Below are 121,860 nucleotides of genomic sequence, written 5' to 3'. Positions count from 1 at the left end.
TGAGAAATGTATACTCTCATCTGATCTGCGGATTTCCATTAATCTTCCAACGCTATTCACATCCAACAGTATACACATTCAGCTGTTTCATGCAGCTTACATCTAAACCAGTACACCAATACATACACAAAACAAACAGTGAAAGACAGCAGGTCGAAATTAAGTCTTGAAAAGTCTTTTTAGAATATTTACAGTTTAGAAAGAATCTTAACATTCATTTTGTCACTTATAAAAATAATTTCGCAACTAAAGACTGTTCTACACCTTTCTGTCCGTGGAATGATTCTGATTGGTAAATTGTAGAATTCTACAGTCAAATATTTCTTGCATAATGATTGCCAAAATTGTGTAAGTATCCATTTTCACAGACAACCCCATCTTTTTAAATCTACAAAATATTGTTAAAAATCAATTAACCAGCTGGTTTGGTGGTCTTCAGAGGTTTAGACTGATGGTTTGTGCTGGTCTCTCAGCCTGGACAATGGAAAAATGCCCAAACTTCTCTAAAACTGACAAACAGACCTGGGCTGCATTTCCCAAAAGCATCATAAGTCTAAGTTGATTGTAGCTCCGGTGGTTTCAATGGAAATACAGCCCAGGATGGGAAACTGACTAAAGCTCTAAGCACCATCATTCACATGGGCTGCATTAGCATTTTGATGTAGTAAGACTTGATAAATACAAAACATATACTGGAGTAAATTTAAAATTTTGCACACTACACAGAACTGCAACAGCCACCTGCTGTGCAGGCCTTTAGTGGTTTATAAACTATCAATATGGACAGATTCACAGTTGGAGTATAGGATTTCCATGGATGTTCCTCCCTCAGCCTCATTACAGCATCTCTGTCGAGGACTGTCGGCTTAACTGTTTCTACGAATGCATATTTTTCCTAACAGAACTCAGTAATAGATGAATATACTGCCTAAAGTGAAATGGCACACATATACAGATGTATAAACATTACAGCACAGTATTTGAGATTCACAATAATATCTCTCACTGAAATCTTGACGTGTGCCACACGTTCAGTATTTAATTCATTGCTGTTAAGGCCTCTTTAATGCTACTCTCTTTCAATCTGTCAGGCGAAACCTCCATAACTCTGTGGTCTCAGCACTGAGTTAGCTAGAATGCATGCCAAGACACTGATTCATTAAATAAAGTGTTTTATTTTGTGGAGTGTTTCAATAATTCATCCAACATTTCTTATTAGACGCAGGTTATGTTTGCAGAGCTGCTTTTGTTGAAAGGTAAAATCAAAGTCAGTTTTGTTCGTCTTTTTCATTATACCATTTGAGTATATTTCTTTTCACACACATATTCCAGACTGTATAATTATATGCACCCTCTCTACCACTATGTCTGTAAAAGTGTGTGTGTGCATGCTCCTCTTCCTGAGAAAAACTGGCTAGCTGTAATTTGGAAAGTTCCACTGCTTTGTGTGTGTGAGGACGCATCCATTACTATTAGGACTTAAGCCTGAGTACTCTGAGTGACAGTTTTTGTTTAGTCAGCACACATAACTCTTGCAGAAGACTGACTAATTAAAACCTTTTTCAGCTTTGTTGTTTAAACTCATTGAAATAAATCTGTGGCTTAAGAATTCTTTAAGTGAAGTGAAGTGAAGTGAAGTGAAGTGACATTCAGCCAAGTATGGTGACCCATACTCGGAATTCGTGCTCTGCATTTAACCCATCCAACGTGCACACACACAGCAGTGAACACACACACACCGTGAACACACACCCGGAGCAGTGGGGATAGTTAAAGGGATAGTTCACCTAAAAATTTAAATTCTGTAATTGTTTACTAACCCTCAAGTTGTTCCAAACCTAAATGAGTTTCTTTCTTTTGTTGAACACCAAAGAAGATATTTTGAAGAATCTTGGTAACCAAACAGTTGCTGGTGGCCATTGACTTCCTAGTATGGAGGAAAAAAAAAACAAAACAAAAACAAAGTTAATGGGTGCCGTCAGAATGCAAGTATAAACAGCTGATAAAAAAGCATTATGGACTGATTTTTTTTTTCTTCTTATAAATACATCAAGACTTTTTAACTTTAAAACTCTTCCATGATCCATAAAAACACTTTGGAAAAGTCCATCCTTTGTTGTCCTTTTACATAATTGTTTGGAACTGTTTTGGACTGTTTTAACTTGTAAACGGTTCTTGATCTGTGCATATTTCTCTCCTGATTCAGAAGACAGCTTTTTCACTGGAGAAGGTTATGGATAGAAGACTTATATTTTATCCAGAAACAATGGCTTGTAGATAAAAGTGTCTTAATGATGGATGCTGGTCAGCATGTTGGTTGTAAATATCTTCCATTAACAAAAGTAGGCCATCTGCGTTCTTTGAAGCACCAGTATATAGAATGGTTTTCTAAAAAGCATCAGGCTGTAGAAGCCTTTTTGGAACCTGTGTATAGTTGAAGTGATGTGACTTGATACACCCATGCAAGCATGAGTGTATATTATGAGTGTGGTTTCCATGTGCGTGTCTTAGTTTGCTGAGTGGGACAATTTTGGTGGTCAGTAATGCAGCAGGAGGTGTTGTAATGTTGGTGACATCAAGCTCATCACAGATCACATGAATATGGCAGACGTGCTACAGCTTAATCTTGACTTGGGAGAGGATCTAGCACGTGTGTTCTGCATGTGTTCCAGCCAAAATACTGTATAGCCTAAAAATGTTATTATCCCTTACATCAGATGAACAACATTCTACATATGTGAGTACATTTGGCAGATGGAATCGTACGTCTGTTTCTAGGGAGATTCTCTTTACTGAGCTCTAACACCGGACACATGCCAATCTATTGCATCAGATCATGTTTTGTGGTGGCAGAAGGACAGCCATCGCTGTCACTTAGTTGGATTATGGGAAATAGTACCCTAGATATTAAAGTCGTGACGTATTGTCAAGTATGGTGACCCATACTCGAAATTGGTGCTCTGCGTTTAACCCATCCAAGTGCACACACACAGCAGTGAGTAGTGAACAAATACACACACACACACACACACACACACCGTGAACACACGCCCGGAGCAGTGGGCAGCCATTTATGCTGCGGCGCCCGGGGAGCAGTTGGGGGTTCGGTGCCTTGCTCAAGGGCACCTCAGTCGTGGTATTGAGGGTGGAGAGAGCGCTGGACATTCACTCCCCCCACCTACAATTCCTGCCGGCCGGGGACTCGAACTCGCAACCTTTCGATTACAAGTCCGATTCTCTAACCATTAGGCCACGACTGACTTACCCACCCCATATTGAAATCTGCTTGTGTATTTATTTATTGTCTAATGTAGGAACTGCATCTGGTCATCATTTGCATGAAGATATTTATCTGTTATTATTATAGGTTTTTAATTTTGGTTTGATTTACCGAGTGAACATTGTGTAATGTGCTGTTTTGAGAATGTTGAACTGTGAATATCAGTCAATATGGGGTCAGTAAAAATTTATTTTCTTTTTTTAAAGAAATTAATACTTTTATCAAGCAAGGATGCTTTACAGTTGCATTAAAAACTTACGTTCTTACAAAATATTTCTATTTCAAATACATGCAATTTTGAAATTTTCTCAAAGAATGTTTAAAATATGTATAACAATTTCCACAAAAAATATTAAGCAGCACAACTGTTTTCAACATTGGTTAAAAAAAGTGTTTCTTGAGCACCAAATCAGCCAATTACAATAATTTCTGAAGGAAACTGTGAGATCGAAAACTGTACGAGTAATGGCTGTTGAAATTTCAGGTGTGACAACAAGAATAAATGATGATTAAGATTTATTAAAATAGAAAACTATTATTTTAGTTTTACTGTATTTTTAATCAAATAAATACAGATCTTTTTTCAAAAAACAATCTTACCGACCTTAGACTTCTGAACACGTTAACATCTTTTTCTTTTACATAATCTGTGCCAACCTTCTTGTTTGCTTCTTTTTAATCTCTTAAATGCTTCTTCTCTCATTCGACCTCTCTGTCTTTAAGTGCATAAGTGCAGTTCCAAGGGGCTCGCCAGCATATCCTTCTGCAGGTTGTCTCATCACTAATACAAATAATAGCATACAGGATTACAACAGGCTTCTCAAAGGTAATCATGAAGAAGTGCTGCATAGAAACCATTCACCAACTCGCCAGGATCAGTAGTCCTTGAGTCCAAACTGCTGATATAAGTAGAGTAAGTGTGTGAGATTGATTGGTAATTGGCAGAAATTACATTTCGTTTATTACTGAGATTGCTGTTTATTGCTTGTTATGGTGTATTCCTGTCCATTTTGCCTTTGCAGTTTCTCCTGTCATCTTGTGATCCCAGTGCTTTCCCAAACTAATTCTGTTTCTGACTCATTTTCTCTTTTTTCCCTATAAATAGATTGATGCATTCATTGGTTAAGATGATAAAAAGGGGGGATGGTGGGCAGGAAATGAAAATCCCTGCAGCCCCTATAGATTCATAAAACACACTAACATTATTGTAATGCTACTAAACTAGTTTTATCTGACATATTCAGGAGCTTAAGTTATGGACATAAAGGAGCTTATCTATCTATCTATCTATCCATCTATCTATCTATCTATCCATCTATCCATCTATCTATCTATCCATCCATCTATCCATCTATCTATATCTGCTTTGGGCAAGCATAATACTCATCAATGTATTTTTACATTTAGGATTTGTGAACATTTGAATTAATTTTCATAATCCTGGTGTGATGCTCCTAGAGTACGGAACTGAATGAACACGCCTGCTGAAGCTGCTTTTAAACGCGCTATATGATGCCGTCTATTGGTGAGTGTATGAACTGCAGACTTCAGCAGTTACGGAGGGGGTTAAAAACGGCCGTCTCTGTCAGACTATTTGCAGTGACTCGCATAGGAGTAGAGGAGTGCTTCAAATACAGGATACTTGTTTCTTTGAAAAAAAAGAGGGGAGAGAAACACGATAGATATGGCGAATAAAGCACCAGAACCCCTTCCTTTGCACCTGGTGGAACTCACTGCTTCGCAGTTTCTCGACATCTGGAATAAATTCGATGCTGATGGTGAGTGAATCGTCCCGGGACGAAAAGCGTCCTTAGTTTAGTCCTACATCGGAGGCTATTACTTGTCCAAAGTGATTTTTGTATTACATTTGATTTATGTCTACAATGAATTAAACTTTAATTTACATTAAATATATTCTCTATATTTTATGATTAAATATGAAAGCAAAGTTTAATTGTAATAATAAAAAAATATCTAAGCAATAACCTAATTTACTATGTAAAATATGTTTATAGAAGAGTCTCTCCACCACTTCATATAGTGATAGAGAAGTAGCCTACTGTTTCTGCAGTATGCTATTCTTGTCCAAAATTAAACTTTTTTAAAGAGATGCATGAAATATTATTATTATTAGGCCTGTTATTTGAATTTCTGATCTGTTTTGAGTGATAAAAGCATTTATGACATGATATTTCTTTGCAGTACCGCACATAGCCTACATGTAACCTATGTTTTTATTAAAAAATGTTATGTTGGTTTCCTCTTAAATTCATTGAGTTACGTTTAAAAATGAAAAAGTGAATGCAAGTAGCCTACATGAGCAGCTTGGCCGTTGCCACGTTCGCTTTTTTATAATCTTGTTTCTCATAAAGTCTTTTTTTGAATATTATGGACAAACGTAGTTTGGGATTGTTTTGAAAGTTGAGAATTGTTATGCATATGCTTACTTGTTACTCGTTTTGAACTATTTGTTTGTTTTGCGGGATCTGGCAACAGTGATCTAGCGGGACGCTAACGCAAGTGCAATCCTCAGGCAATGTGCAATGCAGTTTTATGCACAGCCTATTCTTGAATTATTCAAGGGAATTGAAAAGGCGCCAGTGGGATGATTGCCTGCTATCGCCCTGTTAACTTCTTTCAGCGTTAGGCACGCGTTTTCTCAGCTCAGTAAATTGTGTTGGCATTATTGATTTCCATTCCCTGGAATGGAATCTTTCCTTGCAATTGATTTATGTGTCAGCGTTTGAGAGACTATGAAGATGAAAAGTTATGGGCGGGGATTTTGAGAGTCCTGCTAGAAAAAAAAAAGAAAAAAAATGACGTAAACCAGCCTAAAATGGTTTTCTGTTCTCAGTTGGTTTAAGCTGGTCTTAAATAGTTTTAGCTGGCCTCCCACTTTGGTCTTCCTTTGGTCAAGCTGGTCTCTCAGCGTTCAAATGGATTAACTGGTCTCCCAGCCTGACCTCCGGAATGCTAAGTGGCCAGCTAAGACCAGCAAACCATCTGGTTTAGGCTAGTTTGGAAATGACATATAGCCTATGGAATGTCAGATGTCCATCAAAAGTTGTTACAGACACCCAAAGCTAGTTTTCTGGACTTAGATGGTTTAAGATGGTCTTTCTGCCTGACCAGCTAAAGAAAGTGTCCAGAACTCTCTAAAACCAGTCTGGCAAGGATGGGAGACCCACCAAGACAACCAAACGATCTTAGGTTAGTTTTTAGCCTAAGATTGAAAACACTGAAACATCGGCATTAGTTATTCTTTAACAACCATTATCAATATTAATAAAGGTTAAAATTAACTAAATAATTAAAAAAAGAGCTGTGTATAAAATGCAATATTTTTCCCTGTATAAGCCAGGCATTGTTTCTGAGGAATATATGGATAAAAAATAAAATCCCTTTGTAGCTCATTGATTTATCTATAATCTGCATTTTGTCCTTCAGCAGTTTAAATCAACAAGACAAGAACTAGTATTAGATCCTCATTTCATTAATATAGGGAGACTGATTGTCAAGTTGCATCAGAGAATGTGAGTTGAGCTGCACCTGTGTGTCTTGGATGTTCATTTAAACTCATAATTTAATTAATGAATTTAAATTCTTCTTTTAATTTCTAGGAAATGGCTGCATTGAAGGGAAGGAACTGGAAAATTTCATTCGTGAGCTCGAGCTAGCTAGGAAAAGTGCGGTGAGTCATATACAGTATTGTGTATGTTCATTAATTATGTTAAAAACATCAGCTGCAGCTGTACTTGATAAGTGGTGATCTGAATGTCACATAAGAACTGCAGAACGAGATGTCTAGTCTAATCTAACTTAATGCACATGCCATCTGAGCTGCTATATTCTAATGTCAATGCAGTTCTGGTTTTAAATATTTTTATACATAAAGTGACACTTCTGTTGAACTAGCTATTTGAAAACAAATAGTTTTGAATTGTGCTGTTGTTCATGTCAGACGTGTTTGGTTGGTTTTCAGGATCCTTCAGATTCCTCATTCAAAGACAGGATGAAAGAGTTTATGCAAAAATTCGATGAGAACGGTGATGGGAAGATTGAGATGTCAGAGGTAAATTTTCACGGCTGGACTACAGTCACAGCAATGGTTTGAAGCTCTGGAGAGAGAACATTCTGCAGAACCATTCTTTGAGATTCATGGAACACCAGGAAGAAATAGAAAGAGGACAATGAGGGCAGATTAGGGCTTGAAGGAGAGGGCAGAAGGTGGCATCTATCGAGGAGATGATGGAATGATGAAGGGTGGGGGGCGGTGAGAGGAATGAGTGGAGGGAGAGATGGATGAAGAGGGAGGAAGAGGATGGTGGGGACGTCCATCATGATGACGGCACGAATGAATGGATAAAATGATTTATGCTGGAAGAAACCCTCACTAATCCAGTCATAGAGGCCACATGAACATATGAACTCCTTCCTTCCTCCAATTAAAGTCAATCTGCTTTGGTTATGAAGCTATTACCTTTTTTGGCTGGTATGTTGTTTTTGAATGTTGTTAGTGGTGGTACATTTCTTTCCCTTGACCTGTTTTATAAGTCCCATATGGCTTAGTAGAAGTAAAATGGTTTTGAAAAGATGATAGGAGCCTTTCCACGGAGCAGATTAAAGCTTACTTAGTTGGAGATCATGCAGTTAATGCAGAAGGGAGGTGGTTATATACAAATCATCTGCATCGCACAAATCTCACTGTATTAGAAATTATAAATGACTATGAAGAAAATCCTCCTGGTTGTGGTACATAGAATAACTCACCAAAGTTTGGATGTTCACTGTTTTTCAGACAATTTTCCTGTTTTCAGTCTAGTACAAAATCTCAAACATGCTGCTATATCTTGAAAGCTGGCAGGATGTCAGCAGCTCATTTAGACCACTTTTTCAAGGCTTGTATGAGTCAATGATCTGTTCTTCTGTGTGCAGTGTGTGAATCTAAGCTGGAACCGCAGATTAGCCATGTTGGGATTGTCATGTCTGTCATCTTCTGCTTTCCGGCTTTTTAGGGTTTTCTGCTCGACTTTGTCAGAAAGATAGAGCATATCTTTAAAAGTAGGTTTTTCATTCTTACTGGTATGAACTAGAATCATTTGATTTTAGTATCTGTTAACAGAGGAACAGAAATCAACAGAATAGAGATGTTCGCTTTTTACAGGAAGCAAATTTATTGTATTGAAATGCAGTAAATACACAAACAAAATAAATCAAAGATAGCAGTAGATAGGCAAAGACATTTATAATGGTACAAAAGATTTCGGTTTTCACTACAGTTCACTACTATTCACTACATTTTTCAGCACAACTGTTTTTTTAGCATTAAATCAGCATATTAGGATGATTTCTGAAGGATCGTGTGACACTGAAGACTGGAGTAATGATGCTGAAAATTCAGCTTTGCCATGACATGAATAAATTACATTTTAAAATATATTAAAACAGAAAACAGTTATTTTAAACTGTAATACTATTTCCCAATATTACTGCTTTTACTGTATTTTTGATGCAGCCTTGGTGAGCATATAAGAGACTTCCCAAAACATTAAAAAATCTGACTGTACTTAAGAACCTGTAGTCAATCCAGTGTTAGGGTTTATGTTGACTATGGATGCATTTATGCATTCTGTTGAACTCGAATGTCTCTTTTTATGATCTGTAAATGTTTCAGATATAGAATAAGCATTGCATGATCATGACACATCCTTAAATCGAACAAAACTTCAGATCGATTGTAAGGCTTAAAAAGTACTTTTTGCTACATAGACAGAAGGTGATCCTCCAGGCCCAGGTTTGTGTGTCAGAGCACTCAGAGGTGGAACTTGACGTAGACAGATGGTTTCAGAGCTTTTCCGACTTTTCGTTTTGGTACGGTTTAGTGTCCCGTCAGCAGTTCAGCAATGATGAGCTCCTCTGTTGAGGCCGGAAAAGATAACCGAGAGCATACACTCTCTTCTTTAGCCAGGCAGATAGGCTTTATACACAGGCATCAACTCAGACAGCAGCGCTTGGTCGATTGTGTAGCAAGAAGGGATGCTTTGGATAAGAGCTTTGTGCTCCACTGTGCAGCTGTCCATGGTGCTGAAATCCCTTTCAGAATGAGTCTAAATGTAGTGTTTAGGAAAAGAAAACTTATTTAGTTTTCAGTATATTTAATGTTTATGTTATTAATATATTTTACTCACTTTATATTATATAATATATCTATATAAAATGTAACATTTAATTTTTTATTATAAGATATTTAATTAAGTGAGAAGTACCACATTATTTATTTTGTTTTAACAGTATTTTTACAACATTGATGATGACAATAATTCTTTCTGTCTTCATCTTTTTCAGCTGGCCCAAATCCTGCCCACAGAGGAGAATTTTCTTTTATGCTTCAGACAGTTTGTGGGATCCAGTGCAGAGTTTATGGCAGTATGTAACAGTGATTATTTTTTTGCCGTATCTTATTTGAATTGATATCGACTGTCAACTCTCTGTGCATATCAGTAATTTGACTGACATGATTAATAACAATTATTAACGACGTACTGTAAAAATTAAATATTTTTCAGTAGCCGAGGTGCCTTTGTGTGCATCTGAGTGAAAGAAAAACAGAGAGAAAGCTAAAAAATGCTATTTGCAGTAGGTTATCCATTATGAATGGCCTGCAATGCATAAAGGAACACAGCGTGTATATGTGTGAGTAACTGGGTTAATGGAGGTTCATTTGTACAACATGGTGATTTAGTAAATAATACAAACATGTTCATTCTTTTGAACATCTGAATTGTAGAAGAGGAGAGACTTTTCAGAAGTGTGGACATGATAAAGGCATTTTGCTAGCATTTCAGAGGAAATCACACACACACACACACATGCTATACAATAATGCACACCATAACACACATCCTAGTAAATCATGGCAGGTTTTTCCTTCACTTTAGATCAGCTCACCAGTAAGTCCAAATACCAAATTCACTGGTTTAATCAAGATAACATAATCACATAGATCATAGATCAGAACAATTTTGATTGAAACCCTGTCTGTTTCACCTTTGCAGGGCACAGGATCTATATATATATATATATACGTGTGGGAATTGTGGAGGTGTCTTAAAGCTATTGTTTCACTTTTCAGGCATGGAGAAAATATGATACTGACCGTAGTGGATACATTGAAGCCAATGAACTGAAGGTATAACTCGATAGGTCACACAGAACTTCCAATAGCTATTATAGATCCATTACTAAATAAAATCATTTCTTTTCCCCAGGGCTTTCTCTCAGATCTGCTGAAGAAAGCAAACAGACATTATGATGACAAGAAACTGAATGAATATACACATACCATAGTGAGTAGACACACACAATTCACACACAACCACACACATACACAGCCACTCTTTAATTTGTGCTTTTTTCTGCAGCTTAAAATGTTTGACCTGAATGGTGATGGGAAACTGGGATTGTCTGAGATGGCTAGGTGAGAAGGCCTCTGTGTGAATTGAAATGAATGCATATTAATACAATATTTTATCAAATGTTATTTTGCGTCTTCAGACTGCTTCCTGTGCAGGAGAATTTTCTGCTCAAGTTTCAGGTAAGATCAAGCAGTGTTCATAATGTTAGATTCAATTCAACTTTATTGCCATTGTGCAGAGTACAAGGAAAGTATTCCTGCAGCTCAGAACAGCAGAGAGTAAGAATAAGATTATGGGTTTGATCCAGCGAATGTATGAACTGATTATGTCTGTCATTTCCAGGGAATGCAAAGTTTTTTTGTTTGATTAGTTATGTAAATGTAAGTATAAAGTCAATGAAAAACAAGAGTGCAAATACTAATATTACAAATTGACCAGTGAGGAACAAATGCCAGTAAACTCACTGTAGATCACTGTAGCAATAAACAACATGGTGTATATAGACAGAATGTGCTTTAGAATAATACTGTGTAAAACAGAGTTCACCTTTATATTTTTTAGCACTTTATACAAAAGGGATTGTTTGAAAGCAGCTTCATAGTATTAAACAGGAAAGTAGTCAATGATGCACACTTCTAAAATGAGGCAAATTGGTTAGTTTAGTTTAGTTCAATAACTGTGAAAAATTAATTATGAAACTATTTCAATTCAGCATTAAGCAGCTCTTGTCTATATTCAGTTTGAGTCAGTTCAATGTTGATTCAATTCAGTTCAATAATAGAGACGATGTTGCAAAATTCATGAATTATGAACAAACTGAATTCAGCTGTAAAGCAGAAACCAGTGTCATTCAGTTCAAGTTTTGAAAACTGTGATATACTAGAAGCTGGCAATTGTTTGCAGTTACAGTAGAATCGCAGTAGCTTAGAGTCAGAGCTGAAGAAAAATAGATTCGATTTGCAATATGGCAAGAGTTTCTTTTTTTAGAGCAGTAGATCAGATGCATGTTTTGTGCTAAAATCATGTAGAAAACACAGATGAATGTGTATTTGGGTACACAGGTTTATTTGTGTGTGTGTTTGTACTGTATGTGTGTTTATAGGTTTTGTCTGTGTATGAACTTGATGGCAGATTGGTAACTGATTTCTGCCACAGAGCATGGGTTGATAGGGATTACTTCAATCCTACTATAGTTACGATAATCTCCATAGATTATTCTTGAACCTGGAGATGTAATGATCTGACCCAGTCTCCCCACATTCACTGGGTGCTCTCTCTCTCTCTTTATTTTTCTGTCTTTTTTTTTCTTCCTCATCAAAACAACAGAAAATAGGTTAAGACTGGAAGAATGTTCTGTTTAGTCTCATAGCATGATCAGGGTCAAAATTCGGTGACCAAGATGTCCTTTGCTATTTCAGTCATGAAAAAGATTATATATATTCATAAAAGGGTATTATTCTATAGCCAGACATTTTACTAAAAATATGTTTTGCAATATTTAAGTATATTTATTTATATTATATTTAATAATATATATGAATAATATTTAATAAATATTAAATTATAATAATAAAATGCTGACTAAAAATTGTAAACCGATATAATAGAATAAAAATCAATGCTTTTGAGATATGACTTGAATATTGTTAATGTCATTACTGGAATTCTGTATTGCACAACGCCATTTTCTAAATTACTTTTATGTGCAATATTTGGCAGGAATGCATCACATTATTATATTATATTGACATGTTTACAAATGGTATGCATGTTTTTTTAATTGATTTATTTTTACAGTAGCAATGATGCTTTATGTTGCTGCACTGTTCCGTTGTAATCCAAAGGATTAGAAGGGTTATTTTCCAGTTATGAATATTTAAACGCTCAAAATCAAATCTGAAGTCAAATTAATATTAGACTATAACCCTCGACAGACATTGTCTTTTGCGCAAACACACACACACACACACACACACACACATGCCTTGAGCATAAACTAATATCTCTTTCTTTTTCATCATCAGAATATCAAAATATCTGCTGAAGAATTTGAAGCAATCTTCACCTATTATGATAAGGTCAGATAATGGGTATATTTCTTAAGTTTGTGTCCTTGTTCATTTGTTTTGTGTTGTGGGTTAGTTATCCACACATGACCATACCATGTGTACATTACGGAGATGTATTTTTCTTGTCAGTTTTCAAAGATTTATTCTTCATAAGTGTTATGTCAGATATTAAATACACTCTTAGAAAATGTCTTTTTAATATGTTTATGATTTAGGATGTATGAAAACCTTTTTTTTCTCTCAACAGGATGGAAATGGTTACATTGATGAACAGGAACTGGATGCACTGCTGAGAGACCTCTACCAAAAACATAAAATGGTAACTTGATGTTAGTTGGGAATGTAGCATTCTGTTAAGTCTTTTTATTGAAATTGTGGCACAAAAGCTGCATCTGGAGCTGCATATACAGTCATGGCCAAAAATATCGGTACCCTTGATCCCCTTGACCCTATGATCAAAGAAGGCTGTGAAAATTAATCTGCATTGTTAATACTTTTGATCTTTTATTTAAAAAATTCACAAAAATTAACCTTTCATTGGATAATAAGAATTTAAAATGGGGAGAAATATCATTATGAAATAAATGTTTTTCTCTAATACGCATTGGCCACAATTAACAGCACCCTTTTATTCAATACTTTTTGAAACCTCCATTTGTCAGTTTAACAGCTCTAAATGTTCTCCTATCATGCCTGATGAGGTTAGAGAACACCTGACAAGAGATCAGAGACCATTCCTTCATCCAGAATCTCTCCAGATCCTTTAGATTCCCAGCTCTATGACGGTGCTTCTTCTCTTCAGTTCACCTCACTCATTTTCTTCAGGGTTCAGGTCAGAGGACTGGAATGGCCAGCAGAAGCTTGGTTTTGTGCCCAGTGACCCATTTTTGTGTTGTTTTTAAGGTTTGTGTTTGGATTATCGTACGGTTGGAAGTACACCCCTCACATTTTTGTAAATATTTTATTATATCTTTTCATGTGACAACACTGAAGAAATGACACTTAGCTACAATGTAAAGTAGTGAGTGTACAGCTTGTATAACAGAGTAAATTTGCTGTCCCCTCAAAATAACTCAACACACAGCCATTAATGTCTAAACCGCTGGCCACAAAAGTGAGTACACCCCTAAGTGAAAATGTCCAAATTGGGCCTAATTAGCCATTTTCTCTTCCCAGTGTCATGTGACTCGTTAGTGTTACAAAACCTCAGCTGTGAATGGGGAGCAGATGTATTAAATTTGGTGTTATTGCTCTCACTCTCTCATACTGGTCACTGGAAGTTCAACATGGCACCTCATGGCAAAGAACTCTCTGAGGATCTGAAGAAAATAATTGTTGCTCTACATAAAGATGGTGTAGGCTATAAGAAGATTGCCAAGACCCTGAAACTGAGCTGCAGCACGGTGGCCAAGACCATACAGCGGTTTAACAGGACAGGTTCCACTCAGAACAGGCCTCGCCATGGTCGACCAAAGAAGTTGAGTGCACGTGCTCAGCGTCATATCCAGAGGTTGTGTTTGGGAAATAGACGTATGAGTGCTCCCAGCATTGCTGCAGAAGTTGAATGGGTGGGGGGTCAGCCTGTCAGTGCTCAGACCATACGCCGCACACGGCATCAAAGTACAAAGACAATTGTGACTTGCCTACAGTCAAGCATGGTGGTGAGAGTGTCATGGTCTAGGGCTGCATGAGTGCTGCCGGCACTGGGGAGCTACAGTTCATTGAGGGAACCATGAATGCCAACATGTACTGTGACATACTGAAGCAGAGACTGGGCTGCAGGGCAGTATTCCAACATGATAACGACCCCAAACACACCTCCAAGACAACCACTGCCTTGCTAAAGAAGCTGAGGGTAAAGGTGATGGACTGGCCAAGCATGTCTCCATCTGTGGGGCATCCTCAAATGGAAATAGGAGGAGCGCAAGGTCTCTAACATCCACCAGATCCGTGATGTCGTCATGGAGGAGTGGAAGAGGACTCCAGTGGCAACCTGTGAAGCTCTGGTGAACTCCATGCCCAAGAGGGTTAAGGCAGTGCTGGAAAATAATGGTGGCCACACAAAATATTGACACTTTGGGCCCAATTTGGACATTTACAATTGTAGAAATAATTGTATGAAATTTACTAGCTCTACTGTATGTGTGTCCTTCTTTAGGTTGTTGACCCTCAAAACCTGTCTAGCTCAAAGAAGAGCATCATGGCGTTGTCTGACGGAGGAAAGCTGTTCCGCACAGAGCTGGAGATTGTGTTATGCAAGGATCCGTCAGTGTGAACTCTCACTTCCATCACCCACCCCAATATAGCCAAAGCAGGTGCATGTGGTGACTCTGTTCCACCTCTTATCCTGTCAAAGTTAATCAGCATCCACAACGTACCCCTCCCTCCATGGCATGCTTTTCCCAAAGATATGGCTTCTCGATGTGTGCATCTCTTGCTTGTCTTTTTTATGTCAAAACATGACGTTGTGGTATAATAATGGATATTCTATTGCTTGTACCAAATCTTCAATTCGGGGTTGTTACTTTATGAATGCAGCCTGCTCTCTCTCCATTCTTCTCTCTCTCTCTTTACAATCTCTCTCATATCTCCTTTTTTGTTCCTAGCAAGACTGTAGACTGTTCTGTTTTGCCAACACTGCTAAAAGAATTATTGAAATAAAGATCAGATAATACATTTACCTTCTAAACCATACTGTATTTCTGCTTTAAAGGATCTTTCTAGCTTTTTCTTTAAATAAAGGACCATTTCCATATTTTCAGGTTATATTATGCAAGATTAATTCCCCTAATTTAATTATGGCTTTAACTGTTTAGAGGCAGATAACAGTAATAACAGGCACCTATTATCGTTGTTCGGATGTGCCATCTTCTCAGGCGCACTGTGATCTCATTTTCCATTTAGATAAATCCAAACGCGGCTAACTTATCTTCGTGGGCCTGCAAGTAAAGGCCCGCATCTTCAAGCCAAAGCGAGCGCCATAGCACAATGAAGTGTTTAGAGCTTATCTTTTTCATTTTCATGGTACGAATGTTCTTTGTGCTTCATTAATCTCTGATACAGGATAGAACAGGAAAAGGATTGTGGTGATGCAGACAGTTTTCTTGGCTTCAGTTGCTCAGTTTCACCCTGAATATCTTCCACAAAATTGTTATGCTTGTCCTGTTGGGATCACGTGCATTTTATTATTTTTTTTGAGAGGAGAGGGCAAACCTTGGAAACCTTCCTGCAAGTTTATTCCACTAACATTGATTCAACCTTCATTCAGAATGATCTGATCTTCAGTAATGTTTTCAAAACGGTAGCAAACAAAAACATTAGCCTATTTATACATTGTTCATGGAATGTTTTGTAAACATTTTAGTTGGATATTCATCTAAAATTATTTAAATTCTTTTAGAATGTTCAGAGAAGATTCAAAAGCAACGTCCTCATAAAAATGTCGAAACTATCAAATAGAATATTACCTTAAAAAAAAAAAAATACATTTCATAATTTACGAGAATGTAAGCTAGGCCTACGTTCTTAGAACAAATTTGTGTTGGTCGTCAATCCAACTATTAAATAGATGCAGAAACTAAAGATGTTTTCATACTGCCGATCATGTGATATTGTTTCATGATTTTTGTTTTGTGACAGTTGTGATAGTTGCTCTGCCACTTTATGACTAGCTGTGCTACAAGACCTTGCGCAGTCTGGGAAAGCCATCAATTAAATATCAGCACTCTCATATATTTTTTAACAAGAGTGATTCAAATAAGACTTCGCTCTGTATAGCCCAGCTCCCAAAAAAACAGCATGCGGACTTTAGACGCCTCTAGAGCACTCCAGAGAGATAAAGCACTCAGGACTGAAGCAGCACACTACAGAGATCTGTGGAAACTGATGGAACCCGAATGGAACAGGACGACAGACGTCTAGTGGCTGATACCAAACCACCAGCATTAGTGCTTTGTACACTGGTGTCGTGAAGGCATGATTGTCATGATAGTGATGTTTTTCCCCATGCTGTTTTTTTTTTTTTTATACTGAAACGATCCTCGATTTACTTTTGGATATATTGTTGCTAGATGCACGCTTACAGGAAATGGTTAAATGGATTCTGCTCTTAAGAATTATAGCTTGGGTTCCTAATCTAGGCATTACATTTGAAATCCCAATCATTATTTGAATCATAATTTGAAAATGCATATGACAAGACACATAGCTCAGTTAGTTGGCTGAAAAATGAATATATTCTTCTCATAGCACCTCTCGGACCTTAAGATTTATGAGAAGTCCTGGGATGTTTCTACACCTACACAAAACCTCGACTGAGTAGTACAGAGCTTCAACAGTAAAGCATCTGTTACAGGTGCCCTTGGAAGCCATATATTACATTTTAGCATCCTACAAAGTTATAAAAGGCCTTTTGAGGGGCATAAAACAGGATAATGTCACTGCAAATGATGCCTGCACAGGAATGGACTACATTTTGAAAAGTTTAAATTGTTATAATTTTTCGTAATCTCCTGATAAATGCAGTTTTGGCAGGCAAAAGATATTCTTATGAATAGTATTGTGCATTGCTGTAGCTTCCTTTCAGTCAGTGATTTAAATCACATCTCGGGGTTGTGGGTTTGATAGCATTTAGCATACAGCAGAGAAAACATAATTTTATGCACATCCATGAATTTCTTCATTTTTTTTATATGGACAAAGAAAAAAACTAATTTTTCTATGAACAATCCGAGCAGACACTCTTGTTTTAAAACGGGAAGGGCCGTCAATTCAATGGGGAAAATGCTTTCTTTTGCTAAACGACAGAAAGAATGTAGAATTACAAAAGAAATTATTAATAAATAATATAGTGTCGGAGGATCAGAAGGAGATATCTCAATACGTCACTCAATTTTATAAACATCTCCACAACTCCAATTCAGTTCATTCTGAGCTGGATACATTTCTGAATGGTTTGGGGAAAGCAAAAACTATTAGTAAAGATTTCAAATGATTTTGTGATGAACAGATAAAACTGGAGGAGATTAAAGAATGTACTGGGTATTTAAAAGATAATCGATCTCCAGGTAACGACGGACTTCTCAGTGAATTTGATAAAGTCTTCATGGATAAATTAGCACCGTTTTTGCTTGCGGTATATAAAGAATCTATAGATAAAGGAGAGTTGCCAGACTCATTAAAACAAGGGGTTATTACTCTAATTCCAAAACCACAAAGATATTCTTCACTTAGACAATTGGAGGCCTATTAGTCTTTTAAATAATGATGCCAATGTTTTTGCACATATATTTGCTAAAAGACTGAAATATGGATTAGATGACATTATTAATGAAGAACAGACTGGATTTATTCAAGGACGACACATTAGTAACAATATTAGATTGATTTTAGACATGGTGGATTATAATGAATACATATCATTTAATAGTCTTATATTATTTGTTTCCATAAGGCTTTCGACACTATAGAACATGATTTTTTGTTTAAAACGATTGAATTTTTCGGATTTGGCAAGTATTTTTAAAAAGCTGTTAAAACGTTATACAAAGGATGCACTAGTTCTGTAAAATTGGCCCAAGGAACATCTAATAGATTTGAAATTGGCAGAGGAATAAGACAAGGTTGTCCATTTTCTCCTTTTCTTTTTCTGCACTGTAAAAAAAAAAAAAAAAATTGAGCCAACTTTTAAGAAAATTTTAAGGCAGATTTTTGAGTTTTCTCAACTTGAAAACTGGTTGCCTTAAAATTTTAAGTTGGCTCAACTTTTCTTTTTTTTTTTTTTTTACAGTGTGTTAGCAACCCAATTATTAGCTCTTCATCTCAAGAAATGATATTTTCAAGGTATTACAACTATGGGAAAAGAATTTAAGCTATGTCAATTTGCAGATGATGCAACACTCTTTCTAAAGGATATACATGAAGTTAATAAAGCTGTATCAGGATTATGTATGAATCTGAGTAAATCGGTCATTTTTCCCTTAAAAAACTGCAATTTATCAAGTATATCTGGTATTCCAATCAAAACCACTGTGTAAAGATGAAAAAATGCGTAGTGATTTAAACTTTGATCCAATAATTAGAAAAACTAACAATAGATTTAATATGTGGTTACAAAGAGATTTTTCTTTGCGGGGGAGGGTTCTTTTGTCCAAGGCGGAAGGAATTTCCACTTCAGTTTATGTTTGCTTATCACTTGATTTACCTTCTAAAGTAGTTAAAGTAGTTCTCTTCATGTTTCCTGTGGCTACAGGTAAAATTATTTAAGTGTATATTGTGCTATAGTTGAACGACATTTTGAAAACCTGATGTGTTATTTGTGAAAAGTGCCGTGCAGAGCAAGTGATGTATATAATTCTGTAAACTTTCTATTTTTAATCAAACCTGTTTTTATTTCTTTAATCCGAGATAAAAATGTTTATTAGTTATGTTAAAAACATTTAAATACTGAATAGAAAGCTCACTCTTTGTTTCCTGTGTTTACAGTGTTCACAATAATCTCTCCAGGGGTCTCCGGAGGTGGGACCTGCAACACTATATGACGGAAAAAAATTAATCTGATGGCAAAGCATTCATTCCAGTTTACTTAATTATAAATCTGTTAGAATAATGTACAGTACTGACTTGTCAAAGCCTCAGATACATGATTGGACACATACAAGGACAAATATTTAAAAAGAAAAAAAAGAGAGAGAGAACCATGGTTACGTCGAGTAACCAGAGGACGTTCTTTCAAGTACTCTATAGGTCATTCTCATAATAGAAATAAAAATAGTAAAAATTATATAGAATCATGATCTAACTTCTTGATTCTCAAAGATCAATGACCCTACATCCAGTATCATAATGAATAGTATGTCAGTTCACCGAGACCAAGCCTTTACACTCCCATTCGTAAAACTATGATAGCAGCTACATAGAACGACTGTGGTAAAGATTCTCAGTGGAAATGCCAATTTTACTAAATAACTGGAAATTAAGGTTCTGTGTGAACCGACAGCTCATGATGACATTGTATCCAAAGTCCTTTTGCAGAACGAAGAGGCCACTTCATTATGGAGGCTTGATAGCTCAAGTTCCCTTTAGCGCATTTATAAGGATCCAGCTCAGTCCTGTCCCATATCTTTATCAGTGGTTTTGCCATGGTTTGGTCGATTGTTTAGTGCAAGCTGCATTGCCCAGATGCTCAAAGGCCTCATATAAGCGAGAGAGCGGTAAATGCCTTTCTCACAGTATGCTTCAGGAGTCTGGAATGCCATTCCCATTCGCTCCCACACAGCGCGGTAACAGCCTTCCGCAGTGCGCATTCCCTCTTCTATCATGCCCTGGGAAAAAAAGACAGCAGGTTGTATTGGGAGTTAATTAAAAGATTGACTTCATCTGGAACCTGGTGCTATGATCTGAGGTTTGATTACCTCATGTATCATTGTAGCTGCTAATCCGTACACTACTCCCACCCACACCTCATCTGATTGGACACTGGAATGATCAGGCACACCCTCTGGCCTCATCCCATTCACCGCACCCATCTGCCCGCCTGCAAAGCTCATAACATTGAGATCAAACACTGACTTCAATGCCCTACAGATTTTCTCCTTGGGAAAAGCCTGCATAGAGAAATGGGTGTAGAAAATACTTGTTAGTTCCTATCCAGGACAGCCTACTCTTCCTCTAGAACACTGACCACTTCTGTAGTGTAAGTGACCCATGCAAAATTAACGTAACAGCATTTCATTTATTTATTTGTTAATTTTACTTTGTAAAACTTTACAATAAGGTTCAGTTCTTTGCTGTTACGTATCATGAACTAACAAGGAACAAAACTTCTATAGCAATTCATATGAATTCATTTCAATATATATTTTTAAACATTTCAATTTGTAGAAATTAACAGCGCTTTTTGTTGCAGAAATTGATCATTTATAAACATTTATAATTTTACAAAAGACTGTTGTTCTTCAAACTATCTGCTCAAAGAATCCTGGAAATGAACTGCATCTCTTCATCACACTTCATTAAGCAGCACAATCATTTCTAACCGTGATGATAATAATTCAATATAATAAAATAAAATATATATATCTTAAATGTAATAACATTTCACATTATTACTATTTTAAAGCATTTTTATTTAAATAAATACAGCCTTAATGATCTTAAGAGATTCGGGTCTCTTAAAGAGGTCATATGACGTTGCTAAAAAGAACATTATTTTGTGTATTGGTGTAATGCAATGGGTTTATGTAGTTTAAGGTTAAAAAAAACATTTTCCACATACTGTACATTATTGTTGCTCCTCTAAGCCCCGCCTTTCTGAAATGTGTCAATTTTTACAGAGCTCATTGTTCTGAGTAGTGAGGCGTGCTCTGATTGGCCAGCTATCCAGTGCGTTGTGATTGGCCGAATACCTCAAACGTGCGACGGAAATGTTACGCCCCTCACCGTATTGTGATGCCGTGTCCCGGTGTGACGACACAAAAACTATAAAACCCATTATAAACCAGGCATTTGTTGCATCCAGTGGGGACATAATTACTGATTATAATGACTTATGCTGTCTTTTTACGCGTCGTGTTGCATCGCACCGCGTAAACATTACCATGTCTGCATTTGTGATCGGAGAAACGACAAACAACAGCACTACTCTACACCGCTCAAAACTCACTTTGAATCGTCAGTAGCGTCAGACTGTCCTTGCAAATTTGGAATTGCCCCACTTTATAGAAACAGCCTTTGTGCAAGCCAGCATTGTAGGCTACTCTTCCAGGTTCAGGAAATAGTCCGCCCGTAAAATGCGCAGCACAGTGCACACACTCTAATATTTGGGTTGAACTGTTCTGGAACAGTGTTGTAAATACAACTTAACCACTGATTTCTAGTTGTGTCCTCTTTTGGAAGCCCAAACAAAGTAGTTTTGCTTTCACAATGAAACGCAGCATCTCCAGGAGATGACGCCGGCGGAAGCAACAATACTACAGCGAGAAAAATAGTTCCGCCCTCTTCCTTTGCGTACACATTAGGGCGGTGTTATACAAATCTTCCCAAACCATGACGTAGACATGTGGGGGGCGTGGCAGAGTCTAAACTTTTATAAAGAACATCTCTTTGGTTTTGAGACTTTAGTCTTTGCAACTTCAGGGATCTCATCTATGCACAAACAGCTTGTAACGCTCCAAAGAGAAAGGAAAACTTGAAATCGCATCATATGACCCCTTTAAGGAAAAATCTTACCCACCCCGAACTGTTGAACAGTGGAAATTGTTATTTTATGACACCTAATGCATTAATGTTAAGGCGCTGAACCATATTGTAGTTATTTTCTTATGCTAATGAAACCATTCAAAATTATTTTTAAATGAACATTAAGTGGCACAAATACAACCAAATGTTGATCATATTAAAACATGCTTGTAAAATGTTTTTCAGACTGACCTGGCAGTCATCGTCCCCAAGTCCAGACGCCCTGAGAAACCACTGGCCTGCACACTGGTCCGACATTACACTGTTAGACAGGCTCTGTCCACTGCTATCGTAGTTGTAGTATTTGCCTAGTAGAGAAGGAGAGAGACACTTGACGGGGGGAAAATGAATGCATTAAATTGAATGTGGCTGCTGGAAGACCACATTTTTTTTTTTAAATAGGCACTGTGCATGCTTACACTCACCATTCCACAGGAGTTTGTCAAAGGCTGCTCTTCCTCTCTCCAAAATATCTCTGTAGCGTTGATAAACAGACTCACAATTCAGCACACGTGCCATTTTACACATCATGCACACTGACGCCAGCCACAGACCACCACAGTATGCACTGGAAGACCACACAGGGACACAGAGAAACACAGGGATGCTGTTACTCTAGCCATAACAAAACATCTGTCATGATACAGGATTTTAAAATATACATTTAAAATAAAAAACATAATTTGTATAATCTGAGAAATTTGAAAATATATATATTTTTCATTTTCAAATAAAATAAAATACAATTAAATTATTAAATTAAATTAAAACTTCCTGAGTCCTAACCTGGGTCCTGTCACCTTCCATCCATCATATGTCTGGTCTGCATAGCCAGAATTTTCTATCAGCCCATCACCATCCTTATCAAATTTCAACTCCGTTTCCATAACTGTCTAAATAAGCCAGAACATCAGATATTATTGGGTTAATGTGTCTTAAAACACTTGGAACTTGACAAGTCACATTATACATTTGCAAATACAGAGGATATAATTTTATGCAAAATACAATACAGAAAAAACTCACCTGGCATATGGGCCACATATCCTTCAGATACTGCTCATCCTGGGTCAGGTAATAGTCTCGATACACCTGCAGCACAAACTTCAAGTTCAGATCCTTCCAGTCAGCTGTATCGTGGATCAAGTATGCATTGGCACGAACCCATGGCTCATCATCTGTTTGAAATCAAAGAGTAGGTTTTATTGACATTAATAAAATGAGGTGAATTATTTTGAAAAACAAAGAGATATGGTAGCTACAATTAGACAATTCAAATGTGTTTCTTATATTTAACATTATGCAAAAAAATTCACTTATGGTACAAATCTCATAAGAAAGAATTATGGGGTTCAAGATGATGACAATTTCCATTTTAGGTGAACTCTCTTTCTCTCTTTGACAAATGTGACGTGTGACTTCATGGTATCCTATTATGCACAACTCACCAGGGTCTCCAATGTCATGAGGTACAACACCCCGGGTCTTGACTGGCGAGTATCGGCCATTCATTAGATTTAACCTCTCTGTAGGATCGTGTTGAACGACACTACCAGCTGAATATGAGAGAGAGAGGGAAAAAAAGTACAATTAAACACAGAGGATGCAAAACAGTATGAGAAAAAAATCTGCAAATGAATTTAAAACACAAAATATTCAAAATAATGAATTTCAATACATTCAATGTTCAAATGTGAGCTTAGTTTACCAATCTCATACTGCACACTCAGAGCCAGCTTGGGCCAGAGCATGATGAGAGCGAATGAAGCATAGAAGTGCACATCATATGTGTTGTACATCCTGTACTCCTGACCTGGAGCAAGAGACACAGAATGTATTATTTACCACCTTGATTTAAACTTTCATGAACGTTTATTGTATAATGAACAAAGTGTAATTCTAAATTTAATCTAAAACTATTCAAATTCATTTTCAGTATTTGAAATAAAGCTGAAATTAAATAAAATATAAATTTTAGATAAAAAAAAAATTGAAAATGTTACCTTGGCAACTAACAAAAATTTTAGTTAAAGTACTAAAATGACTAAAAGTGAAAAATTTAATTTAAGTTTTATAGGCCCGGTTTCACAGACAGGGCTTAGACTAAGCCAGGATTAGGCCATAGTTCAATTAGGACATTTTAAGTAATTTTTATAAACGTGCTTAGGAAAAAACATTACTGGTGTGCATCATGAGACAAAACAAAGGCACTGATATACTTTAAGATCAGTCAGAGCAAGTTTCTTTCAGTTGAAACAGCTCAGAATTACATTTTAGTCTAGGACTAGGCTTAAGCCTTGTCTGTGAAACCGGGGGATAGAAATATATAAAAAACAAGCTTTATAGAAATATAAAAAACTAATAAAAATGACAAAATTACTAAAATACATTAAAACTGAAAAAAAGAAGCTAATCCAAAACTTCAATGAATACTATAATAGTATATAAATAATACGAAAATAACACTGATTACAACAGATTTCCTCTCAGCAATGCTGGTTATATTTTTTTATCATTTTTTTGTACATGGCATACTAGTCTAGTCTAGTCGTGACGTATTGTCAAGTATGGTGACCCATACTCGAAATTGGTGCTCTGCGTTTAACCCATCCAAGTGCACACACACAGCAGTGAGTAGTGAACAAATGCACACACACACACACACACACACACACCCGGAGCAGTGGGCAGCCATTTATGCTGCGGCGCCCGGGGAGCAGTTGGGGGTTCGGTGCCTTGCTCAAGGGCACCTCAGTCGTGGTATTGAGGGTGGAGAGAGCGCTGGACATTCACTCCCCCCACCTACAATCCCTGCCGGCCCGAGACTCGAACCCGCAACCTTTGGATTACGAGTCCGACTCTCTAACCATTAGGCCACGACTTCCCCAAGTAGCCTAATGGTTCTTCCATACATTATTATATACTCAAATCAAATGTTATAAACAAATCTTGAGTTTAGTTTGCAAGTTAATGTTGAATGTTACAGCCCTACTCTCTTACCCTCCAGGTAAGCGAATCGGCCATACTCCCGGACAACTTCAGGCTGGGCTGGAAGCCCCCCATCCTCAGCACGAAGCCCACCGCTGATATCAGCGTCCTCTGGAAGCTCCACCCACACAGTGCCACCATCCACAACAAAGTACAGCTCATTAAACAGAGCGGATTTATACCAAGCCGGAAGAGACCTAGAAAAACACAGTCTACCGGTGGTGAAACAAACTAAATGGATGCTGAAATACATTAAGTGAACATTTATTTCACACAATTTTTAGTAACATTTTCAAAAAACAGAAAATGTGGTTTGTCCAATGACGAGGCTGTCAGTGTATTTTGTATGATGCAACAAAATAGTTTGCCAAGCTGTCAATGGATATCGCCAATACTCCTAATCTCAAAACGGCCAAATACCAACAGATTAATCAGCCGCACAACTGAAAAGAATAGCCGCCTTATGGTGAAACAATGGGTAGACACCTAGAATTAGTGTGTTGCATGTGACTGGACCAATACCACTTAAAGCACACTCAATTCATTCTGTATATAGTGCACTCAACAGTATGAAACAAAATGAGTAATACGTGTAAAATGGCATATAAAGGCTACTGTTGTCTATGCACGTAATGGATAAATCCATGACACTTCTGTTCCTTTAAATAAGTAGTAGAATGTATTTGCAGCAAGGACGACTGCTTACTTACACATAGTCTTTTAGATGAACGATAGTCACACAAATGAGCTACAGACAACTTGATTAACCGATAGGACAGGCTGACATGCCCTCAAGCTTGATATTTTTCATGGGAAAATGACATTTCTTTTTACCCGTCCTGTAGTATCGGCCTCTGCCACTCATCAATGCTCTCCTCCCATTTACAGTAGTGTGTGAGTGCGTAGTGAGACAGAGATGGGGCAGCATCTCCTTCGGGTCCGTAATAACGTGTGTATCTCCTGAAACAAACACCACACAATGTTATTATTTCCCAGTATCAAAGGGTATTATTTCATCATTTCAAATGCAATTATATAGTCTATAAACAAAATGAAGCATATTTATAGGACCATTAAGATCTTCATATTACAATTAAGCACATTGCCCTCAATTCCCATTCATTTAATGACATTTTTTAATTTGTAGCATTTATGCATCACAGTCATTTTTGTCAACATTTGACAATATAAAGGAACATACACTAACATTCAAAAGCTAAGAGTTGATCAATATTGTTCATATTTTTGAAAGAAGTCACTTAAGCTGCATTTGAAATGGTAATATTTAAACATTTATGTTTTAATATATTGTAAAATGAAATTAATTTCTAGGATGGCAAAGCAGAATTTTCAGCAGCCATTACTCCAGTCTTCAGTCTCACATGATCCTTCAGAAATCATCCTAATATGGTGCTCATGAAAAATATTACTATAAATCTTGAAAACAGTGGTACTGCTTAATGTTTTGATAGAAACATAAATTTTTTCTAATATTCTTTGATGAGTAGAAAGTTCTAAAGAGCAGCATTTGTCAGAAATATAATTTAATATAAACAATTTAATGCATCCTTGATGACTAAAAGTATTAATTTCTTTTTTTATATGGAAGGCACAACATTTTTTTTAATCACTTCATAGGGTTTTCTGTGATGCCTATTTTATCCACACACCTAAGAAAACAAATACTAGGGTAACCTGATCCATAATGTGTACAAATAGATTAGAGAGCAAGACATAGAGCATATTATGTGTCACTATACATTGGAGATGTCAAAAAAACAACATTGATGATCATTTTTTTTTCAATCGTTAAAATATTTATACATCATGGTCTTACTCATCTGGATTCACTGAACTTAAACCAATTTTCCCTGCACAACTTATGCCGTTCACATTAAAAATGTACAATTGTTCACTTTTCTGAAAACGGGCCAAAAATATTGATGACTCATGTTTCTCTACACAGATTTTTGTCCAATCGAATGCTCTCTAAAGTGAGAACGTCCCTCCCACTAACAACCAACCAGCAAGTAACAAATCATTAATCATGACTGTGATGTATTTATCAGTTTCATTTATCAATTGACCTATTCTGCATATACACATACCTTTCATATATTCTCTCTCTGGAGCCAAATGTGATTTTTGGCATATCCCAGGCCAAACTGAACTCTACACTGTTGTGACTGTTAGCAGGCACCGAACAGCTCACAGCCAGGGCTGCCGCCACTTCCTCCCCTTTCTGTGTGGGTGGGCTGGAGTCCTTAGGCGAGTCGAGGCGTCCATCAGTCATGAGGTCAATCCATAGAGCACTACAGGTTCCCTTTGGGCTAAACGCCGTCTGGTGACTGACCTCTTGGTCAGACTAAAATAAAGTGAAACTTTAAAGGAAGTGACAACAACAGCTCTGTCTCAAATCCAAGTAAGCTGCCTACCTAGACAGATTTTAAGGGATAGTTCACTAAATTCTGTCATCACTAACTCACTCTTTTGTCATTCTAAACCTGTATGACATTCTTTCTTCAGTGGAACAAAAAAGAAGATTATCTGAAGTATGTTTTAACCATTTTTGTCCATAAAATGAAAGTCAGTGGGGTCCAAAACAACACTAAATTCCATCAACATATCTTTATCAACAGTTTAAGTTGTCTTTAAAGTCTTGTTTCTCAATAAAACATTTAAAGAACACTCATATGCTTTACATGGTATTAGCAGTATCTTTGCATAGTTTATTGGGTTGTACCACAGCAATCAGTCACCCTTACAAAGCTCTTATTTGCACAGAGAAACAGGAGCTCACACAGTATAGCGGTGTGATGGTGAAAACAGTTTAGCAGAGTGGTGTTGTCTGTGCACTGTGAGTTGCTTTCATGCATTTACTACAGGCAAAACCTGCTGCTTCTAGATTAACAGTGGTGCATTACCTTTTCTCTTGCAGCTATACACAGAGTGTAAGGGTTGAAAGGCGTCTGGTGGTGTAGTAACACCCCAGACACAGATTCTCTGTCTTTTTCAAGGTGAAATGGTTCATTCCAGTGGCCCCCACTCTTATCGTCTTTATGTCCAGACCCATTAGCCATCGTGAACATGATGGAAACATCAAGTGCGCAGTCATTCTTATTCTCAATGTCCCACACAAACACAGCCACAGGAAGACTGGAGTCCTGAAAAAGATTTTTTTGAAACCGCAATATTGGTATAAGCATTATAATAATTTAAATTAACCGTTTAAATGTATTTTAAAATGTAAAGTCGAATAATCAGCAGCCATTACAGCCATACAGCAGCAAACTTTACAAGTAGCACTTTTATCAGTGTTGAACGGTTATGCTGCTATTTTTGTGTAAAGGAACGTGTCATAAGTTATAATTTAAAGCAACAATGTGCTTTAAATATCAAACACATTCTAAACAGCTTGTCACCTTGTAGTCGTGAGGGATGACAGGTGACACCTGCCTGCAGGTGAGAGTGACATTCTGGCCAGGCAGGTGGTAGACGGTCCAAGCTCGTGGGTACAGAGCATGGTAAAAGGCGTATTCACCACAATAACCCCAGTTCCAACCCTGAAGAGTCGGGGGTCGCTCTGTAGACAACACCTGCTGGTACACTGTCTGACCACCCCTGCGCAGACACACTGTAAACTAGGAGACAGAGGGGGTTAAAATAGACTTAAACTAGGTGAAGGGTCGATCTGAACACCTGCATATACTGTATAACAACACACACTTGCCCAGAACTATGTTATACATACCAACAGACCAACTGAGTCACAAATTACTAAATATTAAACACTACCGTTCAAATGTTTGGGGTTGGTAAGATTTTTTTTTTTAAATGGTTTTGAAAGAAGTCTCACCAAGGCTGCACATATTTGATCAAAAATACAATGCAATATTGTGGAATATTATTAGAATTTAAAATAACTGTTTTCTATTTTAATTAATATTTTATTTATTCCTGTGATGGCAAAGCTGAATTTTCAGAAGCCATTACTCCAGTCTTCAATGGCACATAATATGCTGATTTGGTGCTCAAAAATCATTATCGATGTTGAAAACAGTTGAATATAAAGTTCAAAAGAACAGCATTTATTTAAAATAGAAATCTTTTGCAACATAATGAATGTCATTAATGTCAATTTTGACCAACTCGATGTGATCTTGCTGAATAAAAGTAATTATTTATTTAAAAAAAACTAATCTTACTGACCCCAAATTTTTTGAACAGTGGTATGGATTTTTTTTTAGGTATTTTACTGGATCACACTAGTTCTTTACCTGGTTAGCAATAACGGTTTTGTAGTGGTACATTCCAGGATTTAGTTGCCACCGGCAGAAATCTCCCCTCCATCCACGTGTGATACTGCCTCCACCAATGCCACCAAGAGGAGCACCTGCACAAAACATGTCCTCTGTTACACTGAGTCATTTTAAAGGGATAGTTCATCCAAAAACAAATTCTGTCATTAATTACTCACCCTCATGTCGTTCCAAATACGTAAGATATTTGTTCATCTTCGGAAAACAAATTAAGATATTTTTGATGAAATCCGAAAGCTTTCTGACCCTCCATACACAGCAATGCAACTGAAATGTTCCAAGGTCCAGAAACATAGTAAAGGACATTGTTAAAATAGTCCATGTGACATCAGTGGTTCAACCACAATTTTACGAAGCTGTGAGTATACTTTTTGTGTGCAAAGAAAACAAATACATTTATTCAACAATTCTTCTCCTCCAAATCACGTATTCCGCCATGCATCTCAGTATGGTACAGCAATTGCTCCGCATCTGACCGCAAAGCACTCCAGCGGGTGGTGAAAACTGCTCAACGGATCACCGGCACCCAGTTAACTTCCATTGAGAACATTTATCATAAGCGCTGTCTGGGCAGGGCAAGAAACATCATCAAGGATGCCTCTCACCCTAACCATGGACTTTTCACCCTCCTTCCATCCGGCAGGCGTTACAGGTGCCTACGCTCTCGCACTAGTAGGCTCAGGAAGAGCTTCTTCCCCGAGGCTGTGACACTTCTGAACGCCACACCACTAATCTAACCTGCACCTGCTTATTACTGCACTGGTCACAGTACTTTACACACATGCATTTGCACTACTCATATTTTTGCACAGACTGCACAAGTTATTACACTATAAACTGTATAAAGTTGTTACTATACAAAGCACAGTAAACTATTTCTATAAAATATTGCACTACTGCTATTTTGCATAGAATACATTGTTCTATCAATACTTGCACAGACTCATCCAGCTGTATTTATTTATTTATTACCACTGTTCTCACGTTTCTGCTGTTCATAATGTATATAATCCTACATTGCTCTGTTCATAATGTACATACAATCCCTACATTGCATTCCTATTTATATTCTGTATATACTCTGCTCAATACTGTATATAACAATTCCACTGTACATTCTGTAAATCTTATCTTCATTTACTCTGCACTTATATGTATATAAAACACTATATTCTTGCACTTCTGGTTAGATGCTAACTGCATTTCATTAGCTCTGTACTTGTACTCTGCATAAATGACAATAAAGTTGAATCTAATCTAATCTAATTATGGAGAGTACCACGACGCATGCGCGTTGCTTTTCTCTGCACGTAAACAAGGCTACATCAGCAGCACCACACGCATGCGTTGTTTATGTGCAGAGGTATTCCCGATAATGGTGGAAGATGTGATTTGGAGGGGAAGAATTGTTGAATAAATGTATTTGTTTTCATTGCACACAAAAAGTATACTCACAGCTTTGTAAATTACGGCTGAACCACTGATGTCACATGGACTATTTTATCGATATCCTTACTACATTGCGTTAAGCCCCGTTCACACCAAGAATGATAACGATAAAGATATAGCTCTAAAATTCGTTCTAAATATTAAGAATAGCAGAGTCCACACCACAGCTACAATGATACAGGCACAGAGAAACAATATCGTTGGAATCACTTTCAGAACGATTTTTTTTCAGCTGATGAATGATACAAATATTGACAGGCAATCAGAATCAATCCTGATACAATGAGCTCAAGAATTTAAAGCAGCAGATGCACGTGCGCTTAGAATAAAAAGACGATATTATCCGCTGGTGTGAATGCTAATATCGTTATCTTTATAGTTATCGTTCTTGGTGTGAACAGGGCTTTACGGTCTATGCAGGGTCAGAAAGCTCTCAAGATGAACAAAGTAATTAATGACAGAATTTTAAATTTTGGGGGAATTATGCCTTTAAGAGTTCTGTTGTTGCTTTGATGTTTCTGTTTGTCTTTGTGCTTACCATAAATTTGTCTCAGTGGTAAAGCCCGAAACATATCAATAAAAGGAGCCTTCTTCTCAACCTGGGTCTTTCTGTACCACCATCTCAGATACCTGCTCAGACAAAGCAAGGAAGAGTTCACTAATCTGGCGTTTCTCCCTGTAGCACACAGGTAGGGTAAACGTACCCATTGAGCACGTTTCCATTTTTGAGATCAGATTATAAAAAGAATAAATAATTTATTATCCTACTTGATGTCTTAACCAATTGATACGTTTGTTACTATATACCTCCTATAATTTCAAGTCGATCAAATCATTGCACGCTGAGATACGAGTCTCCATGTGTTCACACTGTCTGGCGGCCATTTTGAAAGCTGCCAAAAAACTTTCACCAAAAGAGGAGCCCCTTAAATGTGCGTTTTTTAGACGTTTAAGTCTTTATTTTGGGTAAATTTCACTACTTACTGTAAAATTAAGAGATTAATGTTCAGACTTTTGCATACCTGGAACTTGGATGTGGGAAATAATTACATTAGATCCAAAAGATAGTTTTAGCAACACAGCGCAGATGCTACAGAACACAGTTAGCTGACTAGCTGTATAAGATTGTGTGATACACTAACATATCACTTTACAGGCATTACTGGCTTGTACTTTTACATCCATAATATTATAAATTGACAGTTTATTGCTGGTCTGTGGTTTTGCACTGCTGTAATTTTTAAAGATTTCATATTATTTTAAGGTGAGCTTAAAGTGTGAGTGAGTGAAGTGACATACAGCCAAGTATGGTGACCCATACTCGGAATTCGTGCTCTGCATTTAACCCATCCAAAGTGCACACATACAGCAGTGAACACACACACACCGTGAACACACACCCGGAGCAGTGGGCAGCCATTTATGCTGCGGCGCCCGGGGAGCAGTTGGGGGTTCGGTGCCTTGCTCAAGGGCACCTCAGTCGTGGTATTGAGGGTGGAGAGAGCGCTGGACATTCACCCCCCCCCCACCTACAATCCCTGCCGGCCCGAGACTCGAACCCGCAACCTTTGGATTACGAGTCCGACTCTCTAACCATTAGGCCACGATTTCCCCAGGGTGCACTACTATGAAAATCACACAGCTTCAGTGTGACATCAATAAGAAATAGGATAATTTCATAGATATTAAAATATGAACAACTATTATTAACAATATGTATGAACTTAATACATGACATAGACTATTTATTTAGCACAAATCCTGTAATTGTAATAAATATTACATGAAATTTATAAAAAAACTGTTGCTGCTCCATTTAAGCTCGGTGTGCTCTCTTTAAGCTCTTCCACATTGAACGTCTATGTAAATACTTCTTAAACAGACTTTAAATATTAAGTGATGGTTGTCACTTTAAGTTAAGTTAATCGATTTTCTATGGATTCTGTCAACTCAAATCTGCAGACTGGCTCTGATCTTTGTCAACTAGCCTCAACTTCTCCAGACTGTAAATCTGTGGAAAATCGGGGCAGAAATCGTGTAGTGTTGTCCAGCCTTAAGAGACTATAGATAAGCTGACATCCATTTTGAGGCTAGTTTCTGTGTTCATCCCCATGAGTGAAACGTTTTATTGGTTTGTTTTATTTGATTGTTGAATGTGTTATTTAGCTGAACGTGGACTAGTCTAGATGTTGATATGTGCTTAAATGACACTTCATTATGAATATATAACTGATCGACTTCAATGCCTTGTTGCTTGATTTTAGTGTTCTGGGGTTTTTTTGTGATTGACTTTGTACCTTCAAAAAACATTTTTACAATTATTCTTTAAAAATGTTCCTTAAATTAAACAAGAATTTTTAATAAAATACGATGTGAGCTTAATGGGAACAGGGGTGTGCTTAAAGGGTACAAAAATGTACCCAATAAGCACAGCCAGACTTTTTGAATTTAATGATGTGTATCTTAATTGAGATGCTTTTGTCATTTAAAATAAAATTTAATATTTTTGTGTGAGAGATTAATATTTTAACACATTTTTGTACTGAAACCAATATCTTGTGCACTAAAAATGTCTCAATGTATATTTTGGTGAGCTTAATATGTACCCTATAGCCTTGAACTGGTATTGATGAACAGTGAAGATGGGTAACAGAGTTTTTTCAGTATATTGGTAATGCATTGATCTGCAAAAATCACACTTGGACTTCTTAAACGGGTCTTTATAGCTTCACAGCAATGCTAGTTCTAATAATGAACCTCTGTTTCACAAACACATCTCCACTTTAGTCACTCCCAAACCACTCCATCCAAGTCATTCTTTTCGGTCTCAATCATTCTTCTGCAATAATGCACACACAGCTGTTTTCAGTCTTGTTGCACTCAGCACAAGAGAGCCTAGAAACAGAGACTGATTCACTCAAACATAAAAGGGCAGATGGAATTATGGGATAGGCTGAAAAAGCACTGAACTGTCTCTCTGTCCTGGATATAAATAACTTTGATCACTGATTTAATACTGAAGTTTTTCACAATCAAAATCTCTTATATTGCACATTTATCTGAAAAGTGAAACTTTTATCTCTCCAGACTAGCTAATTTATTTATTTATGCTTGTTAAGTGAACTTGTTCTTGGTAAGATCTATGCTAGTTTGCTAGTGAGTAATCAATCAAGTGTGGTGAAGGTTGAGCAAAATGATCATGAATACAGTACTCACATACACATCAGAGGACTGATTGTTTAAATGGGAACGTACAGTATAGATTTATTAAGCTCCAGGCCTCGCAAAATCGCTAGCCCGCCGTCCCGGGGCTATTGTGTTCTCCAGTCGGGCTACCAAAATGTATGACAGCTGTTGTGTCAAACATTAACGTGGAATAAAACAGCACACAGGGTCAATATTGACTGATATCGACACTGTTTAACCAGCCTCAGCGGACAATTCCATGCAGCTGTAGTGTGTGATGTTGGAGATAAATTAATAGTTCATTAACAAATAATCACAAAAACAAAATCCAGAATCTAAACTCAGGTCAACAGCTATCAAGCCGTTATAGCAGTAACATCCAAAGGTCCATACCAAGGGAGGAAGTTGGCAGAAATGTATTAGTTATGGTGTAACAGTCTAACTAGTTAGAGAGGAAAAACAGCCCCACCTGATCCAGGTAAATACACTTGCTACATAAGCCTGCAAGTAACCCACAAATGATCCACATGCTCAGATTTCTGGTTTAACTAGTATATGAGATGCAATAAATACAATGAGCTGTCTTTTTTATGAAGATATTATCAGTAAACACTGGTTGACTAAATAAAGCTGCTAAGAACCAAGAGGACAAAGATTTAGCAAGAAGAAGGGAATGAAAACATGTCCGTCTGTGGTCAAAATATAACCACTGAACAATAATTCCTGTTCCTGTTTCAACCATACATATTGGTATAGAGCAAAAGGCCATTGAGATGTGTATAATGGTCTATTTCGGCAGCTTTTGATGTAAACAAATTCTATTCTTTAGTAATTGAGCTTCCTGTAGATGACGTGAGGACTAATAAATGAATGACCAAGTGGATCTAAGGCTCTTCTATTGAAGTATGATTTGTTAAACATACCTGACCCCTAAAGAAACATGCTCGATCATGTTGGACAATGAGACATCTTTGGCTTGAAATGGTTTCCGCTTCTCTTTGAACTCGTGTGCAAGGCATATCCGCCAGCCATCCTTTGGGACACCAAATCCCGTTTCTGTAGACACATACCGGTTCATCAGCTCAGCCAGAGACGTGCTGTCATTTAAATCCATAGTAGAGCCAGTGGATTACCAGTCCAAACCAAAACTGTAAAAATCGGCTCCCTTAGTTCTCTGAAAAAAAGCAAAATTGACAAAAGTGTTAATGAATAGACAATATTTCTTTTGTTTAAGGCTAAAGCAACAGATTAGCTTAATGACACATGGTTTGAAAAATGACATCTTGCCTACAGTGTTGTGCAAGTAAGAGTTGAGATCACAGGTTTGATCTGCATACATGGGCAGGTGATCTACATACGAACACAAAGCTCACCTGTCCCCGGGGTGACGGAACGACAGAGTTCAGTTGCCAGCAACAACCACGGGCTGGAGAAGTAACCTGATCCTTTTCCTTTTAATTAAATAACAATAGCTCCTTAATTTCACCCCTGGGCCAGGCAAATCTTTTTTCTATATGGTAGAATTCACTTGGCCAAACAAATAAGATATCAATCTGTAGCTCCCCAGCACATCCCACGTCAAGATGTTTTGACATACTTAACTGTACTTAATTAAAACCATACAATGTTCCGACATAATCTACTACACTGAATTTCAATGTATTTGCACAGAAATGAAACAACAGAATAAGAATAAACAAATATATAATAAATTAATTATTATCATTATATTATTATTACTAGACTATTTTAATTTCAACAGTAACAACAAAAATATATATATTTAGCTCTGCCCAGTACTAAATCCATACATTCCTCCCCATTAGTTTTCCATTTCCATTTGTTTCCATATATTATTTTATTTACAAATTTTGAGATTTTAGTCATTTTCTATTTTTGTATTTACAAAATTACTTTTTTGTCTGTTTAATGTATTGCTAGAATTTGCGGTTTTACACTTCATTCAGTGCTCCAAAATGCAAAAACTCACATACAGCTCATAAAAATGAATTTTATAAAAATTAGTAAGCCTAACTTCTAAGACAGACGAGCATCATGTTATAAAAGCTAAGCACTTTTACGTTTATCTTTTTGCTTTAAATAATTAATACTTCATATTCCGCCCTATTTTGCGAGATGCAGCACCATCACAGAATCATATTTCGGCAAGACATATTTAATGAAAGTGATGTTTTAATGTCCAATATACATGCACCCTTTCTCATAGCCCCATTGTAAGCGTCTGGCTACTTATGTCACATTGGCTTTTAGATTGTCCATGCATAATTAATGTTATTGTTTCATCCACGCAGTGCACCAGAGGAGTGTAAATCTCTCTTACCCTTGCCTGGGGTCTGTGTGTCAGTGGCGAGATGCACTTGTGTTGATGCTCGCCAGCAAGACTATGTCAGTAGAGCCATCCGGTGTCCCTGCTGCTGCTGCTCCCACCTTGTAGCGGCTGGATCTTGTGAATTTTTTTCAAAGTGAACAGCAAAAGCTAAGCTTTAGCGACGAAAAGCATGTAACGTTATACAGCATTTATAAGTTTCCGTAAGTAAAGAACACATTTTCTTATGCAGAAGAGCACATCCCGATCTCTTAATGGTGAACTGGTCACACCCAGACATCAATTTCCCAATGAATGATAGAGCAGTGCAATAGGGCCTTCTGTTGGCTTATACCAATCAGCTCACCCTCGGGGAGGTAACGTACAGAAGAGTTTCATCATTTCAGTATTTTCCAAGGAAACACAAACCTTTTTCTCTATCTATTTTCTCTTATAAGCCATCTCTTGTCTATTTAAAATATTAAATGTTACACTTTGCTGAATTGTTTTCTTCTGAGGAAACCGTGCCACCCCCGTTGTGATTTTGGATGGGACTTTTACGACACATTTGCCACGGAGCCAATAATCGTGTTCACTCGTTTATGCGAATCGGTTCTTTTGAGCAGTTCAGTTTAAATAATCATTATGTTGTTTACCCGGTATATTACGTATTCTAGTCTAAATGTTCAAGTAAAACACATATCGCTGTTTATTATGTTTTTCAATTAACATTTTAAAAACCTTTGTTAGTCGTTGGTTTAAACGATGGTATTTTTGCGAAAATGGGAGAAATATTATTTTCTGCCAAAAATTATAAATAAATTTAAGTATCTCTTAATGTAAATGCAAATTTGGTTATCTAAACTTTCTTTTTGAGTTGTAATTTTCGATCTATTTATTCATAAATGTTTACTGGCGGCTTCTGATCGGTTGTTGTTGTTGTTTTTTTGACTGATTGGCGAACAAATCGTTCAAACAGTGAACATCTTGAACTGATTCATTGAAACGAATTGACTCATAAGAATCATTCGTTCACGACTCGGACATCGCTATACCGGAGTTAAGAAAACAGATTTTACGTTCTATACTTTCTCATGACATGTTTTACTGAGTAAATCAAAATAATATGCATAACGAAGATTTTTTTCTAAAGTCTAGTTCATGTCATGGCAGCATTTGCGTTTGTGTTTATGAATGTAGCCTGAACAACGTTTCGGAGAAACTCAGGGAAACCTTATAATGGCCAAGACAAGTCTCCGGTTGTTTTGTTTTTAGGTAGCTGGAGCGTCGCCGGCTACACTTTTCTTTTAACTTCTGTGGTTAGGAATACGACGTAAAAAAAAATCGACGGGAAGAAATAAAAGACACATCTGCGAGGTATCGTAAAGGGAACAAATAAAAGAATGTTAGCACTTCCTGCTAGTTATGTAAAGTAAACAATCGTCGTTGTGTCAAGCTGCACGACGCCAGCTCTTTAAATATAAATAAGCTTTGCACATATTTTCCTGTCAGAGGCAGAATAATTAGGAAAGGCTTGTTTCAGTACATGTGCCTCTGCTTAAAAGAATAAGCATAAGATGAAATGTAAATCTCTCAAAACTAAGATATTCTCCAGAGTGCATGACCTAATCTTAAACCAGTCTACGCTGGTTTGCTGGTCTTAACTGGTCTCCTAGTTTAGAAACCCCTCTAAAACCAATAAACCAACTTGTACAAGCTGGGAGGCCAGAAAACATCATAGGCTTGTTCTAATATACATTTTAAAAATCATCATTAAATAAGTACCTTGCATATAACCTTTCTGTTTTTCTCAGATGATTGAGGTGGTGGCATCAATGGCACGAGGGCCTGTGTTTTTGGCCGGGGAGGTTTTAGAGTGTCTTATAACCTTCACAAACCCTATGTCACATCTGTCTACATCTGCCAGCAGGTAAAGAACACTGTAACTGGGTCCCTTTTTGACATATATTCGTATGTGCTGTCAGTTGTGATTGAGTCTGTTCACCTTCCACAGTGAGATGTTGGCCTGGGCCAGTGCTCAGATCCACTGCCAGTTCCATGCCAGCGAGAGCCGTGTGGCTCTACCCGCTCAGGGCACCAAGCAGGACGTCCAAGCTGAGAGCGACACCGTACTGATACCAAGCAGAGGTGAAAAATGAGCAACTAATACCAGACTAGTTAACTTACGTTACATCAAATATAAAGCAAATCGAATAAAGGTCAGTTTTTGTATAACAGCCATATTTAAAATTGTGTGGTTTGTATGTCAAGTCACCTTTATTTATATATACCACTTTACACAACAGAGATTGTTTCAAAGTACAGTATTATTCAAAACTGTTTCAAATTCACAGTATTAAAGGGGGGGGGGGGGGGGGGGGGCAGTATCAATTAAGCAAACTGCTTCAAATAAATTCCCTCAATACTAAATTCTGCTATAAAGCAGCTGTAGCAGCTCCAGTCAGTTCAGTGCTGTTTCAGTTCAATTTAATAAATTAATTAAATGTAACATTCATCAATCGATATTCATCCATTATTAATCAATAATGAATCAAGTTCAGTTCAGTGATAAGCAGCTCTACTGAAGGCAATGGTAATGTTATTCAGCTTGAATTAGTTCAATGTTGACTCAGTAACTGTCAACATTGCAAAATTTGAGTCAGTTGAGAACAAGTTCAATTCAGTGTCATCATCCAGCTCAATTCAGTTCACATTTTGTGTCAGTGCAGTCAAATGTCACATGTTGCAGTGGGTATTTTTAGAAGCAGAACAGAACAGTGAGCAAATTCAGAAAAGGAACTATTCAAAATTTTGGAAGTTTGAGAAAATACTGTACTAAAAGCAAATGTTCATGTTGTGGAAACTGGAAATAGTTCTACTGATGAGGATGCTGTACTTACCTTATGCAAAAAAAAAAACACAATTATGCAATATTAAAATAACTTTACTTATTCTAATTCTAATATTCAAAAATATATCAAAGGTTATCCAGCATGAATTACTGTACTTTACCACAAAGTAGGTAAAAACATGCCGGGCAGAGTAATAAGCAAATACAATCTGCCAAACTCACAAACATTGTTAATTGGGGAAAATGCAGAGTCACTTGAGTCAGAAACCCTATAAATTTCAAGAAACCGTTGATGATGGCTGACAAAGCACGTGAAGATCAAGCAGTTGTAATGATTTCAACTGCTCACAGATGTCCTGTTGGCACTGTATGCTGGGAACTTGTCAACTTTTATAATCTCTCCATTATTTTTTTGTTGAATTGTGCCTTTCTTGTCACAGTAAAAGCCAAATAGTTTTAGTCTATCAGAAAGTGTGCTTGTGATAAGGATTAGATGTTCATTTCAGCTTTGTTCATTTATCCAGCTTTCTATAGTCTCAGATTTATTCACTGGAAACCTCTTGATTTTAGAGCAGGGATTTAGAGGAGAGATTACATGATTTCCCTGTTTCTTCATTGATCCAGGTGAACGAGGGCAGTGTGTGCTGGACACGCCACCTAAGATCTTGTTCTGTGACCTTCGCTTGGATCCTGGAGAGAGCAAGACCTGTAAGAAGCTTAAAATAAACCAGACACAGTTTCAGTCATGTTTAACTTTTGGTCTAAATGACCCATTACATTTTCTTTTGATAAGCACTTGAATTGTTTACATTATTTATGCCCTCACAACATCAGTAATAAGAAGTGAACCCCTTAATCAGTTCAGAAAAACTAATTCCTCATGTCCCAGATAATGTTGATATGCTGCTAAAAACTGGTTCATGGCTCAAAACCAACAGTCAGCTGGCCAAAGTTCAGCTGTTCAGTCATGTAATTGCACATCATGCCTGGTTAATGTCATTCTGAACTACAGGAGACCGCTACATGTAAAACAAATCTCTGCCACGTTTTTTCAGCTTAGAGTACCAGTAAATAATGTTTTCTCCTCATTCAGATTCCTATAGTGAGGTTGTGCCCACTGATGGTCCACCCAGTTTCCGGGGTCAGGCAGTGAAGTACGTGTACAAGCTCACGATTGGCTGCCAGCGAGTCAACTCACCTATCAAGTTACTGCGCGTCCCTTTCAGAGTTTTAGTGCTTCATGGTAGGTTGCACAAATGGTCTCCTTTCTCCCTTTTAGTCTTGTCCATGCAAAGCAGAGGCTAATTTTCAGCAAGCTGCATTAGAGATGCATTAATCATTTACCACATGCTCTTTTTATTTTAACACTTAAAGAAATGTGTGATATTTTTTGAAAATGTGTGAATACTTGGTTGTTCAATACATGAACACAAATATGCCCATGAATAGAGTGTCTCCACATTGTAAGAAAATATTCTTTTGCAGGCATGCCAGAGCCACCGTTTCCCCAAGATGAGGAAGTGGCTCCCTCAAACCCCTTCCTGGAGGAGGAGGAAGGAAGCAGGAGAGATACAAGACCGCTAGAAAGAGCTCTGGACATGCTGATGATCACCACCTCACGTCGATGCCCATGTGCGTGAGTGAATGTGTGAAGGCTTGTGTCTTTGAAAGAATGCGTGTTTGTCTTTCATCTACCTCTTACGTTGTGGTCCTCTGCTTAGATTTGAATTCTGTGTCAATTGTGAATGTGGTGATGAGTGCATGCATTTCCTTCACAGATATGTTCAACATCACAAACGTGCGGGGAAAGGTGGCTAAGTTCTGCATCTTTAAGACTGTTTACAGGCTCGGGGAAGATATTATTGGCACCTTCACATTCTCAGAAGGGGATATTCCATGTTTACAGGTGTGGTATACAGTACCGGTCAAACGTTTGGGGACAGTATGATTTTTTTACTCCATTACTTCAGTCTTCAGTGTCACATAATCCTTCAGAAATCATTCTATGCTGGAAACATGTTTTTTAATATTAATTAATTTTGAAAACAGAAAGCAGAACACTGCTTAATATTTTTGTGAAAACTGTGATGCTTTTTTTCAGAATTCTTTGGTTATTTTAACTTCAAAAGAACAGCATTTATTTGAAATAAAATTCAAATAAAAGGTCTTTACTGCAAAAGTCAACTTTACTGTCACTTTTGATCAATTTCATGCATCTTTGCTGAATAAAATAATTGATTTAAAATAAATATTGACCCCAAACCTTTGAGAATGTAAATGTTTCGTGAAGTGCTCCTGGAATGTTGATGTGTATTTATATCTGCATAGTATTCAGTAAGTCTACAAAGTGAGGAGGAGGTCCAAGAGCAGTACCAGAGACGTCCCAGCCAGGCTGTCAGTGTCACTGGTCATGGCCGGCATCTAGAGTCCTGCTTGCACACAGCATCCAGCCATTTCTCTCTCCCTGTACCCCTCAATGTCACACCAGGATTCACCACAGATATAGGTTAGAAATCCTGCACTCATAAGATGTTGTATGCTGAAAGTTGAATAATGTAGCTTTTGTTTGACTTATTGGTTTATTCCCGGTTCAGCTTGAACCTGAAGTTTTTACTCTGTTATCAAAATATATGTGAGTCAAAGAAATAAATGAACACTGATAAGGCAACAGTCTCATTCAATGATTTTATTCTCTTCCCCAGTGACGTTAAGATGGCGTCTGCATTTTGAGTTTGTAACAGCCCGGGAGCCAGTGGAAGCACCAGTGGTTCTGCAGAATCAGTCAGAAGTCACAGTATGGACGGGGGCAGAGCATGTAGATGTGGACACCTTCAGTTGGGACCTTCCGATCAAAGTGCTTCCCACAAATCCAACGCTAGCTTCATATGTTTCACAGTTCACAGGGACAAACAGCATCAACATTTGAGTTGTGTTGGTGTTTGTGCAGGAAGATTATAAACTAACGAGTTATTGTTGTGAGATGTCTTGTTAGCAGTCTATTTTAAATTCAAAGGTCTTATATTTTGAGTTGTTTTATTGGTTTTTATCTTTTGCTGTGCAATGAGTTGACAATTCTTTAAGTAAAGTCGTGACGTATTGTCAAGTATGGTGACCCATACTCGAAATTGGTGCTCTGCGTTTAACCCATCCAAGTGCACACACACAGCAGTGAGTAGTGAACAAATGCACACACACACCGTGAACACACACCCGGAGCAGTGGGCAGCCATGCTGCGGCGCCTGGGCGCCTTGCTCAAGGGCACCTCAGTCGTGGTATTGAGGGTGGAGAGAGCGCTGGACATTCACTCCCCCCACCTACAATCCCTGCCGGCCGGGGACTCGAACCCGCAACCTTTCGATTACGAGTCCGACTCTCTAACCACTAGGCCACGACTTCCCCCAACTTTAAGCTACTTCACATTTCAGCGTTGACTGCTTTACCTCCTGTAATGTAAAGATTTCTGTATTTATTGTCTATATTTCATTCATATGCTCCAAACTATAATGACAAATGGTTTCTATTGTATTTCAATTCTCTAATACAAGCTATTTTGTACCATTTCTGTATATGCAAACCGTAACTGAATAAAACCGTTATTGAGAGGCTTGATTTCTGAAACGGTTGTCCCACCTGTATGAACTACAATATGTCCTGTATTTCTGCTGTAATTCTGACAAAGCTACTTGTATTAAAACTTTTTTATTAATTGGAAATTATGAGTCGATAGATTAATAAATATATAGGTTTATAGTATATTTATGATAGACTTATACATTTATAAACCATAATTGATTCTCGCTGTTTTAAGAACTGTAGTTTCTTAAATAAAAACAATAGGTACAAAGGGGGGAAAAGTTTTCAGCTTACATCTTGATTTTGTGTTTATTAGCATTTTAAATTAGTTACAATCATTCATTAGTTTGTAATGATCATTTGGTAATTTGAATACTTTTAAGTCATCCTTTTGCCACCTTGAAAGTTCACTGAGGCGCCTGAGAACCACTGTACTATTGTAATTTTCTTTAGAAATTAAAAGAATGAGATTATTTTTCCAAACATATTTATTAGAGAAAATTTAAATATGAGACAAACAGTTACATATAACAACAAATTTATTATCAAATCAAAATATTGCTTGTCTCAAGAATTTTTTTGTTGTTGAAACTATTTAACAGGGAATTCCCTTATAATTTTGCTCTCAGAGCCTAAAAATATCTTGGCTATTGAGGCAAAGAGCTGTAAAAGAGACAATAACAGGCCATAAAGCGCTAATATTTAATGTTATGTGATAATAGCATGGTAGAATAAGCACAAATTAATATACACAATGCACAACATACAAATATAAAACTTCCGATCTGTCTCTCCAGTACATTGTTCAAACGCATAACTCAAAAGAATGCTTTCCTTCCCTACATGCTATACATGTCAATCCACATCCTCTTTGCCTTTAAATGTAGAACTTAAATGGTAATGGTTATGCTTTGAGAATACAAGTGCTATAGAAGTAATCCTGCATCTCACGTAACAGTGACTGACAGGCAGGTGAATTGTGGCTTGAAGTCTTCCTCCATGCTAACCTTCTAGTTTCATGTTGAGTGCTCCATGTCTTGGATCAACATTGTTCTCTTCTCCAGGAATGCAGGGCAGGCGGGGATCAGAGGTCATGACCAGTGTGACCTGGCAGGTCAGAGATTCAACCCGAACTTCACACCAGGGAGGAAAGTCCACAGGCCGATGCACACTGTAATTGAGCGATTGATTTAAACATAAATTAAAATGAACTGTGTAGCAACAAGTACATTCTCCAAAATAAGGGTTTTCACAGCAACGCCATAGAAGAATTTAAGAACTTTCAGTGAACAGTTCTTAAAGGAACCATTTATAATAAACATTTTAATAATCTTAAGAAGCTTTTTACATTATAACTATACCTTTGTGCAATGGAAAGGTTCTATGGTTTCTTAAAGGTCCTTCATGGAACCATCAAAACCTTTATTTTCAAGAGTGTAATTTCGGTTTCAGTGCACCAAAATAAAACAGAAAAATCTCAGTATTCTCATTCATTAGGTTCTTTTATTTATTATCCAACAGAGAAATTAATGCAAGATTTTACGACTCTTACATTTCGCAGCATCCCACTCCCACGGGGTGCAGACAGGTGCACTGCACACAGCCCTGCTCCATCCAGCTCTCTCCCATAGAGTACTGCTTCCCATCATACTCGCACAGAGCTGTGAAGAGAGACATCGAAAACACTGAAGATCAAGTCATGAGAGTGCCTGATCAACAAGTGCACTCCAAATAAAACTGATTTAGAGTAAATATCATGAGACGGGACACCTGGCCTCACCTTGAGAGCTGAAGTGGCACTGCATTGGTGCTGCTGAACATTTCATCCACACCAAAGAGGCCACGAAGATCATCATCACACCATGTCTCGCCATGGGATCCATCTGAGTTGTTCGATCGCCCACTGAATTGTTCTCTCTCCTCTTTCGCACCTTCATTTATACCCCCTTGCATATCACGGGGATGGGTGTGAGGAGTGGTTTACCCCCTACCTGAGGTGTGTTTCTGGGGTGGGGGCAGGCTGGTTAGGGGGTGTGCAGAGGAAAAAGCCGTGGCTTGGCACCATTTGCTCTTTCTCTCCGGTGATTGCCATTCTCCGCTCCACTGGGCATGACCTTGAAAAACTATAGAAATTCTGACACATCCTGGGATGACTAAGAGAGGTGGGGAAGAGAGCTGGAGAGCAAGAAAAAGCATAACGTTGACAGCATGCAGAACAAATATGGATAACATGAGTTGCCAATTAAAGATAGCAGCCCTATATTTTGAAAAACCCCTAATTTCATGATGCTGAGTTAAAAAGTATAAAACTTTCCATCATGTCCAGTTTTTCCCCGAAAATAAAAGAATTGTGTATATATAGTAGGCCTATGTATCTGCTTTAATCCAGTTATTCAAAATAACAAAAGCAGTAAAATGCCAAATGTTTTAATGACAAAAAGATGTATTGAAAATGTATAAGTTAATTTAGAATCTGCAAAGGAGTGTAAAAATATGTTCAAAGACTTCATTAAATGTCAAAGAAGTTTACGTAAACACAAGTTTAGAAATAAATACCCCCCCCCCCCCCAACACACACACACACACACACACACAAAAACTGTCATTTTCTGTTACTTTTTATAGTAAAACACCCACAGATGTAACAGAATACATCTGGCATATTCGCATTTTCCTCTGTCACTGGCCATAATTCTAATTTTTCAATCTGGATTAGGCATAAATGTAAGAATCATTAATTTACCACCTTCAGAATCGTTCATATATGTGAAAATCGGCTAAGAACTGAACAAATAGTTGTAACTGCTCAAAGGAAGATAGTAATCTTTGTGGCATATTACCACACAGATTTTTGGTGATTAATAGTCATTACAAGACTCCTTTACCTTACCAATATTTATCAAAATCAAAATTGCTAAAATGCTAAAAAATGCCACAGAGCATTACAGGCCCTATTTATGGAAACAGCACCCCAAAATTAGTAAGAAACAAGTGTTGGATTTTATTCAGCAAATATGATGCAGGGCATTGTAATCACCCAAGGGAAAATAAATATACTAAAATGTACTGTATTTGAAATACATTTATTTCATGCTAAGTATAATACAAGTACATTTACATGTTTATGTACTTAATAAAATACTCTGCAATTGTACTGTTGGTATACTGAACTAGTATACTTAAAGTCTGCTAAATTGGAACAACTAGTAATACAGTTCTAAAATCCAACTAAAGATATACTTAACTATATTTGATTGTGCTAAAGTGGAACTATTACAAGTATACTTCAGGTATACTTTAAATATCTTGCATTTAAAGACTGATATTATTCAAAGGTCATGCATTCTTCATCAGAAATGACATTAAAAGACATTTTAGGCTTAATATTTAGAAATGTGCATTGTGCACAAGTAGTACTCCAAATAAAGTTTAATTATAATTTTTATATCAGTAAGTCTCAAGTGATATGTCAGTAAATACGTTGATAGATTTGAAATACAAAGTTCTAACATGAAACTCTAGATGGCGCAGTCTGATAGATCTAACTAAATCTGGCATAATGACATCATCTTAGGCACAGCTGATTGGTTCTCTCTTGTATCGGTAGCCAATGAGCACAGTGCTCAACATTTAAATATATGACTAGTGCTTGCTGTATCAGTTGCAGTGTGCTTCAGAAACCCTCCACCTTCCCCAGCTCCACCTGTATAGATCTGCTACGGGGTGATTCATGTATGCTATATGGGGGTTATATTTGCAGCAGCAGCATTTCTTACATGCTCACAGCAGCATGTTGTGGATGCATTGGCAGTAGCAAGTCTCTGTACTTGCTCTGCTGCAGAAACAGCAGGAGCGTAGCAGATCTATTCCGCCAAGACCAAATACATTAACATTGTCATGTACATTACCATGCCAATCCCTCCGAGAGTTGTCATGACAGAACTATATTAAGTATGAAATAAATGTATTTTATAAATATTATTTTTTAACAGGGCAGTTTTCATCTGGGCTGTTATGGATGCAGCTAATAAAATAACATTCAGTTTATTGTCAGATGTCATCTCAGATGCATCCTGGGCATGGTCACCTGGTGGTTCTCAACATCACCAAATGGTTACTAGGTGATCTTCAAACACACAAACACAGGCATCCATCACAACTGTGGTCCCCAGGTTGCCATGACCCTGGTTTGCTTCTTTGGACTAAGCTCATGCTGATGATGTCATGGCCTCTGTGACCTCACGTGGGTCTGGTCCAGCTGAAGATGTTCATGAGCAGGAGGAAGCTCATAAAGGCAGAATTGGACTTTTATTGCACAACTGCTGCAGGTGTGTGTGTTTATGATGAGAGAAGATGAAGATGTAATATTTCTGAACTGCTTTTTTGTTGTTAAGGAAGGATCCTAGGTAGGTGTCGAGCGCGAGGGATTAGGCTTTGAGCGGATGCCGAGAAGGTAACGCTTTTTGAGCCAGAACCAAACATTACATACTCTTTCACACATTAACTCATCTCTCGTCATCTTTGCTATCAAGATGGAAAAATTTGCGATAGAAGAAACAGCCAATTTCCAAGGAGGCCCTCGGGTACCACAAAGTCTGTTTGTAGCATTCATGCCTGTGTCACCCCACAGTAGTCTGAAAGGTGTTGAAAGCTCCTCCCTGTGTACTGCATGTTGTACTAGTGCTCTATGGCACTGACTAGCGCCTCAGTTTGGACAAAGTGACTCACAGTCTCTCCTCTCCTCTGCTCTGGCCATGCATTCTGACCATGTTTCCCTCTGCTTGAACGTTAGAACTGGTGTCGTATTTAAACATTTCTGCCTCATAGGAGATGATTTGTGTCCAATAGGAGCAGAAAATTTGACAAAAGTCCATCGGGCAAAAGTTCGCAATTTTTGGTTGTCAATTAATCTTTGATTATTGTCGTTAAATGGAAGAGGTAACTAAAAGTGCTGTTATGAATAAGTCTATTCAACAGGTACACTTGATTTTTGGCAGCACATTTTCTGATTTAATGGTAAACCTTAAGTAACCTATGCCACTGTTTCCCAACCTGTGTCTTATGTAGCCAATCTGTAATGCAGTTCTAGGAAAAGATTATTTACCCAGAACAGAATTTTAGGAAATACTTAAGAGAGTTTTATTGCTGAGAAAATGACTGAAATACGAAGATGGGTTACATATGTCGTCCACGAAAATGGACAAAACATATTATTTTGAATATTTTTTAAAAGGAACAGAATTTTTTCAAACACTTGGGAGAGCTTCACAAGGAGTGGACTGAAGCTGGAGTCAGTGCATCAAGAGTCTCCACGCTCAGACGTCTTCAGGAAAAGGGCTACCAAGCCACTTCTGAAACAGAGACAACGTCAGAAGCATCTTACCTGGGCTGTGGAGAAAAAGAACTGGACTGTTGCTCAGTGGTCCAAAATCCTCTTTTCAGATGAAAGTAAATTTCATTTCATTTGGAAATCAAGGTCCCAGAGTCTGGAGGAAGAGTGGAGAGGCACAGAATCCATGTTGCTTGTAGTCCAGTGTGACGTTTCCACAGTCAGTGATGATTTGGGCTGCCATGTCATCTGCTGGTGTTGGTCCACTGTGTTTTCTGAAGTCCACAGTCAACGCAGCCATCTACCAGGAAATTTTAGAGCACTTCATGCTTCCTTCTGCTGACAAGCTTTATGGAGATGCTGATTTCATTTTCCAGCAGGACTTGGCACCTGCCCACACTGCCAAAAGTACCAAAAGCTGGTTCAATGACCATGGTGTTACTGTGCTTGATTGGCCAGCAAACTCGCCTGACCTGAACCCCATAGAGAATCTATGGGATATTGTCAAGAGGAAGATGAGAGACACCAGACCCAACAATGCAGATGACCTGTAGGCCGCTATCAAAGCATCCTGGGCTTCCGTTACACCTGAGCAGTGCCACAGGCTGATCGCCTCCATGCCACGCCGCATTGATGCAGTAATTCATGCAAAAGGAGGCCCAACCAAGTATTGAGTGCATAGAAATGAACATGCTTTTCAGAAGCCTGACATTTCTGTTTAAAATATCCTATTTTTATTGATCTTATGTAATATTCAAATTTTCTGAGACACTGAATTTGGGGTTTTCATTATCTGTAAGCCATAATCATCAAAATTTCAAGAAATAAAGGCTTGAAAAATGTCACTCTATGTGTAATGAATCTATATAATATATGGGTTTCACTTTCTGAAATGAGTGACAAAAAATATTGATCTTTTTCACGATATTCAAATTTTTTGAGATGCACCTGTATATTCCAGGGCCCTCATATGAAACTTTTTTTTACCTCAGAAAAGCATAAAAGTAATTCAAAACAGCTTTTGCCATTGAAGTAAATTCCCATTCATCATAGCAAACATATGAGAGTGGAGTAAAATATCTCAAATGTAAGGAGGAGAATTGGGATTGGGACAGTAACTACTTGTCTAACTACTTGAGTATTGTACTTAAGTACACTTTTTGAGTATCTGTACTTTACTTGAGTACTATTTTTTCTGGAAACTTATGACTTTAACTTCACTACATTTGAAAGACAAACATTGTACATTTCAATCCACTACATTTCTATCAAGGTCCTCGAAGTAGAAAGTTGTTACTATGTAGCAGCTTTGAAAGTCAGTGGGTGATTATTTTTCTTCTCCAAAACGTGACTTTCTTTTTTTCTCTTGTAGCGCTACATGAAGTGATTTCCCAGCATTTTTGTGAACACTGACCAGTTGCAAATGTGATATTTAATTTCAATTCAATAATAAAAAGTTAATAGGTGGTATATACTAGAAACAATATTGTCTGATTTTGCTAAATTGTGTTGTATGAAAATATTACCTATAAAGCCACAGAAGAACTGTTGTGTGTCTCCTATTAAAACACAGTAGGTGTTGGACTTGAAGCAGCACTGCACAGACCGTTCTGTGTATGACATCAAAGTACAGCAAGAAAGATTAAACAGCAATTTAAAAAATGTATTTTGATGTCAAATAAGTTTTGCTGTTTTGTTAAAGCAGTGTTGCTGTTGTAAAGTTATACAGCTACAGTTGTGTTTCTGGGTGTTATTCCTTATCACTCTGTATTTACAGTATTTCACTGTCCACTCTGTTCAAATGTGAATGAATTGCTACACATAGATGTGTGCACACACTGTCAGAGCTGTGTGAGATCACTACCATCCTGCTTTTGTGGGGGTGTTAAATAATAACTTTGTTTGTTTTATTTTTTCCCCATAGGTTTTTAACATTCTAAAAGCTCTTAATTCCAAAGATGCAAGCTAGTCAGTGTATTCAGTAGGTGTATAGTAAGTTGCTTCAGAGGTATTGCAAGTACTACGTACATCAATAATAAAACAGTGCATTGGCATAAAAAAGGAAATTTACTTTTGGTACTTAAAAGCAACTTCTGTAACTTTTAAAAACTTCTGTACTTTAACTTAAGTAAAAATCTGCGTTTACAACTACTTGTAATGGAGTAATATTTGACCAGCATTATCTGTACTTGCACTCAAGTAATGGAGTTGTATACTTTGTCCGCCTCTACATACAGTAACACCATTTGACAAAGGTGCTGTAAAGCACCTTTAAAGATAGAAGCTATATAGCACTTGAAGTGGTTCCCCATCAGTACAAGCCAATGAACCCCTTTTAGTGCTATTTGGCACCTTTTTTAGATTGTACCTGCAAACATTTAATCCATAATATAAGCAATTATAAGCAATTCCTGAATATACAAGTTCAGGCCTGGTAAGGTCTAGCCAGTGGAAACCTTCATCATCCCAAGAGCGCAGCTGCTCTTTGGCTTCAACTCAAAGGAATGTGGCTTTAAACTTGGGAGCAAGGAAGCAGAGCCCCCTCTGTGAGTGTTCGGAACACATGAGGGGTGGCAATGAGCCTTGTCCTCTTTAACAGCACTTGAGTCCCGAGCAGAGGATGTAATGGACTGCGGTCCTATTCTGTTGTGCAGTCTGACTCATCACCATTTATTATATAACCACACACTAATGTGCAGGGGGGACCCAAAGTTGCACTAAGATTTAGGATGTGAGTGACCAAATGCCAAGATTCCAGCGAATGTAAATTAAAAGCAAGAACAGCTTGTTTTCTTATTCTTTTTATTGGCTTGGTTCTTTTTCTGCCCTCACATACAAGGGCAAGAAACACACTTGTGCAAAGAGAGATGCGGTTTTCATGAAGTACAACCTATTGTGATGCCTACACAAACAAACCAATAAAATGTTCATTGCATCAGAGAACATACTTGGAGAATATAACGTTCATGCACCCAAAAGACAGATAGCAATTGCAAATGACTTGTCCACCTGCTGTGCAGAATGGCTGACAAAGGCCATAACCTACTGGTTTCACAGCAGATGGCAATTTTCTAACACATAGAGACCACAATGGATTGCAATTTAAATAGATTTCAAACAGATTAAAAGCATACTTTTTAATTTTGGGGGATTTATGAAATACAGTACATAATTAAATTAATTAAACATTTAAATAAATGAAACTAATACAAAAGAGTTTTAGCAAAAAAAAAAAAAAATCTATGATTTACAGTGATATGCCTTAATTCAGTTTAAACTCAGAAACTTGCAAACAATTGTGACCCTGGACCACGAAACCAGTCTTAAGTGTCAATTTTTCGAAATTGAGATTTATACATAATCTTAAAGCTGAATAAATAAGTTTTACATTGATGTATGGTTTGTTATGATAGGACAATATTTGGCCGAGATGCAACTATTTGAAAATCTGGACTCTGAGGGTGCAAAAAAAATCTAAATATTGAGAAAATCGCCTTTAAAGTTGTCCAGATGAAGTCCTTAGCTATGCATATTACTAGTCCAAAATTAAGCTTTGATATATTTACGGTAAGAAATGTATAAAATATCTCCATGGAACATGATCTTTACTTAATATCCTAATGATTTTTGGCATAAAAGAAAAATTCATAATTTTGACATATACAGTGTATTTTTGACCATTGCTATAAATATACCCCAGCGACTTAAGACTGGTTTTATGGTCCAGGGTCACAATTGTACTCAATGTACAACTATCATGCAATTCAAGAGGACTTTTATATGCCTTGTGAAATTTGTCCTGTTTTACTATCCGTTCGTAAACAAATCAGGAAGCCACCGGGATCCATCAGACCAAAGAAGCCATTTCTGATCCGTTCAGTCCATACAAGTCGCTGCGGCTATCGAACGATTTGACATCGATTATTTACGTCTGGTTATAATGTTTTCCTTTCTAAGAGCGGACGCGATGAAGCCCTGGCAGATGCTTATTACAACTTTATTATTGTCTTAAATTAAGACTGATAGTATTTTTGACCGGCCATATTGGTTTTCATTAATCAGAAACAGTTACATCAAGAATATAAAGTGCTGCGAAAAGCAAAAGCTCCAGCAGATCCAGTGCAGGGTCTTTGCTAGAGGCCCTGCAGTTTATCTCCCACCGCCTGAGAAATCTGCATTTATTCTTTTATCTCTATTTTGTTTCATTCACTACGGTTTTCCAGAACACTTCATCGATTACTGAAGATGGACACAGATAAATTTAACTATGTGTATAGTTGCGATCTGGACATAAACGTCCAACTGAAAATGTGAGTATGTTTCTGGAGCTTAGTCATTGTTTTGATTACAGAGCTGTCAAACCAGCAGAATCTCAACAGAGACTGAATATCAGCACACTGCTCAAAGACAAGTCGCACCTATTATTGGAAGATGCTATGAAATTAAAACCAAATGCATGAAGAAGAGCTGTCACCATTTGTGAAGCAAGAGCGGCCTGACCTTCTTGAAAAGGACATGTAGTAAAAAAAATAATAAAAATTTAGCATTAATTAGACATTCGGTTTCAGATCAATTCAACTCTTTGCGCCTGTTATGTTTTTAGCCCAAATTATGTCAGATAGACATAAGGCATAAGGCTTAATTTCTAGAAAAAAATTAAAAAAACTACATGACATTATACTATAAAGCCAGTACTAAAATGTTCAGAAAAACATCCTTGTTATTGCACAAGACTTTTGGAATGAGCATTTATGTGTTTTATAATAATTTTACAACTTTTAATGTATGAAATAATAGCAATGCATTAAACGACAACACCGGCTGTAAAAAAATCTAGAATGTTTTCTTAATTTTTGCTGTCACACCACACCATACACCATACAGTTAAGTAATAATAATTTTTAAAAAAGCACCCTTTATATTTTCTCAAAGATCAGACTTCACACTACATAAATATATGCATTTATTTTTCAATTTATTTATTTATTTTTTTACAAAAAAAGTATTTTTTACTGCCTATCAGCCAGAATAATGCTCTGAGTAATTTACAGTTGCTTAGATATCTTTATCTTAAATGGTGTTCAAGTTTAATGGATTTAAATGTGTCCAGTGCTGTATGAAAAAATCTGATCAATATTCTGAAAATCAAGCCTTGTGCATTATAGGGAATAATATTTAGAGCTTTTTACAGTTGTTTTGATACCTTTATCTCAAATGGTGCCAGAGTATAATGAATTTAAGTGGGTACAGTATATAAAACATATCAAAAATATGGATTCAGTACCATATATAAAAACAATATAGCCGTGATATGACAAAACAAGCCTTGTGCATTACAGGAAATAATATTTAGAGATTTTTACAGTTGTTTTGTTACCTTTATCTCAAACAGTGTCAGAGTTTAATGGATTTTTATTATTTCATACATTAAAAGTTGTACAATTATTATAAAACACATAAAATGCTAATTATTGTGCAATAACAGGGATGTTTTTCTGAGAATTTTAGTATTGGTTTTATAATATAATGTCATGTAGTTTAATTAATTTATATGATTAATTTATATAATTTTTTTTTTTTAGAAATTAAGCCTTGTGCAACGTAAAGCACATATATTTATGTCTATCTGACATAATTTGGGCTAAAAACATAACAGGCGCAAAGAGTTGAATTGATCTGAAACCGAATGTCAAACATCAAACTAACTTTACCGCACTCAGTAATGGACACATCAACAACACTCACGTTCCCGTAGATTTACACTACCGTTCACAAGTTTGTGCTCAGAACAATTTTATTAAAAGAAAGTTGTACTTTTATTCAGCAAGTATGCATTAAAATGATAACTGATAAAAAAAGCATTCTATTTTAAATAAATGCTGTTCTTTTGAACGTTGTATTCATTAAAGAATCCTGAAAAAGCGCAGTTTCTACAAAAATATTAAGCAGCACAACTTTTTTCAGCTGTGATAATAATAAGAACATTTTCTTAAACAACAGATTTCAGATTTCTGAAGTATCATCATGATGTGATGTGACACAAAACTGAAGACTGGAGTAATGGCTGCTGAAAATTCAGCTTTGCCATCATAGGCTTAAATTACATTTTGAAAGTTGAATAAATAAGCTTACCATTGTATGGTTTGTTAGGATCGGACAATATTTGGCTGAGATAGAACTATTTGAATATCTGGAATCTGAGGGTGCCAAAAATTCTAATTCAAAATTCAAATTCAATAATAATTAAAAAAAAAAAAAAATCGCCTTGAAGTCCTTAGAAATGCATATTACTAATCAAAAATTAATTTTTGTATATTTATGGTAGGAAATGTACAAAATATTTTCATCTTTACTTAATATCCTAATCTTTTTTGGCATAAAAGAAAAATCAAGCATTTTAACCCATACAGTGTGCTGCTTGTGACTGTTTTTGTGGTCCAGGGTCACATATTTCCCATATTACTGTTTAATATTACTGCTCAAATCAATGCAGCCTTGGTGAGCATAAGAGATGTTTTTCAAAAATTTTAACACAGCAAATATAAAGTGTCATGGAAAAGTTAAAGAAATCATTGATCAAGTAGTTTTGTAACTCTGCTGACTTTTAACACAATTACTCACCATTAAAGAGATACAGTATGCAAATTCCTTACTTCAAAAAGCAAATGTCTTGACATTGTGCTGTGTTCTTCTGACTGGGCAGAAATGGTATCTCCTTTCTGTTTGCTTTTGCAGAGGCAGTCTGGAGGGCAAAAGAGAGCAGAAGAGCTATAAAGCTCTGCTTGAGGACCCCATGCTGCGATTCTCAGGACTCTATCAGGAAAGCTGCTCTGACCTGTACGTCACCTGTCAGGTGTTTGCCGAGGGCAAGCCTCTCGCTCTGCCTGTACGAACGTCTTACAAGGCCTTCAGCACTCGCTGGAAGTACGTAGATTTATCAGTGGTTAATCTTTGTATGTCACAGTGTGGCTCACTTTATGCTCATGCGATTCAATAATGAGTCAGAGCAGGAAACCAAGCAAGATCAGAGATACTTTGCTGAGATACAGTGGGGCAAATAAGTATTTGATACACTGCCGATTTTTCAAGTTTTCCCACTTACAAAGAATGGATAGATCTGTAATTTTCATCGTAGGTACACCTCAACTGTGAGACAGAATATAAAAAAACCCCAGAAAATCACATTGTATGATTTTTAAATAATTAACTTCCATTTTATTGCATGAAATAAGTATTTGATCACCTACCAACCAGCAAGAATTCTGGCTCTCACAGACCTGTTAGTTTGTCTTTAAGAAGCCCTCCTATCCTCCACTCATCACCTGTATTAACTGCACCTGTTTGAACTCGTTACCTGTATAAAAGACACGTTCACACACTCAATCAATCAGACTCCAGCCTCTCCACTATGGGAAAGACCAAAGAGCTGTCTAAGGACACTAGGGACAAAATTGTAGACCTGCACAAGGCTGGGATGGGCTACAGGACAACAGGCAAACAGCTTGGTGAGAAGGCAACAACTGTTGGCGCAAATATTAGAAAATGCAAGAAATTCAAGATGATTGTCACTCTCCCTCGGACTGGGGCTCCATGCAAGATCTCGCTTCGTGGAGTATCAATGATCCTGAGAAAGGTGAGGGATCAGCCTAGAACTACACGGAGGACCTGGTCAATGACCTGAAGAGAGCTGGGACCACAGTCTCAACGGTTACCATTAGTAACACACTACACCGTCATGGATTAAAATCCTGCAGCGTACGCAAGGTCCCCCTGCTCAAGCCAGCACACGTCCAGGCCCGTCTGAAGTTTGCCAAAGACCATCTGGAGGATCCAGAGGAGGCATGGGAGAAGGTCATGTGGTCAGACCGTGAAGCATGGGGGTGGAAACATCATGCTTTGGGGGTGCTTTTCTGCAAAGGGGACAGGACGACTGCACCGTATTGAGGGGAGGATGGAACACACAGCAAGGGTAACTAAGGAGTGGCTCCGTAAGAAGCATTTCAAGGTCCTGGAGTGGCCTAGCCAGTCTCCAGACCTGAACCCAATAGAAAATCTATGGAGGGAGCTGAAACTCCGTGTTGCCCAGCGGCAGCCCCAAAACCTGAAAGATCTGGAGAAGACCTGTATGGAGGAGTGGGCCAAAATCCCTGCTGCAGTGTGCGCAAACCTGGTCAAGAACTACAGGAAACGTCTGACCTCTGTAATTGTAAACAAAGGTTTCTGTACCAAATATGAAGTTCTATTTTTCTATTGTATCGAACTTATTTCATGCAATAAAATGGAAATTAATTATTCAAAAATCATGCAATGTGATTTTCTGGATTTTTAATTTTTTTTTATATTCTGTCTCACAGTTGAGGTGTACCTACGATGAAAATTACAGCTCTCTCCATTCTTTGTAAGTGGGAAAACTTGTAAAAACGGCAGTGTATCAAATACTTATTTGCCCCACTGTATGTAACATATAGTTTTGTACCCTATCATACGGTGGCCGAGAGAGCTCAATGCGCTGCAACTTCAGAAAACACATGCAAATAGAAAAAGCAACAGCAAATCAAGAAAATATCATCAGTTTGACAGCAGGTGCTGCAAATGCTCACAACACAAAGAAAGAAATGCACTGCAAATGCTCAAAAACAAAGAATTGTGTTTGCAGCGCGTTTCTTTGTTTGGTTGTGTTGTGAGTATTTGCAGTGCGTGTGTTATCAAATTGACGAAGTTGTTTTCTTAATTTGCAGGTGTTTTTCTATTTGCAGCGCGTTGAGCTCTCTCGGCCACCGTACTATCATCCTCTCACATGCTTAGATATTTGCACAATAAATTATAAATATATTTTTTTTCATTTGAACTGATTTTAATACCTTCAGATTTTATTTGTTCACTGTACTGAGTCACATGTTTTGTCACATTATTATTGCCTTCTCTTCACCTTAGCTGGAACGAGTGGCTTAGGCTGCCAGTGAAGTACCCTGACCTGCCTCAGAGTGCCCAGGTGACTCTAACAGTTTGGGATGTGTATGGACCCGGCCGAGCCACGCCTGTAGGGGGCACTACAGTCACCCTGTTTGGGAAATATGGGTAAGGGTCTAATGTTTACAATTTTGTTCAACAGAAATCTAACTGGAAAATGTCATATAATTGAGTGCTTTAGTGCCCGGCTGCCTTTTTTCTTTTTCTTTTTTTTTTTTTTAGTTGTGCTGGGTCCAGAAGTTTTTTTCTTACCATTCATTTTTCCCATTGGGATTTTTAAAAAGTCTTCATTAAAACAAACATGTGACTCTGAAGACTGGAGTAATGGCTGCTAAAAATTCTGATTTTCCATCACATGAATAAATGATGTTTTAAAATATATATAAAATAATAGTTGTTTTAAATTGTAATAATATTTCACAGTATTACTTTTTTACTGTATTTTAGATCAAATAAATGCAGCCTTTAAGATAAATCTTTTTTTTTTTTTTATCTTACCAACCCTAAATCTTTGCACAGTAAAAATGCAGTGCAGGGCAATTCCACCCCACCATTATCTTCTAGAAGGCTCTTCCACCAGTCTCTTTTACCAAAATTAAAGTTAGGCATCCACATTTTTTTTTACATATGTTAGTAAGGCAAACACACCATTTATTGCATTTGAATGCTTTGCTGAGTTGGCAATTGTTTTTTTGAGCTGACATACTTTGGTGTCATACTTTTCGTAATACTTCTTTTCTAATTTGTTCAGAATATATGATTCATATCTTCACTCCAATGAAAATTTAATTGTCTTCCAGAGTTTAGGGTGCATATAACCACTACATTCAGAATCTGTGATTATATAATTTCACACTAATAAAATCTGTACGTTAAAATAGAAGGTGAGGTGTTATTAATTATATAGGAAAGAGATTATTATCACAAAAGAGATTATTTTCCACAAAAGTTTGCACACCACTACTTTTATACATTTGTTATTCCCCCTTATCTATCTCCATCTCTCTCACTCTGTCTACTAGAATGTTCCGGCAGGGCATGCACGATTTGAAGGTGTGGCCGGGTGTGGAGGGTAATGGCAGTGAGCCCACTAGTACACCAGGAAGGACCAGCAGCACTCTGGCAGAGGACCAGATGGGCCGCCTGGCCAAGGTTAGTTGATGGATTGGGGAGTGGAGGAGCCCAACTGAGACAGAAACTGGAGAAATATGCCTGTGGACAGTTACTGTACATGAGGGATATGTTAAATGAAAAGTGGGTGGCGGCAGGGAGGGATAGATGGATATGCTTATTGTGTTTATAGATTACCCAATTTGTGGAAAAATGAGAATTGAGAATGTTTGTTGTTGCGAGGGGAGTGTGCTTGTGTGTGTGTGTTCTGTCAAAGGACATGTTTTAACTGCCCTCTGTTCCAGGGCCCAGACCTGGAGATACTTAGTGACGTGAGTATGAGAGAAAACAGGACAGGAATGCTGAATGTGTGTGTGTGCGTGCGTGTGTGTGTATGAGTGCTGGCTTGTCTCATATATTTGTGGGCAAGATATAGGACAGGGTATATATTTACCCTGTATAATTTGCCCCACATTTTCACAAATAGGAAGAGTGTTATTTTCTGTGTCTTGGACTAAAGGAACTGACATTTTTGCTGCTAGACCTCACAATTTTTTTAATTCAACATTATATATATATATATATATATATATATATATATATATATTTGTAACAGTGTAGAGATTCAGGCGAATCCAAGGATTAGAAGCCATTTTTATGACACTATAAATTATTATTATTTTTTTTAATATGGCAGGTCAAATATAGCATTTATTTTAATTTACAATTGTTCAACTCATATTATGACCATGTAAGTGTCAGTCATCTGTCGTGTGTGTCATGTGTTCCTGCCTCATGTTTCCATATTTGGTTTGTTTCCTGTCCTTGTTAAATGTTATCATTAGTTAATTCTTGTCCAGCCGTGTTCGTCTCGTTATCTATGATTATCCTGTCTGTTCAGTTAGATTTCGTCTGATCTACTCGTTACTCCCCGGTGTTCCTGTCTGTGTCTTGCCCTGCCTTGATGTTTGAAGTAAAGACATATTTGAGTTTACGTCCTCGTCTGCGTGTTCCTGTGTCCTCCCTCGTGTGTGCACCGTGACAGTAAGCTGGTAGATCAATCGTGTCTTTAATCTATAACCAGATGTTCACCCACTTAAAGTCCCACATCAAAAGGAGGATTTAGAAAAATGTACAGACTAAATAAAAAAAGATTTTTGTGCTGGATAATTCTAAGTCAGAATGATTGGTTGTGGATACCGTTAATAAAGTGTAACTTGTTTTGAAGTCAGAGCATTCCTTGAAATAATCATGAATGTCATGGACGTTATGTTTAGCCAATAAAACACATGTATGGCTGGTTAAACAAAGTCCTCTTAGATTTATGCTGGCCTTTAGATGAGATGTGTTATTGTACTAACTATTACTAACTGTTTGTTTAGAAAGGGCTGAGTCATCTTGGTGTGCTACTTACTTTGCACTGGCCCCCACTGAATGTCCTTTGGCTAATGAGCTTTTTGTGTGCTTTTGCACGCTGACACGCTGCTGTCATATGATTGGCTAAAGGATTGTGCTCACAACGTCTTGGTTTTGTCTTAGTTTTGCAAACATGTCTATTTCTTTAAGTTTTCCTCGCTCTCTCTTTGCCTCTCTGTCTCTCAGCTAACAAAAGCTCATCGTCAGGGGCACATGGTTAAAGTAGACTGGTTGGATCGCTTAACCTTCAGAGAGATTGAAATGATCAATGAGGTGAGTGCTTTTGGGGTAATACGTGTCACAGTATGAAGCCACTGTAATTTTTGCTACCTCTGTGTAAAGCTTGATTTGTGAAGCTTGTGTTTTTTATTTACAGAGTGAGAAACGTAGCTCTAATTTCATGTACCTAATGGTGGAATTCCCTCGAGTCAAAAGCGGTGAACGAGAACACAGCATTGTTTATTACGAAAAGGTATATCTTTTTTCTCTATATTTTTTGATATTAAGTCAATATTGAATCAAAATAACTCCGTTTACTTCCCTGTTAATGCATGCTTCATCAAAATGTATTAGCCTTGCTTGCTTCTAAATAACTATTTTTTTAGCTGACTAGGCTGTGGTGTTAATGTTAACTGGCCAAATAACTATTAAGGCATTGAATTAGGATATTGTTGTAGAGAAAGCAGCTTTTTAGAAATCTTAAAACAGAGCAATTTAATTCTGGTTAATGTAATACGTAATAAAATTTAGTTAGGAAAAAAAGCTGTCCCTCACAATTGGCAGTCAGGAATAGGGTTGGGAATCGAAAGTCGACTCCGATTCCAGAATCGGATACTTAAGGTCAGGAGCAGCTGTCATGTATATAAATGAAACCGCTTCAGTCTTTTCAACCACACAGTATCATTATTTATGTGTTACAAACATTCTAATCACAGAAGCACTGTTATAAAAGTTTATAGTTCAGATATAGCCTAAACTCGGTGTACAATAGCCTCTCCTTTTGAAAGTAATTTAACACTTCAAATGACGATTTATCGATTACATTGTTACACCAGTAGGTGGTGAAAAGGGTCTGTTAAAATGTATTTGTCTTTGAAACATACAAGAGATTCGTTCAAGGACGTTGTTTCATCCAGTAATGAAGCAAGTACATCCTGAGTTGAGTCATTCATAAATTACATGTGAGGTTTAGTTGGCTAATATTTTTTATATATCCATGGGAAGTTAATTTATCCAGAATCATGCAGTTCTATTATGTTAAGTTTTTATGTAGCCTGTTGATGTTTGTCCATGGTATTCAGCTCCAGTAATATGGTTTGCAAAAAAGAGACACAGGATAAATGTTTGATATCATTATTTTATCACATTGGAATCGAAACTGGGAATCGAAAAGAATCGGAACCGATAAAATTCAAACGATACCCAACACTAGTCAGGAATGCCTTGATGGGTAAAAACAAGCCCCAACTTTTTTTCTTTGTTACAGAATTAAAATGTTGTAGATGCCATTTTATGTTGACTTTAGTGATAATCAAGATTTTGCATTAAGCAGTGGAGTTCACTACTGTATTTAAAATTCTTCATCTAATAGTTCACCTTTCTTTATCTAGTACTTATTAAATTTCAGTGGTTTTATGCATCTCTCTTTTTACAGGATGCAGATGAATCCTCCTCTTTGCCGACCAGTTCAGATATTGTGAAAGTCCCCGACCCTCAGATGTGCATGGTGAGTGGAAATCAAAAAAAAAAAAAAAAAGTCTATCTTGGGTTTATGGGTTTGAAAATCTGTGTTGGCACTTGATAAGGTGAAGGATAATTTCATTTAAAATGATCAAGTTGGTACCTGATGGTGTTGGCATTCTGTTGCAGGAGAACCTTGTGGAGAGTAAGCATCATAAACTGGCTCGTAGTTTACGCAGCGGACCATCTGACCACGATCTCAAACCGAATGCAGCCACACGCGATCAACTCAATGTTAGCGATAAAGAGAAAAAGTACACAAGAAATCTTCTCCGATGTCTTTATAATACTGTTTTTCTGTCATAGATAATAGTGAGCTACCCACCCACTAAACAGCTGAGTTCTGAGGAACAGGACCTTGTGTGGAAGTTTAGATACTACCTCACCACACAGGAAAAGGTGAGTGAGCACGTTTAAAACCATTCGAAAATTTGGGATCAGTTATACTTTTATTCAGCAACGGCTTAAACAGTAAAACATGTAGAATGTTAGAAAATATTCTGTTTCATGCATGTCAAAATGCATCATAATTTCCACAAAAATACTAAGCACAATTGTTTGCAATCTTGATAATGACAAGAACATTTTTGAACACCAGATCACCATATTAGAATGATAGGAGGATCATGTGACAATTAAAGACTGGAGTAATGAAATAGAAAATAGTAATGTTACATTATTACTGTTTGACCGTATTTTTAATTTTGAAAATGTAGCTATGGTGAGCAGGCAAAACAAAAGACTTACCAACCACAAACTTTTGAAATTGTTCATATAGGTACCAGTTTTGTCCCCAGAGTAACAGGATGGTATCTCAATTGTAGTTTGTGTCCAGGACAAGATCTCATTTGTTGGTGTGTTTTTAGGCTTTGACCAAGTTCCTGAAGTGTGTGAACTGGGATCTGCCCCAGGAGGCCAAACAGGCCCTGGAGATGCTGGGAAAGTGGCGGCCGATGGATGTGGAGGATTCCCTGGAGCTGCTGTCCTCTCAGTTCACCAACCCCACAGTCAGGCGCTACGCTGTTGCGAGGCTGCAGCAGGCTGATGATGAGGTAAAGTCTGTGTTTGTGCATGTGTGTGTTAGATTGTCAGTGGTTTAGATGCATAGCACTTGTAAAAAGATCTTTGTGCGTCCAATTATGTTATGCTTTCATAAGCAGTATTAAGTATACTTAAACACACACACTAAAGGGTAATCTTTAGGTACAACTGACAACTTTTAGGGACAACTGATTCCTCTGTAAATGCATGTCATTGTGATTATCCTTGTAGGATCTGCTAATGTACTTGCTCCAGCTGGTGCAGGCATTGAAATATGAGAACTTCAATGATATCCAGGGTGGACTGGAGCCTGCCAGTAAGAGAGACAGTCAAGGGGTTCTGACAGAGAGCTCAACAATAGGAGATCTGGACAGGTCAGCTACATACTTAAAGAACATGTGTCTGAGTGAAATGCAGTTTTTCCCTAAATCAATTATACATTACTTTGCTTAGAATTACAAATGCTTTTAAAATCTGAATGTACAATCCTCAAAGGTAGTTGGAATTCTAAAAAAAATAGCAAATTGATTAAACAAAAAATCGTGAGGCTTAGTGATTTATTTTTCAGTTCCCAGATGGCATCGACCGTCACTGTGATGCCTAGCACGCAGAAAGGCAAAGAGGGAACAGATGGTGAGAATCTAGAGGTAAGTGTAAAAAAAACAGTAATTTTAGATGCACAGTGGATGTGAAGATTATGTAACCGTGTATGTGACCTGTGTTCCACAGCAAGATCTGTGCACCTTCCTTATATCACGTGCCTGCAAAAACTCTACACTGGCAAACTATTTATACTGGTGAGTAATGGATCAAGATGTTTTGTATTTACAGCATCTACAACAATGTGCCAGTTTTGCTGACTCCATATTAAAGATTTATAAGACAATATTTGGACATTGTCTTCCACTGCAGGTATGTAATTGTGGAGTGTGAGGATCAGGACACACAGCAGAGAGACCCCAAAACCCATGACATGTACCTCAATGTAATGAGGCGGTTCAGTCAGGCTCTGCTTAAGGTACATTCACATTCTGAACCCACATGGACTACAACAATGTAATATGATAACGTAATCTAATGTTCAGAAGTCGGTATGGGGTCATAAGATTGTCTCCTATTCTGACCAAGATTTGTAGAAAATTCAGTAATATTTTTAAATATTACAATTTAAAGCTGAATTTTCAGCAAACTTGATCCTTCAGAAATCATTCTAATATCTGGTGCTCAAGAAACATTTGTATCATTATCAATGTTGATAATACTGTATGTCTTATACATTTTTTTTCAATTTAAAATACAATAAACGTATATCTGAAGGATCATGTGACACTGAAGATTGAACTCTTTTATGAACAAAAAGTCCAAAAGAACCTGTATGTAAAATCTGACACACTAACTTTTTCACAATATGTCTGTTTCCAGGGTGATAAGTGTGTGAGAGTGATGCGCTCCCTTCTGGCCGCCCAGCAGACGTTTGTAGACAGATTAGTGCAGCTCATGAAAGCCGTTCAAAGAGAGAGTGGAAACCGCAAGAAAAAGGTGTGTAACACTGAATCAGTTTTAAAAGCTGTTAGACAATGAGAAATCTGTTGATCGTTTTTTGTGAAGTTATGAAGTTGTATTTTGTTCTTTCTGTCTCTGACAGACGGAGCGATTACAGGGCCTGTTGGCTGATAATGAGAAGGTGAATCTGTCAGAAATCGAGCCCATCCCTCTTCCTCTGGAACCACAGATCCGGATCAAAGGCATCATACCTGAGACTGCAACGCTCTTTAAGGTATTGTGCTTCATTCTTATCCATTGCATTGTCACACATGCATCTGCCCACCCCTGACTTCTGTTTTTCTCTCATCCAGAGTGCTCTGATGCCAGCAAAGCTCATCTTTAAGACAGAGGATGGAGAGCAATATCCTGTCATCTTCAAACATGGAGATGACCTGAGACAGGACCAGCTCATCTTGCAGATTATTTCACTCATGGACAAGGTCTGAAGTCACTACATCTCATCACACAGTGCCAAAAGGACACATAGTTGATATCAGTATTCATTAATGTCTTCTTGCGTCCCGGTACACACAACACCCTATTTTCTTCATAGACATCTATTGGATTTATATAAAGCTACCAGAAAATAAAAAAATTGTAGTCGTAATTTTTATCAATACTTTCTCACCGTCTTTAACAGTTGCTGAGGAAAGAGAATTTGGACCTAAAGTTGACTCCATACAAAGTTTTAGCGACCAGCACCAAACATGGTCAGAACTGCTTCACTTATTGCATGCAGAAAAAACCCACAAGCCATCAATTCACATACTGTATGGAAGTTTTATTTTACTCTGGATGCCTATGATTTGTCTACAGGTTTTATGCAGTTTGTGCAGTCAGTACCTGTGGCTGAGGTTTTGGCAACTGAAGGCAACATTCAGGTAATGTATCAGGAGTTGTCTAATGCTGCTCCTGGAAGACCAAATTCCTGCAAAGTTTGGATCTGAGCCTAATTAAACACTCCTGAACCTGCTAATTAAGGTTTTCAGGATCACTAGAAACTTCCTAGCAGGTGTGTTGAAGCAGATTGAAGCTAAGTAGAAGTGGACACCTCTGCAGTACATGGTCATAATAAGAACTACGCGATTATTTCAATAAAACTGAAAACGTGATATGGCCTAGCACAGTTAGTAAATTCTAGAAGCCTTATGTATATTTTATTTTATTATTGATATTTTATTTACAGTGTCCTCCAAAAGTATTGGAACAGTAAAGATGTTTAAAAATATGATTAAAAGATGAATATGAGACAAAACTACAAAATGTCACATTTTATTATTAGCCTTTTCAACACATACATGTTTTAAATAATAAAAAGAACAGCACTTTTAGAGTTCATCCCACTCATTGATGTGAGCATAAGTATTGGGACAGTTGAACATAAGGCAGATTTAAAAGATGAAAAGCTATTATTTAGTTGCAAGATTGTTTTGTACCCTTCCAAATTCATTCTGCTACTGTCATCATACATTAAGTCATCAGTAAAGTTGAGAGGGCCTGTTCCAGAGGCAGCCATGCACGCCCATGCCATGACACCACCTCCACCATGCTTTACAGATGAGGCTGTATGCTTGGGGTCCTTGCAGTTCCCTTTTTTTCTCCATATTTTTGCTTTCCGATACTTTTGGAGGGCACTGTATATTTTATTCTATTAAAAATAAAATGTGCGTGTGCTGTGTATGGTATTGTATAATATATATATTATTTTTTTCTATTAATTGTTCAATTAGGTATGGCATATACTAAGTTTGTGGATGAAACACATTTCTCTGTTTATTTGTAATATATCTAAGGAATGACGTCTCATATCTTTGTATTTCTCTTGGTAAACTATGTCTCCTTGCAGAGTTTCTTCCGAAAGCACGCTCCGAATGATAAGGGGCCATACGGCATCAGCTCTGAAGTCATGGACACATACGTTAAAAGCTGTGGTCAGCCTCAGTTTCTGAATCCATTAGTACTATATTTAGCTCATTTATTTAGTATTTTAAAAATGTACTAAATCATGATCTACGTTTCAGCGGGCTATTGTGTCATCACATACATCCTAGGGGTTGGAGACAGACATCTAGACAACTTGCTTCTCACAAAGACTGGTACCTTCCATAAATTAACCACAATTTTTAACGACTTGCAAGCACTGAAAATAAAACCGATTGGATATGCTGATCTGTCTCTCTGGCTTGTAGGGAAACTGTTTCATATCGATTTTGGATATATTTTGGGTCGGGACCCTAAACCCCTGCCACCCCCCATGAAGCTGAGCAAGGAGATGGTGGAGGGGATGGGGGGCATGCAGAGTGAACAATACCAGGAGTTCAGGAAACAGTGCTACACTGCCTTCCTGCACCTGCGCAGGTGAGTTACAAACGGAAGACATGCACACTAATATTTAAAAGTTTGACTTTTTGAAAAAAATGAATACGTTTAGTATTGATGCATTAAATTGATCAAAAGTGGCAGTCAATATTGATAAGAATAGTTCTTGAGCACCAAATCAGCATATTAGAAGAATTGAAATGAGTTCGTCACACAAAATACTGCTGCTGATAATTCAGCTTTGCCATCAGAGGAATAAATTACATTATATTAAACTAGAGAAGTTATCTTAAGTTGTAATATTTCTCTTTTTGATAAAATAAAACGCTAACTTTTTTTCAAAACGTTACTGACCCCAAACTTATGAATTTTAGTGTACACACTTGTGTAGTATATCAGACTAAATCATAAAAATCTAACTTTTTTTTTTTTTTTTTTCTCTCTTCATATTCAGATACTCAAATCTCATTCTGAATCTGTTCTCTCTGATGGTGGACGCAAATATTCCAGACATTGCACTGGAGCCTGACAAAACCGTAAAAAAGGTATGTATGGTCCTCACATTTTGTCTCCAAAACTTCAGAGGTAAAATCAGCTGTTCATTCTTTGCCTGCCCACTGCAGGTTCAGGACAAGTTTCGATTGGACCTCTCAGATGAGGAGGCGGTGCATTATATGCAGAGTCTGATTGATGAGAGCGTAGGTGCTCTGTTTGCTGCAGTGGTTGAACAGATACACAAATTTGCACAGGTGTGTATGTTTCCTCATTTTGTCCATTTTGAAAAATCAGCATGGAAAACAGCAAAGCCTGTTGTCTTTAATGATACATTTCAGGATGTTACTAAAGAAACTCTGTTTGCATTTTTATGGTTGGCAGCAGTGGTTTTTTTGGCAAGTGCTGCTAAATTGTGGAATACACCACTTGATGCAAGTTGCCGTAATTGAAGTCCAATCTTCAGATTTTAGTCATTCAGATTTCACAGAAAATTGCATAGTTTGATCGACACCTTTTTTTTTTTTTTTTTGTAAGCTTCAGTCTGGATTCCATCTAGTTGCAGAATATTTTGAGCTGATTTAAGATTACATATTTTATTTGGCACACTTTTCTGTTCAGATTTTAGAACTTGTGTAGTGTATTCCAGACTTAAAGTTCACTTTTTATCGGCTATTTTTATTTACCAGTACAGAAACCCAAAATGGCAAATAGCAGAACATTAATTGGCATCTTTACTAATGTTTCATGTTTGGAATCCACAGTATTGGCGCAGATGAGATGATGTCATGGAGGCTGATTCTCACATAATCAGTGAGCAATAGATGGACGGTAGCAACAAATGAATGAAGAGAAATGGACACGTGCCAAGGCAACGTCATGTTTTTACCATTCATGCACTAGGTCTTGACTTTACTGAGTATCTTTGTATGTATGTAATTAACTGTATATGTAACAAACCAAACAAATAAAGATTCCAACTTTAGCCTTTGTGTTTACCGTTTAGTATTCATTTTACATTATACTCACTTTAAAGTTCAAACTCTCATATAAAACATTTATAGTCTGTGTTCGTAGAAAACTGATTGGCGTTTTGGTATTTTGTTCCAATAATAGTTCAAATTTAGGCAAAAATGAATGTTAAATACATATGAAACCTTTGACTAGGCTCAGTTATTTGTTTAGGTGTGTCCTCCCGTGACATTGAGTGGTCCTGATACATATGGTTTTAAAGGTTTTTCTGGATGAGGATGTGCACGTCTCTTTACTGCAGTTTGAGTCAGTTAGTCACACCTTCCTATGAGGAGAATTCTCAGCTTATGTATAGAAATGTGCCAATGGTTTATGAGACTAGTTATGCAAAGTTCAAAATTTATTATACTTTTCTTGGACTATATAGGTTCTATGGATTAAATCTTGCACCCACCATCAGTCTAAACATAAATCACACTGAGCAACTCTAATTCAAGTTTGTCTTTTGCTTTTGAAATTACAAGCCTAAACGGATATATTTACTGCCAGTAAATGTTTAAACGCATTCAATTCATTAACAATACCACTTATGAAGAAAGATGCTACATGGACACAAAGTACATGATCTTTCAGTATACCACAAAAATATATAGTGAAAAAGAATATAGATATTTGGTAAACATGTCAGTACAGGTTTAGCTTGCATTTCTTTTTTGCCTACTGTATATGCTACTGTATATGTGTATGCACGTTTTTCAGGCTTGTGGGCTGTGGCTTATTAAAGCTGAACTAAAACCATGCAGACTTCTTTCCACTCTGCAACATTGTCAACATGAAACTTGGCATTTATAGCTCGAGTCATCTGTTGAGTGTAATAGCAGAGGAATATCTGCATTTTAGAAATGAGTTTGGATGTGGCATATTTGCCACCCATGGTTATGGCTTCAGGAAAGGTCCAAAAACAAACTTCCCCTTGTAACTTACGGTTTTATTCTACAACAATTTCAGTACCAAAATCAACTGAACACAATTAGACCTCAGAGTTTAATTAGTGTCCACATACACTTTCTCACAAAGGAGGAAATATGCATAATCCTATATGAAGCAACAATACACTTTCCAGAACCTAGAGTCTCGCTTGTTTTCTGGGAGCATTTCCATAACTGTTCCAGAGAACAAGCAAGATCAGCAGAAATTGTGCACCTTCGCATGGTTAACTGTGAGACACGGTCCACAGAAAATAAGTCAAAATAGGGCAACTGAGCCAGAAGTAAAACATGGATCCAAAAAATTAAATTCAAGCCATACAGAAAGCATAACATGTACTTGCAGTTGCCCGAAAATAACACTGCTCCTCATAGTGACAGCATAAGGATTTATAGTGCTATGAGTCACTGGACTGTAGGGGGATCCCAAACAAACCGTGAAGGGCAATAATAATAATAATGACTGCTAGATTCAGGTCAGTGACATTTGACCATTGATGTACACATGCATGAGGAACGTGCATGATGTGACAATTCACCCCAAAGTATTGGTGAACTCAATATTACCTGACCTAAGTCACCCAGATGGAGGATATATATTAAAGTCAGCATGAAATTTAAAATCACCCTTTCTATAATAATAATAATAATCTAAAATTTTGAATCAAATTTTCATAACTGGATCTCGGTGAAAACGAAAAAAAAACGTCTCGCTGGTGATGTATGACTTCTGCAAAATCACATTTATCTGCCTCCATTTCCAAACAACAATGATTAATAGAATCAAGGGCTTGTCTTTTTTTCAAATAGCAAGTCACAATCAGATGTACATCACTATACAGAAGAAAAGATCTGTCGCTACGTCCATTTCATTGCAATAACAATAACATGTTAGTGGGCAAAAGGGCAGAATCATATTGCCGCAAATTAATAGCACCAAAACAAACAAAAAAAGCATTAAAAAAAAAACTGTGCACAAAGCAAGTCTAAAAACACATTATACTCAACATTTTAGAAAAAAGAAAAAAAACATTAGTAGTTTTCAGTTGGCTTGGATGTCTTCTACAACCTCATATTCAGTTTTCCCCACATGACATCTTCAGACCGCTCTGGGTCTTCAGTTGATGTCTCATCCTGTTGAGTGTGTTCCACTTGCACCGAGCTCAGAGGAATGTCTCTGGGTGACAGGAAATTATTCTCATTCTGATATGGACATCCCACCTCTGCTTCTAGAATTGGATGCGATGGTAACAGATGGAACTCGTCATGTTGGACTTCTGTGCTCAACTCAGTGCACTCTGGATTGTCCAGGATAGGGCTTGTGTAATAGCCATTGCCCAGGCTTTGGGTGTTGTAATAAGATGCCTGGTTGTCCATGAGTGTGAAGCCAGAGGAAGACACAAGTGAAACGTGGTCACACTCAGAGCTCTCGTTGTGTGGGGCAACCTTACTAGAGTCAATGAAAGTCTCGTTCTGAAGTTCCAGGTCTCGAAGTAAAGCCTGAAAACACACAATAGGGTTGGAATTTTAAACGTAAAACACCTAAAATGGTCATTGAAAATCATACTTGGTTCATAAATGCATTGAATGCAGATAAAAGGGTTTCAACAGGTTAAACAAAAGTATATCTATAATTTGATTTTCATTACTATTGTTCCAATAGTGCTTAAATGGACACTTATCAGACTATGACGACACATTTCCACACTAAATAACATAGTAAATCTCTGTTTTTCCTATTTAGGAAAGTCATGAAAATACAATAGCTTATCTTGTTTGGTCTTCGAGAAAAATGGGAAAACAAAAATAAATTTCTATGGTCGTTCTCAACCTTTTTGACTCAATTTATGCCTGTAATTATGACAAAGCTGCTTGTTTTCAAATTTTTTTTTTTAAGTAATTGGGAGTAGTGCTGTCTTTTGTTTATTTTGTGATGTTATATTTCAAGAACGGTATCGTTTTCAATAAAACAATCGTTATTAATATATACTTTGTCACCCTGTGGCCCCTGTTCCCTGGTGCAGAACCACTGCTATGGAGCTTTTTTTACCCCGCTTTTATCGGGAACTATTTTCAGATTTTTTAATAAAAAACTAGCTCTTTTTATTGTTTAACTAAATAATGTAAATTACTCAATATTAACAAGCAATAACACACTTGCAATCATGCTCGTGTAAGTCCAGTACCAAAGATCTGGGCAGGGGACGTTCAGAAGATGCACACAGTCTCCAGACCAGAAAAAAAACAGCATGCCAAGAGTGATAAGAACAGCACACACAACCACGATGATGAGGCTTTCTGAAGAACACACAAACACACATGCATTAGTGCCAGCACTAAACGAACACAAATGTGCAAAAATATAAATGTGTATTGTATCATTACATTACAAAATAAATAAAAACACAGTGTAGAAACAACGCACACCGTTATTTGCTGGGATGTAGATACATTTCGGGATGCTCGGGGGAGAAGAGGCCAGCACACCCTCAACTGTGAAGTTGGCCACAGCACAGTACACTTGTCCTGGTGTAAGAAAGCCAAATTCCACCTCGAATGGGGTTTCATCCATCACTTCAGCAGTGTATGCCTTCAAGAAAAATGAATTCAAAAAATAAAACGATGGAACTCTTATTTCTTATCTAAATGTAAACAATTACACAGTAAATAAATAAATGATAGAGAGATTTAATAAACCCGTTTATAAATAAACAAAACAGGGGTTAAAAAATGGGGTTAACGGGATGTAAAGATGAAAAGAGTAGAGCACCTGTCTGTCGGAGAGCTTCTGTTTGTTGTATAGAGTGACTGTGGCCTGGAGACTTTTAAACTCAGTTAGGGGACAGGAGCATTGCATCTCCTCTTTCTTATAAGATTCATCATCTTTAAAGCAGCTTACGGATGGAGAACATGGAAAATTTACAGTCACCAAGAGACTTCCATTGGCCATGGAGATTTTTATGGAGGGCTAGCAAAAAAAATATATAAATAAAAAGAACAATCTTACAATCAACACTTTAATAATAATAATAATGAATAATTAGTCGTCTTTATAATAACATTATAATTCACATTTTAACTAATTATATTACAGACAGATATTAGATGTTTTAAAACACATTCTTATGTAATATGAGTGAATGAGTTTCTATAGTTTAACCCAACTTTAACAAAATGGTTTTTGCAATATTCCTTATTTTTGACCTTTATTTATCAAATATGTGGAATACTTACAGTCATATATAGGGTTGCATTGCCAAGTTTCATTAATCCAGAGAGATTCAGATGTCAGTGTGATGAAGTTGTAGCCATTTAAGTTCGGAAATACACGTGACAGATCACATCTTTGCTGGGAAATCTGGACGCAGCCTCAAACATTTACCCATTTACTGCAACACAAACACACAATATCAAGAACCCTTCATAAAGATGACAAGTACATTATGGTGATCATCTGGCCATTCACCTCCTGCAAAACTATGTGAAACAAACACATTTCTGACTTTCTTTTTTCAAAAATCATGCCCAGTGGATAGGTCACATTTAAGAAAATGAAAATTTTTTTTTTCATTTGTAATTCGGAGGAAACCAACAGCGTGCCTGAAGTGATAACAACAGTGTATCTGCTCTGGGGTGATGAGCCTGGATTGTTTCTCGCTGTGGTTTTCTGCTAAACCACACAGTTTCACCTCTTACCCCAGTGCTCTACTGCTCTCGGTTCCACTCTCATTTCTCCTCTAAACAACATTTTCCACATCATTCATAGTTACTCATGTGGATCTAAACTCCTTTTGTGTGTAGATGACTCACCTGTTTGTCTTGCTCAAGACAGTGTAAGTCGTTTTAGGATTGGCATCAGGGCAATACCACTGAAGATGGCATCCGAAATTGATCGTATGCACTGTGATGTTACAGACAGAGACTGCAGACTCTAAACGAAACATGAAAACAAGAACATGTCGCACCTGTGTGTGTCACAGACATGATCAAGAGAATCAAGAGATTCTTCACACGGAAAAGTGCACTCACCTATATTCAACACCAACAGAAAGAAACATAAGTTTAGCAGAGCGACAGGCATCCCCACAACAGAATGCTATTTTATGAAAAATAATAATAATAAATAGCTCTATTTATGAAAATGTCAGCTGAAATATCTGATATCTCTACAAAACTGACTAACAAAAAAAAAAAAGAACTATGTCATAAAAACTTTACCTTAAACAAAAGAATGGAGAGATTTCATTAGCTGTTACTTTCAGTGGGTGAACAGAAAAACTGAGAAGAGAACATCCGTCACAGCATGACTTATGCCACAAAACCACAGAGGGACTGAACCCACTCACAGAGACAAAACTGGAGAAGAGAACAAAAGCTCTCTCTGGTGGAAAGTTATGTATTAATAATTATAACTTGATTAATAGATTATCATACCTTAATATCTATAAACACGACTGTTCAAAAGTTTGGGGTAAGATTTTTAAATTGAGTTTAAAGAAATCTCTTATGCTCACCTTGGCTGCATTTATTTAATCAGTTTGCAATTAATCAATCAATATCACATTATCAATGTTGAAAACACTGGCGCAGTTTAATATTTTTATGGACACCCTGATACTTTCAGGATCGAAGAATATAAGGTTAAAAATAACAAATTTAAATTTGACAGTCAAGACTGACAAGTGACAGAAAATGTCTGTTTTGTCAATTTAATGCAATTAATATTTTCATTCCTTGCTGAACAACATTCATTTCTTAAAAGACTGCCCAGTATTCTACACAGTACTAATATACAGTATATTATATATTAAACATTTTTAAATAACTCCGGGTGCGTGCATGTATTGTATATACATTAGTCAACATTTGAAGTAGATCAAAAAAGTGCAAAGTTGCCCTAAGACAAGAACGCATTTTGGTTTTGATCAGCCTGAAACATTTGATAAAGATGCCAAGCAAATCCTTTACAGTGATCATCTGGCCATTCACCTCATATAAAACTAACAAACAGACATTTCTAACTTTCATTTTCTTAAAAACGTCACTTTTCCACTGGGCATGATTCTTTAACATAGAAAGCAAATGAAAAGCCAGCTCAAGGCTTTGTATGCTTTATATCATGTGACACAATGTAAAGTTACTATATTACAGATAACCGATAATGTGACTCATATTTACCATAAACACAACATAGCCCGTTAGTATTTTACTTTATCCATGTCATTTAATGTCATTAATAAAATACATCATTTTTTTCCCCCATTCACAAAGTATTTTCATAAACTTTCAAATAATTGTAAAAATAACAAATATTGACAACAAGTGTCTTTAGAAAGGCATTAAAACCTATGGGAGTGTTCAAGTTTAGAGGACTAGGACTTGAGATCAGAATACTAACTGATCCACCAAGTCTGAACAATAATACATAGCATTTTCTTTCTCTCTAGAATGACATTTTTCAGCTTGATTTTAGTTTGAGTGCATTAAGCAGTAGCATCCGCTTTAAAGGTAGCGTTTCACCTACATATCATGCATCTTTTATGTCTAAGTGCCAGGCAGAGCAATGTTTGGCTCTGTAGGAGAGGGCGGCAAAGCTTTGCACAGAAGCCTTTTCCCAGCCGCATCGCCATTCAAGTTCTTATAAGGGGTCTGTCGAGGTCCGCGTGTACAAATAGAGGGGAAACTCATCCCTGCTAGGCAGCAACCCGGACAGGCTATGACCTCATCCTGTTCCGGTGGCGTAAGAGGGGTCGTGGCCCCATTGGAGATATTAACCCCCCATCCCAGAGGTCGATTTATAGGGATGGTGCCATTGTTGTTGTCTGAGTCTAGTAAAGGAGGTAATGATGGCGGCCCATTGGAGACCGGGGAGCTCCAGCCATTGGAGAAAGGTTTAGTTGAAGTAGCGATGGTGCCATCTAGTGCATCAGGAGAACTGGTGCAGTCCATTGGCTCCTCAATGCTTTCCTCTAACCTCGATCGGTTTGGAGACATCAACTCTAGATCTAATGGAAGGCCAGAGTCGTCAGCTACAGCTTCTTGACTGTTCATTTCAAGATTCTCCTCCTTGTTGTCCTGCTTAGTATCTGAACACCTAACGTTGTCACCAGGTGTATTAAAAACCTCACTAATATTAGGCAGATCAGTAATACTCTCATTGCTCATGGCCAACACACTGTCCCTTCCCATGTTCATCAAATTTCCATTGACTGGATTTACAAACGTGTCCATAACACTTGGATTTTCACATTTCTCATTGTTTGCAGAACCGCGTAGAGACTGGATGTTTTCTGGAGTGCAGGGCAGTGATTGGCTGCGTCTGTGGAAATGGAGAGGGCCTTTGTCACAGGAGACGGGGCTGCTGGGGTCAGGGGGCGGAGGGAGAGCAAAGGTGAGGGAAATGACAGACTTGCTGGGGGTGTCAAAGAGCTTGATGCGGCCGCCGTTGAGGTCTTGGCGCTGGGAGAAGGGGTTGACTCGCATCGGTGTGGTCCGAGTCAGGAGAGGGGACGGAGGGAGGAGCACATCAGATTTACTGCGGCAGAGACGCGGGTCAGTGGGAATGTCTAGAGAATGCTTTCGACTCAAAGGTGTTGTGTTTGTGGACATCCGGTCTGAAAAAGAAGGGGGGAAAAAAGTATTTTAAGGCTCAGTTTGTTTGTTTAATGCGATGCAAGCTTCTTTGGTCATTTTCAAGTCAAAAATTATACTTGAATTTATAAATTTAAAATGGAAACAAGAGATATTTAAAGAGATAGTGAACCAAAAATACAAATTCTGTCAATTTACTCACCCTCATGATGTTATAAAACAAAAAAAAACAAGATACTTTGAATAAAACCTGAGAGGCTTCTGTCCCTCAATTGATAAATAAAAGTTAATAAATAAATTAAATCGGTTCATCATAAAAAGCAACAGTTTAATCTTGTGAAGCCTTATGAAGAGATACTGTTTTATTCTTATGTATTTGTTTTGGACCTTTAAGTGTTCGTTACCTGGGTTTTCAGTGGAGGGACAGAAACCTATTAAAAACATAAAAAAATATCTTAATTTGTTTTAGAGGATTAACCTTCAAATTGGTTTGGTTTGGATTGATATAAGTAAATAAATGATAGAATATTAATTTCTTTAAGACCAATTAACAACTTGGTTTAGAGGAAATATAAATGTCATTTGAATTATGAACATTTGTCATGATCTGAAAAGATTTACATTATATACGCTTTGGAATTAAATAAATGTGAGGAGAAGAAGAGAAAAAGCAGCATTCTGGCAACACTGCTGTATTTGTTTTTATTTTTTGCAGACTCACCCTCTACATCAGGCTCCATACATTCGCTCTTCTCTCGATCACCCACTATCTTCTCCAGCTCTGCTACCACCTCTGTGAATGAGGGCCGACTCTCTGGGTTCATCTGGGAGAGAAAAAAAACAAAAAAAACAGAATAGTATATTTTTATATTGGCTTCAACCTGCTTTTAAGCATCTAAATTAGACAGAAGACCTGTTAAAGAGAGGTTCCAAGGTTAACAAAAATAAATAAATAAATAATGCACATTTAAGAATGTGTAAGCATATGACTTTTGTAGAGGTGCATCAGTGTTAATGTATGATCTTTCATTATGGTAGATAAGAGGTCTTACACTGCAGCAGACGACTGTGAGGTTGAAGAAATGAGGAGGACAGTCTCCAACCATCTGCTGAAAAGCCTCCACATCAAGACCAAAGTCCTGAAACAGAATCACCAGATAAGCCTAATTTCAGTCTTAATAAAAAAAAAAAAAGGGTACAAAGCTGTATATTACTACTGTGAGGAGTACAGGCTGTACTATAGAAATAAATCATCCTGACAATGATAAAGAGTGTAATTAAACAATGATTTGTATGTAAAAGCATGACTTCATCGGGAGTGCCGTTATCTCACATGGAGTAAACTATGACCCATTTTCATAAACTGAGTGTGTGCATGAGATTGTTACAGGCCTGATATTCATAGACCAGGTGACCTATAGATATAGACCAATAAATCAGCAATTTTAGAATAATAGTACAGCAAAAAAAAGGGAACTGTGAAACAATAAGCGTCTCTTAATACTTAAATACAAAAACTTCTTATTCTAAAAGTATTGAAAGTTTCTAAAAAGGTTCTAATTGTAACAATATTTGAAGTGAGCTTTTAAGATACTGGCTGTTCAGTTTTTCACCTCTGTCCGTGGAAGAAAGTCAGGATCTGCCTGTATCCGGCCAATAATCTCACCGAGAATAATACCATAAGCAAATACATCCACCTGTAAAAAAAACAAAAAAAACTTAATCCAAAACCCTAAACATAATAATGAACCTAATAGAATAATATTCTCAATCAATGGGAATAATGCCACCCATTTTGCATTTGAAATTGTGAAATGACAGTGATCTGACAAGTAATGTGGGTGAAACTGTCACTGAAGAGGACTCTGGCCTGTATCTGGGTAATGATGAATCATAAGGTGCTTGACCTTTTCATTGTAGCGTTCTCCTCTGAGCACCTCCGGAGCCATCCAGTAGGGGGAGCCAACAACAGCCAAGCGCTGTTTCTCTGCCTCATTGCTGAAAACAGCCAAAGGGAAAACAGGAAAATCATTTACTTGAAGTGAACATACAAGTTCTATTAATCTTTTTTTTTATTATTTATTTATTTATTTATTTATTTATTTATATACTTTAAGTACTCCTCATTTCCAAATTTAACACCCATAACCCCCTAGTCCAGTAACCCACAGCATGATTATGCGTGCGTGGATGTATAAAAATAAAACAAAACAAGGTCTTGTAAGATCTTAATTATAGCTGGCATACTCGTATGCTGCTGAGAGACACTTCCTCAGTTTTATTTTGCTCTGGGACTGTGTACTGGGCATAAATAGACAGAGGGGAAGAGTGGAGACAAGGGAAGAGAGAGATAACTGGAGTAATGTACTGCAGTGCAAACACCATTTGGGGATGTGGGTTAGTCAGAGTGAGGGAATCTACCGCAGCAAACAGCTGGCATACTTTGTCCTTTTTAGGAGAGCTTTCCAAAAAGCCCTCATTTAGCAGTCTGCTCGGTCTTCACATATACAAATACCCGTGGTTTTCCACGTAAACATGAAGCATTCGCAAGCACACCAAAATATGCATTGCATAACATTTACAGAAATACCAGCAATGAGAAGAACAGTTCAACTGTAAAACTGCTCTTTTTCACACAGACTTTCTTACAAAGCCATCATTAAAATCAACAAATGCAGGGTGGAAACAAGTCCCTGATGACTCTGACATCACATGCACACACTGGATGTGTTCATAATGAAACAATAGCTTACTACTTGTTGTACACACGGTTTTTAAATTAGTAAGCAAAACATCAGGCATTATCCTACATTTCAAATGGTGACATCACATGACTTCATCTTTCTGCATATTTAATTCAGCCAGACTAATTAACATCTTGTTAGCACAACTTTGAATTTTTTATTTGTGTAAAACCCGAATTCCGGAATCGTTGGGACGTTTTTTAAATTTGATTAAAATGAAGACTTTCAAATCACATGAGCCAATATTTTATTCACAATTGAGCATAACAAATGTTTAAACAGAAATTTTAAAATTTTATCCACTAAATGAGCTCATTTCAAATTTGATGCCTGCTACAGGTAACAAAAAACATTGGTACGGGGGAAACAAAGGGCTGAAAAAGCCAGACATTTTGAAAACATTCCGCTTAATTTTGGCAGGCATTTTTGATTTAGTCTTAGTCTTTATCTTGAGACAAAAAAAGCTTAAATAGTCTTGGTCACATTTTAGTCATTCATAGTTTTAGTCTACAAAAAGTCATTGCATTCTTGTCAACTTTTAGTCATTATGTTTAGTCATTAGTTTGTCAAACTGCAGTTTCCAACATTTATTTTGGTAGCTATTTTATATGTAGCCTTCAAACAAAAATAGTCATTAATTATTCTCTCTTTAGACCAAATCAATTAAGCTTATAAGAAATTTGAATCAAGGATTGAATTTGGAAAAACTGGAATACGCTTTCATTTTTTGGTAGAGATACAAATTAAACTCATTTTTCAGATACAGTAGGTTTACTCAAGTATACATTTAACATCTTTTGTTGGTAAACATTAATGATACAGATAGACATTTAATTAGGAATGCTGTCCATTTAAGACGGATGCATGTAATACTGACACACATTCAGTTTTCACCCACCTGTTTACGTTCACTTAAGCCATAACCGACTGTTTTTACGTGAGATACTCTACACAATAGACATTTGGACTGCAGAAATACATTTTCAGATATCAAGAATTAGCATTTTAACTACTGAAAATTTAATTGTTGATATCAAGAATTCTTATCCTGAGAATGAATAAAAAAAAAGTCAAAACAGCTTGCCATAAGAAGTGGAGCGTGCGCGCGAGAGAGCACTTCTATCAGCACGATTCCGTCTTATCGCGCCTTCACTAACTTTAAGTTAAATCGACAACGAATTGTGAATCCCGGGAAAAACGGAACGTCTGGTCACCCTATCCATAACCCTTCAGGTGCAGAGGCCATTGTTTCAGATAGCTAGATTTGGTAGCCTATCCTCAAATAACATTCTAGTCCCGTCTCGTCTGGTTAACGAAGATGCAGCATAAATTGTGTCACAGTTTTTAATCACCGCATAGTAGTATTAGCTCGTCAATGTCTCCGCATAGAAAAAAGGTTCGTTAATGAATATTTTTTGTTGTCGTCTTCGTTGATGAAGTTAACAGTGCTGGGAGAACATCTAGCAACTAATTAAGCTAACTGACACCTGGGCCCGTATTCACAAAATATCTTGAGGCTTTCCTGTAGCTCAAATAGTAGAGCACGGCGCTAGCAACGCCAAGATCATGGGTTCGATTCCCAGGGAAAGCAAGAGCTGATAAAAATGTAAAAACTGTAACTTGAATGCAATGTAAGTAAATGCATAAATGTAAATGTAGAAGTAGCTCCTAACTCACCAATTTAGGAGAAAATCTTAAAAATAGTGGGCGGGTCAGTCCTAATTTTAGAGGACTCCTAAATTTTTTGCTCTAAGAGCATTTCAAAAAGGGTTTTAGCGCTAAAACTAGGTCCTAAATCTGTGAAACGTTAGAAGTACTGAAGGAGGACTCCTAAGTCACTAAGACCACCAATTCACAACTATCCTAAAATATCTGTTGTCAGCAATCTGCCTCGGAATATAAACATTTTAGAAGCATTTGACGATAATGAGCTTTTAAAAAGAGATCGCCTTTAGGGTTTGGAGGTTATCCCAACTCCAAATTTTCCTTTGATTATATCCTTTTCATTAACCAGTTGGGCAAGAAGTTACAGCTGTTCTTGCATCCAGTTTGGCTTTCTTTTACGTTTGCATGTCTTACTATCAGCCACTATTATTCTGCTCTGTTAATTAAAAGGTGGTTTATATGCATCCACTACGAGATTCATACATGTAAGAGACTGACAATTAGCCAAGGGCGGTTCTAGACCCTTTTAAAGTGGGCTTCAGCCCCCCCATTTGTCATCTCAGCCCTCCTAAAACTATAATCAGCTATCTGAATGATCAGGCCAGTGCTGCTTCCGCAAGAAAGTTCATCATTCTCGCTTGGTTATCAATCTCAGTGTGATAATCACGCACTGTGATAGATCGTTAATATGCGCTCACACATTTGAATGAAGAGCGCACGCACTGAAAGGCATTGCACGGACCGCACACCAGCATGGTCTCATTAAAGTTTAAATGGCACTAATTTCTGTTTCTATTTGGTGTGCTTATGATACGCACCTTGCCCACACCCCTACACCTAATCATTGTGTCTCATATGCACGCCAAAGTCAGTTTGTGTATAAATAGCACACCAAATAGAAACAGAAAATTGTGCCATTGAAACGAACTTGCATGAGACTGTCATTCACTTTCGCGTCCTCTCGAGCAAATATACAAAATATTGTCACAATGGCTGTCTTGAGTATCCAAGTAAACACAGTTGGCTACATCTTAAACCGTTAAGAAAATATTGGATGTTTGTCAGTATGCATTTCTTATATTAGGCTAATAAATGTTAATCAAACAAAAGAAAAGCATGAGAATCACTTACTAAGTAACTTCTGTAACTTTAATACGTAATTGTTTTCATAAGCACAGTAAAATACTATTTAGGTAATTTGTATCTCTGAGGACTAAACCCCCCTAAAGATGAAATCCTAGAACCACCCCTGCAAATTTGCTGAACATATGTGTTTAATTAGTGATACTTAGCCTGTATGTTAAAATCTTTATTTGAATGTGGCAATTAACATTTTTTAAACCTTTATTTTTATATGGCAACTTAATATCGTGCGCTACAATATTTCTATGAATAAATCTGTCAGAGACCCCTATCAGCCAATCACTGTGTCCATAGTTAGTAAGCATGCTGATGTCATCCATAGCAACAAGGTCAACCCCGCCCTTACTCTTAGCTTAAGACTTCTCTCTATTCCTTAGTAAAAGCTCGTCTCAGCAGCTTTGTGAATAGGTTTTAAGAGAAAACTCTTAGCTAAAAACTTTTACTGCTATTTAGGAGAACTCTTAGTGGTAAGATAAAATGCTTTGTGAATACAGGCCCAGGTCTCTAACATAAAAGGGATGTCTGAGGCAGAGTCTCTCAGAATTAAAGATGGGCAGAGGCTCTCCAATCTGTGAAAGAGTGCGTAAAAAGATTGTGGAATACTTTAAAAACAACGTTGGCTTCGTAGTAGAAGAGTCCAGGTGCTGAATTAGCCTGCCTGCAGTCCAGGGCCCGTATTCATAAAGATTCTAAGAATCCTCTCAGAAAACTCTTAATTTAGCTTAAAAACTTACGTAGGAGTCTTAGCTTAAGAGCGATTCGGGACCGATCTGAGAGCAACTCTGAGTAAGGAAAAGACAAAAACTTTCATCTTAGTGAGGAGGCGGGGTTGACCCCGTTGCTATGTATGACAATCTTTTGAAGACTGTGATTGGTTGGTTGTCAAGAAGGAAATAAAAGAGTGCTTTTAAGAGTAGGGTATATTATAAGCCGTCACTTTGAAATTACAGGCGGAATTTTTCCTCTCACGTTTTCTCACACACACACATTATATATGTATATATATTCTTTATTTTTTATTTACCATGCTGTCATACTTACAGAGCCGGCGCCAGGGCACCTCCATCGGGGGGCATTTAAATTTCTAGAGGGGGCACAAATCACGTTGTGTGTGTGTGTGTCGGGGGGGGTGGGGGCTGCAATCTGTGATCTCGTGCAGTTGCTGACGCTCGCTAAAGCATGCAATCGCATTATGTGCGCTGTTTTATCGGTACTTTCGCTTTCAAAATCAATCGCGTTCAGCAAGGAGGGGAAAGGATGGAAAGTGGGGGGGCACAGTAACTCGTCTGGGGGGGGGGGGGGCACGGCCCGCGACGCCCCTTGGCGCCGGCCCTGCATATTTACTGTGTTTTAAAGGAAATGAACAGAGACATAAGCCTAATAAGTGCTGTAACAGACCCAAATCATCACTGCTGCATAGTTGCATTTTTCCAGTTGTCAAATATGTTAATGTAGTGATTTCTGGCGCTATGGCAATTCTGCGCGGTGTCTGAGATGTTAGCATGTCTTTAATAAGATCAGTCACAAACGTGATCCCTGCACGAACTAATGTGTAGTGTCTTATTAACTCACTGTCATGCATTGTGTGCAACACATTTCTTCTCCCTCTTCATTTTCGTCCATTTTCTCCGCTGTTAAAGAAACTCTTAAGCCCCTTAAAAGTCCTCGTCCGTACTCCTAACAAGTTTGACCTTAAGACCTCTTTTAAGGGTTAAGATGCTTTCTGAATTACTTTTTTCTTTACTAGGATTTTTCTTTAATTTTAAGAGTAAACGCCCACATTTCTAAGAATTTTGTCACTAGGAGCTACTTTTTGCATTAAAATTCTTCATGAATACGGGCCCAGATCTTTCACCTATAGAGAACATTTGGCGCATCATTAAACGAAAAATACGTCAAAGACGACCACAAACTCTTCAGCAGCTTGAAACCCAAATCAGGGAAGAATGGAAGCAAATTCCAACACCAAAACTCCAGAAACTCATAACCTCGATGCCCAGACATCTTCAAACTGTTTTGAGAAGAGGAGATGCTACACCATGGTAAACATGCCCCCGTCCCAACTATTTTGAGACCTGAAGCAGGCATCAAATTTTAAATGAGCTCATTTTGTGCATTAAATTGTAAAAATTTCTTTTGTTATCTATGTTCTATTGTAAATAAAATATTGGCTCATGTGATTTGAAATTCTTTTAGTTTTCATTTTATTCAAATAAAAAAAAAAAAAAAAAAAAAAAAAAAAAAAAAAAAAAAAAAAAACCCATCCGAACATTTCCAGAATTCGGGTTGTAAATAAAGGCCTAAACATTTGGTTGTTCAATAAAACGCTCCGCCAAGAAACTGCAAATTGTTTTTAGTGTATATTAGAGTCAATAAATGCAGCCTTGGGGAGCATAAGAGACTTTCAAAAACAAGGAAATCTTACAGACTCAATTTTGGTAACACTTTATTTTAAGGTGTCCTTGTTACATGTACTTACTATTATAACAATAAATTATGCATAATTACATGCAAGTAACCTTAAGCCAAACCCTATAGTAAGTACATGCAGTAAATTAATATTACTCAATACCTAAATGTATAATTACACTGTAACGAGGACAACAAAGTGTAACCCAAATTTTTGAAGTGTAATTACATAACATGCACAGTAAACATACAAAAACTATACATACTGTTGCAAAATCTAAGAGCAGTATGCTTTCATAACATTGTGTTGATCTCCTCAGTGAGAGAATGGCAAACAAAAACAGAACTCTGATGGCACTCATGAACACACACGCTATGTTTGGGAGCTACTCTTTAGCTACCACATTATGTAACATTTATGCTGAGACAGTGTATAAAAGGAAAGCTGAACAGAGATTTACAAACATCTACTCTCACGCGTAAGTTTATATCCAAACTAAGATCCAAACTACAGCAAAACTTGTAACATTTTGAAATATTACTATTTAAAATAACCGTTTTCTATTTGATTCTATTTTTAAAATGCAAGTTATCTGTGTGATTTCAAAGTAATGATCCTGATAATTTAGCTTTGATCACAGGAATAGATTACATTTTAAAATTATATTCAAATAGAAAGCAGTTATTTTAAATAGCAAAATTATTTCACAATATTACTGTTTTGCTGTATTTTGGATCAAATAAATGCAGGCTTGGTGAGCAGAAGAGAATTCTTATAAAAAAAAAAAAAAAAAAAAAAAATTAAAAATGTTCAAAAAAAAGTTTGACTGGTTGTGTATGTGCAGTGAAATGAAGTGTTTTTTTTCCAGGAGCAACAGTGTGATTTTTTTCCCATTGTTTTTCTAGCCATGTGTCTACATTAACAGCATGTGCAATTGCCTGCAGTGCAACAGTACATGCTTCATATCATGCGAGAACAGATACTTGAGCTATTAAGGGTAAATGTCAAGATCATAACTCAAGCATATCTGAGGTATTTTTCATTTACACATGTAGCTCTGTGTACACATGAACTGAAACAACAGCAGGACATGACTGGGCTGGATGAGTGGAAGCTACACTAGGCTAAAGATGTGCTGACTACTACACATGCTCTTAATCATTTACTCTCAGCTATAGATATAAGAGCTTTATGGAAAAATGGAAGCTCATCAATCAGTACTTTGACTGCTTCCATCTCTCTCTCTCTCTCTGGAAGAGTGCAGTACATCTAATCTTATCTCTTGAGTTATGACAATGCAATTTACTGACCTGTGATCAGGAATTTTCTCTGCCAGACCAAAGTCCCCCACCACGGCACTGCACTGCCCGTTCTCCCAGCATACCAGACAGTTCTATTAAACAAAAAACATTCAGAATATTTGTTTGCCTTTACTATGGATTTGTTTTTATCATTTTAAAGAAACATTTGTGGCATACAGTACAAATCCAGTGTGAAGTGTCTGGAATACACACTTGTGTGTGCATGAGTACCTTTGACACAAAGTCTCTGTAATAAAGACCCTTCTAGTGTGTGTACCTTTGACGTAAGGTCTCTGTGAAATATACCCTTGCTGTGGAGGTATTCCAGTCCTCTGGCAATATCACGACTGAGGTTTATTCTCACAGACCAGGACAGGAACACGTCACTGTTCAACAGCTGCTCCAGATTACCGCCATTAATGTACTACAACACACACAGAGGTCAAACACTGATGGCATCTTCTATACAACCACCTGATGTTAAAGGTAAGTATGAGAAGTTTAAAAACGGTTTACATGTTATACCTCATGTCAACCCATAAATGACTCTTATCTTAGAATTGTCTCTGCACATTAAACTAGAATAGAATGGAGAACAAGGCTGTTCCACAGGGTCTCCTAAGATATCTTGCTTTAACCAAATTCTAAGGCCGCATCACATGCATCCATAGCAGGAAAGGCAATTCCAGAATGCTATGCATTGAGCTTAGTGGGGAAAAAAAATAGGTAGTACATAAAGCAAAAGAAATGCTACCTATAAATAAAGAAACAACTGTTGAAACATTTGGGATCAGGAAAATAACTTTTTGAAGAAATTAATACTTCCGTTCAGTTCAACAATCTCTCCCACACTCTTACCGGCACTCACACACATTATCAACACATCTCTCCTCACAGGCATCTTCCCCACAGCATTCAAGCAGGCTCGGGTAACCCCACTGATCAAAAAACCTACATTAAACGTTTCTCTTTTAGATAACTACAGACCTGTCTCTCTCCTTCCATTCATAGGGAAAACACTCGAACGAGTTGTCTTCAACCAGCTCTCGCGGTTTCTTTCACAGTACAACAAACTGGATGCTAAACAGTCAGGTTTCAGGAGTGGCCATTCAACAGAGACTGCGCTACTCTCAGTCACTGAAGCCCTGCGAACTGTAAAGGCTGATTCCAAATCGTCAGTCCTCATTCTGCTGGATCTTTCTGCTGCTTTTGACATTGTCAATCATCAGATTCTCCTGTCTACCCTCTCATCACTGGGCATCACTGGGATTCCACTTCGCTGGTTTGAATCCTATCTCACCGGTAGATCCTTCAGGGTGGCCTGGGGAGGGGAGGTATCCAAACCACATCAACTGGTCACTGGAGTTCCTCAGGGATCGGTTCTTGGACCCCTCCTCTTCTCCACATACACTACGTCGCTGGGTCCCATCATACATGCACATGGCTTCTCCTATCACTGCTATGCCGATGACACACAGCTCTCTCTCTCTTTTCAACCAGATGACCCAACGGTAGCTACACGGATCTCAGGCTGCCATCTCGGCATGGATGAAAGAACATCACCTACAGCTCAACCTGGCAAAGACGGAACTTCTGGTCTTCCCTGCCACTCCGACTCTACAGCATGACTTCAAGATTCAGTTAAGCTCATCAAGGATTACCCCATCAACTTCGGTCAGAAATCTTGGTGTAATCTTTGATGACCAGCTGACCTTCAAAGAGCACATTGCAAAGACTGCTCAATCCTGCAGGTTTGCACTACACAACATCAGAAAGATCAGGCCCTTTCTGACAGAGCATGCTGCGCAACTTCTTGTCCAGGCCCTTGTTGTTTCTAGACTGGACTACTGCAATGCTCTTCTGGCTGGTCTGCCATCAAACACAATCAAACCTCTACAAATGATTCAGAATGCAGCGGCACAACTGATCTTCAACGAACCCAAAAGAGCGCATGTTACACCTCTCTTCATCTCCTTGCACTGGCTACCAGTGGCAGCTCGCATCCAGTTCAAGACACTGATGCTTGCATACAGAACTACCACAGGCTCAGCACCCTCCTATTCCACTCACTATTACGAACCTACATCCCCTCCAGAAGTTTGAGATCTGCTAGTGAACGACACCTTGTGGTACCATCACAGAGAGCCTCAAAATCACTCTCCAGAACATTCTCGTTCACCATTCCTGGCTGGTGGAATAAACATAACTTACTAGCTTGTACTTATTTGACCAATGACTGAGACTTGGTGTTACGAGCACTTCCTCTGTCTGATTGCCTCTTCAAGATTAATCGCTTTTTGTATTCCCCAATTGTAAGTCGCTTTGGATAAAAGCGTCTGCCAAATGACTAAATGTAAATGTAAACCCTTTATAATAAATGTCATATTTAGCTAGGCTACCTGTGCCCCCAAGAAGAAATATACAGAAATTGAACAAAGTTATCAGACACTAAATTCTACACTAAACACAGATAAATACTTACAGCTATTTAAACGTCATTGATTTCCTCTTTTTTTCTTGATGAACAGACATCACAGCAGCTGGTTATAAGGTTGTTCTTAGCTGCTATTTCTTTAAGTGCTGCCGCTGCTGAACGTGATGCGGATCTGACACGCATCACATTCTCTCAACTCTCATCACCTTTTCTGACCCATTTCAGTCTCTACTAATGAGCTGACGAGTTGAATCAGGTGTGTTAGATGAAGGAGACCGTGCTGGGATGCTCCAGGACAGTTTTGAAAACCATTTTAGAGACATGTTCCCTTTCAGTCGGTCACTCCCGAGTCACGTCGGTGACCAACGAATTGGGATCTCCCTTAGAGAGACCAATCCACTTCGAGTGTAACTAAATGAGCCAATGCACAGTGGCATGCGATGATTGCATCCAGCTGCAACTGATCACAGCGTGAGTATAAGTAGGCAGCAGGTGCAGCGCATATTCAGCTTTTCCCTTTGGAGCTGAGCGATCACATCGTTTTGCTCCTGACTACTCTACTGAGATAAGACTGAACGAGTTCAGCGTGCTCTTTGGAGCTCATGGTGTTGTCGGTACGTCGCTTCAGCGGTGGTGGTTTCACGTGTCGAGTGGGTTGCACACATCAGGCTGCACTACCCCCTGTCTGTGTCCCAGGCGATCATCTAAAAGAGCTTTTTCCCCTTAAAAGAGAATTCACGGGTGCGTCTTTTTAAAGGCAACGTTGCATCTGGCAAACTCGAAGTTACATCTTTGTAAAGACGATTTGGGTCTTGCTATAGACAACGTGTCACCTGTGCGTTTCTGGATGCAGTCGTTACTTGGCGCCGGGTGATGGTCACGATCGCTGCCTCACGTGCCTGGGCGGAGCTCTGTTGCCTCTGCCTCGATCTGGTTCTTGTTCTGGCTGCAGACAGGTGAGGACTACTTCAAACGGTGGCATGGATGGTCTGAGGATTACAGTGGTGGCAAACCCTCCAGAGAACATCGCTCCTCTTGCGCTCCGCAACCAGTTGAGTTGCCAATGGAACATGCTGGGCCCTCTACAAGGAGCGTACTAGCAGTATCCTTGCTGCTTCTCCCAACGACCGGATGTTAATCGCTGCATCGGAGGGTGAGCTGGAGCTTTCTGGAGAAGATTCAGCTGCCCTGCTACTCCGGCAGTAGCAATGCCCGAGTCGGATCCGGAATGACGGCTACGCTTTCCTGGGCCACTGAGAGGGTAGGGCTTGAGTGGAGACCTCCACCGTGTCCCAAGCCCTTGAGGTTGGACAACTGGTTTCTCAGCACCCTGCCCCGGTGCCACTCTTCCCGGAGGTGCATGGGCAGTTTTACAAGCCCATCTCGCTGGCTTCTGTGGAGCATCTGACTCGGCTCTGTGATTCAGTTCGTGAAGGCGACAGATGCCCCTGTCTTGCGTGCAGAGTTTGCAGTCCTGTTGGCGAAGGATGCGATAGAGCCGGTCCCTCCAGCCGATATGAGGATGGGGTTTTACAGCCCTTACTTCATTGTACCGAAGAAAGGTGGTGGGTTACGGCCAATCTTGGATCTGCGCGTCTTGAATTGAGCTCTTTACAAGCTCCTGTTCAAGATGCTCACGCGCATCTTCGGGTGCATCCATCCCCGAGATTGGTTTGCAGCGATCAACCTGAAGGACGCGTACTACCATGTATCGATCCTTCCGCGCCACAGGCCATTCCTGCGGTTTGTGTTCAAAGGACAGGCATATCAGTAAAAGATCCTGCCCTTTGGGCTGTCCCTGTCACCCCGTGACTTCACGAAAGTTACGGGGGCAGCCCTCGTTCTTCAGAGAACGTAGCATTTGCATTCTCAACTACCTTGACAACTAGCTTGTACTAGCTTTGTCTCAGGATCAGTTGTGCGTCAACTGGGAAGAGGGCAAACTCTCCCCAACACAGAGGATCTTTTTTCTCGGTATGGAGTTGGATTCAGTCGATCAGACAGCACGCCTCACGCAGGAACGTGCTCAGTCAGTGTTGAACTGCTTGAATACGTTCAAGAGCTGGATGACGGTCCCATTGAAACAATTTCAGAGGCTCCTGGGGCATATGGCAGCTGCAGCAGCAGTTACGCCGCTGGGGCGGTTTCATATGAGACTGCTTCAACACTGGCTGCATGGCCAAGTCCTGAGGTGGGTGTGGCAACGCGGCACTCACCGGGTCCAAGTCACACCAGCCTGGCGCCAAACCTTCACCCCGTGGTCAGACCTCTCATTTCTCCATGCAGGAGTGCCCCTGGAACAGGTCTCCAGGCATGCCGTGGTCTACACGGATGCCTTCACCACCGGCTGGGGGTGCCACGTTCAATGGGCTTGCAGTGTCGGAGGTTTGGACAGGCCCCCAACTGCACTGGCACATCAATTGCCTAGAGTTGCTGGCAGTACGCCTGGCCTTGAACTGTCTCAAGAGGCGTTTACGAGGCAAGCACGTACTGGTCCGCACGGACAACACTGTGAACATTGCGTACATCCACTGACAAGGTGGTCTACGCTCCCGCCGCATGTCGCAACTCGCCCACCACCACCTCCTCTGGAGTCGGAAGCATCGGAGGTCGCTTCCTGCCATTCACATTCCGGGCTTTCACAACCGGGCAGCCGACAAGCGGTCACGAGCTGCGCTTCCCGTAGAGTAGAGACTCCATCCCCAGACGGTCCAGCTGATTTGGAGAAGTTTCGGACTAGCTCAGGCAGACCTTTTTGAGTCTCTACAGACTTATTGCCAGTTGATTTACTCCCTGACCGAGGGAACGCTCGGCACGGACGCACTGGCACACAGCTGGCTGCAGGGCCTTCGCAAGTATGCTCTGAGGAAGGATCTACTGACTCAGAGACGGGGCACCTAATGGCACCCGTGTCCAGACCTCTGGAAACTTCATGTCTAGAAGGGACGCGGAGGTTCTAGGTGACCTACCCCAAGAGGTAGTGGACACCATCACTTTGGCAGGAGCACCGTCTATGAGACACGCTTACGCCTTAAAGTGGTTCGTTGAATGGTGCTCTTCTCACTGATAAGACCCCTGGAAGTGCCCGATCAGAGTCGTGCTGTCGTTTTTGCAGCATGGGTTGGAGCGAAGGCTGTCTCCCTCCACCCTTAAAGTCTATGTGGCTGCGATGAAGGGAAGTATGACTTGGTCATCAGGTTCCTTAACTCCTCCACGGCCCCCCTCTATAACTTCTTGGGACCTGTCTCTAGTGCTCAGAGCACTACAGCAGGGCCCATTTGAGCCTTTGCAGACAGTCAAGCTGAAGTTTCTTTTAATAAAGACTCTGCTCCTGTTTGCATTGGCCGCCATCAAGAGGGTAGGGGACTTTGTGACTCCCAGGCTGACTCGCAGGTAATCTTGAGGCCCCGGCCTGGCTTTGTGCCCAAGGTTCCAACTACTCCCTTCAGGGATCAGGTGGTGAGCCTGCAAGCGCTGCCCCCGAAGGAGGCAGACCCAGCCCTAGCTTTGCTTTGTCCCGTCCAAGCATTGAGATGACAGGACACAAAGCTTCAGGACCTCAGACCAGCTCTTTGTCTGTCACGGAGGCCGGCAGAAAGAGAACGCTGTCTCCAAGCAGAGGATGGCCCTCTGGATAGAGGACATCACCCTGGCTTACCAGGCACAGGGTGTGCCCTGCACGTTCAGGTTGAGAGCTCACTCTAATAGAAGTGTTTCAACCTCATGGGTGCTGGCTCACGGCGTCTTGCTGGCAGATATTTGTAGAGCTGAGGGCTGGGCAATCCCCAACACGTTCACGTGGAGCCGGGTTCCTCCTGTGTTCTCACCTCAAACGGGTAGAAGCACTGAGAGGCTCCGGTTTCGGGTCGGCTTGCCATAAATCACTCCAGAGAGTCCGTACTGTAGACCCTGTCGAGCTCCTCCGTCTCCTCGGCAGCCACACGTGGCAGAGCGTCTTGCGCCAGGCCCTCACTTGATGAATCCGTGAGAACCGGTATAGGGCTGGGTTCCATATGTAGAGACCTAAGGATCCCATGTGTGTAATTCCACGGAATAACTCCAGAATCCGTGTTCCCCGGCAACTTCTGTCATTTTTTCTTAGAGGGTTACAATCACCTCTAATTTCCATATGCACCTAAACGGTTGTTCATGTGCAAGTGCTTCTGAACCTCCTTCGGGAAGGATGGGGCTTCCGTAGCGTCCCTGTTCCAAGTGGAACGGGTATGTTTCCCCAGAGTTCCAGTCTTACTGAGTGGGTAGTGCCACAGCAACAGTAACTGGTCTTGTAAGCACCGACCTATGCCAAGAAGGGGCGCAGGAGGCTTCCACAGGACACTGGAAGGGGCAGTATTCGTGGCCGTTTGGTATGGATCCCAATTCGTCTGTCACCGACGTGACTGACTGAAAGGGAACGTCTTGGTTACGCATGTAACCCTCGTTCCCTGAAGGAGGGAACGGAGACGTCACGTCCCGTCGCCACAGCTTCTATACCACCGCTGAGCAGCCGGGTCACCGGCTCAGCTCCTCAGCGAAAACGCGCTGCACCTAGGGATGCGCGGTATACGATAGCATAATTTTGCTCAATACGGTATTTCATACGCTGCAGTTGCAAGATGCACCTGTAGGTGGCAGTGCTTCCCAAATTTCTGCGCAACCAGTAAATGTGACAACAGAAGAACGCAATGGATCAAACAGATTAAACTCAACACACCCAAAAATTAATAAAGAGAACAGTAGAAGTGAAATATGGCATTACTTTGCATACAAAACAGATGACAAAGGTGAAGGAACTGACCTTACTGCTCCTGTATGCAAGCGTTGCTATAAATAATGCGTTTCCACAGAGACAACACAAAGCTTTTTAAGCACTTGTCGCTTGCTCATCCTGATCTTTTCAGAAAATTAAGAGATCGACAAGTGAGTGCATCATTCATAAATTCAGATTTAATTTTAACTTTTATTTACAACTGATCAGCACACATACAGATGTAATACAGTAAGCACAAACGTGCATGTGTGACACGCTAGAGCCACTGAAGTTTTGGTCACGTAATATATGCACTTGCATTTCATACAATTGAATATTAATTGGATTTGAATTGAGCAAGAATTTTGCTATATTAATTTTAGTATCAATAATATGAAGGGAATGTTTCTGACGAGCTGTCGACCGCTAATATGAAGCAGCCGAGAGAGAGAGATTTATAATGCTTTTTCTTTGGCAGAGTCTGAAAAAAATCTAAGAGCGAGAGAAATATTAACGTGATTTTGAATATTACTTTGACTGTTAGAATAACACTTTACAATAAAGCGGTATTTGTTGCACTAATTGCGCAACTTCAGTTGTAAGTTTTTTTTCTTCAAATTCAGTCAAAATGTAACCCGTGTTCCCGGTAGGTTTTTTTGTTACATTGAGACATTTTGTTTGCACTGAAAAGATAAGATTTGAATATATTTTCATGTTATTACTTCAGTTAGCCCAGCGGTTCTCAATTCCAGTCCTCGTGCCCTCCCCGCTCTGCACATTTTGTATGTTTTTCTTATCGCTTCAGACGTTTGTTCTATTTGAACGCAAGTGCCCTGCGAAGTGGACATCACAGGATATTCCGCCATGATTCTAGTTCAAAGCGAATGTATGTTACATTCAAAGTGCATTGAAGTGTACAAGAAGTGAATTTAAATTGATATACAGAGGTATATTATGTCACACTCGTCCGTGCGTGAAGACGTTGCGCAGCAAAAATCCGTGAATGATATACAGTTCATGCACGGAGCTCATGTCTAACGAGATTATCTGAATCAGGTGTTAACTAAGAGAGACATGCAAAATATGCAGAGCGGGGGGTGGGGGGGCACAAGGACTGAGAATTGAGAAATAGGCCGAGTTAGCCTATTTCTTTTTTCTCCAACATCAAAATGTAACCCATGTTCCCTGTAGGTTTTTTTAGTTTGATACAAAGTTATTAAGATATGAATCCGTTTTTATTATTATTATTATTATTAATAAAATTGTTTTCAATTCACTTATCTTTTGAGGCTGGTTATTTGTCACCTATGGCATCGATACCGAGGTATTACATTCTGGTATCGTACCGAAGCCAAAATTATGGTATCGAGCCATCTCTAGCTGCACCTTCTGCCTACTTATACTCACGCTGTGATCAGCGGCAGCTGGATGCAATCATCACATGCCAATGTGCATTGGCTCATTTAGTTACACTCCAAGTGGATTGGTCTCTCTAAGCGAGATCCCAATTCGTCCGTCACCGACGTAATGTCTCTGTTCCCTCCTACAGGGAACGAGGGTTACATACGTAACCAAGACTTTCTTAATGTAGCTCATATACATATATACACATATATATATACATATATATATACACATATATACATATATATACATATATACATATATATATACATATATACATATATACATATATATACATATATACATATATATACATACATATATATACATACATACATATATATATATATATGCACAGTTTTAAGGCAGCTTTAATCGCCTTTTTGGTAACTTCATGCCTTAACTGACAATGACATTTCATGCACGTAGTTTATTTTTCCCTTTGATACGAATTGATACAGGCTACAGTGCGCGTAGGTTTCCTTGCTTGTTTGACTCACGCCTGCCGCTGAAGTGAAGCTGGAGCGCGTGTCTGAAACGTCTCTGAATTGATGGGATCGTAAAGACGTTCTGCGACTAAAATGCACTTCTTGTCAAGAAAAAAACAGACAGAAACCGCAGTTATGAGTGGGGTGGCCAACCCTAGGTTCCGCCCCTGCGTTAAACTGAAAAAAATGAATCGCCTGCGTTAACGTGCTAATATGGACAGCACAAAAAAAAAAAAAAAAGATCACACTGACTCTAAACTTTTGAACAGTAGTATACACATTCAGTCTTAAAGTATAAATACAATAAATTTTATCCAACAATCGGGTTGTTTTTTATGCTTTATCAGCACTCTCACTTTCTTACCTCTGTCAAAGCATGAAGATGTCCCTCATGTACACACACTCCCACAAACCTAAAGGGACACACACAGAGAAAAAGTAAAGGGTGTTGAAAAAAAAAAAAAAAAAAAAAAAACAGGAGAAGGTGCTAACAAGTTCCTTCAAGAGTGACCAATCTCAAGAATGTGAGCTGGAACACCTGTATTTTGAAGGCAATCTTAAGCATGCATTTAAAACACTCTCGCACGCTCTCTCTCTTACACACATGCGCGGATTTGTGACTGCGTGTTTTGAGTTTGAGCTCCATCAAGTTGATTCTTTATCGTCTATTATCTATCTTATAAACAATTTTATACACTATCATTTTCGTTTCTATAACGTGTGAATATATCCCCTATAGCATTCTAAAACAAAACCAGAGCGCCTTATCACTAGTTTTATTTTGATTTCTGGAGTCTGCTATTAGTTTATAGCTCGTTAGCATCGGCAGCGTGGCTGCCGCTAATCTCGCTTAGATTGCTAATACTCTATTCACACACACATTACCATTGTTTCACTGTTACTTGCTTAAATGGCGGATTTGTGTCTACCTTTGAGTGCAGGTGAGGACACATTCAAGCTGCATTCAGTGCAGCTGGAGGCCGTGAAGAAGCAGGCCCAGCTGAGAGAGCGGAGAGCCGTGCTGGAAACATCCCGGGCTGACGCTCACAAGTCCGGGTTAAGTATACAGCACGCTGCTAACACTCCCACCACCTCTACTCCGTGTGTTTCTCTGCACAGACCCTGTGCACCCAGGACGCGATCTTCCCAAATGTCCTTCACTCCGGCGCCGAGACGCCACGGACCCTGGGTGCACCAGGAACCGCTTCGCTCCCCTCCGCGAGACAGAACGCGACGCTGTGATCATTGGAAAGTCCACACTCACTGTTTCCCCGGTGCTCGTGTTCTCGATGTTTCTGTGCAGATACCCGCGATCCTGAAGGGCGACGAGAGCATTGGTGCTGTACGCGGGGGTTAACGACACCAAGCTGCAGCAGAAGGAGACACTGAAGAGGGACTTCAGGAGCCTGATCGAGACGGTACGCAGCACATCGCCCGCGACGACGATCATCGTGTCAGGACCGCTTCCCACGTATCGACGAGGACACAAAAGGTTCAGTAGACTTTTTGCTTTAAACGAATGGTTATTATCATTGTGTAAAGAACAGAAACTGCTCTGTTAATAATTGGAATCTTTTCTGGGAGTGTCCTAGGCTTGTCCGTGCTGATGGCCTGCACCCCAGCAGAGTCAGAGCGGAACTCCTGTCGGACAACATCTCCAGGACGCTACGCTCCATCTGACTAGTAAGCCGATTCTCAAATAACTGCCATGATGACTTTTGAACTACCCACTTAAAAAATAGAAGTACTTGCATTGTCCAATCTATACAGACTGTGTCTGTTCCCCGAATAGCGAAGTCAACATATAAATTTAATGCAGGATCTAGAAAAAATCTGATTGTGACTAAACCAGAAAAACGCAAAATAAATGAACAAAAACAATTTTTAAAGCTTGGGCTCCTAAACAGATCACTCACACCAAAGCAGTTATTGTAAATGAAATGATCACAGATAATAATTTTGATGTACTGTTATAAACATGAGCCCCGTCAGACTGGTCGTGGCGGCGGTGTTGCAACAATATATAGTGATATTCTCAATGTTACTCAGAAAACAGGATACAGGAGGTTTAACTCATTCGAAATACTTCTGCTTAATGTTACACTGTTAGATATGCAAAATAAATCTCTCCCATCTCTTGCTTTGGCTACTGTGTATAGACCGCCAGGGCCATATACAGATTTCCTAAAAGAATTTGCAGATTTCCTCTCAGATCTATTAGTTAATGTTGATAAAGTGCTAATTGTCGGAGATTTTAACATTCATGTTGATAATACAAATTATGTGTTAGGACTTGCGTTTACTGACCTAATAAACTCTTTTGGAGTCAAGCAAAACGTCACCGGGCCCACTCATCGTTTTAATCATACGCTAGATTTAATTATATCGCATGGAATTGATCTTACTGATATAGATATCGTACCTCAAAGTGATGATGTCCTTGTATCGTGCATGCTGCATATTATAGGGCTGTCACGATTCGTCGATTTTAGCCGACTAGTCGATTTTTAAAAATTGTCGACTTCATTTTGCTCGCGTCAACTAACCGGCAAAATACGTTGCGCATTTCACGGACGAGAATCAATAAAACACATTTTTAGACTATTTTCCAAGGCTGCATGATATATTAAACCCATTTAAAAATCATAAGCATAATTGTGAATTCACAAAAGCAATGAGTTAAATTATATGCGATGCAGATCACACAGTATATGCTCTTTAATTATTTACATGCGTGTAGGTTAAGTACGTGCGTCTCACAACGGCTCCGTTCACAGTAACTCCACAGAAACTGTTATCATTTACATGAGGAGCGTCTCATACTCCATCTCTGCATGTTGTTGTGAGTTTGTTTATTATAACGTTCATCTGGGAACGCAACACGCGCCATTTCATCAGATTTGTAAGGTAAATCACTTATAAATCTACACAAACACAGGAGAATACATCGCGGTTTCAAAATGAAAGCTCAAACCCTCACTCTGAGTTTACACGGTTTGATGTCCACATATTCATGTAATTACAGCGGCTGTAGCATTTCTGTCCTAAAGAAATGGCCAAATATTAAAGATTAAGTGTACGTTTGAATTAAACGGTGCTTGGTCAATATTAAACAGTAATGTGTAAAAACAATCATCAGGCCGTCTGCACGGCTTTTGTTGTAATGCGTAATCTACATTAGCTCTATTGTTTATAATACATTGTGTATTTTAACAGTTTTGTTCAATAAAACCATATGATTTCTTGCTTTTGATACTTTATTTGAACTAATTGCATCATTGCTATTATATATGTACTTCAAGTCATTTTAAAAGCTATTGTTCACTTAAATCTATTTTTATTACCTCAAAAAAATATTATTATAGGGCCCTATGAAATCCATTTTATTTCCAAATTCAGAGTTTTACAATTTTATCTTTACCAAATTCTGTTTTCCATTATTTTCTGGATTCCATTTTAATTGTAATAATAAAAAGCATCTCCAATTAATTGATTTTATATATAAAAAAAAAGTATTTTTTTCAGAAATACTGCACATTTACATTTTTCACGTAAATAAATTCTGGTAAATAATATTTCTGGTAAATACTAAAAAAAAAATAAAAAAAAAAAAAAAAATTTTGATTTCAATTTTATTATTATTGGTTTTTTTTTGCGGGAAATTAATCGTTTAGATTAATCGAAAAATTAGTCAGATTAATCGAAATAAAAATAGTCGTTAGTGGCAGCCCTAGCGTATTACTGATATTAGTTATATGGCTCCGCGTTATCGTCTGGGCAGAACTATTGTTCCAGCCACCAAAGACCGATTCACAAATAACCTGCCTGATTTATCTCAACTGCTCTGTGTACCCATAAATACACATGAACTAGATGAAATGACTAGCAACATGGGCACTATCTTCTCTAATACATTAGAAGCTGTTGCCCCCCTCAAATTGAAAAAGGTTAGAGAAAAACGTACTGCGCCATGGTACAACAGTTATACCCATTCTCTCAAGAAAGAAACTCGTAATCTTGAGCGCAAATGGAGAAAAACTAACTTAGAAGTTTTTAGAATTGCGTGGACAAACAGTATGTCCAGCTATAGACAGGCTCTAAAAGCTGCCAGGGTAGAGCATATCCGCAAACTCATAGATAATAACCAAAACAATCCAAGGTTTTTATTTAGCACAGTGGCTAGATTAACAAATAAACACATGCCACTCGATCTAAATATTCCCTCACAGTTTAATAGCAATGACTTTATGAATTTCTTTACTGATAAAATGGATAACATCAGAAATACAATATCAAATGTAGATTCTACTGAGTCTACTATTTCAGCTTCATTCATCGCAAAAACTGCAGTGCTTTACAACTTTAGGAGAGGAAGAGCTAAATAAACTTATCAGTGCATCTAAACCAACAACGTGTTTATTAGATCCTGTACCCACTAAACTACTGAAAGAGTTATTACCTGTACCTCAATATTAACAACTCATCGTTATCTTTAGGTCACGTCCCAAAACCATTCGAGCTGGCGGTTATTAAGCCTCTTATTAAGAAACCACAACTAGATTCTAATGAACTGGCAAATTACAGACCCATTTCAAATCTTCCGTTTGTGTCTAAAACTTTAGAAAAAGTTGTGTCTGCTCAATTGTGTTCCTACTTACAAAAAACTTCTCTCTATGAAGAATTTCAGTCAGGTTTCAGGCCTCAACATAGCACAGAAACTGCACTTGTTAAAATTACAAATGATTTGCTTCTTGCTTCAGACCAAGGCTGCATCTCATTGCTAGTATTACTTGATCTTAGTGCTGCGTTCGACACTATAGACCATGACATACTCATAGATCGATTACAAAACTATACTGTCTATTCAAGGGCAGGCTTTAAGATGGTTTAGATCCTGCCTGTCCGATCGCTACCACTTTGTTCATTTAAATGGGGAGTCATCTCAATTATCACCAGTAAAGAATGGAGTACCACAAGGATCTGTCCTAGGTCCTCTGCTATTTTCAATATACATGTTGCCCCTTGGTAATATTAGAAAATACGGGATTAGTTTTCATTGTTATGCTGATGATACTCAACAATATATATCAACAAGACCAGATGAAACTTCTCAACTAAGGTAATAGATTGTGTAAAAAGTGTAAAAGATTGGATGACCAATAATTTCCTCCTATTAAATTCAGATAAGACAGAGATATTACTTATTGGACCAAAAAAAAAAAAAAAAAAAAAAAAAAAAAAAAAAAAAAAAAAAAAAAAAAGTACACCGAATCTCTTGGATTACAATTTGCAACTAGACGGATGCACCGTTACGTCCTCTAAAGTAAAAAATCTGGGTGTTATATTAGACAGCAACTTGTCCTTTGAAAACCATATTTCCCATGTTACAAAAACAGCATTCTTCCATCTTAGAAACATTGCCAAGCTTCGAAGCATGCTACCTGTTTCTGATGCAGAAAAGCTAGTTCATGCATTCATGACCTCTAGACTGGACTACTGTAATGCACTGCTAGCTGGTTGTCCTGCATCTTCAATAAACAAGCTACAGATAGTCCAAAATGCAGCGGCTAGAGTTCTTACCAGGTCAAGAAAATATGATCATATTACCCCAATTTTACAGTCTCTGCACTGGCTACCTATTAAGTTCCGTATCATTTACAAAATATTACTTGCCTATAAGGCCCTAAATGGTTTAGCTCCTGCGTACCTAACTCGTCTTCTACCACGCTACAATCCAACCCGCTCCCTAAGGTCGCAAAACTCTGGACTTTTGGTAGTACCTAGGATAGCAAAGTCCACTAAAGGAGGTAGAGCTTTTTCACATTTGGCTCCCAAACTCTGGAATAGCCTTCCTGATAACGTTCGGGGTTCAGACACACTCTCTCTGTTTAAATCTAGATTAAAAGACACATCTCTTTAGCCAAGCATTCACATAATGCATCTTATAATCTTGTACTGCAGTTGTATCTGATCAAATGTAAATTCTTTAGCTTGGGTTGAAAAAATAATTTTTGCTTAGATGGAACAGCAGCTACGCTATTTATGTCTCTATTTGTTTCTCTGTTTCTGTCACGGGATTAACATCCGTGGTAACTAGGAATTACAGAAGCTTCAGTCTGGATCCAACCCTTAAATGATCTGAGATGACCGAACACCTGAGAAGAGATGATGCCAACCCCTCAGATGACCTCAGATGATGCCAATGCTCAGACAACATACAGAATTACCAAATTTTGCCATATTTTAAATATATTAAGGTTCTGCAATATAAATATATTGTGGAAACTTAATTTCCTGTAGAGCTTCTTTGCAACGATTTGTATCGTAAAAAAGCGCTACACAAATAAACTTGAACACACAGACTTAATTCAAACACATGAGACCACACAAGCTGGTGCAGGTTAAGCAGACAAAAGACGTAGACTTCTTGCCCTGGCACATGCAAACAAATACACCCCCGTATTCATGTGGGGATTTGTTTAAGATAAATATATTTGTATTTCATGGTTAATAATGTGTTGCTCCATCCTCTACTCCCCAGCTTCCAATTAAATATTTTACTCTACATAAACAGTGGCTGCAGTTATGGAGGCAAGACAAAAGCTGCCATCCTGTGACATCAATATTCATGTTCTCATACAATGCAGTGTTTATTGCTCAACAGCACAGACTTTGTCCTCTAGGTAAGATGGACTTAAAACAAAACAAATAATTCTTTCCATTCCAGAGGCAAGAACGGATACAAACTTCTAAATGTGAATTTAGAAATAAATTAATGAATTATTCAAATGAACACTTGGAAATTCATAAAAATGAACAAACATCCAGTTGGAAACTCTCCTGACTGTAGGCTGTTAGTACACAAGAGGGGGAAGAGCCATCAGACCAGGGACTGGTGATATTATTTCCAAGCTAACCCTCACAACCCAGGTACTGAGGTGGTAGAGTGGTATAGATGGCATCAGATTGTAGTTATGGTATTCTGATTGTGCTTGCAGCAACTCAGTGACCAAGTCTGACTAAGTTATCAAAATGGCTTAAACTGATTACAGCACTTTTACTACATTTGTTTTTTTGTTTTTTTTTAAAATAGTATGCAATTTAATTTTGCATCATAAACTAAAGAATTAAGGGATTATGGAAGGTTTGTGTTTCAATATTTGTTTCTACATAAACAGATACTGAATTTTATAGACCGCAAGAGTTTTTCCAGAGTTCTTTGATGAATAAAACAATTCTAAAGATCAGGATTTATTTGAAATTAATCAAAAGTGAGAGTAAAGACCAAAAAAGATCAGTTTACTACATCCTTGCTGAATAAAAGTATTCCTTTAAAAAAAAAAAAAAAAAAAGAGAATCTTAATTTTTTTTTAAATGTTAACGCATTTACTCTGAAATAGTTTCCTTCCCAATCAGAGCAACCATTATTTTTAATCTAACAATTATTGTTGCCAGTTTAATGCTAGAAAAAAAAAAAAGTTAAGTTTTTTTAAATAATAAAAAAAAAAAAAAAAAAAAAAAACAATTACAAAGTCAGAAAGCAAACACTGTATTATAAATATAATGTATTTTTTATATAAATATAATTTCTAGTGGCCGTCTTAATGGTCAAATAAAAAAGCACATATAATCATAGTATTATTATATATATATATTTTTTTTTTATTTTGACAACATCACTGCACATATACGGTTAATATTCAGTGTTGACCAGCTCTGCTGTCAGAGGGTGTGTGCAATGCAGACCTGAGTATGTTGGGATGTCTGAGGCGGTTCATCAGCTGTACCTCCTTCAGCATGTTGGCTTTGTTACTGGCCATGGTGTTCATCTTCAGAGCCATCACCTGCCCCGTGGTACGATGCTGCACCTTCGGAGGAAAAGAGAGAGAAAATACTTTTGTGACAGACAGACACTTTAGAGCTCTATTCATGTATTGGCCAGCTGGACAGAGATCTCTGGCCCTTTTCTCCCTCACACACACACACACACACACACACACGATTCATCCCAGACTTCAAAGTCCCTGGCTGCTAGAGACATTATCTGTACTCGGGAGGAAACATAGTGGAGTCTATATTGAAAATGTGGAACTTAATTTAGACAAGTTTAAAGTTAAAATTTTCTAAACAAAGTTACACGAAATGTTTAAAAACTGATTTAAAGATTCTGTACTATTTGTACATCTCACATTACATTTGTACATAATCAAATACAGGCAAATTTGTGGTACTGACCGTGTAAGACTAACATTATGTAACTTCATGAGATGCTTTGGTGCTTATAGCATCCATGTTCATTTCTTTCATTTGTTTGAGTGGCTCATCAGGGCACATCTCACAGGAAATATGAAACAGACCCACAACATACTGCTTGGTATCAAGCTGGAGGTTTGCCCACTCAAGCCGTCTGGTCCATATCTGGACTCAGTAGCAGCCCCAATAACACGTATATGCTTTCAACAAGCAGTTGAACTGAGAACCATAATATTTTGGTTCATAGCAACTACAAAAAATGATTTATGAAGCAGAAATTATAAAGCGTGTTTCATTTCATCACTATAAATTAAAAAAGTATGCTGTTGACTAACTCTAATGTTGTCTGAACATGTTCCCTTGATGACAAGAGATATTTCCATACACACACAATTATATAACCCAGAGCAAGAATTTCCCTAAAGGATTGAAACTATCTGCATCCAAGCTTCAAGAGTATTCTTCATCTTTGATTGTCATATTGCTTTTGTATAGACAATGTAAACAAGCAAAGGCAGAAACCCATCCCTGATTGATGACACCCAAACCTGTGCCGTGCTGTCTGGCTGGCTGGCTGATCTTGCCCTGCAGCGCCAAAGCGTGCAAGCTAAGATATCATGATAACAATGAGCATCATTATCTGCTTTTGTGAGTCTCATGAAGATCAATAGCAGGACACTTTAAAATCCATAAATTATCTGATATAACAGCCCTGCAGCTTGAGTGAGGGAGTGTGTACGATTGCTCACACATCTGAGGGTGTGTGCGCACTCCTTTTATCAAAAGGTAAACAGTGCTGAGGTGCATTGCATTCTCAGGGATGGATACAGAAGACGCCTTATTATTTCAGCATCCTGCGATAAAAATATCTGTGTAGTGAGAATGTTTGTCAACAGAAAAAGAGAATTTATGGCAACTGAGAGAAAGTCTTGTTTTATATGATAGGCAGGCATGCAAGGTATACATCTGTGTGCTTTCATATTTTATGATGTTGATTCACTTAAACAGAAAGCTGTAATCAACACTTAATCAAGTAGCTGAAATTAAGTTCACTAAACAGAACGGATTAAAGGAATAGTTCACCCAAAAATTAAAGGGGTCATCGGATGCCCATCTTCCACAAGTTGATATGATTCTTTAGGGTCTTAATGAACAGTCTCTAACATACTTTGGTTAAAATTTCTCAATGGTAGTGTAATTTTAAAACTTTATTTTACCATGTCAAAATCAGCTCTGTTTAAAGCAAGCCATTCTAGTCCATGTTTCTTTAAATGCTAATGAGCTCTGCTCACCCTGCCCCTCTCTTCCGTGAAGTGACGAGCAGTACTTTAGCCGTGAAACTGGCTAACTAGCACGTTATTAGGAAAGGCGATTTGCAAAGATTCATAAAAAACCCTTATACTCACTTCCTCTGTTGATGAAGATGGATCACGAATGATTCACACAAACAGATGCACTTAGGCAGATTGGGGATCGGTGCATTCCCTTCAAAACGAAAGTAACGTTAATCCTCTGCGTCTTCAGCAGCTCAGATGTCGGGAGTTAATGACGACTGCTATGTTCATTACTACATCCAACAACAAAACACCTCAATCGCTTAATCGGATACATCTCGTCTTCCCCTGCACCGGAGTCGACACAATGGCAGACTGATGACAGCTCACTCAGGGCGGGTCTAAGGTAAGACAGCCTTGTCAATCAACTATCGTGTGAGCGGCCTGTACAGAACTACATCATTCTGACAGGAATCTCAGAACAGCCTGATTTTAGGAAGGGGATTTTAAAACAGGGATTAAAAAAATAAAAAAAAATCACTGGGTGGATATTTATCATTATAGGATGGATGTGTACACACTTCCAACACACATTTGTGTGAGAATTTTGCATCCGATGACCCTTTTAAAATTTGCTGACAATTAACTTGGGCATTCAAGATCATTTGGAGCATTTTTGGAGAAATCTACCATTAAATCACTTATTCATCAATGGATCCTCTGCAGTGAATGGATGCCATCAGAATGAGACTCCAAACAGCTAATAAAAATATCACAATAATCCATAAGTAATTCACGTCTCGAGTCTGTCAATTAAGCCAAGCAAAAAGCTGCAAGTTTGTAATAAACAAATCCATTGATTAAAGAGTGTTAACTTTATACCATCTCTTCTGGCTTGCAAATAGTGCTTGATCCGTGCATATTTCTCTCCTGATTCAGACGAGATGAATGAATATTATGGATAGAGTACTAGAGATGATGTTAGCTGGAAGTAACGGTTAAAGCTAAAAAGGTCTTGATGGATTTATTTCTTACAAACACGCAGTTTAACTGATGGACTTGGTTTATACTTGTGGATTACCGTAATGTTTTTATCAGACTCTCATTCTGATGGGACCCATTCACTACAGAGGATCATTGATAAATAAGTGATCTAATCCTAAATTTCTTCAAATCTGTTCAGATGAAAAAAAACACATTTAAAAAAAAAAAAAAAAAAAAAAAAAAAAAAAAAACTACTGGGGTGAGTACATTTTCAGCAAATTTCATTTTTTGGGGTAAACCATTCCTTTAATATGGTAAAACATCAAATGGAGCTGAGGTTACTGTACACCCGGTAGCTGAAAGCAGCATCCAATCAGCTTAATTTTTTTCAACAAGCAAACAACGGTTGGGGGGGGGGGATGTGTAGAGCTTTGTGAATGACAGCTGTTCAAATTCTGTGGAGCTTTCCATGGAATCCAAAGAGGACAGAAACCACGCAGCCTGCTTATAAATGATCTGTACAGCATTTGTTTTTAACAGGGAGCTGCCCACAAAATTGTCACTGCACAGTGTGCCGGAGCATGTGCACTGCAAACTAACACATGAGGCAAACAGTAGCTGAATGAGCATTGGAGCTTGCTCAGTATGGTGTTGAGTGTATGACAAAACAGAGGTGTAGGAGTCTGGATGAGCGTGTATATGATGAATGGGATTTCGATCATCATATTTCTCATATTGCCATTTAGACAGGTGGTCCAAGACAGCACTTACCGGAACATCATTAGCACCCACTCTCACACTACAGCACACTGGCAGAGAGAGACGGTTAAAAGTGCCCCACTGAGCACTTAACAGGCCTTAAAACATTATCAGACACACAAAACATTTTCTTCTTTACAGCTTACATCTTTTATATAAAAAAAGATTCTTACCATGAGCCTGCACTTCATCATGTACGTTTGTATAACTTTCAAATAACGTTCCTATACTGGCATTTACACCCAGTTTAGCGCTGTTATTTTTTTTTAATAGGGATGCACTGATATTAAAATTCTGCACAATATTTATAAGCCAGTATTTTTTGTTATGACAAATTGCAGATATTAAAAAATTCTATATTATGTTGTCTAAAATTTCAAATGCCACACCAAAGAACAACACTTTGAAACACTATAGATGAATCACATTACAATGTATGAAAAATTTAGCCTATATTCATTTTGAGATCTGCTAAAAATGTAAAATGACAATTAACAGTGTTAAAAGTCATTTTAAAAGATTAACTTTTAACCTTTACCTCAGTTAATCTAATGGGAAATGAGCAGTGGAACATATGATATATTCCTTAAATATTATATGGTCTATCCAATACATAATCTCTAAAATTGGCTAATAACTGATATGGTACAGATATACTGTGCAAACTAATGTGAATATATTGTAAACTTTTTTTATTCAAAGTAAAACATTTCTTGCAATGACAAATCAAAGTTACAATGGCAATACAAGAGCTAAGCCTCTAAACCTAGAACCTTCCAGAAGAAATCTTTACCTGCCGTGTCACAACATCACAAACACACACCTGCAAAATGCATCAAAATGTATTCACAAGCAGACTTCAAATTGTTCAGACTGCATTCATATTTAAAACATACGCAAACTCAAACAAACATGCGCAGGAGCTCTGTGGCAGCAATGGAGCTTGACATTCATGCATGCCCTGACTAGTAAAAGACACTGAACAACAAGAATAGAGAGAGACAGAGACAGCAAAAGGGAAGCACTAAAGGAGACTGTGTGTTGTAAATCCAGGCTTTCGAAATAATGTCAAAACTAGCTTGCAAATTGTTTACAACCTCAAACTTTCCAACCAATCACAACCAGTCTTTAACGATCAGTTCTCAAATGCCCTCCCACTCAAAGTACATCAACAGGAGGACCACAATGTACAGCGAGTACTTTTAACCACACTCCTCATATCTATATTTAATGGAAGTGAGCCCATTTTTAAAACGTGTGACACTAAGGAGGGAAATGGGTCCAACCGATGAGCGTCTTTTCTAATTGCGGAACCCAAGACGCGTTACCGAGACATCACCCCTTTGTCAAACGCAGATCAGCGTGCAGTCACCAGACTCATTACTTTATTTCAGGAACAAACTCGGACTCAAGGAGCACACTTGATACAGTGACCTTAACACAAAGCTCCAATGTACAGCTAATAAAAATAGAACCTACATCTCCATTAAGAACTCTGCATTGTCATTCATCAGATAAGAAATTGATATCATCTCCAGAGGCCCCAAAAGCGTCTGGCTGCTTAACACCACCAAGTGTAATGTGAAAACAAATGACACTAAAGGTTTCCTTTACTTTTCTTATTGCATATCCTGTAGTTTAGTGCTAGCAACAAGTTCACAGGTTTGATCCTCAGGGAATGCATGTACTGATTCAATCAGTGTTGGGGATAATGCATTATAAGTAATGCCAGTTATGTAATCAGATTACTTTTTTCAAGTAACATTACTTTTTAAGTTGCTTTTGCAAATAAATAGTTACTATTTTTTGCCCATTTATTCACTGACATCTCCTGTCCCCATGTTGAGAGAAAGTGGGAGCTAGGTGCAAAAACAGAGGCATTTCCTCCAGGCTGAGGCTTCTTAAATTCACTTTTGGTGTGAAAGGGCCTTTACAGTTGCCAAAAAATATAACTTTTGGTATTTTATTATTAAAAATAGATAAGCAAGCCCAGCTAAGGAGACAAAAAGTAACTAAATAAAATGCAATGCATTACTTTTAATAAAAAGTAACTAAACACAATTAGTTACTTTTCATGGAGCAACGCAATATTGTAATGCATTATTTTAAAAGTAACTTTCCCCAACACTGGATAAAATGTTTACATTGAATAAACCATAAGTTGCTTTGGATAGTGTCTATAAACTGCATAAATGTACATGTAAATGTTTTATTATTTGCAAACTTGAAATATTTTGCAATGTATATCTTTCTTTGACACAAATGGCACTTGGTTTGATATTTTGTTGTCTAATGTAATGATTTTCAAGTGTTTTTAAAAGCAGATTAAGTGTCCAAATACTTTTTGGGGCCACTGTACACTACAAACCATGCTTCATGATTCTATTTCTGAGTTAAAAGACTTAATTCTGGCTGTTCAACTCCGTTAGATTCTTGTAGAAGAATCTCACATAAATAGCAAGTTTCTTTTGGCATGGCTTAAAGGATTAGTTCACTTTTGAAAACAAAAACTTTTGCTGATAATTTACTCACCCCCATGTCGTCCAAGATGTCCATGTCTTTCTTTCTTCAGTCGAAAAGAAATTAAGGTTTTTGATGAAAACATTTCTCCATATAATGGACTTCATTGGGACCCAAACAGTTCAAGGTCCAAATGACAGTTTCAGTGCAGCTTCAAAGGGCTTTAAACGATACCAGACGATGAATAAGGGTGTTATCTAGCGAAACGATCGGTCATTTCAAAAATAAATAAAAAAGTTTAAGTTTTATAAGCACAAATGCTCGCCTTGCTCTGTTCTGTGATGCGCGTTCATGACGTCACGTAATACGCAATTACGTGGAAAAGGTCACGGTTGAGGTAGGCGGAAGTACCGAGTCAGTAGGCTTTTTAATATTAAAACACCCAGGATACGCACACGAAATGAGCATTTTAAACGATAAACTGACACAAAGACATTTGAATATGTGTATATGGTCCTCCTTTCGCACATTTGTAAACACTGACTCGGTACGTCCGCCTAAGTCAACCGTGACCTTTTCCACGTCATTGCGTATTACGTGACGTCATGAACGCGCATCACAGAACAGAGCAAGGCGGGCATTTGTGCTTATAAAACTTAAACTTTTATTTATTTTTGAAATGACCGATCGTTTCGCTAGATAAGACCCTTATACATCGTCTGGTATCGTTTAAAGCCCTTTGAAGTTGCACTGAAACTGTCATTTGGACCTTGAACCGTTTGGGTCCCAATGAAGTCCATTTTATGGAGAAATGTTTTCATCAAAAACCTTAATTTCGTTTCGACTGAAGAAAGAAAGACATGGACATCTTGGATGACATGGGGGTGAGTAAATTATCAGCAAAAGTTTTTTTAAAAGTGAACTAATCCTTTAAAAGGAGAAATCCTGCTGATCCCACAATGAGGTGAGCATCAACCCAAGAGAAACACAAAATTCCCTTGTCTTTCATCACTTGTTCTGATTTTATAAAGATAAGCAGAAAAAGGGAGAGAACTGAAGTAGTTAGCAGAACGTAATGGCTGAGTAATGTTTTTTTCCACTGCAGATCTGATGAAATGTCAACCAAGCCATTATCTGAACAGATGGAGGAAAGAGGTTTTTCTGACTAACCAATTAGAAGAAAAAACGAACAGAATTTTTTTTCAGTCAAGTGCAAGTCTTTACTGTTGACACAGTCTGCAAAGTCTTTAAAAAAATAAAAACAGCACCTGAAGGATCTGTCATGACAGGAATAGAGATTGCTCAATAGTATTGTTGTAGGCCATTAATGTAAAGAACCTATTAAAAACTAACTAAAATTATCATCACAACTGTGGACTATTAAATGGACTGCACAATTATAAATGTCATATTTACATCTTTCATAACCCTTGCACTATAAACAGAAACAAATAGCAGCAACCACACATTTGCATATATATATTGACCTGATCAGCAGTGACATTTTTGGGGGAAATAACCGGCAGGAAGTTATCACCGTATTTGGTGCCTGGTCAGTAAATTGGGTGACCGGGTGAACTATGAGGGATCACTAATTAGGCCTCTTCTTTCTCTGTCAGTCTCTGTCTCATATGCACGCACACAAACATGGGAGTAGAGTTTCCAGCACACCTGGGCACCTTGTCAACGGGTATCCACTTTCACACCAACACAGACCTACTGTCCTTACACAGGTCACGACCCCTTTTCTCTAACAGGAAGGGAAGAGCCAGAATGACTGCTGCTGCTATCATTAGAATTTTTGAAAAGATGTTCATAAATTGATGGTCTGTCCAATCAATTATTTTGAGTGTAAAACAGATCATAAATCTGCAGAGCTACAAAACCTGAAGGCATATATGACACAATCAAGTCAGCTTAAAGTGAAAAGATGGATAGTTGTCCAAAATCAGTAATTGAATCATATCATATACAATGTCGATAACAGGATTATTTTTGTTATGTAGTACTTTTTGAGCTCTGTAATGTTTATTAAATAATGTATTTATATACAGGTGTATATCAGAAATATGCTCTGCTCAGAGCAAACCCATTTACAAATGCCAAGAAAATGACCAGAACGGGATGTAACAGAATGGCAATAACGACAGGAACTTAGTCATTCCTCACTGAGGGATTAGGTTAGCCTGAGGGTGTCAATAAAATTACTTTAGATATTTTAATCAGCTTTTGATAATATAATTCAGATTTTGGTAACTGTTTTAGGATATTAAAATAAAGTGAGACAAGCCCACTAAAACAAACGCATTTGGATTTGATTCAAAAATTGCTTTTGATATTAGAAAATATTTATATTACTATCATACAAGACTTCGAGAAGTGAAAAGGCAAAAATGACAGCTGCTTAAACTAAAATAGTGGAAGTGTTTAAATCTTTAATCTTTCAAAACTATGTGAACACAAACTAATGACTTCCATCCTATAAATCTGTGTTTTATTCAATATATTTGGATATCTATGAAAAATATGACACAGAAATGACCCAACAAACTCTCTCTACAGAATTACGCGTTTGTTTACATGCAGTGTAAAAACACAAACAAACGGCATGACAGAAAGGACATATTTACCTTAAACACCTCTGAGAAGAAACCTGAGCCGATCTTCTCGCAGATAAAGTCATCTATTCGCGCCAGGCTGGACACGGCGCTGCGCAGCGCCCGGTAAGAGGATGGCCTGGGCCGGTGCGCTCCGTGAATCCCGTGCAAAAGAGAGTCCGAAGCCTCCGGATCAAAGTCATCCTGGTCCATAACGATGGTCCCGGATGACATTATCTCGCGCGCGCTCTAAATTCCACCACGAGCGTTTACATGTTTCTGACACTCATGCAACACTGCAGTTTCAAGGTCTCTGTAATTGTTTGACAAGAAAAAAAGAGCGAGTCCGCCTTCCTAAACTTAAGAAGGGTTATTCAAGCAATCCCCGATCGTCGCGTGACTGATCTTGAGGTCTCGTGCACCGCTTCCTCCATTCTGATGTCTGGCCTCATTTTCTGTAGCGCATCACATTCCTGTTTCAAATAAGAAATGAGAATCGATCTTAACAACAGTTACATTTAAATCATCACTATCTGCTTTTGTGGTGAGCATGTTTTAGTGACGTTGGACTCGTGTAAATGATGCACGGCGGCGTCTTCCGCTACAGACGGACTGCGGATGATCAATTATACATAGAGAAGTGGTGCGATACGCACGGTCGCGACCTCTCTAAAACACTGTATCGTTATTTATTATTTAAATCAACCTTGTTTCAATCAATATCATAATTTTGCCGCCGTGCCGCTTACCTGCGCTTGTTCACAAACTTATCGAGTCACAACCTTCCAGTTTTCAGTCCGTTGTAAATATCCTAAACTGATGGAAGCGTTTGCTCAGTTACCCTCGTGTTTCATTTTGAGAGCGACTATACGGGGAGCCCCTACTGGCATCTGCGTATGTAAGTCGCAGGAAATGTGTGCAGACTGAGTTTGAGTTCTTATTGGCAGCGAATCACCTGGGCGGGTCCGGCCGCGTCTCACCTGCGCAGTTTGACAGATGACCAGACGGGGCGACACGCCCCCTCGCCCTGTTAGTTGAAAATAGTCTATTTACCTGCTGGCTCTCTATAAAAACTGTTTTTTATTAAGGCTTATTCGCTCGTTTTTAGTTGTGCAAATTATATTAGTTGTGCGAATATTATTTTTATCCATTTGACAGAAAAAATACAGACTTTTGTGATATAGGCCTATTTATGATATGCAAATCTATAATAAAGTAGGCTAATACATAATGACAGTAGGGTCATGTTCCTCTAACTGTTTATTAAGGGCTTTTCCAATATTTTATATTCTGCCAAAAATAAGGTCACTGTACTATTTAGGGTAGGGGGGAAATGCCCACCTTATGGTTTTCTCAAAATAATCACAACATAAAATCAAGTTTTTTTTTTGTGTGACTATGGACTACATTGACAAGAGTGATGTAGAAGTTTTCACCATGAAACTTACACTGGAATGAATTTTACTGTAGCCTTTCAGCAGTAAGAAATAAAATGCTTTAAATCTTATTTTGTAGACCATCACAGTTATATGATATGAGAACAATAGGGCCTGTAGATACTGAGTATGTGTTATCTAAGAAAAATATAATTAAATTTTTATTTTAATTAAATTTCCTCAGTCATAGTCTGTGGGGTAAAACGCCCACAGGGGGCAATGGGCAATTACTTTGTATTTCCATCAAATTTATTCTAACTAGTTGGTTGACTAAAAATATTTGGACTTCGTATTTAAACATGACCTGAAGATAGCATCAGGTAGCTAGCTAACCAGTTAGCATCAGCTAACAATTTTTTTCAAATAGGCTATTATAATTTTGTAATTCATAATTATTGATTATAGTCTTTTAAATTTTAAGATAAAATTGCCTGTAATTTGATTTAGCTGTAAATGTATAAAGCAAATTGCTTTGTAGTCTAATAGTGGGGGGCATTTTACCCCACCTGTAGGGCAAAACGCCCCCCAATTGGTACAAATTGAATTTTTATGAAAAATCTAAGAACATGAAAACACTGGATATTTTTCATACTTGGTTTATAATTGATGTCATTGTCACTAAAAGTGTGATAACTTTTCTGAACACGTTTAACTTTTGTTTCACAGAAAAAACATTTACACAGTCCTTAAAGGAGACGTTTTTCTCCACAAATTATTTCATAGGCTATATAACCTATTATTTTGACCATGTCTTATTGTTAGATGCCAGTTGAGAAATACAGTTGGAATAGCGTACCTTTTTCTCAATATTTGATGGAACCCACATAGGTTACCGGAGATTATAGGCTAACGTTCCAGTTAAAGGGAAGGGAAAGGGAAGTGGTGTGTGGCCAAGTATGGTGACCCATACTCAGAATGTGTGCTCTGCATTTAACCCATTCAAGTGTACACACAGTAGTGAACATACACCCGGAGCAGTGGGCAGCCGGGGAGCAGTTGGGGGTTCAGTGCCTTGCTCAAGGGTCTCACCTCAGTCGTGGTATTGAGCGTGGAGAGAGTGTTCCCTGCCAGACCTGAGACTCGAACGACCTTCAGGTTACAAGGCCAACTCTCTATCCATTAGGCCACGACAGCCCTCTAATTCTGTAGCCATTTCAGTAATGTTTATTATTTTTAGCAGGCTTTTTTATTAATGGCCTACAGTGCTGTGAGAAACTTTATACGAAGACAACACCTATCAAATCTATGATGTATGAATTATTGAGCAAGACCGTCACTGTTAAGTTATTTATGAGCTTTAAAAGTGCTTTTGTTTTGATAGTATTGGACACCCTTTAATTGTTTTAAGTTTGTCAAATGTGTCACGCCCATTTGTGGATAAATAATAGTTTAATATATTTTATGAAATATATATTAAAAACTTTAATTTAAAAACATGATGTTTTCAGTCACCCTTTAGCTACGTCATGACTTTTTGACTCAAAAAAGTTGTGCGCTGAATTTGATGGTGCAAGAATATAATATCTCACGGTAAATAAAGCACGCATCTGGCCCCTTGAATAAATGAGGCAATGCTTGAGTGCACACAGCTCATTAAATTGCTCCTGTTGCCCCTAATGGGTGTAGAGTTGCATGCAGCAGAACATGAAGGAGTGTGTATCGTGTGTGTGTGTGTGTGTGTGTGTGTGTGTGTGTGTGTGTGTGTGTGTGCTGTATGGATGAAGAAGCCGCTCATATTACTCTATGCTGCCATCTAGTAGCACAAGATTAAGAGCAAAATGACCTCAAATTAAAATGTGAGGCTGATAGATCTGAGGGATATATACAAGAGGGATACACACATTCTTGAGCATGCATATTTAGTTAAAAATTATGAAAGCATGTGTTATATGCGATGCTGTACGTATTTGAAAAGCAACCGAAAATTATTGTCAAATAAGTATGAAAATTATCACCAGAATAAAGAGTGATTGAGCACATAGAGATACTGCTGCTCTCTGTTTCATACAATACAGTGCTTGAGTCTTGTCCACACATTTCATTGTGAAAATGTATCTAGGGAAAACTAAGGTAAATAAATCACCTATGTTTTACAGTCATATGTTACAGATTTTGAATGCAAACTTGTTTAAATAAATAAAAGTATTTCATGGATAAAATACCAATTTTTAAAACATTTTTATAGTCCCATGTGAAAAAAGAAGAATTGTCCATCACAGGAATGACTGTTTACAGGTCAGTATCACATCATTTCACTTTGACAGACAGAGAAGAGCAAAGAAAATGCTTGAGCAAATATTTAATGAAACATGCATAAAATAATTTTCTACAAAAATGCTGAACATTTACATTTACTGTATTATGTAGATTTGTTCAGTCTGTTATTAAGTATTAAGTATTAAGTAAGTACACACTTTCATTATTTGAACAAAAGCGCATATTTCAGATTCATGATTATAAAAATCAATTTCATCAGGTACTTCATATTTAGGTATATTTCATTCATTGTAATTAACAGGTGAGATGATCAGTGGTGCTGAATTTTTACCTGCATCATTAGTCCAAGGGCTTAAATATGGATAGAGTTTGTCAGTGAAAGACTGGCCAGTGAAAGAGTAGATATGAGACCTGGATTCCACATCATAAAAGGAGACCAAGCCTTCCTCATAATCCACAAACACACCCACCTTCTGAGGCTTCACGTTCAAGGAGAGAGAGATAGGGATAGACTCACAAGCTTTATACTCTTTTGCATTTGTCTGCCACAAAGTCCACTTTCAGGACACAGGTTGAGTGCTCGCTTTCTGTTAATGGATTCTTTTGCCACACCTAAACTCCACTGAGTCTTTCCCTTAACCTGCACCTCAAAATAAAACCTCGCAGATAAAAAAACCCTTGTTTCCCAGGACAATCATATATTTATCAAACCTCTTGTCACTGTCTGGGCAGTATTGCTTTGTGTTTCCATGTTGCACTTTTTTTCCATCTTCAGACAGGATCAGTTGAGGGTGAGCTGTGTCAGGATCCAGAGTTACATCCACTGATAGAGAGAACATTTAAATCACAGCATTTGAGCAGAAATATTTTTATGTGTTTTATTTTGAATAACTGAATGCTAATAATGGAAAATTGCTGCAAGTGCCTTATCAGATCATTTAGTTCAGGAATAGTTCATCCAAAATGAAAATGTGCTCAAAATGTACTCACCATGAGGCAATTCAAGATGTAGATTAGATTAGATTAAACTTTATTGTCATTGCACATGTGGGTACAAGGCAACGAAATAAAATAGAGAAGAAGAATACAGCAAAACATGAGGAAGGAGAGGAGAAAAAATAATCCCCATACAATGCTCCTTCGGGAGTACAGTGTGAGAACAGGAAAAACATATGTGCGTATGTGTGTGTGTATGTGAGTTCGTGTATTTGTAGGCCTGGAGATCCGCCACGCTGGTATTCAAAACAAGTTGTCTCAGTCCGCAGATTGTGATAGCGACGCAGCAATTGCATGGAAATGGCCTTGATCAGCAGGTGTCTGTGGAAGGGGTCAGGAAGCAAGAGCGTCTCACTGCAGTGCTCTTCCGGGGGGTTGTTTTCAGCACGATCTTGTCCGAGGCAGTTCTGGTTGTTTAGGGAAGCCGAAAGAAGATAAGATTGCAATTGTTTGGTCTTGGTGCGAGCAGCTGCATACCAATTTCACAGCTACTCTCTTTGTCCATTCTGGTCTCCAAATCCATCAATTTTTCTCAGCAAAGCCGTGAGCTTCTCCGTGATAGAATCCATATTGCGGTTGATGTAGATGATCATCAGAACAGATTTGGAAAAATTTTGCATGACATCACTTCTGAATGGGTGCAGTCAAAATGAGATTCAAAACGGCTAATAGAAACATCACAATATTTGAAACAAATTGATGGACTGGAGTCACATGGATTACTTGTGGATTATTGTGATATTTTGTATCATCTGTATGAACTCTTACTCTGACGGCACCCATTCACTGCAGAGGATCCATTGGTGAGCAAGTGATGTAGCCTACTGCTAAATTTCTCCAAATCTGTTCCGATGAAAAAACACACTCATCTACATCTTAGATGGCCTGTGGGTGGGTAAATTTTCATCTTTAGATGAACTATTCCTTTAAGGTACTGTAAGTGTATTTGAGTGAATAGGATCAAACTGTACCTGCATACTGCTGTATTCTCTTCAACACTGTGACATACATGATAACAAAAGATAATCAGATCTTTATTTACATTCAGACACATTTATTAATTGAATTAGCTTTTAAACATGTTCCGCTTGCATTTGGGATTGAGCAGCCTGACAGAAAGAAGAAATAATACTCTGAAGCTTGATGCATGTGATTAGATGAATGCATACCTTAACTCTACACTCTTAAAAATAAAGGTGCTTCACGATGCCATAGAATAACTTTTGTCTAATTGGTTCCATAAAGAACCTTTAACATCTGAAGAACCTTTCTGTTTCACACAAGGTTCTTTGTGGCAAAAGAAGGTTCTTCAGATTATAAAAAGGTAAGAAAGAGATGGTTCTTTAAAAAACCTTTGACTGAATGGTTCTTTGTGAAACCAAAAATGGTGCTGAAGAGTTTGAACAAAGCTTGAGAATGTTTGTTTTTAAATGTCTTGCTTTTATTGTTGTGATTATAAATATTATTTTTTAATTCCTTGTTTTTATTGTTGTGATTATTATTTTTTAATGACTATTTTACTCCCTTTTATGTAAAGCACTTTGAATTACCACTGTGTATGAAATGTGCTATATAAATAAACTTGCCTTGCCTAGATGAGTGTATATGCTCATTTAATAATAAAAAAATGAATGGAACAACATTACAATTGCAACAAAAACTGCCTTTTTGAAAATTGATTTCCTAAAGTGGATGATTTATGTGTGCTATGAAGTTTGATCATTCTGTAAACTGCTGATGAACTAAGCCATTAATTGTGGAATAAGAATCTGTAAAACTACCTGTTTGACTGAGTTTCTCATCTAGAGTCTCCTGCAGCTGAGTCAGAGCTCTTCTCAGAGTCTCCACACTCACACAAATATTGATACGGATCCCAGCCCAGATCTATCACGAGTCCGGGCTCGGCAGTTCTTCCCTGTCGCCACCAGAGGTCACCATCTCCCTTCCTCCCGGACTCATCTACCCACAGCTGTTCCCAATTGCCATGGACTATTTAGTCTCCCCTCTCCCACCACTCTGCCTGGTTGCGTTACATGATATTTGTGAATGTGTTTTTTGTTTCTAGTGTCTGCTCTGGGCTGGGATACACGCACCTCATTGCCGTTTTTGTATCCCAGTCCTTTTCTGTTTTGTTTTGTGCCGTGTTGGCCTTTTGTGTTGAATTAAAGGAGCCTTACCTGCACTTGGACCCAGACTCATCTGTCACGGCACGCTGTGCAAAGCACCGTGGAAAGATGAGTCTGGGTCCAAGTGCAGGTAAGGCTCCTTTAATTCAACACAAAAGGCCAACACGGCACAATCTGCCGGTCCCCGCTGGCGCCCTGCCCTGCTGGCGACGGACATTGCCAGAGACGGTGAGTCCCCCTCCCAATCTCCTAACCTTTTTTTTGATGTGTTCCAACAGGTTAAGGGAGGGGGACCTTTTGCAAAGGAACAACTCGGGGACGACCGGCTAAAGCATTGCTGTACACAGGTGAGGGTAGTAGAAGGAAAGGAGTCCCGGCCGCCACCTCACCCAACCCCTCACTTTGGCCAGAATGGCTTGCTGTACTGTGTCGCGCAGCGGAGAGGGGAGGGGGTAAAACGTTTGGTGGTGCCTCGTACAAAGACGGAAATAGTCATGGAGTTGGCTCACTCCCATCCAATGGCTGGCCACCTGGGCACCCAAAACACCATCAATCGGATCAGAGACCGCTTTCACTGGCCCGGCCTAGACGCAGACGTCAAGCGGTTCTGCCAAGCGTGCCCAGTGTGCCAGTGAACCACGAGCCCCTCCCCCCACGCCGCTTATACCACTGCCCATAATTGAGGTGCCCTTCGAACGGATAGGAATGGATCTGGTGGGACCGCTGCCTAAGTCTGCCCGGGGCCACGAACACATCCTGGTCATCGTGGATTATGCGACCCGCTACCTCGAAGCATCCCACTCCGCAAGGCCACCTCTAAGGCGATCGCACAGGAGCTCTTCCTACTGTGTAGCCGGGTCGGCATACCCAAGGAGATATTGACCGACCAGGGCAGCCCCTTCATGTCCCGGACGATGGCCGACCTGTGTCGCCTACTCAAGATAAAACAGCTGCGCACCACAGTCTACCATCCGCAGACCGATGGGCTGGTCGAACGGTTTAACCAGACGTTAAAGCAAATGCTCCGTCGCGTGGCTGCTGACGGCCGACGCGACTGGGACCAAATGCTGCCTTACGTCCTGTTTGGCATTCGGGAAGTTCCCCGGGCCTCCACCGATTTCACCCCATTCGAGCTCCTCTTCAGTCGGCAGCCCCGCGGCCTCCTCGACATCGCCAAAGAGGCCTGGGAACAGCAGCCATCCGCCCTTCGGTCCACGATCGAGCACGTCCGGGACATGAGGCAGAGGGTTGATCGGGTCATGCCGCTCGTGAGGGAACACCTAGCCAAAGCCCAAGAAGCCCAACAGCACCTCTACAACCGGGCGACCCAACCACGGGAGTTCCAGCCCGGAGACCGCGTCCTGGTCCTGGTCCCAACAGCGGCCTACAAATTCCTGGCGCAGTGGCAGGGACCGTACATGGTCACGGAGTGGGTGGGATCAGTCACTTACCACGTCCGGCAACCCGGGAAGAGGAAAGAGGAACAGCTCTATCACGTCAACCTCCTGAAACGCTGGGTAGGGAGTAGGGCCCAGCTATCCGCTCTAGCCACCACTGACCCCGTGGTTGTAGACATCAGCACCCAACTGTCGGCTGCCCAGAAGACGGAGCTTCAACATCTGGTCGGTCAATTCTCGGATGTGTTCTCCCCTCGCCCTGGGCGGACCAACGTATTACAGCTTAATGTCCGCACCTCAGCTGGAGTCATCATCAGGCAGCGTCCCTACCGGATCCCCGAGGCTCGGCGACACGCCATCGAGGAGGAGGTACAGGAGGAGGTTCATTCATGCATGACGGCAATTTAAACCTAATTCACTTCAATAAAGACAACTATACATGCTATTCTTGTCATGAGCATCAAGGTGTGGGGGCGCTGCGGTGCAAATTCATTCCACTCATGTTTAGTACATTAACTCAAAGATTCGTAGGAAAAATATAAGTAGATCTGTGCGCGCAGTCCTTGAAATCCATTCTGCAGTTAGCATCATATAGACACCATGGCAAAATAACACAAGGCAGTTTAATGGCACGACCGAAACAGCTGCTGCAAGCCCTGTTAGCACACCTACCGCGGGGATGACAACGCAAGAAGTAAGTCATTGTAAGTCCACGCGCAAGCGCACGAACCCATAAACCCCCCCCCCCCCCCCCCCCCCCGTAAAAAAAAAGAAAAAAAAAAGGTGGGCTCCCCCAAAGTCCACGGTATAGTTCGAACACTGGATATAATCACTACATTAACATATTTGACAACTGGAAAAATTCAACTATACAGCAGTGATGATTTGGGTCTGTTACAGCACTTATTATGTCGCTGTTCATTTCCTATAAAATACGTTCACAGCATGGTAAATAAAAAATAAAGAATATATATACATATATAATGTGTGTGTGTGTGAGAGAAAGAGAGAGAGAGCGAGTACGGTAAAACAGGAAAAATTACGCCTGTAATTTCAAAGTGAAGGCTTATAATATACCCTACTCTTAAAAGCACTCTTTTATTTCCTTCTTGACAACCAACCAATCACAGTCTTCAAAAGACTGTGTCATTCCTAGCAACGGAGTCAGCTCCTCACTAAGATAAAAGTTTTTGTCTTTTCCTCACTCAGAGTTGCTCTCAGATTGGTCCTGAATCACTTTTAAGCAAAGACTCCTAGTTAGAATTTTTTAAGCTAAATTAGGAGCTCTCTGAGAGGATTCTTAGAATCTTTAGGAATACAGGCCCTGATTGTTACACAAGTAGGACAAGACAGGGAGATGGTTAATAAAATATTTATTAATCAACAGATGAGCAGATGACGGAGATAGCAGGTGAGTGAACGACTTGGCAATTCTTGAATGAGACGACGGAGCTTGAACTTGAAACTTTGATTCCACAGGAGCAGCAGAGAACACAGAAGATCGGAGGAGACACACACCGCAGACAAGGAGCAGACACACGGAGATCGCTGGAGCAGACACACGGGGATCACAGGAGCAGACTCACTGGAGTTCCTAGGAGTAGGGAGAGCAGGTAAGTTCAATAGCAGATAAGTACACGGGAAGATGCAGTGACTAAGGCTGTAGCAGCTTTAGCAGTCCTCTTTGCATTAACGAGACCGGACGTCGAGTGTTTGGCGGTGTGTGTCCTTATAGGAGGAGATAACGAGGGACATGAGGAGCAGGTGAGCGTGATCAGTGGCAGGTAGAAACAGGTGCGTGAGTGACGTGACTGGTGAAAAGCAAGCAGATCCGTGACATTACCACATTACCTCCCCCTCCCGGAAGGTGCGTCCCGCACCGTAAAAATTACATCGGGTAGGGGGGGTGGGCGGTGTAGGGCAGGGACACAAGGTCGGTGTAGGGCAGGGACACAAGGGAAGCCTCCAGGGCGGATCCAGGGACTCGGGGAGCCATGGCGGGACAGGAAGCTTGGATGGCCATGGCAGATCAGGGAGCTTGGAAGGCCATGGCGTATCAGAGAGCTTGGATGGCCATGGCGTATCAGAGAGCTTGGATGGCCATGGCGGATCAGAGAGCTTGGATGGCCATGGCGGATCAGGGAGCTTGGATGGCCATGGCGGATCAGGGAGCTTGGATGGCCATGGTGGATCAGAGAGCTTGGATGGCCATGGCGGATCAGGGAGCTTGGATGGCCATGGCGGATCAGAGAGCTTGGATGGCCATGGCGGATCAGAGAGCTCTGTGGCCTTGGCCTCTGGCCTGGCCACCCGGACCGTGGCTATATAGCCCCCCCAAAAAAAATTCTTGGGGAAGTTCCCTGTGGGACGCTCTGGAGGAGCGGGCTCCGTGGGGCGCTCGGGAGGAGCGGGTCTTGTGGGAGGCTCAGGAGGAGCGGGCTCTGTGGGAAGCTCTGGAGGAGCGGACTCTTGGGGGCGCTCTTGCAGCGCGGACACTTGAGGGCGCTCTTGCAGCGCGGACACTTGAGGGTGCTCTTGCAGCGCGGACACTTGAGGGCGCTCTTGCAGCGCGGACACTTGAGGGCGCTTGGGAGGCGCAGACACTTGAGGGCGCTCGGGAGGCGTGGAGCTGGATGGAGCCAGCGGAGACGGAGGAGAGCTGAGCGGAACCAGCGGAGACGCAGAAGAGTAGGACGGGACCAGCAGGGGCTCTGGAGAGCTGGATTCTCGGAATTCGGGATCGGCACTCCTGGCCGTGGTCTGGGAACTGGATTCGGGATCGGCACTCCTGGCCGTGGCTTGAGAACTGGATTCTCGGGGTTCGGGATCGGCACTCCTGGCCGTGGCTTGAGAACTGGATTCTCGAGGTTCGGGATCGGCACTCCTGGCCGTGGCTTGAGAACTGGATTCGGGAAGCGTGAATTCTCTGCAGCGCTCAGGCAGTGTGGATTCTCGGGGGCGCTCTTGCAGCGCGGATTCAAGGGAGTCTCGGAGTCTCTGGGTTTCTCTGGCGGCGTGGACTCTCGGCTGGCCGCGAACGGCGGAAAGCTTGGGTTTACCGCTAATGGCGGCGGACACGGGAGAGCCGCGGATGGTGGTAACGGGCCTGGAGAAGCCACAGTCCTAGTTTCCGGGCTGAGGAGTGGCTTTGACCTCGGAGCCGAGCACAGGGGACGGGAGGCAGACTTCAGCGCCGATCGAACTGATCAGCTGGAAGAAATGTTTGTTTATTAGGTGGCTGAACTCATATCAGAAGAAAGAGTACTTCTTTAGATAAATAATACACTAGATCAGTGCTTCTCAAACTGGGGTAGCCTACGCATAGCCTACCCCTGGGGCCCCAGGCTGGGGGTATGAGATGACGGAGGGGGGTACGTGAAAAAAATGCTGAGCTTTGGCATTCATTTAATTCTACCCCAACTTAAAGTAACATTAAAACCACGCGTGTATTTCTAATATAAAACAGGAAAATCGGAGTGCTGTAAATGGTTAAATTACATAAAATTACCTCATCTTTTGCGGTAAAACTGACTGCATCCACACAAGCATGTGTGCTTATATATATATATATGCTGCTTTAGAAAATCGCGCTGCTGTTCATTTTAACTTCAAAGTAGATTTATAGCACTTATAGCATGAAGAACAAATATCGACAAGGATAGAGGTCGATTTAAGAAACTCTTCGAGACAGAACCATAACCTGCGAGTTATTGTTTTTCATCTTTAAAATACGACCGAGAATGCAATTTTACTTGAATATTCAAACGATTGCAACGTGACATTTATTTTATATAACAGTTCAACAAAAAAAGTCACATTA

General features: G+C 38.7%; 6 protein-coding genes and 1 pseudogene across 13 annotated transcripts; 3 read left to right on the top strand and 4 right to left on the bottom strand.

Annotated features, from left to right (window-relative positions):
- Nucleotides 1-4,876: 4,876 nt before the first annotated feature.
- LOC306876523 (calretinin-like) lies at nt 4,877-15,450 on the top strand. The gene is made up of 11 exons (XM_079427788.1): nt 4,877-5,058; nt 6,901-6,971; nt 7,263-7,352; nt 9,626-9,706; nt 10,413-10,469; nt 10,549-10,626; nt 10,702-10,757; nt 10,835-10,874; nt 12,720-12,773; nt 13,012-13,083; nt 14,923-15,450. The coding sequence occupies exons 1-11, from the start codon at nt 4,965-4,967 to the stop codon at nt 15,037-15,039; spliced, it is 810 nt and encodes a 269-aa protein (XP_079283914.1). The 5' UTR covers nt 4,877-4,964; the 3' UTR covers nt 15,040-15,450.
- A 3,874-nt stretch (nt 15,451-19,324) lies between these two features.
- LOC306867862 (non-lysosomal glucosylceramidase-like) lies at nt 19,325-36,844 on the bottom strand. Its single transcript, XM_079413788.1, has 17 exons — nt 36,285-36,844; nt 34,867-35,117; nt 31,296-31,387; nt 29,267-29,382; nt 28,412-28,630; nt 27,914-28,153; nt 27,098-27,354; nt 25,824-25,949; nt 25,002-25,186; nt 23,710-23,814; nt 23,450-23,557; nt 23,028-23,179; nt 22,788-22,894; nt 22,427-22,569; nt 22,194-22,309; nt 20,177-20,368; nt 19,325-20,086 (listed from the first exon to the last, which is right to left on the bottom strand). The coding sequence occupies exons 2-17, from the start codon at nt 35,055-35,057 to the stop codon at nt 19,868-19,870; spliced, it is 2,568 nt and encodes an 855-aa protein (XP_079269914.1). The 5' UTR covers nt 35,058-35,117; nt 36,285-36,844; the 3' UTR covers nt 19,325-19,867.
- Nucleotides 36,845-36,898: 54 nt separating this feature from the next.
- LOC306869363 (RAB6A-GEF complex partner protein 2-like) lies at nt 36,899-42,831 on the top strand. 2 transcript variants are annotated; one of them, XM_079416111.1, is made up of 9 exons: nt 36,899-37,646; nt 38,084-38,199; nt 38,284-38,417; nt 39,745-39,828; nt 40,214-40,363; nt 40,606-40,752; nt 40,899-41,026; nt 41,449-41,626; nt 41,823-42,831. In XM_079416111.1, exons 2-9 carry the CDS (start codon nt 38,084-38,086, stop codon nt 42,044-42,046), a joined length of 1,161 nt encoding a protein of 386 aa, XP_079272237.1. In that variant the 5' UTR covers nt 36,899-37,646; the 3' UTR covers nt 42,047-42,831. The 2 variants fall into 2 exon arrangements, with proteins under 2 accessions (XP_079272237.1, XP_079272238.1); XM_079416112.1 differs by having other exon boundaries at nt 37,288-37,328.
- An 865-nt stretch (nt 42,832-43,696) lies between these two features.
- LOC306877551 (prostate-associated microseminoprotein-like) lies at nt 43,697-44,631 on the bottom strand (the record flags this gene model as incomplete). Its single annotated transcript, XM_079429382.1, has 3 exons — nt 43,697-43,865; nt 44,247-44,355; nt 44,475-44,631. The coding sequence occupies 3 exons, from the start codon at nt 44,629-44,631 to the stop codon at nt 43,697-43,699; spliced, it is 435 nt and encodes a 144-aa protein (XP_079285508.1).
- A 7,305-nt stretch (nt 44,632-51,936) lies between these two features.
- On the top strand, nt 51,937-67,641 carry LOC306874079 (phosphatidylinositol 3-kinase catalytic subunit type 3-like). Of its 4 annotated transcripts, XM_079423815.1 has the most exons (26): nt 51,937-52,333; nt 54,759-54,947; nt 56,958-57,101; nt 58,016-58,145; nt 58,409-58,435; nt 59,706-59,792; nt 59,896-59,991; nt 61,174-61,245; nt 61,389-61,493; nt 61,566-61,658; nt 62,126-62,311; nt 62,532-62,674; nt 62,869-62,947; nt 63,030-63,097; nt 63,213-63,318; nt 63,723-63,839; nt 63,946-64,077; nt 64,157-64,285; nt 64,486-64,555; nt 64,662-64,726; nt 65,692-65,776; nt 65,867-65,941; nt 66,035-66,203; nt 66,619-66,709; nt 66,788-66,913; nt 67,421-67,641. In XM_079423815.1, the coding sequence occupies exons 1-26, from the start codon at nt 52,269-52,271 to the stop codon at nt 67,433-67,435; spliced, it is 2,664 nt and encodes an 887-aa protein (XP_079279941.1). In that variant the 5' UTR covers nt 51,937-52,268; the 3' UTR covers nt 67,436-67,641. The 4 variants fall into 4 exon arrangements, 2 of the variants coding, with proteins under 2 accessions (XP_079279941.1, XP_079279942.1); XR_013784568.1 differs by lacking the exon at nt 64,486-64,555 and having other exon boundaries at nt 51,956-52,333; XM_079423816.1 differs by lacking the exon at nt 58,409-58,435 and having other exon boundaries at nt 51,956-52,333.
- A 4,277-nt stretch (nt 67,642-71,918) lies between these two features.
- LOC306866916 (dual specificity testis-specific protein kinase 2-like) lies at nt 71,919-110,786 on the bottom strand. Of its 3 annotated transcripts, XM_079412355.1 has the most exons (13): nt 110,618-110,779; nt 109,902-110,341; nt 101,288-101,409; nt 93,906-93,954; nt 84,746-84,892; nt 84,478-84,560; nt 77,113-77,203; nt 76,819-76,902; nt 76,258-76,344; nt 75,927-76,029; nt 75,610-75,636; nt 74,139-75,228; nt 71,919-72,003 (listed from the first exon to the last, which is right to left on the bottom strand). In XM_079412355.1, the coding sequence occupies exons 2-12, from the start codon at nt 110,100-110,102 to the stop codon at nt 74,159-74,161; spliced, it is 2,064 nt and encodes a 687-aa protein (XP_079268481.1). In that variant the 5' UTR covers nt 110,103-110,341; nt 110,618-110,779; the 3' UTR covers nt 71,919-72,003; nt 74,139-74,158. The 3 variants fall into 3 exon arrangements, with proteins under 3 accessions (XP_079268481.1, XP_079268482.1, XP_079268480.1); XM_079412354.1 differs by lacking the exon at nt 71,919-72,003 and having other exon boundaries at nt 73,324-75,228; XM_079412356.1 differs by lacking the exons at nt 71,919-72,003; nt 75,610-75,636 and having other exon boundaries at nt 73,318-75,228; nt 110,618-110,786.
- Nucleotides 110,787-113,802: 3,016 nt separating this feature from the next.
- Nucleotides 113,803-115,528, bottom strand: LOC306877487 (zinc-binding protein A33-like; annotated as a pseudogene). The gene is made up of 2 exons: nt 115,489-115,528; nt 113,803-114,344 (listed from the first exon to the last, which is right to left on the bottom strand). The product of its transcript is annotated as a zinc-binding protein A33-like (transcript).
- Nucleotides 115,529-121,860: the final 6,332 nt, after the last annotated feature.

This window comes from Barbus barbus (assembly GCF_936440315.1).
Source record: "Barbus barbus genome assembly, chromosome: 1".
NCBI lineage: Eukaryota > Metazoa > Chordata > Actinopteri > Cypriniformes > Cyprinidae > Barbus > Barbus barbus.
Note: the sequence above shows the minus strand (reverse complement) of the source record. Positions and strands in the feature narration are given on the sequence as shown.

Bases quoted from the DNA above. Each gene is read 5' to 3' on its own strand.
- LOC306867862 (XM_079413788.1), bottom strand. From the start codon at position 35,057: ATGGATTTAAATGACAGCACGTCTCTGGCTGAGCTGATGAACCGGTAT. The intron at 28,154-28,411 runs GTGACAAGCTGT...AATCTTTTTCAG, and splicing joins TCATCCCTCACGACTACAAG to GACTCCAGTCTTCCTGTGGC. The intron at 20,087-20,176 runs GTAATCAAACCT...TTTTTTTCCCAG, and splicing joins CAGCTACAATGATACATGAG to GGCATGATAGAAGAGGGAAT.
- LOC306869363 (XM_079416111.1), top strand. From the start codon at position 38,084: ATGATTGAGGTGGTGGCATCAATGGCACGAGGGCCTGTGTTTTTGGCC. The intron at 39,829-40,213 runs GTAAGAAGCTTA...CTCCTCATTCAG, and splicing joins TCCTGGAGAGAGCAAGACCT to ATTCCTATAGTGAGGTTGTG. The intron at 40,753-40,898 runs GTGCGTGAGTGA...TTTCCTTCACAG, and splicing joins CACCTCACGTCGATGCCCAT to ATATGTTCAACATCACAAAC.
- LOC306874079 (XM_079423815.1), top strand. From the start codon at position 52,269: ATGGACACAGATAAATTTAACTATGTGTATAGTTGCGATCTGGACATA. The intron at 58,436-59,705 runs GTGAGTATGAGA...TCTGTCTCTCAG, and splicing joins ACCTGGAGATACTTAGTGAC to CTAACAAAAGCTCATCGTCA. The intron at 64,078-64,156 runs GTATTGTGCTTC...TCTCTCATCCAG, and splicing joins AGACTGCAACGCTCTTTAAG to AGTGCTCTGATGCCAGCAAA.
- LOC306876523 (XM_079427788.1), top strand. From the start codon at position 4,965: ATGGCGAATAAAGCACCAGAACCCCTTCCTTTGCACCTGGTGGAACTC. The intron at 7,353-9,625 runs GTAAATTTTCAC...CATCTTTTTCAG, and splicing joins GGAAGATTGAGATGTCAGAG to CTGGCCCAAATCCTGCCCAC. The intron at 9,707-10,412 runs GTATGTAACAGT...TTCACTTTTCAG, and splicing joins CCAGTGCAGAGTTTATGGCA to GCATGGAGAAAATATGATAC.
- LOC306866916 (XM_079412355.1), bottom strand. From the start codon at position 110,102: ATGTCATCCGGGACCATCGTTATGGACCAGGATGACTTTGATCCGGAG. The intron at 93,955-101,287 runs GTCTGCATTGCA...GTGTCCCTTTAG, and splicing joins AGACATCCCAACATACTCAG to GTTTGTGGGAGTGTGTGTAC. The intron at 75,637-75,926 runs GTGAGTCTGCAA...TGTTTTTAATAG, and splicing joins TATGGAGCCTGATGTAGAGG to GTTTCTGTCCCTCCACTGAA.